Here is a 108,274-nt window from a genome sequence, read left to right on the forward strand (position 1 = left end):
ACATTTTGTATGTTTTCATAGACACTCAAGATAGATGTAATACCACGGAAGATGATGAAGGTGAAATTCTGTCTGAAGATGATGAGGTTCTCTCGATGGAAAACATGTCTCACCACTGCCTCCAGTTCACCCTGAATGGTTACAGATCCCTCCATCAGCTGGTGAAATTCTGATTCAAACTACTTCTCTCTGATGACCTCTATGATCTTATTGTTCATATTTTGGTGTGATTTATACACATGGGTTTATGCATTCTGACTTTTGGAGGCTTTATTACGTCAATTTTATGATGAAACATTAAAAGACTTTAAAGGTCATCTGTCTTGTTCTGATCATGTTAAATACACCACATTGCCAAAAGTTTTGGGACGTCTGCCTTGGATTCATGGACATGAATTTTAATGACATCCCATTCTTAATCCGTAGATTATAATATGGATTTGGCCATATTCCATGAATATGGAACCCTTTAATGCATCAGTTGCATTTCTGTGTTTAAAATGTGAGTAAAAGCAGGAAAATCACCAAACTGGATGCTGGCCTTTCAGGACTGGAGTTTGTACCTACGGATTAGTTCATAACCAGTGTCCATCTGCTGTGTGACAGACATACGAACATGTGTTTTAAATGTGGGGTTGGTTGTCTGTATTAAACCAGGGCAAGAAGACACCGAATAAGGAGTGAGAGTGTGAGAGAGAGTGTGTGCATGAGAGAGTGACGCAGAGAGCAGTATGTCATCCTTCGCTTATATCTGCATGTAGATATACAGAAGGGTCTGATTGGTCCTTTCCTTCCCTCCCCTCTGACAGCTGGGTTCAGCGTAGTTTTGAGTTGTTGAGTTGTTTTGAGTTGAGTAGTTTTGAGTTCAGCGTAGCTTTGAGTTGTTTCATTCTCTTCATTCGTAGTAAGTCATTTTGCATAAAAGCAACCAGCAAATCCACTAGTGAATGCTGCTAGAAAAATGACAGTGATCCGAAATACACCAGCAAGTCCAGCTCTGAATGGCTACAAAAAAAAAATAATGTTTTGAAGTTAGCTACCTAGTTAAAGTCCAGACTTAAATCTGATTGAGATTCTGTGGCATCACTTTAAGCAGACTGTTCATACTAGAAACCCTCCAATGTGGCTGAATTAAAACAATTTAAAACAATTCTGCAAAGAAGAGTGAAGCAAATTTCCTCCAGAGTGATGTGAAAGACTCATTGCCAGTTATTGCTTATGCTTGATTGCAGTTGTTCCTGCCGAAGGGGCCACAAACAGGTTATTAGGTTTTGGGGGCAATTACTTTTTCACATAGGGCCAGGCAGGTTTGGACAGTTTTTTACCCTTAATAACTGATTAAGTATTTTGTATTTACTCGCATAATTATCTTGGTATAATAAAACTGATGATCTGAATCATTTATATATATATATATATATGTATATACACACACACATATATATATATATATATATATATATATATATATATATATATACATACAGTGCTGTGAAAAAGTATTTGCGGATTTTATATAGAATAATATTGAATAAGAAATAAAGCTCAGATATTCAGAGATAGACGGCCATGTTTTTTTTAGAGTGAGGGGAATCACTGCGCATGCGCACTGCGCAGTGACGCAGAACCCTTGACGTAATGTTTATGTTTAAACTGAGTTTCTAAGGTGTCGTGGTTGTGAAGATCGCAAGACTTGGATTATCCTTTGCTTTGTGATTTTTCTACACGCCTGTTTGGGATTTCTTCTTACTCCGCTACTGGACCTGACTTCTACACCGACTCTACAGCAGTGATGATGAACTTCAGAGGAGGAACCGCGCTTCAGCAGCACCAGGATGTGGAGCCCGAGCCCGGATGGAGCGGACTGGACGACCCCTGGAACGGTCAGTTACTGACTTTTCTCTTTTTCTCTTAAGTAGAAAAGCTTTTAAACACCGAGGTATTACAAAAAAAAAACGCAATCGGGAATATCGTTTTATTTGGTTAGATGATTTGGAGAAAATCTGTTCGGCTAATCGATATTTGGCTAATCGCTTTACGGACACGATCATTAAGCTAGCGGACAAAGCGGCAGACTCCGGTGAAACGAGCAGGGAGGAAATAAACAGTGTTAATGTTTTCAGATATGTTAAAATCAGCTTTTTATAAAAGTCGGAATATTTATTTAACGCTTATTAAAGTTTACTAAGACAAGCCGAAGAGTATTAGCAAAGATTAGCTAGACGGCTAGTTAGCATGTAGCTAAGTAATTGTTTTTCAGTGTTCATAGGTTTTTTTAAAGAGTGAATAAAACAAGTTAAAATGTTTACAATAACATGATCTATTTTATTATTTGAACGATTTTTCATTGTCCGTGTTTGTCGAGTTGTTAAAGCGGAGAGAGGAAGGGGCTGTGAGGAAAGGCAGCTAGCTGAACAAAACCAATCGCTAGAAATAAATGGAGCTAATGTAGAGTGCAGCTTAGGCAAAAATATCAAGCTGTTTGTTTCACTTCTGTTCAGCAAGGATTTGTTTATAGCTGTAATGAATAAAATATTTAGGATTAATGTCATTTATGATAAAGGGCGAATTTTTGAGAGGAGACACAAATGGACTCAAAGGGGATGTGAAGCGTTGGAGTAAGGAACTGATAAAGAAACACTGTAATAGAAATGTAGTTTAATCTGCATTGTTTTGGGGAAGATACTTTTGAGCATTGAGATAAGTGACCAGTGTGAGTAACAGTGAAGCCGTGATAGCGTAAGTAACTCCTATAAATGCAGAATATAAATACTGAGTTTTTCTGCACTGTTATAGGAAGATTACAGTAATATAGCTTGTGTAAATATGTCTTGTTTAGATAGGGAGGTTTTCCTGCTTTACAAAACATACACAGTGCTATTAAAAAAGGGTTTCTGCTTCTTTTTATGAGATGTTTTTAAATGTGCCGCATTGTCTGTTCATCTTGTTTGACACAGGGACACAGAGGGAGACGTTTGTGTTTCCGGAGGATGAGGACGATGACAACTGGCCTATGAGAAGCCACTCTCCTGTATGGATCCCACCACCTGTGGGGAGCCCAGCCCCACCTATGAGAGGTCCCTTTTCTGTATGGACCCCACCACCTGTGAGGAGCCCATCCCCACCTATGAGAGGCCTCTCTCCTGTGTGGACCCCACCACCTGTGAGGAGCCCATCCCCACCTATGAGAGGGCTCTCTCCTGTATGGACCCCACCACCTGTGAGGATCCCATCCCCACCTATGAGAGGCCTCTCTCCTGTGTGGACCCCACCACCTGTGAGGATCCCATCCCCACCTATGAGAGGGCTCTCTCCTGTATGGACCCCACCACCTGTGAGGATCCCATCCCCACCTATGAGAGGCCTCTCTCCTGTATGGACCCCACCACCTGTGAGGATCCCATCCCCACCTATGAGAGGCCTCTCTCCTGTATGGACCCCACCACCTGTGAGGATCCCATCCCCACCTATGAGAGGCCTCTCTCCTGTATGGATCCCACCACCTGTGAGGGGCCCATCCCCACCTATGAGAGGCCTCTCTCCTGCATGGATCCCACCACCTGTGGGGAGCCTCTCTCCTCTATGGATCCCACCACCTGTATGGATCCCACCACCTGTGAGGGGCCCATCCCCACCTATGAGAGGCCTCTCTCCTCTATGGAACCCACCACCTGTATGGATCCCACCACCTGTGAGGGGCCCATCCCCACCTATGAGAGGCCTCTCTCCTCTATGGAACCCACCACCTGTATGGATCCCACCACCTATGAGGGGCCCATCCCCACCTATGAGAGGCCTCTCTCCTGTATGGAGGAGACCATCCCCTTGCAGAAACCTCTCCTCTGTGATGAGTCTATCCCCAGTAATGCAACCATCCCCATTGAGGAGGCCATCACCTTCAGGGAATCCACAGAGTTTCACAGTTCCTCTGCCCCAGCCTCATGTCCAGATTAACCCTCACCACATTGTGGCTAGTCAGCTGTATGTTCCTGACCCACGCCAGGGCATAAGGAGGAGGAGGGACGAAGAGGATGATCAAGAAGCCCCTCCGAGTAGACGGCAGCATGTGGATCAGGATGGGTAGCTGGGTTTCATCAGGAGGATCGTCCGATTCCCCGTTCCCTGGGTTTCTATTTACATGGGAGAGCTGTATGTTCAGAAGCTCAGTCATCACCTCATCTTCATCACCTCATATCCATGATGTGTGGTAAGTATCTGTGGTAAGTATGTGTGGTAAGTATCTGTGGTAAGTATTTCACCTCTAGATTTCAGCATTAGTCTTTTTTTTTCAGAGAGAGATTTCAGCCTTTTAAACATGTGGGGTGGTGAGAATCTGTTGTTTCTTTTGTATTTTGCATTTGCGTTTAGTTTGTGTTAAATGTATAGGATTTTTATAATATTAATGTTGTTTATTTATATATTTATATATAATATATTATATATATTAATAAATAAATAGAAATTGTATTGTTGTAGAATCATGCATTGTTGTAAATATGTAAATATGTAAATATTACATTTTTAAGATTTAGATTTTAATATTAAGTTATACAAATGTAGTGTTGCGTTATAAAATATTAAAATAGTGTATAAAATATTAATATCTGTAATAGGTCCGTGTACTTTATGGTATTTGAAGTTTCTTTTTATGAAACAGAAACAAAAAAACGAAAATGAAATTGTTTTTTAATTATGTGATGAAAACGTCAGACACCTTTTTAAAATTAGACTTGATTTTCTTTCCTCATTTATACTTTAAATATAGAAAGTTTTATATCATAGAAACGGACAAACAGCTGCATTTTCTTTGTCTAAAACCGGCCGTATCTCTTCTTCTGTCATTTGTGGCAGCGTGCAGTGTTCTACCTCGGTGAAGTTAGTTATACAGACACTCAGAAGCGGTATTTTAGGGACCGCGGTAAAACACTGTACACTGCCACAAATGACAGAAGAAGAGATACGGCCGGTTTTAGACAAAGAAAATGCAGCTGTTCTTCCGTTTCTATGATATAGAACTTTCTTTATTTAAAGTATAAATGAGGAAAGAAAATCAAGTCTAATTTTAAAAAGGTGTCTGATGTTTTCATCACATAATTAAAAAACAATTTCATTTTCGTGTTTTTTGTTTCTGTTTATAAAAACAAACTTCAAATGCCAAAAAGTACACGGACCATAATAAGTGTACAGTTTGTCGTTGCTTGTAAATAGTTAATAAATTATTTTTTGGTTCAATTCACACGTGTCTCAAGTGTCTTTTTTTATAACATCATAAACATTTCTCATTTGTTTCTCATATAATTACACAGTAAAAAGAGTAGAGTATTGCTGTATTACATATCAGTATTTTTCTAAAACAACAGCCATGTTACAGTGTGAAATGCTGTCAGAGAGAGAGAGAGAGAGAGAGTGTGTGTGTGTGTGTGTGTGTGTATGTGTGTGTATGTGTGTGTATGTGTGTGTATGTGTGTGTATGTGTGTGTATGTGTGTGTGTGTGTGTGTGTGTATGTGTGTGTGTGTGTGTGTGTGTGTGTGAGAGTGTAGAACAGTTCAGTCCCGGGTGTTGAGGAGCCTGATGGCTTGAGGAAAGAAACTGTTACACAGTCTGGTTGTGAGGGCCCGAATGCTCCGGTACCTCTTTCCAGATGGCAGGAGGGTGAAGAGTGTGTGTGAGGGGTGTGTGGGGTCAGCCACAATGCTTTAGAGCAATTTAGAGTTACCAGCCTCAGAAATCACCAATTAACAGCACCTCAGATTAGAGCCGTTATGAAGGCTTTACAGAGCATCAGTAGCAGACATATCTCAATATCAACTGTTCAAAGGACATTATTGTGTATTTCGGCCGCCTTCAGCATTGTTTTACAATGTAGAAAGAAATAAACATCAGGAAAGACCATGGAATTAGATGTGTCCAAACTTTTGACTGGTAGAGTATTTATATATATATATATATATATATATATATATATATATATATATATATATATATATATATATATATATATATATACAGTATCTCACAAAAGTGAGATAACGTTGTGTTTTCTGACATTTTTATTGCTGTCCTGCTGAAAGGTATTTTAGTCACGTGGTGTGAAAGCGGCGCTGCGCAGACCGATAAGTGTATGACATTAAAGTATCGCGAGAGCTGTTCTAGCGCATATTCCAGCGCACACTCTCGCGGTATTTTGGCGCGAGCGTGTGTGTGTGTGTGTGTGTGCGCGCGCGTGCGGAGAGAGATGTCAGTCAAATTCGTGTACAGTAAACGGCCACAGTGCTCTAATAAAACAGTCAACATTTACTTAATTCCTCTACACTCCGGTGGCAAAATTCGGGAGAAAACACTCGGGGCTAGATTAAAAGGCTATGTCCATATGTAACTGGGTATTTTTAAAAACAGAGATTTTTCTTCTTTTTTTTTTAAATTCTGTCCACACGACCTACGTGTTAAAAATATCTTTGTCCACATGAAAATGCAAAACGCCCTGTTAAGTGTTGTCACATGCCTAGCCAATCAGAAGCCTGGACAAAACTTTATTACCGGTTCCGGTAGTTTAACAACAAAGGAACGTCACGGGAAAGCGATGCCCTTGACATGTGAAAATTTTATTATAAAATGTAGAAGTCCAACCGGGTCTCATCCAAAACCGCCATCGCTGTGTGCGTTCCCAGATAGCAAATTGGATCTGGGCCGAGTCTGGCTGAGTTTCGGCTTTAAGTTTGGCCCAGATACCACATGGAATTATGGCCCAAAGCTGGCCCAAATGCGGTTTGCCAAAAGTCAACCAGACCAATACCAGAAACAGACCAAAACTCAGCCACAACTCCACAATGTCACCAGAAATCAGCCATAACTGACCCACAACAGTGCCAGAATCCACACGTGTCAGCCAGACAAGAGCAAAAATGCCACCACCTTTACCCCAGAACTCAGCCGCAAATTATCCAGAAGGTCCACAAAACAGCCAGAACTGAACCAATATTATGGCAGAATCCTCAAAACTGAACCAGAAATTGTAAATTGTAATTGTATAATAAAAGAATGAAACTACACAAATTCAAAGCAGAATGTTTTATTGATGTAGAAAGGGGAAACAAATCTCAACAAGAAATATAAACAGTTTACAGGTCCTATCCTCTCAAGGACTGTGTATGGGCTCTGTCACTTAGCCAGGAATTTCCAAGCCGTGTTGGTGACTAGGAGCATCACTTGGTCCCCAGGCTGTAACTCCTGAGGCTGAGCGGAGCGAATATACAACCGTTGTTGTTCACGCTAGGCTGCCTCCAGGTGTTCCTTGACAATAGGCCCCACTCAGTCGATTTGGGCCTGCATAGTCTGGATGTAATGCAGAGTGGAAGGAAGAGTGCTGCCCTTCTCAAACTTTACTGGCCACATCCAGCAGTCCTCAAGGTTGCTGTCCAATGAGGGGCTCACAGACTCCTTCTCAGGCAGCCTGTCGAGATACAGATGATGAGCGGGTTAGTAGGCATCAGAGCCATCAGTCCTGTCACCTGTACACACACACACACATACACATACACACATACACACAGAGACTAGCTCATGAAAAATAATTTATGTCATTTATCCGTAATAAAAATGCTAGAATATACAAGTACATGTGAAAATGCAAAAACATGTAAAATTGTATTTTTGGTATTCTTGGTGAGTTTAAATGACAATAATGAAAGATCTGTTTTCCTAAATATAAATCTTTTGTGATCAGTGCAGATAAAGTTTCAGTAGTTCAGTAGGAAGTGAGACCTGATCTGTTTCGTTAGGATTGGCTCCACTCTCTCGATGCAGATGTTCTCATACTCTCTGGCATCCTTGAAGGTGAGCAGTAAAGCCGGCTTCCCCGCCTTGGACACCTTGTTGACGTCTGCCTTGCTGTTGAGCGCCATCTGCAGGCGGCGTGTGAACCTCTGCGGCCCACGGGCTGGTCTTTTCTCCATGATGTCAGCAGGAAAGGTGGAGATGGGCAGAGGAACCATAAACTTCACTTTTTTCCTACTCCCTTTCCTGCTCATTCCACCTTTCCCACCTATCTTCTTCTTCTTCCACTTGATCCCATAGGACGGCAACACAAACTCTTCATCAAGATACTCCTGTCCTGTGAAGAAGGGATGTTTATCATGCCATCATGCTTCTTGTTGTGGTCCACAATGATCTTCTGCAGATGTTCCTGGTCCACAGGAGCATGATGTTCCTGCAGGACATATGCAAACTTTTCCATTGAGACTTTCTCCACAGGAGTGTCGCTCTCCTCGGCGAGCTGGAAGGCCTGACTGCCCAGAGCTGGTTGGGATTAATCACGCCGGGTTTGGAGAACTGTGTAAACGCTTGCTCTGCCTTCTGCAACTCCAACATCGCCACCTTGTAGTGGTGTATTTTGGGAACCAAACCACCCTTGTTTATCAGCTTCGGGCTGCATCCTGGAGGTGAAGAAAATGATCTTATTAATCACAGGAAAGAAAGAAAGAGACAGAGAGAAAGAAGATCTGATGCTCTCTAACACACCTCTCTGTGCCAGAAACTGGCAGCACTCAGTGTGACCTCCAGCTGCAGACGCGTGCAGAGCCGATTTTCTCTTAAGATTCACCAAACTCCAATCTGCCTGGTACGCCGACAACACCCACAACACCTGAACATCACATACAGGGGGAAGTGCTAAGTCAGTGGGTAAGACAAGAACAAATCAGGTGTCTATACAGAGAGATATGAACGCGAATCCCAGCACAGAGTTTTATAACTGTACAGTAGAGATGATTATAGATTATAGATTACCTGCAAGAATCCTCCAGCTGTCCGTCCTCTCACCTGTACACACACACACCGAGACTAGCTCATAACAAATAATTAATTTCATTTATCCTTAATAAAAATGCTAGAATATAATGACTTCTGTTTGGACTCCAGCTAAGATGGCAGCTTAATCCTGATCCTGCCAAACCACTTTCTTTCTTTTTGTTTGAAAGCTCAACCAACTGGGATTTTTTTTTACAATTATATTTATCCACATTAGTAATGGAGTCGACAGAGAAGAGAACAGCGGATGTTATGTCTCCTTCTACTCCATCTCCACATTCCAAACTTGCAAAGAAGAAAGTCAAGAAACAGCTATTTGACGAACCGACTCTGCTAACTCCTGTGACAGATGCTAGCGAACCACTTGCGGAAAGTTTGGACTTAGCAGCGCTAATATATGACATGAGGGGAACACTATGTGAACTTTCTGTGGATGTAAAGGCAATACGGGAAGATATGGACTCTTTTCAATAGAAACTTAGTAACCTTGAGGTGGAAGTTTCTATGGTGAGCAATTCCCTTACTTTATTGCACAAGCACACCGATATTATCCAAACCGCTGAATGCGAGGACAGGCTACAGATTAGAGAAACTACCTCACTGACCTCTAAATTACAAACCCGCGTTTCTGAGCTAGAAGACCGGTCTCTGAACAATCTTCGCATTGCTAATCTTCCAGAAAACGCAGAAGGGGGTGATGCCACTGATTTTCTCCCGATCTGGTTTCCATCTTTGGCTGAATGAGGAGTTATTGATATAGAAAAGGCTCGTCGTGTTTCCAACAGTCAAGAGGTTTCCTCAAACAAGCCCAGGATCCTTATCTTTAATCTTCTGAAGTACAACGATTGCCAGGCCAATATGAAGGCATACAGGCAGCCAGTTACCAAGATACAACATGGCCAGTCTCACCTTCTTTTCTTTGCCGATTATTCTAACACTACTGCCCAGCGGCGCAAAGCGTTCTCATCTTGCATTGCTTCTCTAAGGCAGAAAGGGATTCAGCATTTTCTCCTCTATCCTGCTAACCTGAAGGTAACATTTAACTCTGAAACCCGCATCTTCTCTTCTCCCGAAGAGGCTCAGCGTTTCAGTGATGACATTTTACAGGACAGTTGCAACGTTCATAATATGTAATAACTCCTGATATATTATAACCTATGTGTTGGTTAATGTGGATTAATCTCTTAGAATAACTTCCAACTTTTTTCACTTTTGTTTGGGATTTTTTTTTTACTGATATTGATCTTTGTGGTTTATTATAACCTTCACCCCCCCCCCCCCATTTGTAGGGGGAGGATTCCATATTGGTTATCATTCGTCAAGGTTGGTTCATCATTTGACAATTCAGGTATGATTGTGGTTTTGTAGGTCCGTCGTGGTTTGACTCCCAGGAATGCGACAGTCTTTCTTTTTTGACTAGTCCATGCAGGTTAGTTAGTTTTAGGGCTACACGATAACAGCATAAATGATAATCACGATTATTTTGCTCAAAATTTTAATCATGATTAATAATCACGATTATTCTTTTAGTTAAGAACTTTTATTCACTTCAGTATTTTTATTGCACTTTACAGCCACACTGTATATAAAAAATACAACCAGAAGATGAATACTAAAAGTTACTGTATTGAGGCTTCTGACAATGTTTTTTTTTAACTCTGGTAAAAATAAAATTGTGCCTCTTTTACATGTCAAATGGCGATAAAATTAAATTAGAATAAAACTGGAATAAAAATAAAACATTTTTAGAATAAAACCGTTTTTGCTGGCCTATGATATGCCTTTATACTTACAACCACCAAGAACATCCTAACAACTGTACTTAAACTTTATAGTTTCATGTATTTGCTTAGCCAGGCACTATCCACCTTTTTCAATGTAGTTAAGTACATTCAACAGCTAATAAAACCCCAGCTGTAACCTTGTGTATACTGAGGCTTCTGACAATGTAAATTAAAACTAATAAAAAATAAAACTGTGCCTCTCTTATGTGTCAAATGGTAATAACAAAATCAAATATGAAATATGCCTACAACAAGTACGTATTTATGCATACATGTTAGAGATTTTGGGCTAAAAACACAAGCCTGTCAATTTGATCTGGCTTTAGGGAAGACTACAAGCATGTAACTACATTTCCGCCTGTACTAAAAGCCCTCTCTGAAGGAGAGCTTGTGGCTGGTATGCACAAGTATTTCTTTGCCACTTTTGAAAGCCTTGGGTAGACCTTTTCATGTTTTTTCCACCATTTTAGTGGGTCCCCCGCACTGTCCAGGTTGCATGACTGTAAGTAAGACTACAGCTCACAGGCTACACTGGGTTTGTGGTTGCTAGATGGCAAGTCTTGTTCAGTAGTTTTAAAGTAGCTTCCTCAAGTCATCTTTTTCTTTGGAGCGCATCCAGCTTCAGCATTCTCCTCAGTGTTTTCTTGTGGTGGTGCTGGGAGTGTCACCTAAACACATAAAAAGACAATTACAACTAATTTTAAGCAGCATTAAATTACTAGATAAATCTCAGTGCATCTCTTTTTTTTATTACCATCATTGCCACAGTCTGCATCTCAGCTTTCAGTCTGGCTTGTATTGATGCTTTGTTGTCTTCAGCGGTGTAGCTGAATCTTATCGCTCATCTTAAAACGTGGATCCACAGTAGATGCCATGTCCAACAGAGCCTGGATATGTGGGTCGCTGTATTTTTCATTTAGCTACTCCAGGATTTTAGACTTTATTGCTCTTGACAGGTCAGTATCATCATCCGTAACTTTCAAGATTGACGAGTTGAAAAGATGAAGAGCTGGCTTTACAAACGACACGCTGACGTACGTCTCGCCAGACAGTGCATCTGTAAACTTAACTAGAGGTTGCAGGGATTTGTTGATTGCCTCTAGCACATCCGTGTCCTGCCATGTTGGGATGAGATGCCGAGACTTCTTGTCAGAAGACAGGACATGTGCAATGGCCTTTTGCTGCTCGATGACTCTCTCTATCATGGCTTGACGTGATCCCCACCTCGTTGGACACTCTGTTTTCAGTGAGTGTTCTGGGAGCTTCAGCTCCTTTTGTGCTGCAATAAACTCCCTCTTACGCTGCCAGCTGTAGGAGAAGGTGCTCACCAACTTTTTGCAGACGCCCACAGCCCGGTCAATTCTTGGATCCTTCATGGCATTCTCTAGAGAAAAAACAAAAACACATCAGAAAAACATTATCAAGTCACAGCATAAGAAGACTTTGTTTATTGTGAAACTTTTAATCAGAAATAAATCTTTGGATTTTTGATAATTATGTACAGCTACATTAGACTAATATCAACTATTAATTATTACTATTAGTAAAACTATTAGTAAACACTGACTTATTCTAAATTCCACTGGGTGCACATACATTCAGATGTAATAGCATTTGACCAGTCAAATCCTACGTGTTATTTTTGGCTTTTAAATATCTGTAATTTGATGATGGTTGTATGACTCCAGTTGTCACTGTAATATCAGAAAAATACTAAAGGCATTTAAAAAAATACAAAAATACAACTGTTCATGGTTAGTTCATGTTGGCTCAGCTCTATCAAATAAAATTTACTAATCTAATACATTATTAAAATAGAAAATAGTATTTGTTGATGTTGAAATTAATGGTAACTAAGATAAATAATAATAAATGCTTTAGAAGTACTTTTCATTGTTAACTAATGTAGTTAACTAATGTTAACAAATAAAACCTTATTGTAAAGTCTTACCAGTTTCACATTATAAGGAAAAAAACGTTAACACACCTTACCGATGGCTAAATGCAGTCTATGACCAAAGCAGTGTAGCCTCGTCCAGTTATTCATAGATGCTGCCCTAATCATATTAGCTGCTGTCAGGAACAGCTGGACAGTTCCCTGCCAGGCCCAGAGAGGGCGCTGACAGGTGAACCTTGGAAGCCTGCTTCTTTGTGTGTCTTTTGTTACGCCCTTCCTATTGTTCCTATCCTGATTGTGTCACCTGTATCCCATTAGCCCTAATGTCTACCCCTATAAATAGGGATCCTTGTGTTTGTGTCCTTGTCTATGATTGTTATCTTTACCGTGGTTTCTGTTGGGGTTTTGTTTGCTAGGTTCCATGTCCAAGCTAAGGTCTAGGTCTAGGTCTTGGTTTGGTTTGGTTTGGTTAGTTTAGTTTAGTTTAGTTAACCATGCCATGTCTAGTGTTATGTTTGTTTCCCTATGGTGCGTCTTAAATGTAATAAAAGCAGTGCTTCGCTGAATCCTGCGCATGGGTCTCATTACACCGTGTGCTGGCGTGCGCACACACACCACGGGCGTCTGGGGTCGAGCCCCGCATAGGGCAGGGGTCCCAGACGAGTCTTTCCTCCAGCAAACCCCATGCAGAGATCGCTTCTTTTAGGCCCGCTGCAATAGACTCCACTGTATGGTCTTGTGGGAAAACGAAGTTTGCAAAAGCTTGCTTTTCATCTCAGACTCGCTGTCAATGAAATGACCAGTCAAGCTCAAATACAGTTCTGTACTTCTACTTGACCATAAGTCGGTTGTTGCAGCAAAATATTCAATGCTGCGAATTTCTCTTTCTATTTCCAGTCTGCATTTCGCATACAGCGAGGGCAGCGCAACTTTAGAAAAATAGTTGCGTGAGGGAATGTTGTATCTTTTGTCAAGTGTGGCAATCATTTTTTTTAAACCCCTCGCTGCTCACTGTGCTTATTGGACACATATGTTTATAAAGTATTTATTTAACTTATTCTAGCTCTTTTCTAAAATTGTGTACATTTGTACAGACATCACATACCTGTGTACATGTTTGCACCTGACACCAAGACAAATTCCTAGTACTGTAAAGTGCTCTTTGCTGATGCTTTGCTGTACCTGGCAATAAAACTTTTTCTGATTCTGATGAAATAATAGGTGCATGTAGGATATAGATTATTGTAAAATAATAGTAATAATAAAGGATCTCCACGGCACAGCTACACACACAAGCTGTAAAAGAGATAATATTGCATGGCACACCTGTGTGAGAGAGAAAAGGTAATGAAATTAATGAAACCCTTTTTAGTAGCAAGACTCTGAAATGATGGGAGGAGTCAGAAAAATGATTGAATGAAATTTTCTAAAGTTGCATACTGTTTGTGTTCATTTGTGTTTATTATTAAACAATATTACATAAAATGCTTTTACAAAACGTGTTATTCTTGCTTACCCCCTCTCCCTAAGTAGCCCCTGATGTTTCAGGCTCAACCCCTGATGTATTCAAATCCTAGATACGCCCCTGGTCACTATCCAGCATCATTTGAAGGTGGGACTTCCTTTTCTGCCACATGGTCGCAGGAGCACATGGTGTGAGATGAAGGTAAGATTATTTACTTTGGTAATCTAATTTAAAATGACATTAACTGTAAATTAAAAATATATGTGCATGCATGAAGGCATAAAGAAGATTTTCATCATGGTTTAATGTTTTTTTTGGTACTTTGCATGTTTAGAAAATAAGTTTTTCTTTTTGTTGCCTCAAGGCAACATTGTGTGATAAGGGGTAATGTTTAAGGAAGTTTTTGCTGTTTTGATGTCATCACAAGTATTTATGCAGAATTAAAAATATTTATTTTCTTTTTTGGATTTAATTTTTTCTTCTTTTAAGACATTGTGCCAGAAAAATGGACATCAGGTTGTTTGATGGAAAGCAAGAGCAGAATTGGAATGTTAGGCAAATCATATCTGACAGTAAGGACAGTGATGAGGAGTGGAATGGAGAAAAAAGGTTTATGCAGAAGAGGAAAAATAATTTTCATTTAGGGTTTGGATTGTTGAGCTCATTTGTACACAACCAAGTCTAATGAGTCGATTTATTTCCTGTAGTAGAATGGTTGTGATAGGTTTATGCAGCAGACAGCATAAAAAATAGTAGTCAAATGTCACACTGTTTTATTCTTGCTGTGCTTTCATTGGAAACTAACATTTTGTATATTTTTATAGATAGTCAAGATAGATGGAGGATGATGAAGGTGAAATTCTGTCTGAAGATGATGTTCTCTCAATGGAAAACATGTCTCACCACTGCCTCCAGTTCACCCTGAATGGTTACAGATCCCTCCATCAGCTGGTGAAATTCTGTTTCAAACTACTTCTCTGTGATGACCTCTATGATCTTATTGTTCATATTTTGGTGTGATTTATACACATGGGTTTATGCATTCTGACTTTTGGAGGCTTTATTACGTCAATTTTATGATGAAAAATTAAAAGACTTTAAAGGTCATCTGTCTTGTTCTGATCATGTTAAATACACCACATTGCCAAAAGTTTTGGGACGTCTGCCTTTACATGGACATGAATTTTAATGACATCCCATTCTTAATCCGTAGATTATAATATGGATTTGGCCATATTCCATGAATATGGAACCCTTTAATGCATCAGTTGCATTTCTGTGTTTAAAATGTGAGTGAAAGCAGGAAAATCACCAAACTGGATGCTGGCCTTTCAGGACTGGAGTTTGTACCTACGGATTAGTTCATAACCAGTGTCCATCTGCTGTGTGACAGACATACGAACATGTGTTGTAAATGTGGGGTTGGTTGTCTGTATTGAACCAGGGCAAGAAGACACCGAATAAGGAGTGAGAGTGTGAGAGAGAGTGTGTGCATGAGAGAGTGACGCAGAGAGCAGTATGTCATCCTTTGCTTATATCTGCATGTAGACATACAGAAGGGTCTGATTGGTCCTTTCCTTCCCTCCCCTCTGACAGCTGGGTCTGAGTTCAGCGTAGCTTTGAGTTGTTTCATTCTCTTCATTCGTAGTAAGTCATTTTGCATAAAAGCAACCAGCAAATCCACTAGTGAATGCTGCTAGAAAACTGACAGTGATCCGAAACACACCAGCAAGTCCAGCTCTGAATGGCTAAAAAAAAAAATTAATGTTTTGAAGTTAGCTACCTAGTTAAAGTCCAGACTTAAATCTGATTGAGATTCTGTGGCATCACTTTAAACAGACTGTTCATACTAGAAACCCTCCAATGTGGCTGAATTAAAACAATTTAAAACAATTCTGCAAAGAAGAGTGAAGCAAATTTCCTCCAGAGTGATGTGAAAGACTCATTGCCAGTTATTGCTTATGCTTGATTGCAGTTGTTCCTGCCGAAGGGGCCACAAACAGGTTATTAGGTTTTGGGGGCAATTACTTTTTCACATAGGGCCAGGCAGGTTTGGACAGTTTTTTACCCTTAATAAATGATTAAGTATTTTGTATTTACTCGCATAATTATCTTGGTATAATAAAACTGATGATCTGAATCATATATAATATATATATATCTGAATATATATATATATATATATATATATATACACACACACACACATATATATATATATATATATATATATATATATATATATATATATATACACACACACAGTGCTGTGAAAAAGTATTTGCGGATTTTATATAGAATAATATTGAATAAGAAATAAAGCTCAGATATTCAGAGATAGACGGCCATGTTTTTTTTAGAGTGAGGGGAATCACTGCGCATGCGCACGGCGCAGTGACGCAGAACCCTTGACGTAATGTTTATGTTTAAACTGAGTTTCTAAGGTGTCGTGGTTGTGAAGATCGCAAGACTTGGATTATCCTTTGCTTTGTGATTTTTCTACACGCCAGTTTGGGATTTCTTCTTACTCCGCTACTGGACCTGACTTCTACACCGACTCTACAGCAGTGATGATGAACTTCAGAGGAGGAACCGCGCTTCAGCAGCACCAGGATGTGGAGCCCGAGCCCGGATGGAGCGGACTGGACGACCCCTGGAACGGTCAGTTACTGACTTTTCTCTTTTTCTCTTTTTCTCTTAAGTAGAAAGTCCTTTAAACACCGCGGTATTACAAAAAAAACGCAATCGGGAATATCGTTTTATTTGGTTAGATGATTTGGAGAAAATCTATTCGGCTAATCGATATTTGGCTAATCGCTTTACGGACACGATCATTAAGCTAGCGGACAAAGCGGCAGACTCCGGTGAAACGAGCAGGGAGGAAATAAACAGTGTTAATGTTTTCAGATATGTTAAAATCAGCTTTTTATAAAAGTCGGAATATTTATTTAACGCTTATTAAAGTTTACTAAGACAAGCCGAAGAGTATTAGCCAAGATTAGCTAGACGGCTAGTTAGCATGTAGCTAAGTAATTGTTTTTCAGTGTTCATAGGTTTTTTTTAAAGAGTGAATAAAACAAGTTAAAATGTTTACAATAACATGATCTATTTTATTATTTGAACGATTTTTCATTGTCCGTGTTTGTCGAGTTGTTAAAGCGGAGAGAGGAAGGGGCTGTGAGGAAAGGCAGCTAGCTGAACAAAACCAATCGCTAGAAATAAATGGAGCTAATGTAGAGTGCAGCTTAGGCAAAAATATCAAGCTGTTTGTTTCACTTCTGTTCAGCAAGGATTTGTTTATAGCTGTAATGAATAAAATATTTAGGAGTAGTGTCATTTATGATAAAGGGCGAATTTTTGAGAGGAGACACAAATGGACTCAAAGGGGATGTGAAGCGTTGGAGTAAGGAACTGATAAAGAAACACTGTAATAGAAATGTAGTTTAATCTGCATTGTTTTGGGGAAGATACTTTTGAGCATTGAGATAAGTGACCAGTGTGAGTAACAGTGAAGCCGTGATAGCGTAAGTAACTCCTATAAATGCAGAATATAAATACTGAGTTTTTTCTGCACTGTTATAGGAAGATTACAGTAATATAGCTTGTGTAAATATGTCTTGTTTAGATAGGGAGGTTTTCCTGCTTTACAAAACATACACAGTGCTATTAAAAAAGGGTTTCTGCTTCTTTTTATGAGATGTTTTTAAATGTGCCGCATTGTCTGTTCATCTTGTTTGACACAGGGACACAGAGGGAGACGTTTGTGTTTCCTGAGGATGAGGACGATGACAACTGGCCTATGAGAAGCCACTCTCCTGTATGGATCCCACCACCTGTGGGGAGCCCAGCCCCACCTATGAGAGGTCCCTTTTCTGTATGGACCCCACCACCTGTGAGGAGCCCATCCCCACCTATGAGAGGCCTCTCTCCTGTATGGACCCCACCACCTGTGAGGAGCCCATCCCCACCTATGAGAGGCCTCTCTCCTGTGTGGACCCCACCACCTGTGAGGAGCCCATCCCCACCTATGAGAGGGCTCTCTCCTGTATGGACACCACCACCTGTGAGGATCCCATCCCCACCTATGAGAGGGCTCTCTCCTGTATGGACACCACCACCTGTGAGGATCCCATCCCCACCTATGAGAGGGCTCTCTCCTGTATGGACCCCACCACCTGTGAGGATCCCATCCCCACCTATGAGAGGCCTCTCTCCTGTATGGACCCCACCACCTGTGAGGATCCCATCCCCACCTATGAGAGGCCTCTCTCCTGTATGGATCCCACCACCTGTGAGGGGCCCATCCCCACCTATGAGAGGCCTCTCTCCTGCATGGATCCCACCACCTGTGGGGAGCCTCTCTCCTCTATGGATCCCACCACCTGTGAGGGGCCCATCCCCACCTATGAGAGGCCTCTCTCCTCTATGGAACCCACCACCTGTATGGATCCCACCACCTGTGAGGTGCCCATCCCCACCTATGAGAGGCCTCTCTCCTCTATGGAACCCACCACCTGTATGGATCCCACCACCTGTGAGGGGCCCATCCCCACCTATGAGAGGCCTCTCTCCTGTATGGATCCCACCACCTGTGGGGAGCCCATCTCCACCTATGAGAGGCCTCTCTCCTGTATGGAGGAGACCATCCCCTTGCAGAAACCTCTCCTCTGTGATGAGTCTATCCCCAGTAATGCAACCATCCCCATTGAGGAGGCCATCACCTTCAGGGAATCCACAGAGTTTCACAGTTCCTCTGCCCCAGCCTCATGTCCAGATTAACCCTCACCACATTGTGGCTGGTCAGCTGTATGTTCCTGACCCACGCCAGGGCATAAGGAGGAGGAGGGACGAAGAGGATGATCAAGAAGCCCCTCCGAGTAGACGGCAGCATGTGGATCAGGATGGGTAGCTGGGTTTCATCAGGAGGATCGTCCGATTCCCCGTTCCCTGGGTTTCTATTTACATGGGAGAGCTGTATGTTCAGAAGCTCAGTCATCACCTCATCTTCATCACCTCATATCCATGATGTGTGGTAAGTATCTGTGGTAAGTATCTGTGGTAAGTATGTGTGGTAAGTATGTGTGGTAAGTATTTCACCTCTAGATTTCAGCATTAGTCTTTTTTTTTTTCAGAGAGAGATTTCAGCCTTTTAAACATGTGGGGTGGTGAGAATCTGTTGTTTCTTTTGTATTTTGCATTTGCGTTTAGTTTGTGTTAAATGTATAGGATTTTTATAATATTAATGTTGTTTATTTATATATTTATATATAATATATTATATATATTAATAAATAAATAGAAATTGTATTGTTGTAGAATCATGCATTGTTGTAAATATGTAAATATGTAAATATTACATTTTTAAGATTTAGATTTTAATATTAAGTTATACAAATGTAGTGTTGCGTTATAAAATATTAAAATAGTGTATAAAATATTAATATCTGTAATAGGTCCGTGTACTTTATGGTATTTGAAGTTTCTTTTTATGAAACAGAAACAAAAAAAACGAAAATGAAATTGTTTTTTAATTATGTGATGAAAACGTCAGACACCTTTTTAAAATTAGACTTGATTTTCTTTCCTCATTTATACTTTAAATAAAGAAAGTTTTATATCATAGAAACGGAAAAACAGCTGCATTTTCTTTGTCTAAAACCGGCCGTATCTCTTCTTCTGTCATTTGTGGCAGCGTGCAGTGTTCTACCTCGGTGAAGTTAGTTATACAGACACTCAGAAGCGGTATTTTAGGGACCGCGGTAAAACACTGCACGCTGCCACAAATGACAGAAGAAGAGATACGGCCGGTTTTAGACTAAGAAAATGCAGCTGTTCTTCCGTTTCTATGATATAGAACTTTCTTTATTTAAAGTATAAATGAGGAAAGAAAATCAAGTCTAATTTTAAAAAGGTGTCTGATGTTTTCATCACATAATTAAAAAACAATTTCATTTTCGTGTTTTTTGTTTCTGTTTATAAAAACAAACTTCAAATGCCAAAAAGTACACGGACCATAATAAGTGTACAGTTTGTCGTTGCTTGTAAATAGTTAATAAATTATTTTTTGGTTCAATTCACACGTGTCTCAAGTGTCTTTTTTTTATAACATCATAAACATTTCTCATTTGTTTCTCATATAATTACACAGTAAAAAGAGTAGAGTATTGTTGTATTACATATCAGTATTTTTCTAAAACAACAGCCATGTTACAGTGTGAAATGCTGTCAGAGAGAGAGAGAGAGAGAGAGAGAGAGAGTGTGTGTATGTATGTGTGTGTATGTGTGTGTATGTGTGTGTATGTGTGTGTATGTGTGTGTATGTGTGTGTATGTGTGTGTATGTGTGTGTGTGTGTGTGTGTGTGTGTGTGTGTGTGTGTGTGTAGAACAGTTCAGTCCCGGGTGTTGAGGAGCCTGATGGCTTGAGGAAAGAAACTGTTACACAGTCTGGTTGTGAGGGCCCGAATGCTCCGGTACCTCTTTCCAGATGGCAGGAGGGTGAAGAGTGTGTGTGAGGGGTGTCTGGGGTCAGCCACAATGCTTTAGAGCAATTTAGAGTTACCAGCCTCAGAAATCACCAATTAACAGCACCTCAGATTAGAGCCGTTATGAAGGCTTTACAGAGCATCAGTAGCAGACATATCTCAATATCAACTGTTCAAAGGACATTATTGTGTATTTCGGCCGCCTTCAGCATTGTTTTACAATGTAGAAAGAAATAAACATCAGGAAAGACCATGGAATTAGAAGACGTGTCCAAACTTTTGACTGGTAGAGTATTTATATATATATATATATATATATATATATATATATATATATATATATATATATATATATATATATATACAGTATCTCACAAAAGTGAGATAACATTGTTGTGTTTTCTGACATTTTTATTGCTGTCCTGCTCAAAGGCTGAAAGGTATTTTAGTCACGTGGTGTGAAAGCGGCGCTGCGCAGACCGATAAGTGTATGACATTAAAGTATCGCGAGAGCTGTTCTAGCGCATATTCCAGCGCACACTCTCGCGGTATTTTGGCGCGAGCGTGTGTGTGTGTGTGTGTGTGTGTGTGTGTGTGTGTGTGTGTGTGTGTGCGCGCGTGGAGAGAGATGTCAAATTCGTGTACAGTAAACGGCCACAGTGCTCTAATAAAACAGTCAACATTTACTTAATTCCTCTACACTCCGGTGGCAAAATTCGGGATAAAACATTCGGGGCTAGATTAAAAGGCTATGTCCATATGTAACTGGGTATTTTTAAAAACAGAGATTTTTCTTCTTTTTTAAAAAAATTCTGTCCACACGACCTACGTGTTAAAAATATCTTTGTCCACATGAAAATGCAAAACGCCCTGTTAAGTGTTGTCACATGCCTAGCCAATCAGAAGCCTGGACAAAACTTTATTACCGGTTCCGGTAGTTTAACAACAAAGGAACGTCACGGGAAAGCGATGCCCTTGACATGTGAACATTTTATTATAAAATGTAGAAGTCCAACCGGGTCTCATCCAAAACCGCCATCGCTGTGTGCGTTCCCAGATAGCAAATTGGATCTGGGCCGAGTCTGGCTGAGTTTCGGCTTTAAGTTTGGCCCAGATACCACATGGAATTATGGCCCAAAGCTGGCCCAAATGCGGTTTGCCAAAAGTCAACCAGACCAATACCAGAAACAGACCAAAACTCAGCCACAACTCCACAATGTCACCAGAAATCAGCCATAACTGACCCACAACAGTGCCAGAATCCACACGTGTCAGCCAGACAAGAGCAAAAATGCCACCACCTTTACCCCAGAACTCAGCCGCAAATTATCCAGAAGGTCCACAAAACAGCCAGAACTGAACCAATATTATGGCAGAATCCTCAAAACTGAACCAGAAATTGTAAATTGTAATTGTATAATAAAAGAATGAAACTACACAAATTCAAAGCAGAATGTTTTATTGATGTAGAAAGGGGAAACAAATCTCAACAAGAAATATAAACAGTTTACAGGTCCTATCCTCTCAAGGACTGTGTATGGGCTCTGTCACTTAGCCAGGAATTTCCAAGCCGTGTTGGTGACTAGGAGCATCACTTGGTCCCCAGGCTGTAACTCCTGAGGCTGAGCGGAGCGAATATACAACCGTTGTTGTTCACGCTAGGCTGCCTCCAGGTGTTCCTTGACAATAGGCCCCACTCAGTCGATTTGGGCCTGCATAGTCTGGATGTAATGCAGAGTGGAAGGAAGAGTGCTGCCCTTCTCAAACTTTACTGGCCACATCCAGCAGTCCTCAAGGTTGCTGTCCAATGAGGGGCTCACAGACTCCTTCTCAGGCAGCCTGTCGAGATACAGGTGATGAGCGGGTTAGTAGGCATCAGAGCCATCAGTCCTGTCACCTGTACACAAACACACACACACACACACAGAGACTAGCTCATGAAAAATAATTTATGTCATTTATCCGTAATAAAAATGCTAGAATATACAAGTACATGTGAAAATGCAAAAACATGTATTTTTGGTATTCTTGGTGAGTTTAAATGACAATAATGAAAGATCTGTTTTCCTAAATATAAATCTTTTGTGATCAGTGCAGATAAAGTAGTTCAGTAGGAAGTGAGACCTGATCTGTTTCGTTAGGATTGGCTCCACTCTCTCGATGCAGATGTTCTCATACTCTCTGGCATCCTTGAAGGTGAGCAGTAAAGCCGGCTTCCCCGCCTTGGACACCTTGTTGACCTCTGCCTTGCTGTTGAGCGCCATCTGCAGGCGGCGTGTGAGCCTCTGCGGCCCACGGGCTGGTCTTTTCTCCATGATGTCAGCAGGAAAGGTGGAGATGGGCAGAGGAACCATAAACTTCACTTTTTTCCTACTCCCTTTCCTGCTCATTCCACCTTTCCCACCTATCTTCTTCTTCTTCCACTTGATCCCATAGGACGGCAACACAAACTCTTCATCAAGATACTCCTGTCCTGTGAAGAAGGGATGTTTATCATGCCATCATGCTTCTTGTTGTGGTCCACAATGATCTTCTGCAGATGTTCCTGGTCCACAGGAGCATGATGTTCCTGCAGGACATACGCAAACTTTTCCATTGAGACTTTCTCCACAGGAGTGTCGCTCTCCTCGGCGAGCTGGAAGGCCTGACTGCCCAGAGCTGGTTGGGATTAATCACGCCGGGTTTGGAGAACTGTGTAAACGCTTGCTCTGCCTTCTGCAACTCCAACATCGCCACCTTGTAGTGGTGTATTTTGGGAACCAAACCACCCTTGTTTATCAGCTTCGGGCTGCATCCTGGAGGTGAAGAAAATGATCTTATTAATCACAGGAAAGAAAGAAAGAGACAGAGAGAAAGAAGATCTGATGCTCTCTAACACACCTCTCTGTGCCAGAAACTAGCAGCACTCAGTGTGACCTCCAGCTGCAGACGTGTGCAGAGCCGATTTTCTCTTAAGATTCACCAAACTCCAATCTGCCTGGTACGCCGACAACACCCACAGCACCTGAACATCACATACAGGGGGAAGTGCTAAGTCAGTGGGTAAGACAAGAACAAATCAGGTGTCTATACAGAGAGATATGAATATCCCAGCACAGAGTTTTATAACTGTACAGTAGAGATGATTATAGATTAGAGATGATTATAGATTATAGATTACCTGCAAGAATCCTCCAGCTGTCCGTCCTCTCACATGTACACACACACACACACACACACACCGAGACTAGCTCATAACAAATAATTAATTTCATTTATCCTTAATAAAAATGCTAGAATATAATGACTTCTGTTTGGACTCCAGCTAAGATGGCAGCTTAATCCTGATCCTGCCAAACCACTTTCTTTCTTTTTGTTTGAAAGCTCAACCAACTGGGATTTTTTTTTACAATTATATTAATCCACATTAGTAATGGAGTCGACAGAGAAGAGAACAGCGGATGTTATGTCTCCTTCTACTCCATCTCCACATTCCAAACTTGCAAAGAAGAAAGTCAAGAAACAGCTATTTGACGGACCGACTCTGCTAACTCCTGTGACAGATGCTAGCGAACCACTTGCGGAAAGTTTGGACTTAGCAGCGCTAATATATGACATGAGGGGAACACTATGTGAACTTTCTGTGGATGTAAAGGCAATACGGGAAGATGTGGACTCTTTTCAATAGAAACTTAGTAACCTTGAGGTGGAAGTTTCTATGGTGAGCAATTCCCTTACTTTATTGCACAAGCACACCGATATTATCCAAACCGCTGAATGCGAGGACAGGCTACAGATTAGAGAAACTACCTCACTGACCTCTAAATTACAAACCCGCGTTTCTGAGCTAGAAGACCGGTCTCTGAACAATCTTCGCATTGCTAATCTTCCAGAAAACGCAGAAGGGGGTGATGCCACTGATTTTCTCCCGATCTGGTTTCCATCTTTGGCTGAATGAGGAGTTATTGATATAGAAAAGGCTCGTCGTGTTTTCAACAGTCAAGAGGTTTCCTCAAACAAGCCCAGGATCCTTATCTTTAAACTTCTGAAGTACAACGATTGCCAGGCCAATATGAAGGCATACAGGCAGCCAGTTACCAAGATACAACATGGCCAGTCTCACCTTCTTTTCTTTGCCGATTATTCTAACACTACTGCCCAGCGGCGCAAAGTGTTCTCATCTTGCATTGCTTCTCTAAGGCAGAAAGGGATTCAGCATTTTCTCCTCTATCCTGCTAACCTGAAGGTAACATTTAACTCTGAAACCCGCATCTTCTCTTCTCCCGAAGAGGCTCAGCGTTTCATTGATGACATTTTACAGGACGGTTGCAACGTTCATAACATGTAATAACTCCTGATATATTATAACCTATGTGTTGGTTAATGTGGATTAATCTCTTAGAATAACTTCCAACTTTTTTCACTTTTGTTTGGGATTTTTTTTTTTACTGATATTGGTCTTTGTGGTTTATTATAACCTTCACCCCCCCCCCCCCATTTGTAGGGGGAGGATTCCATATTGGTTATCATTCGTCAAGGTTGGTTCATCATTTGACAATTCAGGTATGATTGTGGTTTTGTAGGTCCGTCATGGTTTGACTCCCAGGAATGCGACAGTCTTTCTTTTTTGACTAGTCCATGCAGGTTAGTTAGTTTTAGGGCTACACGATAACAGGATAAATGATAATCATGATTATTTTGCTCAAAATTTTAATCATGATTAATAATCACGATTATTCTTTTAGTTAAGAACTTTTATTCACTTCAGTATTTTTATTGCACTTTACAGCCACACTGTATATAAAAAATACAACCAGAAGATGAATACTAAAAGTTACTGTATTGAGGCTTCTGACAATGTTTTTTTTTAACTCTGGTAAAAATAAAATTGTGCCTCTTTTACATGTCAAATGGCGATAAAATTAAATTAGAATAAAACTGGAATAAAAATAAAACATTTTTAGAATAAAACCGTTTTTGCTGGCCTATGATATGCCTTTATACTTACAACCACCAAGAACATCCTAACAACTGTACTTAAACTTTATAGTTTCATGTATTTGCTTAGCCAGGCACTATCCACCTTTTTCAATGTAGTTAAGTACATTCAACAGCTAATAAAACCCCAGCTGTAACCTTGTGTATACTGAGGCTTCTGACAATGTAAATTAAAACTAATAAAAAATAAAACTGTGCCTCTCTTATGTGTCAAATGGTAATAACAAAATCAAATATGAAATATGCCTACAACAAGTACGTATTTATGCATACATGTTAGAGATTTTGGGCTAAAAACACAAGCCTGTCAATTTGATCTGGCTTTAGGGAAGACTACAAGCATGTAACTACATTTCCGCCTGTACTAAAAGCCCTCTCTGAAGGAGAGCTTGTGGCTGGTATGCACAAGTATTTCTTTGCCACTTTTGAAAGCCTTGGGTAGACCTTTTCATGTTTTTTCCACCATTTTAGTGGGTCCCCCGCACTGTCCAGGTTGCATGACTGTAAGTAAGACTACAGCTCACAGGCTACACTGGGTTTGTGGTTGCTAGATGGCAAGTCTTGTTCAGTAGTTTTAAAGTAGCTTCCTCAAGTCATCTTTTTCTTTGGAGCGCATCCAGCTTCAGCATTCTCCTCAGTGTTTTCTTGTGGTGGTGCTGGGAGTGTCACCTAAACACACAAAAAGACAATTACAACTAATTTTAAGCAGCATTAAATTACTAGATAAATCTCAGTGCATCTCTTTTTTTTATTACCATCATTGCCACAGTCTGCATCTCAGCTTTCAGTCTGGCTTGTATTGATGCTTTGTTGTCTTCAGCGGTGTAGCTGAATCTTATCGCTCATCTTAAAACGTGGATCCACAGTAGATGCCATGTCCAACAGAGCCTGGATATGTGGGTCGCTGTATTTTTCATTTAGCTACTCCAGGATTTTAGACTTTATTGCTCTTGACAGGTCAGTATCATCATCCGTAACTTTCAAGATTGACGAGTTGAAAAGATGAAGAGCTGGCTTTACAAACGACACGCTGACGTACGTCTCGCCAGACAGTGCATCTGTAAACTTAACTAGAGGTTGCAGGGATTTGTTGATTGCCTCTAGCACATCCGTGTCCTGCCATGTTGGGATGAGATGCCGAGACTTCTTGTCAGAAGACAGGACATGTGCAATGGCCTTTTGCTGCTCGATGACTCTCTCTATCATGGCTTGACGTGATCCCCACCTCGTTGGACACTCTGTTTTCAGTGAGTGTTCTGGGAGCTTCAGCTCCTTTTGTGCTGCAATAAACTCCCTCTTACGCTGCCAGCTGTAGGAGAAGGTGCTCACCAACTTTTTGCAGACGCCCACAGCCCGGTCAATTCTTGGATCCTTCATGGCATTCTCTAGAGAAAAAACAAAAACACATCAGAAAAACATTATCAAGTCACAGCATAAGAAGACTTTGTTTATTGTGAAACTTTTAATCAGAAATAAATCTTTGGATTTTTGATAATTATGTACAGCTACATTAGACTAATATCAACTATTAATTATTACTATTAGTAAAACTATTAGTAAACACTGACTTATTCTAAATTCCACTGGGTGCACATACATTCAGATGTAATAGCATTTGACCAGTCAAATCCTACGTGTTATTTTTGGCTTTTAAATATCTGTAATTTGATGATGGTTGTATGACTCCAGTTGTCACTGTAATATCAGAAAAATACTAAAGGCATTTAAAAAAATACAAAAATACAACTGTTCATGGTTAGTTCATGTTGGCTCAGCTCTATCAAATAAAATTTACTAATCTAATACATTATTAAAATAGAAAATAGTATTTGTTGATGTTGAAATTAATGGTAACTAAGATAAATAATAATAAATGCTTTAGAAGTACTTTTCATTGTTAACTAATGTTAACAAATAAAACCATATTGTAAAGTGTTACCAGTTTCACATTATAAGGAAAAAAACGTTAACACAACTTACCGATGGCTAAATGCAGTCTATGACCAAAGCAGTGTAGCCTCGTCCAGTTATTCATAGACGCTGCCCTAATCATATTAGCTGCGTCGTCAGCTGTAATGCAGACGAGTCTTTCCTCCAGCAAACCCCATGCAGAGATCGCTTCTTTTAGGCCCGCTGCAATAGACTCCGCTGTATGGTCTTGTGGGAAAATGAAGTTTGCAAAAGCTTGCTTTTCATCTCAAACTTACTGTCAATGAAATGACCAGTCAAGCTCAAATACGGTTCTGTACTTCTACTTGACCATAAGTCGGTTGTTGCAGCAAAATATTCAATGCTGCGAATTTCTCTTTCTATTTCCAGTCTGCATTTCGCATACAGCGAGGGCAGCGCAACTTTGGAAAAATGGTTGCATGAGGGAATGTTGTATCTTTTGTCAAGTGTGGCAATCATTTTTTTAAACCCCTCGCTGCTCACTGTGCTTATTGGACACATATCTTTGGCTACATGATACGCGATCGCCTCCATTATTTCCTTGTGCCTTTGCGAGCAATGTGAATATTGTATTGCGTTTAACAACGTCCCCGGTATTGTTCTCTGTGTCGTGGATGGTCGGGGATTTTATGTGGTTGCTGCTTGTGTCTTCAGATTTTGAAATTCTTGATATTGCACTTTATGGTGGCTTTTAAGGTGGTTAATGAGGTTTGTTGTGTTACCTTGGGATGTTTGGACGGAGCAGGAGTTATTAAATGTGTTCATGCTATGCTTCAGCGAGTCATTAATCCCCCCTTTTGTTGAACATTTAAGTATGTATTATCACATGGCTATTTTGTTTCTCTCACAATTGTTATGTTGTTATGTTATTTTCACTTGGTTTAAATTGAATGAACAGATATAGATATACCTAATACAGGTGCCATGTACAGATTTTGTCTTTTGATATCGAAAATTAATTGTACAGCTCTTTTCTCTGGATTTAGTGCTTCTTTGCTTCTTTACTAATACATTGTGAGAAGCCATGTACATCTTATTGTTACCTTGATTCATTTGATTTGTCCAAACACACCACAATGACATCTACAGCAATCATTGGAGGTGGGGTAGGAGATGCGGTAAGGTGGGGCAGCTTTAACGCGAATCCAGACACGTTAGCAGCAATTTCCTGTGGAGCACCGGTTTCCAGAGATTTTCAGTGCACGCACTCATGCAGAAAGAAAAGGTAACGTCATGCCCTGGCTTAAAATGTTATGAGAAATACACTGATCAGCCATAACATTATGACCACCTGCCAAATATTGTGTTGGACCCCCTTTTGCTGCCAAAACAGCCATGACCCCTTGAGGCATGGACTCTTCAGATCCCTGAAGGTGTGTGTGGTATCTGGCACCAAGATTTTAGCAGCAGATCCCTTAAGTCCTTAAATCCCTTAAGTTGCGAGTTGGGGCCTCCATGGATCTGACTTGTTTGTCCAGCACATCCTACAGATGCTCAACTGGACTGAGATCTGGGGGATTTGGAGGCCAAGTCAACACCTCATTATAGTGCTCATCAAACTATTCTTGAGCCATTTTTACTTTGTGGCATGGTGCATTATCCTTCTGAAAGAGGCCACAGCCATCAGGGAATACAGTTTCCATGAAAGGATGTACATGGTCTACAACAATGCGTAGGAAGGAGGTACATGTCAAAGTAACATCCACATGGATGGCAGGACCCAAGGATTCATAGCAGAACATTACGCAAAGCATGACGCTGTCTCCGCTGGCTTGCCTTATAATAATGCATACTGGTGCCATGTGTTCCCCTGGTAAGTGACGCACATGCACCCAGCCATCCATGTGATACAAATGAAAACATGATTCATCAGACCAGGCTACCTTCTTCCATTGCTCCGTGGTCCAGATCTAATGCTCATGTTCCCATTGTTGGCACTTTCGGCGGTGCACAGGGGTCAGCATGGGCACCCTGACTGGTCTGCCACCAGGGGCGTCACTAGGGCTATTCATTCGGGGATCGAGCCCAGGATGATTTTAATCTAGCCCCGAATGTTTTATCCTGAATTTTGCCACCGGAGTGCAGAGGAATTAATGAAATGTTGATGTTTACTGTACACGATTTTGACTGACATCTCTCTCTGCACGCGTGCACACACACACACACACACACCAAAATACCGCGAGAGTGTGCGCTGGAATATGTGCTAGAATAGCTCTCGCGATACTTTAATGTCGTACACTTATCGGTCTGCGCAGCGCCGCTTTCCCACCACGTGACTAAAATACCTTTCAGCCTTTGAGCAGGACAGCAATAAAAATGTCAGAAAACACAACAATCTTATTATTCAGATAAAAGTCTAACTTCTAATATTTAATGTTAACACAGTTGATAAAAGCAGGCTAACAAATGTATGTTGTGTCAAAAAGGAGGCCCACTGTCTCTGATTCTGAAAACCCCTGACATATAGGACCCGTTTGATTATTATTCCATACCCAAGACGTAAAAAAGCCTTAAATTAAATAAGCCCAAGATAGATCTAAATAAAATATAAACTGTTAAAGCGCTAAGATATTACATTCTGAACATCATGACTTTCTATTATTCAACTAATGCAGTATTTAAGTTAAAATACAGACATGGTTTAGGTGAACAATGGGCCAGAACAGACTCCATCATTCGGCTGTTCTGTCAGTAGAAAAGGAATTCTCAGCACTATAAATACTAGTATGGTGATTGACTCAAGTCTCGGAGATACTCTCTGATGATTCCACCCTCAAAGAAATAGTATAGAAAAGTCACCAAGAGCATGAAGTAGACAAGATATAAGCAGCAAGACAGATGAGAGATGAGAGAACAATAAGAGAAGAGAAGCTGTAAAAAAAAAACCAATGAATAATTCATACAGTAGTGGCAGCATAAATCAGGAATCTTCTCCCTGAGAAGATGCTGGTGAACTTCTACACTGCCATCATCGAATCTATCCTCACATCCTCCATCACAGTCTGGTTTGCTGCAGCTACAGCCAGGGACAAGGCCAAGCTTCAGCGTGTCATCCACTCTGCTGAGAAGGTGATCGGCTGCAGTCTCCCATCTCTCCAGGAGCTGTACCTCTCCAGGACTTGGAGACGCGCAGCCAAATTCGCAGCCGACCCCTCTCATCCCAGAAATGAACTTTTTCAGTCCCTCCCCTCTGGCAAGAGGCTCCGGTCCATCAGGACCAGGACCTCACGCCACAAACATTTTCTTCCCCACTGCAGTCAGCTTGCTGAACAGTGCCTCACTTACCCCCAGATGATCCCCCCAACCCTGACACTCACTTCCACATTGTAAATTGCACTACTGTTCATTCAAACTCACACTTTTGTACACCATATTTATCTCATTCTAGACTGTGTACATACCTCACATCTGTATATAGGTTTGGACAGTCACTTTCACTTTTTACTTTCTATTGCACTACTTCTCATGCAAGTCACTTTATAAAGTATTTATTTAACTTATTCTAGCTCTTTTCTAAAATTGTGTACATTTGTACAGACATCACATACCTGTGTACATGTTTGCACCTGACACCAAGACAAATTCCTAGTACTGTAAAGTGCTCTTTGCTGACGCTTTGCTGTACCTGGCAATAAAACTTTTTCTGATTCTGATGAAATAATAGGTGCACGTATAATATAGATTATTGTAAAATAATAGTAATAATAAAGGATCTCCACGGCACAGCTACACACACAAGCTGTAAAAGAGATAATATTGCATGGCACACCTGTGTGAGAGAGAAAAGGTAATGAAATTAATGAAACCCTTTTTTAGTAGCAAGACTCTGAAATGATGGGAGGAGTCAGAAAAATGATTGAATGAAATTTTCTAAAGTTGGTACTTTGTACTTTGGTAATCTAATTTAAAATGAAATTAACTGTAAATTAAAAATATATGTGCATGCATGAAGGCATTGTCATCATGGTTTAATGTTTTTTTGGTACTTTGCATGTTGAGAAAATAAGTTTTTCTTTTTGTTGCCTCAAGGCAATGTTGTGTGATAAGGGCTAGTTTTTAAGGAAGTTTTTGCTGACAATGTGTTTTGATGTCATCACAAGTATTTATGCATAATATAAAAATATTTCTTTTCTTTTTTTTTAATTTAATTTTACTTCTTATAACACATTGTGCCAGAAAAATGGACATCAAGTTGTTTGATGGAAAGCAAGAGAAGAATTGGAATGTTAGGCAAATCATATCTGACAGTGAGGACAGTGATGAGGAGTGGAATGGAGAAAAAAGGTTTATGCAGAAGAGGAAAAATAATTTTCATTTAGGGTTTGGATTGTTGAGCTCATTTGTACACAACCAAGTCTAATGAGTTGATTTATTTCCTGTAGTAGAATGGTTATGATAGGTTTATGCAGCATAGAAAAATAGTCAAATGTCACACTGTTTTATTTTTGCTGTGTTTTCATTGGCACTGGAAACTTACATTTTCTATGTTTTCATAGATAGTCAAGATAGATGTAATAACACGGAAGATGATGAAGGTGAAATTCTGTCTGAAGATGATGAGGTTCTCTCGATGGAAAACATGTCTCACCACTGCCTCCAGTTCACCCTGAATGGTTACAGATCCCTCCATCAGCTGGTGAAATTCTGTTTCAAACTACTTCTCTCTGATGACCTCTATGATCTTATTGTTCATATTTTGGTGTGATTTATACACATGGGTTTATGCATTATGACTTTTGGAGGCTTTATTACGTCAATTTTATGATGAAACATTAAAAGACTTTAAAGGTCATCTGTCTTGTTCTGATCATGTTAAATACACCACATTGCCAAAAGTTTTGGGACGTCTGCCTTTACATGGACATGAATTTTAATGACATCCCATTCTTAATCCGTAGATTATAATATGGATTTGGCCTATGTTCCATGAATATGGAACCCTTTAATGCATCAGTTGCATTTCTGTGTTTAAAATGTGAGTGAAAGCAGGAAAATCACCAAACTGGATGCTGGCCTTTCAGGACTGGAGTTTGTACCTATGGATTAGTTCATAACCAGTGTCCATCTGCTGTGTGACAGACATACGAACATGTGTTTTAAATGTGGGGTTGGTTGTCTGTATTGAACCAGGGCAAGAAGACACCGAATAAGGAGTGAGAGTGTGAGAGAGTGTGTGTGCATGAGAGAGTGACGCAGAGAGCAGTATGTCATCCTTTGCTTATATCTGCATGTAGACATACAGAAGGGTCTGATTGGTCCTTTCCTTCCCTCCCCTCTGACAGCTGGGTCTGAGTTCAGCGTAGCTTTGAGTTGTTTCATTCTCTTCATTTGTAGTAAGTCATTTTGCATAAAAGCAACCAGCAAATCCACTAGTGAATGCTGCTAGAAAACTGACAGTGATCCGAAACACACCAGCAAGTCCAGCTCTGAATGGCTACAAAAAAAAAAAAAATGTTTTGAAGTTAGCTACCTAGTTAAAGTCCAGACTTAAATCTGATTGAGATTCTGTGGCGTCACTTTAAACAGACTGTTCATACTAGAAACCCTCCAATGTGGCTGAATTAAAACAATTTAAAACAATTCTGCAAAGAAGAGTGAAGCAAATTTCCTCCAGAGTGATGTGAAAGACTCATTGCCAGTTATTGCTTATGCTTGATTGCAGTTGTTCCTGCCGAAGGGGCCACAAACAGGTTATTAGGTTTTGGGGGCAATTACTTTTTCACACAGGGCCAGGCAGGTTTGGACAGTTTTTTACCCTTAATAAATGATTAAGTATTTTGTATTTACTCGCATAATTATCTTGGTATAATAAAACTGATGATCTGAATCATTTATATATATATATATGTATACACACACACGCATATATATATATATATATATATATATATATATATATATATATATATATATATATATACATACAGTGCTGTGAAAAATTATTTGCGGATTTTATATAGAATAATATTGAATAAGAAATAAAGCTCAGATATTCAGAGATAGACGGCCATGTTTTTTTTAGAGTGAGGGGAATCACTGCGCATGCGCACTGCGCAGTGACGCAGAACCCTTGACGTAATGTTTATGTTTAAACTGAGTTTCTAAAGTGTCGTGGTTGTGAAGATCGCAAGACTTGGATTATCCTTTGCTTTGTGATTTTTCTACACGCCTGTTTGGGATTTCTTCTTACTCCGCTACTGGACCTGACTTCTACACCGACTCTACAGCAGTGATGATGAACTTCAGAGGAGGAACCGCGCTTCAGCAGCACCAGGATGTGGAGCCCGAGCCCGGATGGAGCGGACTGGACGACCCCTGGAACGGTCAGTTACTGACTTTTCTCTTTTTCTCTTAAGTAGAAAGGCTTTTAAACACCGCGGTATTACAAAAAAAACGCAATCGGGAATATCGTTTTATTTGGTTAGATGATTTGGAGAAAATCTGTTCGGCTAATCGATATTTGGCTAATCGCTTTACGGACACGATCATTAAGCTAGCGGACAAAGCGGCAGACTCCGGTGAAACGAGCAGGGAGGAAATAAACAGTGTTAATGTTTTCAGATATGTTAAAATCAGCCTTTTATAAAAGTCGGAATATTTATTTAACGCTTATTAAAGTTTACTAAGACAAGCCGAAGAGTATTAGCAAAGATTAGCTAGACGGCTAGTTAGCATGTAGCTAAGTAATTGTTTTTCAGTGTTCATAGGTTTTTTTTAAAGAGTGAATAAAACAAGTTAAAATGTTTACAATAACATGATCTATTTTATTATTTGAACGATTTTTCATTGTCCGTGTTTGTCGAGTTGTTAAAGCGGAGAGAGGAAGGGGCTGTGAGGAAAGGCAGCTAGCTGAACAAAACCAATCGCTAGAAATAAATGGAGCTAATGTAGAGTGCAGCTTAGGCAAAAATATCAAGCTGTTTGTTTCACTTCTGTTCAGCAAGGATTTGTTTATAGCTGTAATGAATAAAATATTTAGGAGTAGTGTCATTTATGATAAAGGGCGAATTTTTGAGAGGAGACACAAATGGACTCAAAGGGGATGTGAAGCGTTGGAGTAAGGAACTGATAAAGAAACACTGTAATAGAAATGTAGTTTAATCTGCATTGTTTTGGGGAAGATACTTTTGAGCATTGAGATAAGTGACCAGTGTGAGTAACAGTGAAGCCGTGATAGCGTAAGTAACTCCTATAAATGCAGAATATAAATACTGAGTTTTTCTGCACTGTTATAGGAAGATTACAGTAATATAGCTTGTGTAAATATGTCTTGTTTAGATAGGGAGGTTTTCCTGCTTTACAAAACATACACAGTGCTATTAAAAAAAGGGTTTCTGCTTCTTTTTATGAGATGTTTTTAAATGTGCCGCATTGTCTGTTCATCTTGTTTGACACAGGGACACAGAGGGAGACGTTTGTGTTTCCGGAGGATGAGGACGATGACAACTGGCCTATGAGAAGCCACTCTCCTGTATGGATCCCACCACCTGTGGGGAGCCCAGCCCCACCTATGAGAGGTCCCTTTTCTGTATGGACCCCACCACCTGTGAGGAGCCCATCCCCACCTATGAGAGGCCTCTCTCCTGTATGGACCCCACCACCTGTGAGGAGCCCATCCCCACCTATGAGAGGCCTCTCTCCTGTGTGGACCCCACCACCTGTGAGGAGCCCATCCCCACCTATGAGAGGGCTCTCTCCTGTATGGACACCACCACCTGTGAGGATCCCATCCCCACCTATGAGAGGGCTCTCTCCTGTATGGACCCCACCACCTGTGAGGATCCCATCCCCACCTATGAGAGGCCTCTCTCCTGTATGGACCCCACCACCTGTGAGGATCCCATCCCCACCTATGAGAGGCCTCTCTCCTGTATGGACACCACCACCTGTGAGGATCCCATCCCCACCTATGAGAGGCCTCTCTCCTGTATGGACCCCACCACCTGTGAGGATCCCATCCCCACCTATGAGAGGCCTCTCTCCTGCATGGATCCCACCACCTGTGGGGAGCCTCTCTCCTCTATGGATCCCACCACCTGTATGGATCCCACCACCTGTGAGGGGCCCATCCCCACCTATGAGAGGCCTCTCTCCTCTATGGAACCCACCACCTGTATGGATCCCACCACCTGTGAGGGGCCCATCCCCACCTATGAGAGGCCTCTCTCCTCTATGGAACCCACCACCTGTATGGATCCCACCACCTGTGAGGGGCCCATCCCCACCTATGAGAGGCCTCTCTCCTGTATGGATCCCACCACCTGTGGGGAGCCCATCTCCACCTATGAGAGGCCTCTCTCCTGTATGGAGGAGACCATCCCCTTGCAGAAACCTCTCCTCTGTGATGAGTCTATCCCCAGTAATGCAACCATCCCCATTGAGGAGGCCATCACCTTCAGGGAATCCACAGAGTTTCACAGTTCCTCTGCCCCAGCCTCATGTCCAGATTAACCCTCACCACATTGTGGCTGGTCAGCTGTATGTTCCTGACCCACGCCAGGGCATAAGGAGGAGGAGGGACGAAGAGGATGATCAAGAAGCCCCTCCGAGTAGACGGCAGCATGTGGATCAGGATGGGTAGCTGGGTTTCATCAGGAGGATCGTCCGATTCCCCGTTCCCTGGGTTTCTATTTACATGGGAGAGCTGTATGTTCAGAAGCTCAGTCATCACCTCATCTTCATCACCTCATATCCATGATGTGTGGTAAGTATCTGTGGTAAGTATGTGTGGTAAGTATCTGTGGTAAGTATCTGTGGTAAGTATTTCACCTCTAGATTTCAGCATTAGTCTTTTTTTTTTTCAGAGAGAGATTTCAGCCTTTTAAACATGTGGGGTGGTGAGAATCTGTTGTTTCTTTTGTATTTTGCATTTGCGTTTAGTTTGTGTTAAATGTATAGGATTTTTATAATATTAATGTTGTTTATTTATATATTTATATATAATATATTATATATATTAATAAATAAATAGAAATTGTATTGTTGTAGAATCATGCATTGTTGTAAATATGTAAATATGTAAATATTACATTTTTAAGATTTAGATTTTAATATTAAGTTATACAAATGTAGTGTTGCGTTATAAAATATTAAAATAGTGTATAAAATATTAATATCTGTAATAGGTCCGTGTACTTTATGGTATTTGAAGTTTCTTTTTATGAAACAGAAACAAAAAAACGAAAATGAAATTGTTTTTTAATTATGTGATGAAAACGTCAGACACCTTTTTAAAATTAGACTTGATTTTCTTTCCTCATTTATACTTTAAATAAAGAAAGTTTTATATCATAGAAACGGACAAACAGCTGCATTTTCTTTGTCTAAAACCGGCCGTATCTCTTCTTCTGTCATTTGTGGCAGCGTGCAGTGTTCTACCTCGGTGAAGTTAGTTATACAGACACTCAGAAGCGGTATTTTAGGGACCGCGGTAAAACACTGCACGCTGCCACAAATGACAGAAGAAGAGATACGGCCGGTTTTAGACAAAGAAAATGCAGCTGTTCTTCCGTTTCTATGATATAGAACTTTCTTTATTTAAAGTATAAATGAGGAAAGAAAATCAAGTCTAATTTTAAAAAGGTGTCTGATGTTTTCATCACATAATTAAAAAACAATTTCATTTTCGTGTTTTTTGTTTCTGTTTATAAAAACAAACTTCAAATGCCAAAAAGTACACGGACCATAATAAGTGTATAGTTTGTCGTTGCTTGTAAATAGTTAATAAATTATTTTTTGGTTCAATTCACACGTGTCTCAAGTGTCTTTTTTTATAACATCATAAACATTTCTCATTTGTTTCTCATATAATTACACAGTAAAAAGAGTAGAGTATTGTTGTATTACATATCAGTATTTTTCTAAAACAACAGCCATGTTACAGTGTGAAATGCTGTCAGAGAGAGAGAGAGAGAGAGAGTGTGTGTGTGTATGTGTGTATGTGTGTGTGTGTGTGTGTGTGTGTGTGTATGTGTGTGTATGTGTGTATGTGTGTGTATGTGTGTGTGTGTGTGTGTGTGTGTATGTGTGTGTGTGTGTATGTGTATGTGTATGTGTATGTGTGTGTGTGTGTGTGTGTGTGTATGTGTGTGTGTGTGTGTATGTGTATGTGTATGTGTATGTGTATGTGTATGTGTATGTGTATGTGTGTGTGTGTGTGTGTGTGTGTGTACTGAGATGAAATCACTGAAAGCTAAATAAAATCAGAAGGTTGTGAGTTCCAATCCCAGATCCACCACTAGGCCCTCAACCCTCAATTACTCAGTTGTATAAAATAAGATAAAATGTAAGTCTCTCTGGATAAGGGCATCTGCTAAATGCCAGAAACGTGAATGTAAATGTCTGATATCTGCCTCTTGTCTCCTCAGTTCTGGTTAAACCTATGAGAGTGTCACACTTATTCAAAACACATGTCACTAAGACCTGTTACAAACATATTCTGTCTAATTTAACTCTGAATGAAATAAAACTTCATAAACCTCCTGATATTAATTATACTATTTTCCTTCCACCCTCATCGTCCTGACTCCTGACCCTGAGGCTGACCAGTGTGCCTGTACACCAGGGGATAGTGGATAGTAAAACTGCTTTATCTTCTTCATATCTGTCTGTTGGATTTTGTAATAAATTTTGGACTTGTTTAATTTTGGACTGCAGTTGTTGTGTCTGTTATCCAGTGTGACAGTGCTGTTAAAGATTTAATATAATTTGGTACAACTTACAAATCAACTTAAAACAGCTTTTACTTGTACTAAAGATTTTAGGAGTACTTCTACTTTTACCCTACTCAGAAAATTATTGGAAAGTAACAGTTCTTTTATATATATATATATATAATTTCTTTTTTTTTAAGGGAAAAAAGCTAATATCAGGTTCATTGTGAGAGAAGTTCACACTCTGTAGCCACTGAAGAATTTTGTTCCTGTATTTATGTCTGGTGTAAATGGAGTACACAGATATATATTTTTCACAGACCAGTAGTGTCTCAGGTGTCTGATGCGACTGATTTATAATTCAGTGATTCAGAATCAGAAACTTGTTGCCAAATCATTTCACTGTCAGTCCACTTTGTGTTTGGAAGTCAGGGAATTCAAGCGGACTTTCCTTTTCTTTTGGGCTCAAGACACTTCAATACATTTTTTAAGAAACTCTGAGTTTTAGCTGTGTCAGTGTGCCCAAGAAACTCTGATAAAAAAACTTTCACAGCTTCACACTCCTCTCCAGATGTGTAGGAATATACCCCCCCACCCCACCCACACACTCAAACACACTTTACTATCCTTTTGAGGACCTTTTAATAGGAATAACCCTGAGCTCATATGTTTTTTGGTTAGTTTTAAATAAAATCTGTGTAAGAGGCAGAACAAAAGTCCATAGAAAAAAGGTAGCACACTGTATGTTCCTGTAGCTGTAGTGTATAGTTTTAATGCAGTTTACCTCTAAAGCTTAACTGTAAAAATGAAAATGCTGCTCCTTAAGGTTCACTTTGTGCTTTAAAAGATTTCCTACACTCTTCATGTTACTAGGTGAAAGATACATAATGAAAGCAATCATTTTAAAAAGGTACTTTTTCTGAATGTAGGTTTTTTCAGTTCCTTTAGTTCAGGCTAGAGGTGAATAATAAAGTGTAAATAGTGTTACCAAATTACTAAATATAAACAAACACACTGAAATAACACACATGGACTTAAGTACTCCATATGTAATGACAACAAAAAACAGTCAGTTGTTGTTTTAAGACATGAAGGTCAGGTGTTCTGGAATAGTTCTTGCAAGAACAGTATTGTCAAGTGCATTTGCAAAACCCATCAAGCACTATGATGAAACTGGCTCACATGAAGACCATCCCAGTAAAGCAAGACCAAAATTTACCTCTGTTGCAGAGGAGAAGTTCATTTAAGATTCAAGATTCAAGAAGCTTTATTGTCATTTCAACCACATATAGCTGGCGCAGTACATAGTGAAATGAAACGTTTCTCCAGGACCTGGTGCTACATAAACATACAACAACAAGTTCAACACAAAACAACAAACAACACCACAGAGCTAGGACAGAAGTTTGTCTTAGCCACGTAAAGTGCACAGTGTGCAGCTAGATGCAAACAGAGCATAGACAAGACAGTGCAAAAAGACAATAAATACAATAAAGACAACACAAAAGAACACAGGACACTTAGCGCCGAAAAGAAATAAAAGAACGTGTACTGGAATGTAAGTGAAATAAAATAGATAAAGTGAAATGATGTAAAAAATAAAAAAAAGTATTGTGCAAAAATACACAGCAGCGGTTGAGGTAGTGCAAATAGAATAAACATAAATATAACTATAGCAGCGGATGACAGGTAGAGGTAGTTCAGTAAGTAATGAACAGTATAAATTATGTGTGTATGCGTCCACACAGTCAAGAGAGAGTGTGTGTATCTGTGTGTGAGAGACAGAGAGTTAATATACAGTTCAGTCCTGAGTGAGAGTGTGTGTGTGTGTGTGTTTGAGAGAGTGTAGAACAGTTCAGTCCTGAGTGAGAGTGTGTGTGTGTGTGTGTGTGTGTGTGTGAGTGTAGAACAGTTCAGTCCTGAGTGAGAGTGTGTGTGTGTGTGTGTGTGTGAGAGAGAGTGTAGAACAGTTCAGTCCTGAGTGAGAGTGTGTGTGTGTGTGTGTGTGAGTGTAGAACAGTTCAGTCCTGAGTGAGAGTGTGTGTGTGTGTGTGTGTTTGAGAGAGTGTAGAACAGTTCAGTCCCGGGTGTTGAGGAGCCTGATGGCTTGAGGAAAGAAACTGTTACACAGTCTGGTTGTGAGGGCCCGAATGCTCCGGTACCTCTTTCCAGATGGCAGGAGGGTGAAGAGTGTGTGTGAGGGGTGTGTGGGGTCAGCCACAATGCTTTAGAGCAATTTAGAGTTACCAGCCTCAGAAATCACCAATTAACAGCACCTCAGATTAGAGCCGTTATGAAGGCTTTACAGAGCATCAGTAGCAGACATATCTCAATATCAACTGTTCAAAGGACATTATTGTGTATTTCGGCCGTCTTCAGCATTGTTTTACAATGTAGAAAGAAATAAACATCAGGAAAGACCATGGAATTAGAAGACGTGTCCAAACTTTTGACTGGTAGAGTATTTATATATATATATATATATACAGTATCTCACAAAAGTGAGATAACGTTGTGTTTTCTGACATTTTTATTGCTGTCCTGCTCAAAGGCTGAAAGGTATTTTAGTCACGTGGTGTGAAAGCGGCGCTGCGCAGACCGATAAGTGTATGACATTAAAGTATCGCGAGAGCTGTTCTAGCGCATATTCCAGCGCACACTCTCGCGGTATTTTGGCGCGAGCGTGTGTGTGTGTGTGTGTGTGTGTGTGTGTGTGTGTGCGCGCGCGTGCGAAGAGAGATGTCAGTCAAATTCGTGTACAGTAAACGGCCTCAGTGCTCTAATAAAACAGTCAACATTTACTTAATTCCTCTACACTCCGGTGGCAAAATTCGGGATAAAACATTCGGGGCTAGATTAAAAGGCTATGTCCATATGTAACTGGGTATTTTTAAAAACAGAGATTTTTCTTCTTTTTTTTTTTAAATTCTGTCCACACGACCTACGTGTTAAAAATATCTTTGTCCACATGAAAATGCAAAACGCCCTGTTAAGTGTTGTCACATGCCTAGCCAATCAGAAGCCTGGACAAAACTTTATTACCGGTTCCGGTAGTTTAACAACAAAGGAACGTCACGGGAAAGCGATGCCCTTGACATGTGAAAATTTTATTATAAAATGTAGAAGTCCAACCGGGTCTCATCCAAAACCGCCATCGCTGTGTGCGTTCCCAGATAGCAAATTGGATCTGGGCCGAGTCTGGCTGAGTTTCGGCTTTAAGTTTGGCCCAGATACCACATGGAATTATGGCCCAAAGCTGGCCCAAATGCGGTTTGCCAAAAGTCAACCAGACCAATACCAGAAACAGACCAAAACTCAGCCACAACTCCACAGTCACCAGAAATCAGCCATAACTGACCCACAACAGTGCCAGAATCCACACGTGTCAGCCAGACAAGAGCAAAAATGCCACCACCTTTACCCCAGAACTCGGCCGCAAATTATCCAGAAGGTCCACAAAACAGCCAGAACTGAACCAATATTATGGCAGAATCCTCAAAACTGAACCAGAAATTGTAAATTGTAATTGTATAATAAAAGAATGAAACTACACAAATTCAAAGCAGAATGTTTTATTGATGTAGAAAGGGGAAGCAAATCTCAACAAGAAATATAAACAGTTTACAGGTCCTATCGTCTCAAGGACTGTGTATGGGCTCTGTCACTTAGCCAGGAATTTCCAAGTCGTGTTGGTGACTAGGAGCATCACTTGGTCCCCAGGCTGTAACTCCTGAGGCTGAGCGGAGCGAATATACACCCGTTGTTGTTCACGCTAGGCTGCCTCCAGGTGTTCCTTGACAATAGGCCCCACTCAGTCGATTTGGGCCTGCATAGTCTGGATGTAATGCAGAGTGGAAGGAAGAGTGCTGCCCTTCTCAAACTTTACTGGCCACATCCAGCAGTCCTCAAGGTTGCTGTCCAATGAGGGGCTCACAGACTCCTTCTCAGGCAGCCTGTCGAGATACAGGTGATGAGCGGGTTAGTAGACATCAGAGCCATCAGTCCTGTCACCTGTACACAAACACACACACACACACACACACATACACATACACACATACACACAGAGACTAGCTCATGAAAAATAATTTATGTCATTTATCCGTAATAAAAATGCCAGAATATACAAGTACATGTGAAAATGCAAAAACATGTAAAATTGTATTTTTGGTATTCTTGGTGAGTTTAAATGACAATAATGAAAGATCTGTTTTCCTAAATATAAATCTTTTGTGATCAGTGCAGATAAAGTTTCAGTAGTTCAGTAGGAAGTGAGACCTGATCTGTTTCGTTAGGATTGGCTCCACTCTCTCGATGCAGATGTTCTCATACTCTCTGGCATCCTTGAAGGTGAGCAGTAAAGCCGGCTTCCCCGCCTTGGACACCTTGTTGACGTCTGCCTTGCTGTTGAGCGCCATCTGCAGGCGGCGTGTGAGCCTCTGCGGCCCACGGGCTGGTCTTTTCTCCATGATGTCAGCAGGAAAGGTGGAGATGGGCAGAGGAACCATAAACTTCACTTTTTTCCTACTCCCTTTCCTGCTCATTCCACCTTTCCCACCTATCTTCTTCTTCTTCCACTTGATCCCATAGGACGACAACACAAACTCTTCATCAAGATACTCCTGTCCTGTGAAGAAGGGATGTTTATCATGCCATCATGCTTCTTGTTGTGGTCCACAATGATCTTCTGCAGATGTTCCTGGTCCACAGGAGCATGATGTTCCTGCAGGACATATGCAAACTTTTCCATTGAGACTTTCTCCACAGGAGTGTCGCTCTCCTCGGCGAGCTGGAAGGCCTGACTGCCCAGAGCTGGTTGGGATTAATCACGCCGGGTTTGGAGAACTGTGTAAACGCTTGCTCTGCCTTCTGCAACTCCAACATCGCCACCTTGTAGTGGTGTATTTTGGGAACCAAACCACCCTTGTTTATCAGCTTCGGGCTGCATCCTGGAGGTGAAGAAAATGATCTTTTTAATCATAGGAAAGAAAGAAAGAGACAGAGAGAAAGAGGATCTGATGCTCTCTAACACACCTCTCTGTGCCAGAAACTGGCAGCACTCAGTGTGACCTCCAGCTGCAGACGCGTGCAGAGCCGATTTTCTCTTAAGATTCACCAAACTCCAATCTGCCTGGTACGCCGACAACACCCACAACACCTGAACATCACATACAGGGGGAAGTGCTAACTCAGTGGGTAAGACAAGAACAAATCAGGTGTCTATACAGAGAGATATGAACGCGAATCCCAGCACAGAGTTTTATAACTGTACAGTAGAGATGATTATAGATTAGAGATGATTATAGATTATAGATTACCTGCAAGAATCCTCCAGCTGTCCGTCCTCTCACATGTACACACACACACACACACACACCGAGACTAGCTCATAAAAAATAATTCATTTCATTTATCCTTAATAAAAATGCGAGAATATAATGACTTCTGTTTGGACTCCAGCTAAGATGGCAGCTTAATCCTGATCCTGCCAAACCACTTTCTTTCTTTTTGTTTGAAAGCTCAACCAACTGGGATTTTTTTTTACAATTATATTTATCCACATTAGTAATGGAGTCGACAGAGAAGAGAACAGCGGATGTTATGTCTCCTTCTACTCCATCTCCACATTCCAAACTTGCAAAGAAGAAAGTCAAGAAACAGCTATTTGACGAACCGACTCTGCTAACTCCTGTGACAGATGCTAGCGAACCACTTGCGGAAAGTTTGGACTTAGCAGCGCTAATATATGACATGAGGGGAACACTATGTGAACTTTCTGTGGATGTAAAGGCAATACGGGAAGATATGGACTCTTTTCAATAGAAACTTAGTAACCTTGAGGTGGAAGTTTCTATGGTGAGCAATTCCCTTACTTTATTGCACAAGCGCACCGATATTATCCAAACCGCTGAATGCGAGGACAGGCTACAGATTAGAGAAACTACCTCACTGACCTCTAAATTACAAACCCGCGTTTCTGAGCTAGAAGACCGGTCTCTGAACAATCTTCGCATTGCTAATCTTCCAGAAAACGCAGAAGGGGGTGATGCCACTGATTTTCTCCCGATCTGGTTTCCATCTTTGGCTGAATGAGGAGTTATTGATATAGAAAAGGCTCGTCGTGTTTTCAACAGTCAAGAGGTTTCCTCAAACAAGCCCAGGATCCTTATCTTTAAACTTCTGAAGTACAACGATTGCCAGGCCAATATGAAGGCATACAGGCAGCCAGTTACCAAGATACAACATGGCCAGTCTCACCTTCTTTTCTTTGCCGATTATTCTAACACTACTGCCCAGCGGCGCAAAGTGTTCTCATCTTGCATTGCTTCTCTAAGGCAGAAAGGGATTCAGCATTTTCTCCTCTATCCTGCTAACCTGAAGGTAACATTTAACTCTGAAACCCGCATCTTCTCTTCTCCCGAAGAGGCTCAGCGTTTCATTGATGACATTTTACAGGACAGTTGCAACGTTCATAATATGTAATAACTCCTGATATATTATAACCTATGTGTTGGTTAATGTGGATTAATCTCTTAGAATAACTTCCAACTTTTTTCACTTTTGTTTGGGATTTTTTTTTTACTGATATTGATCTTTGTGGTTTATTATAACCTTCACCCCCCCCCCCCCATTTGTAGGGGGAGGATTCCATATTGGTTATCATTCGTCAAGGTTGGTTCATCATTTGACAATTCAGGTATGATTGTGGTTTTGTAGGTCCGTCGTGGTTTGACTCCCAGGAATCCGACAGTCTTTCTTTTTTGACTAGTCCATGCAGGTTAGTTAGTTTTAGGGCTACACGATAACAGGATAAATGATAATCATGATTATTTTGCTCAAAATTTTAATCATGATTAATAATCACGATTATTCTTTTAGTTAAGAACTTTTATTCACTTCAGTATTTTTATTGCACTTTACAGCCACACTGTATATAAAAAATACAACCAGAAGATGAATACTAAAAGTTACTGTATTGAGGCTTCTGACAATGTTTTTTTTTAACTCTGGTAAAAATAAAATTGTGCCTCTTTTACATGTCAAATGGCGATAAAATTAAATTAGAATAAAACTGGAATAAAAATAAAACATTTTTAGAATAAAACCGTTTTTGCTGGCCTATGATATGCCTTTATACTTACAACCACCAAGAACATCCTAACAACTGTACTTAAACTTTATAGTTTCATGTATTTGCTTAGCCAGGCACTATCCACCTTTTTCAATGTAGTTAAGTACATTCAACAGCTAATAAAACCCCAGCTGTAACCTTGTGTATACTGAGGCTTCTGACAATGTAAATTAAAACTAATAAAAAATAAAACTGTGCCTCTCTTATGTGTCAAATGGTAATAACAAAATCAAATATGAAATATGCCTACAACAAGTACGTATTTATGCATACATGTTAGAGATTTTGGGCTAAAAACACAAGCCTGTCAATTTGATCTGGCTTTAGGGAAGACTACAAGCATGTAACTACATTTCCGCCTGTACTAAAAGCCCTCTCTGAAGGAGAGCTTGTGGCTGGTATGCACAAGTATTTCTTTGCCACTTTTGAAAGCCTTGGGTAGACCTTTTCATGTTTTTTCCACCATTTTAGTGGGTCCCCCGCACTGTCCAGGTTGCATGACTGTAAGTAAGACTACAGCTCACAGGCTACACTGGGTTTGTGGTTGCTAGATGGCAAGTCTTGTTCAGTAGTTTTAAAGTAGCTTCCTCAAGTCATCTTTTTCTTTGGAGCGCATCCAGCTTCAGCATTCTCCTCAGTGTTTTCTTGTGGTGGTGCTGGGAGTGTCACCTAAACACACAAAAAGACAATTACAACTAATTTTAAGCAGCATTAAATTACTAGATAAATCTCAGTGCATCTCTTTTTTTTATTACCATCATTGCCACAGTCTGCATCTCAGCTTTCAGTCTGGCTTGTATTGATGCTTTGTTGTCTTCAGCGGTGTAGCTGAATCTTATCGCTCATCTTAAAACGTGGATCCACAGTAGATGCCATGTCCAACAGAGCCTGGATATGTGGGTCGCTGTATTTTTCATTTAGCTACTCCAGGATTTTAGACTTTATTGCTCTTGACAGGTCAGTATCATCATCCGTAACTTTCAAGATTGACGAGTTGAAAAGATGAAGAGCTGGCTTTACAAACGACACGCTGACGTACGTCTCGCCAGACAGTGCATCTGTAAACTTAACTAGAGGTTGCAGGGATTTGTTGATTGCCTCTAGCACATCCGTGTCCTGCCATGTTGGGATGAGATGCCGAGACTTCTTGTCAGAAGACAGGACATGTGCAATGGCCTTTTGCTGCTCGATGACTCTCTCTATCATGGCTTGACGTGATCCCCACCTCGTTGGACACTCTGTTTTCAGTGAGTGTTCTGGGAGCTTCAGCTCCTTTTGTGCTGCAATAAACTCCCTCTTACGCTGCCAGCTGTAGGAGAAGGTGCTCACCAACTTTTTGCAGACGCCCACAGCCCGGTCAATTCTTGGATCCTTCATGGCATTCTCTAGAGAAAAAACAAAAACACATCAGAAAAACATTATCAAGTCACAGCATAAGAAGACTTTGTTTATTGTGAAACTTTTAATCAGAAATAAATCTTTGGATTTTTGATAATTATGTACAGCTACATTAGACTAATATCAACTATTAATTATTACTATTAGTAAAACTATTAGTAAACACTGACTTATTCTAAATTCCACTGGGTGCACATACATTCAGATGTAATAGCATTTGACCAGTCAAATCCTACGTGTTATTTTTGGCTTTTAAATATCTGTAATTTGATGATGGTTGTATGACTCCAGTTGTCACTGTAATATCAGAAAAATACTAAAGGCATTTAAAAAAATACAAAAATACAACTGTTCATGGTTAGTTCATGTTGGCTCAGCTCTATCAAATAAAATTTACTAATCTAATACATTATTAAAATAGAAAATAGTATTTGTTGATGTTGAAATTAATGGTAACTAAGATAAATAATAATAAATGCTTTAGAAGTACTTTTCATTGTTAACTAATGTTAACAAATAAAACCATATTGTAAAGTGTTACCAGTTTCACATTATAAGGAAAAAAACGTTAACACAACTTACCGATGGCTAAATGCAGTCTATGACCAAAGCAGTGTAGCCTCGTCCAGTTATTCATAGACGCTGCCCTAATCATATTAGCTGCGTCGTCAGCTGTAATGCAGACGAGTCTTTCCTCCAGCAAACCCCATGCAGAGATCGCTTCTTTTAGGCCCGCTGCAATAGACTCCGCTGTATGGTCTTGTGGGAAAATGAAGTTTGCAAAAGCTTGCTTTTCATCTCAAACTTACTGTCAATGAAATGACCAGTCAAGCTCAAATACGGTTCTGTACTTCTACTTGACCATAAGTCGGTTGTTGCAGCAAAATATTCAATGCTGCGAATTTCTCTTTCTATTTCCAGTCTGCATTTCGCATACAGCGAGGGCAGCGCAACTTTGGAAAAATGGTTGCATGAGGGAATGTTGTATCTTTTGTCAAGTGTGGCAATCATTTTTTTAAACCCCTCGCTGCTCACTGTGCTTATTGGACACATATCTTTGGCTACATGATACGCGATCGCCTCCGTTATTTCCTTGTGCCTTTGCGAGCAATGTGAATATTGTATTGCGGTTAACAACGTCCCCGGTATTGTTCTCTGTGTCGTGGATGGTCGGGGATTTTATGTGGTTGCTGCTTGTGTCTTCAGATTTTGAAATTCTTGATATTGCACTTTATGGTGGCTTTTAAGGTGGTTAATGAGGTTTGTTGTGTTACCTTGGGATGTTTGGACGGAGCAGGAGTTATTAAATGTGTTCATGCTATGCTTCAGCGAGTCATTAATCCCCCCCTTTTGTTGAACATTTAAGTATGTATTATCACATGGCTATTTTGTTTCTCTCACAATTGTTATGTTGTTATGTTATTTTCACTTGGTTTAAATTGAATGAACAGATACAGATATACCTAATACAGGTGCCATGTACAGATTTTGTCTTTTGATATCGAAAATTAATTGTACAGCTCTTTTCTCTGGATTTAGTGCTTCTTTGCTTCTTTACTAATACATTGTGAGAAGCCATGTACATCTTATTGTTACCTTGATTCATTTGATTTGTCCAAACACACCACAATGACATCTACAGCAATCATTGGAGGTGGGGTAGGAGATGCGGTAAGGTGGGGCAGCTTTAACGCGAATCCAGACACGTTAGCAGCAATTTCCTGTGGAGCACCGGTTTCCAGAGATTTTCAGTGCACGCACTCATGCAGAAAGAAAAGGTAACGTCATGCCCTGGCTTAAAATGTTATGAGAAATACACTGATCAGCCATAACATTATGACCACCTGCCAAATATTGTGTTGGACCCCCTTTTGCTGCCAAAACAGCCATGACCCCTTGAGGCATGGACTCTTCAGATCCCTGAAGGTGTGTGTGGTATCTGGCACCAAGATTTTAGCAGCAGATCCCTTAAGTCCTTAAATCCCTTAAGTTGCGAGTTGGGGCCTCCATGGATCTGACTTGTTTGTCCAGCACATCCTACAGATGCTCAACTGGACTGAGATCTGGGGGATTTGGAGGCCAAGTCAACACCTCATTATAGTGCTCATCAAACTATTCTTGAGCCATTTTTACTTTGTGGCATGGTGCATTATCCTTCTGAAAGAGGCCACAGCCATCAGGGAATACAGTTTCCATGAAAGGGTGTACATGGTCTACAACAATGCGTAGGAAGGAGGTACATGTCAAAGTAACATCCACATGGATGGCAGGACCCAAGGATTCATAGCAGAACATTACGCAAAGCATGACGCTGTCTCCGCTGGCTTGCCTTATAATAATGCATACTGGTGCCATGTGTTCCCCTGGTAAGTGACGCACATGCACCCAGCCATCCATGTGATACAAATGAAAACATGATTCATCAGACCAGGCTACCTTCTTCCATTGCTCCGTGGTCCAGATCTAATGCTCATGTTCCCATTGTTGGCACTTTCGGCGGTGCACAGGGGTCAGCATGGGCACCCTGACTGGTCTGCCACCAGGGGCGTCACTAGGGCTATTCATTCGGGGATCGAGCCCAGGATGATTTTAATCTAGCCCCGAATGTTTTATCCTGAATTTTGCCACCGGAGTGCAGAGGAATTAATGAAATGTTGATGTTTACTGTACACGATTTTGACTGACATCTCTCTCTGCACGCGTGCACACACACACACACACCAAAATACCGCGAGAGTGTGCGCTGGAATATGTGCTAGAATAGCTCTCGCGATACTTTAATGTCGTACACTTATCGGTCTGCGCAGCGCCGCTTTCCCACCACGTGACTAAAATACCTTTCAGCCTTTGAGCAGGACAGCAATAAAAATGTCAGAAAACACAACAATCTTATTATTCAGATAAAAGTCTAACTTCTAATATTTAATGTTAACACAGTTGATAAAAGCAGGCTAACAAATGTATGTTGTGTCAAAAAGGAGGCCCACTGTCTCTGATTCTGAAAACCCCTGACATATAGGACCCGTTTGATTATTATTCCATACCCAAGACGTACAAAAGCCTTAAATTAAATAAGCCCAAGATAGATCTAAATAAAATATAAACTGTTAAAGTGCTAAGATATTACATTCTGAACATCATGACTTTCTATTATTCAACTAATGCAGTATTTAAGTTAAAATACAGACATGGTTTAGGTGAACAATGGGCCAGAACAGACTCCATCATTCGGCTGTTCTGTCAGTAGAAAAGGAATTCTCAGCACTATAAATACTAGTATGGTGATTGACTCAAGTCTCGGAGATACTCTCTGATGATTCCACCCTCAAAGAAATAGTATAGAAAAGTCACCAAGAGCATGAAGTAGACAAGATATAAGCAGCAAGACAGATGAGAGATGAGAGAACAATAAGAGAAGAGAAGCTGTAAAAAATAAACAAAGAATAATTCATACAGTAGTGGCAGCATAAATCAGGAATCTTCTCCCGGAGAAGATGCTGGTGAACTTCTACACTGCCATCATCGAATCTATCCTCACATCCTCCATCACAGTCTGGTTTGCTGCAGCTACAACCAGGGACAAGGCCAAGCTTCAGCGTGTCATCCACTCTGCTGAGAAGGTGATCGGCTGCAGTCTCCCATCTCTCCAGGAGCTGTACCTCTCCAGGACTTGGAGACGCGCAGCCAAATTCGCAGCCGACCCCTCTCATCCCAGAAATGAACTTTTTCAGTCCCTCCCCTCTGGCAAGAGGCTCCGGTCCATCAGGACCAGGACCTCACGCCACAAACATTTTCTTCCCCACTGCAGTCAGCTTGCTGAACAGTGCCTCACTTACCCCCAGATGATCCCCCCAACCCTGACACTCACTTCCACATTGTAAATTGCACTACTGTTCATTCAAACTCACACTTTTGTACACCATATTTATCTCATTCTAGACTGTGTACATACCTCACATCTGTATATAGGTTTGGACAGTCACTTTCACTTTTTACATTCTATTGCACTACTTCTCATGCAAGTCACTTTATAAAGTATTTATTTAACTTATTCTAGCTCTTTTCTAAAATTGTGTACATTTGTACAGACATCACATACCTGTGTACATGTTTGCACCTGACACCAAGACAAATTCCTAGTACTGTAAAGTGCTCTTTGCTGACGCTTTGCTGTACCTGGCAATAAAACTTTTTCTGATTCTGATGAAATAATAGGTGCACGTATAATATAGATTATTGTAAAATAATAGTAATAATAAAGGATCTCCACGGCACAGCTACACACACAAGCTGTAAAAGAGATAATATTGCATGGCACACCTGTGTGAGAGAGAAAAGGTAATGAAATTAATGAAACCCTTTTTTAGTAGCAAGACTCTGAAATGATGGGAGGAGTCAGAAAAATGATTGAATGAAATTTTCTAAAGTTGGTACTTTGTACTTTGGTAATCTAATTTAAAATGAAATTAACTGTAAATTAAAAATATATGTGCATGCATGAAGGCATTGTCATCATGGTTTAATGTTTTTTTGGTACTTTGCATGTTGAGAAAATAAGTTTTTCTTTTTGTTGCCTCAAGGCAATGTTGTGTGATAAGGGCTAGTTTTTAAGGAAGTTTTTGCTGACAATGTGTTTTGATGTCATCACAAGTATTTATGCATAATTTAAAAATATTTCTTTTCTTTTTTTTTAATTTAATTTTACTTCTTATAACACATTGTGCCAGAAAAATGGACATCAAGTTGTTTGATGGAAAGCAAGAGAAGAATTGGAATGTTAGGCAAATCATATCTGACAGTGAGGACAGTGATGAGGAGTGGAATGGAGAAAAAAGGTTTATGCAGAAGAGGAAAAATAATTTTCATTTAGGGTTTGGATTGTTGAGCTCATTTGTACACAACCAAGTCTAATGAGTTGATTTATTTCCTGTAGTAGAATGGTTATGATAGGTTTATGCAGCATAGAAAAATAGTCAAATGTCACACTGTTTTATTTTTGCTGTGTTTTCATTGGCACTGGAAACTTACATTTTCTATGTTTTCATAGATAGTCAAGATAGATGTAATAACACGGAAGATGATGAAGGTGAAATTCTGTCTGAAGATGATGAGGTTCTCTCGATGGAAAACATGTCTCACCACTGCCTCCAGTTCACCCTGAATGGTTACAGATCCCTCCATCAGCTGGTGAAATTCTGTTTCAAACTACTTCTCTCTGATGACCTCTATGATCTTATTGTTCATATTTTGGTGTGATTTATACACATGGGTTTATGCATTATGACTTTTGGAGGCTTTATTACGTCAATTTTATGATGAAACATTAAAAGACTTTAAAGGTCATCTGTCTTGTTCTGATCATGTTAAATACACCACATTGCCAAAAGTTTTGGGACGTCTGCCTTTACATGGACATGAATTTTAATGACATCCCATTCTTAATCCGTAGATTATAATATGGATTTGGCCTATGTTCCATGAATATGGAACCCTTTAATGCATCAGTTGCATTTCTGTGTTTAAAATGTGAGTGAAAGCAGGAAAATCACCAAACTGGATGCTGGCCTTTCAGGACTGGAGTTTGTACCTATGGATTAGTTCATAACCAGTGTCCATCTGCTGTGTGACAGACATACGAACATGTGTTTTAAATGTGGGGTTGGTTGTCTGTATTGAACCAGGGCAAGAAGACACCGAATAAGGAGTGAGAGTGTGAGAGAGTGTGTGTGCATGAGAGAGTGACGCAGAGAGCAGTATGTCATCCTTTGCTTATATCTGCATGTAGACATACAGAAGGGTCTGATTGGTCCTTTCCTTCCCTCCCCTCTGACAGCTGGGTCTGAGTTCAGCGTAGCTTTGAGTTGTTTCATTCTCTTCATTTGTAGTAAGTCATTTTGCATAAAAGCAACCAGCAAATCCACTAGTGAATGCTGCTAGAAAACTGACAGTGATCCGAAACACACCAGCAAGTCCAGCTCTGAATGGCTACAAAAAAAAAGATAATGTTTTGAAGTTAGCTACCTAGTTAAAGTCCAGACTTAAATCTGATTGAGATTCTGTGGCGTCACTTTAAACAGACTGTTCATACTAGAAACCCTCCAATGTGGCTGAATTAAAACAATTTAAAACAATTCTGCAAAGAAGAGTGAAGCAAATTTCCTCCAGAGTGATGTGAAAGACTCATTGCCAGTTATTGCTTATGCTTGATTGCAGTTGTTCCTGCCGAAGGGGCCACAAACAGGTTATTAGGTTTTGGGGGCAATTACTTTTTCACATAGGGCCAGGCAGGTTTGGACAGTTTTTTACCCTTAATAAATGATTAAGTATTTTGTATTTACTCGCATAATTATCTTGGTATAATAAAACTGATGATCTGAATCATTTATATATATATATATATGTATACACACACACGCATATATATATATATATATATATATATATATACATACAGTGCTGTGAAAAATTATTTGCGGATTTTATATAGAATAATATTGAATAAGAAATAAAGCTCAGATATTCAGAGATAGACGGCCATGTTTTTTTTAGAGTGAGGGGAATCACTGCGCATGCGCACTGCGCAGTGACGCAGAACCCTTGACGTAATGTTTATGTTTAAACTGAGTTTCTAAAGTGTCGTGGTTGTGAAGATCGCAAGACTTGGATTATCCTTTGCTTTGTGATTTTTCTACACGCCTGTTTGGGATTTCTTCTTACTCCGCTACTGGACCTGACTTCTACACCGACTCTACAGCAGTGATGATGAACTTCAGAGGAGGAACCGCGCTTCAGCAGCACCAGGATGTGGAGCCCGAGCCCGGATGGAGCGGACTGGACGACCCCTGGAACGGTCAGTTACTGACTTTTCTCTTTTTCTCTTAAGTAGAAAGTCCTTTAAACACCGCGGTATTACAAAAAAAACGCAATCGGGAATATCGTTTTATTTGGTTAGATGATTTGGAGAAAATCTGTTCGGCTAATCGATATTTGGCTAATCGCTTTACGGACACGATCATTAAGCTAGCGGACAAAGCGGCAGACTCCGGTGAAACGAGCAGGGAGGAAATAAACAGTGTTAATGTTTTCAGATATGTTAAAATCAGCCTTTTATAAAAGTCGGAATATTTATTTAACGCTTATTAAAGTTTACTAAGACAAGCCGAAGAGTATTAGCAAAGATTAGCTAGACGGCTAGTTAGCATGTAGCTAAGTAATTGTTTTTCAGTGTTCATAGGTTTTTTTTAAAGAGTGAATAAAACAAGTTAAAATGTTTACAATAACATGATCTATTTTATTATTTGAACGATTTTTCATTGTCCGTGTTTGTCGAGTTGTTAAAGCGGAGAGAGGAAGGGGCTGTGAGGAAAGGCAGCTAGCTGAACAAAACCAATCGCTAGAAATAAATGGAGCTAATGTAGAGTGCAGCTTAGGCAAAAATATCAAGCTGTTTGTTTCACTTCTGTTCAGCAAGGATTTGTTTATAGCTGTAATGAATAAAATATTTAGGAGTAGTGTCATTTATGATAAAGGGCGAATTTTTGAGAGGAGACACAAATGGACTCAAGGGGATGTGAAGCGTTGGAGTAAGGAACTGATAAAGAAACACTGTAATAGAAATGTAGTTTAATCTGCATTGTTTTGGGGAAGATACTTTTGAGCATTGAGATAAGTGACCAGTGTGAGTAACAGTGAAGCCGTGATAGCGTAAGTAACTCCTATAAATGCAGAATATAAATACTGAGTTTTTCTGCACTGTTATAGGAAGATTACAGTAATATAGCTTGTGTAAATATGTCTTGTTTAGATAGGGAGGTTTTCCTGCTTTACAAAACATACACAGTGCTATTAAAAAAGGGTTTCTGCTTCTTTTTATGAGATGTTTTTAAATGTGCCGCATTGTCTGTTCATCTTGTTTGACACAGGGACACAGAGGGAGACGTTTGTGTTTCCGGAGGATGAGGACGATGACAACTGGCCTATGAGAAGCCACTCTCCTGTATGGATCCCACCACCTGTGGGGAGCCCAGCCCCACCTATGAGAGGTCCCTTTTCTGTATGGACCCCACCACCTGTGAGGAGCCCATCCCCACCTATGAGAGGCCTCTCTCCTGTGTGGACCCCACCACCTGTGAGGAGCCCATCCCCACCTATGAGAGGCCTCTCTCCTGTGTGGACCCCACCACTTGTGAGGAGCCCATCCCCACCTATGAGAGGGCTCTCTCCTGTATGGACACCACCACCTGTGAGGATCCCATCCCCACCTATGAGAGGGCTCTCTCCTGTATGGACCCCACCACCTGTGAGGATCCCATCCCCACCTATGAGAGGCCTCTCTGCTGTGTGGACCCCACCACCTGTGAGGATCCCATCCCCACCTATGAGAGGCCTCTCTCCTGTATGGACCCCACCACCTGTGAGGATCCCATCCCCACCTATGAGAGGCCTCTCTCCTGTATGGACACCACCACCTGTGAGGATCCCATCCCCACCTATGAGAGGCCTCTCTCCTGTATGGACACCACCACCTGTGAGGATCCCATCCCCACCTATGAGAGGCCTCTCTCCTGTATGGACCCCACCACCTGTGAGGATCCCATCCCCACCTATGAGAGGCCTCTCTCCTGCATGGATCCCACCACCTGTGGGGAGCCTCTCTCCTCTATGGATCCCACCACCTGTATGGATCCCACCACCTGTGAGGGGCCCATCCCCACCTATGAGAGGCCTCTCTCCTCTATGGAACCCACCACCTGTATGGATCCCACCACCTGTGAGGGGCCCATCCCCACCTATGAGAGGCCTCTCTCCTCTATGGAACCCACCACCTGTATGGATCCCACCACCTGTGAGGGGCCCATCCCCACCTATGAGAGGCCTCTCTCCTGTATGGATCCCACCACCTGTGGGGAGCCCATCTCCACCTATGAGAGGCCTCTCTCCTGTATGGAGGAGACCATCCCCTTGCAGAAACCTCTCCTCTGTGATGAGTCTATCCCCAGTAATGCAACCATCCCCATTGAGGAGGCCATCACCTTCAGGGAATCCACAGAGTTTCACAGTTCCTCTGCCCCAGCCTCATGTCCAGATTAACCCTCACCACATTGTGGCTGGTCAGCTGTATGTTCCTGACCCACGCCAGGGCATAAGGAGGAGGAGGGACGAAGAGGATGATCAAGAAGCCCCTCCGAGTAGACGGCAGCATGTGGATCAGGATGGGTAGCTGGGTTTCATCAGGAGGATCGTCCGATTCCCCGTTCCCTGGGTTTCTATTTACATGGGAGAGCTGTATGTTCAGAAGCTCAGTCATCACCTCATCTTCATCACCTCATATCCATGATGTGTGGTAAGTATGTGTGGTAAGTATGTGTGGTAAGTATCTGTGGTAAGTATTTCACCTCTAGATTTCAGCATTAGTCTTTTTTTTTTTCAGAGAGAGATTTCAGCCTTTTAAACATGTGGGGTGGTGAGAATCTGTTGTTTCTTTTGTATTTTGCATTTGCGTTTAGTTTGTGTTAAATGTATAGGATTTTTATAATATTAATGTTGTTTATTTATATATTTATATATAATATAATATATTATATATATTAATAAATAAATAGAAATTGTATTGTTGTAGAATCATGCATTGTTGTAAATATGTAAATATGTAAATATTACATTTTTAAGATTTAGATTTTAATATTAAGTTATACAAATGTAGTGTTGCGTTATAAAATATTAAAATAGTGTATAAAATATTAATATCTGTAATAGGTCCGTGTACTTTATGGTATTTGAAGTTTCTTTTTATGAAACAGAAACAAAAAAACGAAAATGAAATTGTCTTTTAATTATGTGATGAAAACGTCAGACACCTTTTTAAAATTAGACTTGATTTTCTTTCCTCATTTATACTTTAAATAAAGAAAGTTTTATATCATAGAAACGGACAAACAGCTGCATTTTCTTTGTCTAAAACCGGCCGTATCTCTTCTTCTGTCATTTGTGGCAGCGTGCAGTGTTCTACCTCGGTGAAGTTAGTTATACAGACACTCAGAAGCGGTATTTTAGGGACCGCGGTAAAACACTGCACGCTGCCACAAATGACAGAAGAAGAGATACGGCCGGTTTTAGACAAAGAAAATGCAGCTGTTCTTCCGTTTCTATGATATAGAACTTTCTTTATTTAAAGTATAAATGAGGAAAGAAAATCAATTTTAAAAAGGTGTCTGATGTTTTCATCACATAATTAAAAAACAATTTCATTTTCGTGTTTTTTGTTTCTGTTTATAAAAACAAACTTCAAATGCCAAAAAGTACACGGACCATAATAAGTGTACAGTTTGTCGTTGCTTGTAAATAGTTAATAAATTATTTTTTGGTTCAATTCACACGTGTCTCAAGTGTCTTTTTTTATAACATCATAAACATTTCTCATTTGTTTCTCATATAATTACACAGTAAAAAGAGTAGAGTATTGTTGTATTACATATCAGTATTTTTCTAAATCAACAGCCATGTTACAGTGTGAAATGCTGTCAGAGAGAGAGAGAGAGAGAGAGTGTGTGTGTGTGTGTGTGTGTGTGTGAGAGTGTAGAACAGTTCAGTCCCGGGTGTTGAGGAGCCTGATGGCTTGAGGAAAGAAACTGTTACACAGTCTGGTTGTGAGGGCCCGAATGCTCCGGTACCTCTTTCCAGATGGCAGGAGGGTGAAGAGTGTGTGTGAGGGGTGTGTGGGGTCAGCCACAATGCTTTAGAGCAATTTAGAGTTACCAGCCTCAGAAATCACCAATTAACAGCACCTCAGATTAGAGCCGTTATGAAGGCTTTACAGAGCATCAGTAGCAGACATATCTCAATATCAACTGTTCAAAGGACATTATTGTGTATTTCGGCCACCTTCAGCATTGTTTTACAATGTAGAAAGAAATAAACATCAGGAAAGACCATGGAATTAGAAGACGTGTCCAAACTTTTGACTGGTAGAGTATTTATATATATATATATATATATATATATATATATATATATATATATATATATATATATATATATATATATTATACAGTATCTCACAAAAGTGAGATAACATTGTTGTGTTTTCTGACATTTTTATTGCTGTCCTGCTCAAAGGCTGAAAGGTATTTTAGTCACGTGGTGTGAAAGCGGCGCTGCGCAGACCGATAAGTGTATGACATTAAAGTATCGCGAGAGCTGTTCTAGCGCATATTCCAGCGCACACTCTCGCGGTATTTTGGCGCGAGCGTGTGTGTGTGTGTGTGTGCGCGCGCGCGTGCGGAGAGAGATGTCAGTCAAATTCGTGTACAGTAAACGGCCACAGTGCTCTAATAAAACAGTCAACATTTACTTAATTCCTCTACACTCCGGTGGCAAAATTCGGGATAAAACATTCGGGGCTAGATTAAAAGGCTATGTCCATATGTAACTGGGTATTTTTAAAAACAGAGATTTTTCTTCTTTTTTTTTTAAATTCTGTCCACACGACCTACGTGTTAAAAATATCTTTGTCCACATGAAAATGCAAAACGCCCTGTTAAGTGTTGTCACATGCCTAGCCAATCAGAAGCCTGGACAAAACTTTATTACCGGTTCCGGTAGTTTAACAACAAAGGAACGTCACGGGAAAGCGATGCCCTTGACATGTGAAAATTTTATTATAAAATGTAGAAGTCCAACCGGGTCTCATCCAAAACCGCCATCGCTGTGTGCGTTCCCAGATAGCAAATTGGATCTGGGCCGAGTCTGGCTGAGTTTCGGCTTTAAGTTTGGCCCAGATACCACATGGAATTATGGCCCAAAGCTGGCCCAAATGCGGTTTGCCAAAAGTCAACCAGACCAATACCAGAAACAGACCAAAACTCAGCCACAACTCCACAATGTCACCAGAAATCAGCCATAACTGACCCACAACAGTGCCAGAATCCACACGTGTCAGCCAGACAAGAGCAAAAATGCCACCACCTTTACCCCAGAACTCAGCTGCAAATTATCCAGAAGGTCCACAAAACAGCCAGAACTGAACCAATATTATGGCAGAATCCTCTAAACTGAACCAGAAATTGTAAATTGTAATTGTATAATAAAAGAATGAAACTACACAAATTCAAAGCAGAATGTTTTATTGATGTAGAAAGGGGAAACAAATCTCAACAAGAAATATAAACAGTTTACAGGTCCTATCGTCTCAAGGACTGTGTATGGGCTCTGTCACTTAGCCAGGAATTTCCAAGTCGTGTTGGTGACTAGGAGCATCACTTGGTCCCCAGGCTGTAACTCCTGAGGCTGAGCGGAGCGAATATACACCCGTTGTTGTTCACGCTAGGCTGCCTCCAGGTGTTCCTTGACAATAGGCCCCACTCAGTCGATTTGGGCCTGCATAGTCTGGATGTAATGCAGAGTGGAAGGAAGAGTGCTGCCCTTCTCAAACTTTACTGGCCACATCCAGCAGTCCTCAAGGTTGCTGTCCAATGAGGGGTTCACAGACTCCTTCTCAGGCAGCCTGTCGAGATACAGGTGATGAGCGGGTTAGTAGGCTTTCAGAGCCATCAGTCCTGTCACCTGTACACACACACACACATACACATACACACAGAGACTAGCTCATGAAAAATAATTTGTCATTTATCCGTAATAAAAATGCTAGAATATACAAGTACATGTGAAAATGCAAAAACATGTATTTTTGGTATTCTTGGTGAGTTTAAATGACAATAATGAAAGATCTGTTTTCCTAAATATAAATCTTTTGTGATCAGTGCAGATAAAGTTTCAGTAGTTCAGTAGGAAGTGAGACCTGATCTGTTTCGTTAGGATTGGCTCCACTCTCTCGATGCAGATGTTCTCATACTCTCTGGCATCCTTGAAGGTGAGCAGTAAAGCCGGCTTCCCCGCCTTGGACACCTTGTTGACCTCTGCCTTGCTGTTGAGCGCCATCTGCAGGCGGCGTGTGAGCCTCTGCGGCCCACGGGCTGGTCTTTTCTCCATGATGTCAGCAGGAAAGGTGGAGATGGGCAGAGGAACCATAAACTTCACTTTTTTCCTACTCCCTTTCCTGCTCATTCCACCTTTCCCACCTATCTTCTTCTTCTTCCACTTGATCCCATAGGACGGCAACACAAACTCTTCATCAAGATACTCCTGTCCTGTGAAGAAGGGATGTTTATCATGCCATCATGCTTCTTGTTGTGGTCCACAATGATCTTCTGCAGATGTTCCTGGTCCACAGGAGCATGATGTTCCTGCAGGACATACGCAAACTTTTCCATTGAGACTTTCTCCACAGGAGTGTCGCTCTCCTCGGCGAGCTGGAAGGCCTGACTGCCCAGAGCTGGTTGGGATTAATCACGCCGGGTTTGGAGAACTGTGTAAACGCTTGCTCTGCCTTCTGCAACTCCGACATCGCCACCTTGTAGTGGTGTATTTTGGGAACCAAACCACCCTTGTTTATCAGCTTCGGGCTGCATCCTGGAGGTGAAGAAAATGATCTTATTAATCACAGGAAAGAAAGAAAGAGACAGAGAGAAAGAAGATCTGATGCTCTCTAACACACCTCTCTGTGCCAGAAACTAGCAGCACTCAGTGTGACCTCCAGCTGCAGACGTGTGCAGAGCCGATTTTCTCTTAAGATTCACCAAACTCCAATCTGCCTGGTACGCCGACAACACCCACAGCACCTGAACATCACATACAGGGGGAAGTGCTAAGTCAGTGGGTAAGACAAGAACAAATCAGGTGTCTATACAGAGAGATATGAACGCGAATCCCAGCACAGAGTTTTATAACTGTACAGTAGAGATGATTATAGATTAGAGATGATTATAGATTATAGATTACCTGCAAGAATCCTCCAGCTGTCCGTCCTCTCACATGTACACACACACACACACACACACACCGAGACTAGCTCATAACAAATAATTAATTTCATTTATCCTTAATAAAAATGCTAGAATATAATGACTTCTGTTTGGACTCCAGCTAAGATGGCAGCTTAATCCTGATCCTGCCAAACCACTTTCTTTCTTTTTGTTTGAAAGCTCAACCAACTGGGATTTTTTTTTACAATTATATTTATCCACATTAGTAATGGAGTCGACAGAGAAGAGAACAGCGGATGTTATGTCTCCTTCTACTCCATCTCCACATTCCAAACTTGCAAAGAAGAAAGTCAAGAAACAGCTATTTGACGAACCGACTCTGCTAACTCCTGTGACAGATGCTAGCGAACCACTTGCGGAAAGTTTGGACTTAGCAGCGCTAATATATGACATGAGGGGAACACTATGTGAACTTTCTGTGGATGTAAAGGCAATACGGGAAGATGTGGACTCTTTTCAATAGAAACTTAGTAACCTTGAGGTGGAAGTTTCTATGGTGAGCAATTCCTTACTTTATTGCACAAGCACACCGATATTATCCAAACCGCTGAATGCGAGGACAGGCTACAGATTAGAGAAACTACCTCACTGACCTCTAAATTACAAACCCGCGTTTCTGAGCTAGAAGACCGGTCTCTGAACAATCTTCGCATTGCTAATCTTCCAGAAAACGCAGAAGGGGGTGATGCCACTGATTTTCTCCCGATCTGGTTTCCATCTTTGGCTGAATGAGGAGTTATTGATATAGAAAAGGCTCGTCGTGTTTTCAACAGTCAAGAGGTTTCCTCAAACAAGCCCAGGATCCTTATCTTTAAACTTCTGAAGTACAACGATTGCCAGGCCAATATGAAGGCATACAGGCAGCCAGTTACCAAGATACAACATGGCCAGTCTCACCTTCTTTTCTTTGCCGATTATTCTAACACTACTGCCCAGCGGCGCAAAGCGTTCTCATCTTGCATTGCTTCTCTAAGGCAGAAAGGGATTCAGCATTTTCTCCTCTATCCTGCTAACCTGAAGGTAACATTTAACTCTGAAACCCGCATCTTCTCTTCTCCCGAAGAGGCTCAGCGTTTCATTGATGACATTTTACAGGACAGTTGCAACGTTCATAATATGTAATAACTCCTGATATATTATAACCTATGTGTTGGTTAATGTGGATTAATCTCTTAGAATAACTTTTTTCACTTTTGTTTGGGATTTTTTTTTACTGATATTGATCTTTGGGGTTTATTATAACCTTCACCCCCCCTTAATGATCCTGTCAGGAGGGTCAAGTGCCTTGATTTTTTACATAGAGAGAAGATACATTTTGCATTTATTCAAGAAACCCATTTAAAGCAACAAGATATACAAAGATTTCAAAATAAGTATTAAAAAATACTTGCTTATTCTTGTGCCCTAAATAAAACAAAGGCTGTACTACTGCTAGGTGAAAGGAAGTTAAATCTGCAGGTTGATGGATGGGAAAGTGATTCTGATGGCCTTTTCTGCTATGCTGTGATCACCTTAAATACACTTTAGTACTGTCTTGTATCCGTCTATGCTCCTAACACATTTGATCCCTCCTTCCTTGAAGATGTTAAAAGCTTTGGGTAATATTCCAATAATTTTGGATGCAGACCTTGAATTAACAGTTGATTCGTCTGACAGATCCAGTGCTTCTCCACCTACTTCTAATGAACTTATGGCTTCTAATTATTCAAGTCCTTCATGAAGGATTTGAATATTGTGGAGAGTTGATGCGTTAAGAATCCAAATGTCGGGGACTACACTTTTTCTTCTTCTTCGCATATTGATCTCTGCTGCTTTTTTGAAATCTGCTTTGATTACTGCTATTCTGCCTATGCTTGTATCTGATCACTGTCCAGTTAAAATCACTACATCTACATCTCATTCATCAACTCGTTTTAAAGGGTGACACTTCAATGTTTTCCTCCTTCAAGAGGCACAAGTTTTAAAACATATCAGGAATGATCTCACCGACTTTATTTTGTTAAATATGTCATCAGATGTAAATCCTCACGCTCTGTGGGATGCAGCAAAATGCATAATTTGAGGTAGTTGTATCTCATATTCTTCTAAATTACCAGTCGTTCTATGGAATAAAATCACTGTCAAAAATAATCGTTTGTAATTCAGAACATTTTGTGTGTGATTATAATTTACTCGTGCGTAATTTACAACTATTGTATGTATGTTTTGTCCGAGTTGGATTCCAACATCTACGGCCACAACAGTTTACAGATACAAGATTTTGTGTGTTTGTTAGAGTCCAACTCCAAAATGTACGACTATGACAGTTTACAGACACAACGCTAGTTTTCATAACAGCTCTGTTACATGCATGACATGATAAATTACGCCCACGAATGTGGTGTGTGAATCCACTGTCAAAAATACTTTTTTTCTATTTTGTTTTGAAATGGAGCTTCAGTAGCAGCCTTATTTTCAACAGCAGATTGCTGGGCCTTCAACTTGGATTTCAGCACTGAAAAAAAGGAATTTTGCTGGCTGTTCCATTTACTTAAGTGCAACGTATGTTTTGTACTATATAATTTAATGTTTACAAAATTAACATGAAAAAATCACGTAAGATTTGCTTGAAATTCAACTGCTTAGCTTTCACTTGATTCGATTTTGTCAAAATAACAAGAAACAATCAAGTACCCACGCGCTTCCTGGAAAATTATTAACTTTATAGCGATAACACGTCCCGAGATGAGGATTTGAAATGACGTAAAGAAGACACCTGAGGGAAGCCGTTGATGTAGGTCTGGATTGTGCTAGGGATGAAATGATTTATTCAGTATGTGCAGTCATTTTGGCGCAAATTAACATCATTGCTAAATGAGATGCACGCTTGTTTTCTGTTTTCTGTAATTAACATTTGCAACATCTGCCGATGTGTGTGTGATATGCTAGTTAACTAACATGTAGCTGATGCTAACAATTAGCTAGCTAGCAAGTTTAGACTTAGGTTAACAAACAGGCTGCTAATGTTAAGGGTGCTTAAATATACTCGCAGCCTAAGCAGAGCAGCCGTCAGTCGGCCTCCTTAATGTGTAAGTACATGGGAAACTGACCGTCCTCCCTGTTGGAGTGCGGATATGCAGCTAGATTCAAGCTGATGCTTATGGTTGTGTGAACAGACTCTGAAGCATGAGTTTGAGTGAAGCTGACTAGACTTCAGCGTGCCATTGAGGTTGATGATGGCCACAGTGCAGAATGTACTTCAATGTCTGTTGCATCTTTGTTGTTATATTTGCGAGTGGTCTTCAGTTTATTGAGGTAAATCACTGAGCTCACCTCACTGATAACATTTTTTCTTTCACAGGTCCATCTTGCTATTTGCACAGTAAACACATTCAAAGGCATAGTGGTAAGTACTGTTGCATTTCTTATGCATCTGCACTTTGTGACTTTTGGACATTTAAATACTTGAGCTTGAGTTGTGTATATGGAAATATCCACATAATTGACCTTGCTTTGCAAAATGTTTTAACTGCATGAGTAACAGTTGCACACACATTTTGTTTTATTGCTATTCCTTGTATTTATGGACACCATCATTAACAAAAATCATTTGGAAGTGATGATGGGTTTCCATCAAATGTTTTGATAGTGTAATAGACCATTTTACTTAGATTTAGATTGCAGACTGTAGTTTTATTTACGTGACTAATGAACTTTATGTATGTTACATACTTTATGTATGTTTTATACCTTGCAAAATCAGTATTGTTTATTGGTTGCCATGTATGATATAAAATTTCACAATAGGTCACTTTGATTTGGTGCTGCTTAATCTGAGACAGGTTTTTGGACTCCATTGAGTTTTACATGAAATCTTGTCTGTTTTGTACAGGGCATGGATGAAGATGCCATCAAGGAGGCCATTGAAGACACCACTGTTGGAATTTATGTTCTCAAAGAATATGCTTCAAATGATGAACCAAATGACATTGGAATTGTACTTGTAGCTGTGGCTATTCTGTTCAGACTGATGTATGCTCTAAATCTCAGCTACCCTGCCAAACTTCGCTACACCTTTGAGGTTGTCCAAAAGATTTTTATGGAACTGGATGGAGGTAAACTTTCTAACAAAGCACAAACTCTGAAAAACAGACTAGTTCAATAAAAGAGTTACAGAGTCTGAACTATAACACAACTTGATGGAGGTAAACATTTCATAAACCCTTAAACTGTTCTTAAAGGCATTGCTATATGATTTGCACTTTTTTGTGAATTCCCTGTCAGTTTACAATGTTTTCTTTTTTGAAGTCATTGAGTTCTAATGTAACCTTTATAACAGTGCCCCTTTTTTGCCATATTCACTTGTGATGCCATGGTTGGTTTATTTCAGTGAAATAATTTTTCTTCAGAATTCACTTTGTAACACTTCACACTTGCATTTGGCTGTGACAGTACGTTATACTTGGCCTGACGGAAATGTATGATTTGCAAAGTTAATGCTCAATATAGCTTGTTTGTATAAAGCCCTGGTTCCGCCTTTTTTGTCAGCGCTCCTTAGTATTTTCCATTGATTGTTTTCTATTTGCACACACTAAAACCTGAAACCTATACATTGTTTACTATGTGTCAGAGACATAATGAAATTACTGTTAATTTACATTATACATTTGAATAATGTTGCCACTAAGAAATTATGTTAGACTTGTCAGTGATAATTAGAGTATCATGGACATGATTAAAATACATTAAAATTACACAATTAATTGCTATTACAGTAAATTATAAAAATTATCTTAAGTCAACATGATTCTTTTACACTAGTCTAACATGAATTAAATATTTTGGTTTAACAAGCAAAAATTGTGTAATTTAGCCACATTTTGATAATGTGGGACCGATGTACACATTAAAATCAAGTAAATTCAAAGGATTATTTTTTTCAGTGAGCTTGTCAAATTTCTTAGCAGGGATTGTGCTTTTTGCTGAGTAGTTGTCTTTAAATTTCAGGTGTTTGGTGTTGTGGTGCCACTCCAGATTTACTCTTTTACATAGTGCTTGTTTTTTTTTGTGGCAGAACATTCATACACAATTATCTTTTACCAAGATAAAACTAAATCCCTTTTCCTATTCTGGATATGTTTTCGCCTTCTGTCGTGGAGCCGCTAAACTGTTACTTCACTGGCTATCATGGTGACATGTTCAATACTTATCTTACCTGCTGTACATATTCATTGTCTTTTATTTTGTCATATTTCATTGAGGATTTTTATTTTGGTATTGTTTCCTCATGAAGGGAATATTGTGTCTTGTAGAAGACAGAAGAAGATTGTGGGGTTGGAGTGAAGTTGCTTCTCTCCCAGTTTTTCAATCTGAGCCTAATAAAAATGTTACTTTTCATCGCTGACCTCGGTGACCAGAACCACATGCCATTTTATTTCAGGAAAGAAAAATTGAATGAACAGATATAGATATACCTAATACAGGTGCCATGTACAGATTTTGTCTTTAAATATGGAAAATTAATTGTACAGCTCTCTTCTCTGGATTTAGCGCTTCTTTGCTTCTTTACTAATACATTGTGAGAAGCCATGTACATCTTATTGTTTCCTTGATTCATTTGATTTGTCCATGGATCTGACTTGTTTGTCCAGCACATCCTACAGATGCTCAACTGGACTGAGATCTGGGGGATTTGGAGGCCAAGTCAACACCTCATTATAGTGCTCATCAAACTATTCTTGAGCCATTTTTACTTTGTGGCATGGTGCATTATCCTTCTGAAAGAGGCCACAGCCATCAGGGAATACAGTTTCCATGAAAGGGTGTACATGGTCTACAACAATGCGTAGGAAGGAGGTACATGTCAAAGTAACATCCACATGGATGGCAGGACCCAAGGATTCATAGCAGAACATTACCCAAAGCATGACGCTGTCTCCGCTGGCTTGCCTTATAATAATGCATACTGGTGCCACGTGTTCCCCTGGTAAGTGACGCACATGCACCCAGCCATCCATGTGATACAAATGAAAACATGATTCATCAGACCAGGCTACCTTCTTCCATTGCTCCGTGGTCCAGAACTAATGCTCATGTTCCCATTGTTGGCACTTTCGGCGGTGCACAGGGGTCAGCATGGGCACCCTGACTGGTCTGCCACCAGGGGCGTTACTAGGGCTATTCATTCGGGGCTCGAGCCGTACAAAAGCCTTAAATTAAATAATCCTAAGATAGATCTAAATAAAATATAAACTGTTAAAGCACTAAGATATTACAGTCTGAACATCATGACTTTCTATTATTCAACTAATGCAGTATTTAAGTTAAAATACAGACATGGTTTAGGTGAACAATGGGCCAGAACAGACTCCATCATTCGGCTGTTCTGTCAATAGAAAAGGAATTCTCAGCACTATAAATACTAGTATGGTGATTGACTCAAGTCTCTGATGATTCCACCCTCAAAGAAATAGTATAGAAAAGTCACCAAGAGCATGAAGTAGACAAGCAGCAATACAGATGAGAGATGAGAGAACAATAAGAGAAGAGGAGCTGTAAAAAATAAACAAAGAATAATTCATACAGTAGTGGCAGCATAAATCAGGAATCTTCTCCTGGAGAAGATGCTGGTGAACGTCTACACTGCCATCATCGAATCTATCCTCACATCCTCCATCACAGTCTGGTTTGCTGCAGCTACAGCCAGGGACAAGACCAAGCTTCAGCGTGTCATCCACTCTGCTGAGAAGGTGATCGGCTGCAGTCTCCCATCTCTCCAGGAGCTGTACCTCTCCAGGACCCGGAGACGCGCAGCCAAGATCGCAGCCGACCCCTCTCACGGCATTAACAGTTTCTTCCCTGCCAATAAAACTTTTTCTGATTCTGATTCTGATGAAATAATAGGTGCACGTAGGATATAGATTATTGTAAAATAATAGTAATAATAAAGGATCTCCACGGCACAGCTACACACACAAGCTGTAAAAGAGATAATATTGCATGGCACACCTGTGTGAGAGAGAAAAGGTAATGAAATTAATGAACTCCTTTTTTAGTAGCAAGACTCTGAAATGATGGGAGGAGTCAGAAAAATGATTGAATGAAATTTTCTAAAGTTGCATACTGTTTGTGTTCATTTGTGTTCATTATTAAACAATATTACATAAAAATGCTTTTACAAAACGTGTTATTCTTGCTTACCCCCTCTCCCTAAGTAGCCCCTGATGTTTCAGGCTCAGCCCCTGATGTATTCAAATCCTAGATACGCCCCTGGTCACTATCCAGCATCATTTGAAGGTGGGACTTCCTTTTCTGCCACATGGTCACAGAAGCACATGGTGTGAGATGAAGGGAAGATTATTTACTTTGGTAATCTAATTTGAAATGAAATTAACGGTAAATTAAAAATATATGTGCATGCATGAAGGCATTGTCGTCATGGTTTAATGTTTTGTTGGTACTTTGCATGTTGAGAAAATAAGTTTTTCTTTTTGTTGCCTCAAGGCAATGTTGTATGATAAGGGCTAGTTTTTAAGGAAGTTTTTGCTGACAATGTGTTTTGATGTCATCACAAGTATTTATGCATAATATAAAAATATTTCTTTTCTTTTTTTTTTTTATTTAATTTTACTTCTTATAACACATTGTGCCAGAAAAATGGACATCAAGTTGTTTGATGGAAAGCAAGAGAAGAATTGGAATGTTAGGCAAATCATATCTGACAGTGAGGACAGTGAGGAGGAGTGGAATGGAGAAAAAAGGTTTATGCAGAAGAGGAAAAATAATTTTCATTGAGGGTTTGGATTGTTGAGCTCATTTGTACACAACCAAGTCTAATGAGTTGATTTATTTCCTGTAGTAGAATGGTTATGATAGGTTTATGCAGCATAAAAAAATAGTAGTCAAATGTCACACTGTTTTATTTTTGCTGTGTTTTCATTGGCACTGGAAACTTACATTTTGTATGTTTTCATAGACAGTCAAGATGTAATACCACGGAAGATGATGAAGGTGAAATTCTGTCTGAAGATGATGAGGTTCTCTCGATGGAAAACATGTCTCACCACTGCCTCCAGTTCACCCTGAATGGTTACAGATCCCTCCATCAGCTGGTGAAATTCTGTTTCAAACTACTTCTCTCTGATGACCTCTATGATCTTATTGTTCATATTTTGGTGTGATTTATACACATGGGTTTATGCATTCTGACTTTTGGAGGCTTTATTACGTCAATTTTATGATGAAACATTAAAAGACTTTAAAGGTCATCTGTCTTGTTCTGATCATGTTAAATACACCACATTGCCAAAAGTTTTGGGACGTCTGCCTTTACATGGACATGAATTTTAATGACATCCCATTCTTAATCCGTAGATTATAATATGGATTTGGCCATATTCCATGAATATGGAACCCTTTAATGCATCAGTTGCATTTCTGTGTTTAAAATGTGAGTGAAAGCAGGAAAATCACCAAACTGGATGCTGGCCTTTCAGGACTGGAGTTTGTACCTATGGATTAGTTCATAACCAGTGTCCATCTGCTGTGTGACAGACATACGAACATGTGTTTTAAATGTGGGGTTGGTTGTCTGTATTGAACCAGGGCAAGAAGACACCGAATAAGGAGTGAGAGTGTGAGAGAGAGTGTGTGCATGAGAGAGTGACGCAGAGAGCAGTATGTCATCCTTTGCTTATATCTGCATGTAGACATACAGAAGGGTCTGATTGGTCCTTTCCTTCCCTCCCCTCTGACAGCTGGGTCTGAGTTCAGCGTAGCTTTGAGTTGTTTCATTCTCTTCATTCGTAGTAAGTCATTTTGCATAAAAGCAACCAGCAAATCCACTAGTGAATGCTGCTAGAAAAATGACAGTGATCCGAAACACACCAGCAAGTCCAGCTCTGAATGGCTACAAAAAAAAAATTAATGTTTTGAAGTTAGCTACCTAGTTAAAGTCCAGACTTAAATCTGATTGAGATTCTGTGGCATCACTTTAAACAGACTGTTCATACTAGAAACCCTCCAATGTGGCTGAATTAAAACAATTTAAAACAATTCTGCAAAGAAGAGTGAAGCAAATTTCCTCCAGAGTGATGTGAAAGACTCATTGCCAGTTATTGCTTATGCTTGATTGCAGTTGTTCCTGCCGAAGGGGCCACAAACAGGTAATTAGGTTTTGGGGGCAATTACTTTTTCACATAGGGCCAGGCAGGTTTGGACAGATTTTTACCCTTAATAAATGATTAAGTATTTTGTATTTACTCGCATAATTATCTTGGTATAATAAAACTGATGATCTGAATCATTTATATATATATATATATGTATACACACACACACACATATATATATATATATATATATATATATATATATATATATATATATATATATATATATATATATATATATACATACAGTGCTGTGAAAAAGTATTTGCGGATTTTATATAGAATAATATTGAATAAGAAATAAAGCTCAGATATTCAGAGATAGACGGCCATGTTTTTTTTAGAGTGAGGGGAATCACTGCGCATGCGCACTGCGCAGTGACGCAGAACCCTTGACGTAATGTTTATGTTTAAACTGAGTTTCTAAGGTGTCGTGGTTGTGAAGATCGCAAGACTTGGATTATCCTTTGCTTTGTGATTTTTCTACACGCCTGTTTGGGATTTCTTCTTACTCCGCTACTGGACCTGACTTCTACACCGACTCTACAGCAGTGATGATGAACTTCAGAGGAGGAACCGCGCTTCAGCAGCACCAGGATGTGGAGCCCGAGCCCGGATGGAGCGGACTGGACGACCCCTGGAACGGTCAGTTACTGACTTTTCTCTTTTTCTCTTTTTCTCTTAAGTAGAAAGGCTTTTAAACACCGAGGTATTACAAAAAAAAAACGCAATCGGGAATATCGTTTTATTTGGTTAGATGATTTGGAGAAAATCTATTCGGCTAATCGATATTTGGCTAATCGCTTTACGGACACGATCATTAAGCTAGCGGACAAAGCGGCAGACTCCGGTGAAACGAGCAGGGAGGAAATAAACAGTGTTAATGTTTTCAGATATGTTAAAATCAGCTTTTTATAAAAGTCGGAATATTTATTTAACGCTTATTAAAGTTTACTAAGACAAGCCGAAGAGTATTAGCAAAGATTAGCTAGACGGCTAGTTAGCATGTAGCTAAGTAATTGTTTTTCAGTGTTCATAGGTTTTTTTTAAAGAGTGAATAAAACAAGTTAAAATGTTTACAATAACATGATCTATTTTATTATTTGAACGATTTTTCATTGTCCGTGTTTGTCGAGTTGTTAAAGCGGAGAGAGGAAGGGGCTGTGAGGAAAGGCAGCTAGCTGAACAAAACCAATCGCTAGAAATAAATGGAGCTAATGTAGAGTGCAGCTTAGGCAAAAATATCAAGCTGTTTGTTTCACTTCTGTTCAGCAAGGATTTGTTTATAGCTGTAATGAATAAAATATTTAGGAGTAGTGTCATTTATGATAAAGGGCGAATTTTTGAGAGGAGACACAAATGGACTCAAAGGGGATGTGAAGCGTTGGAGTAAGGAACTGATAAAGAAACACTGTAATAGAAATGTAGTTTAATCTGCATTGTTTTGGGGAAGATACTTTTGAGCATTGAGATAAGTGACCAGTGTGAGTAACAGTGAAGCCGTGATAGCGTAAGTAACTCCTATAAATGCAGAATATAAATACTGAGTTTTTCTGCACTGTTATAGGAAGATTACAGTAATATAGCTTGTGTAAATATGTCTTGTTTAGATAGGGAGGTTTTCCTGCTTTACAAAACATACACAGTGCTATTAAAAAAGGGTTTCTGCTTCTTTTTATGAGATGTTTTTAAATGTGCCGCATTGTCTGTTCATCTTGTTTGACACAGGGACACAGAGGGAGACGTTTGTGTTTCCGGAGGATGAGGACGATGACAACTGGCCTATGAGAAGCCACTCTCCTGTATGGATCCCACCACCTGTGGGGAGCCCAGCCCCACCTATGAGAGGTCCCTTTTCTGTATGGACCCCACCACCTGTGAGGAGCCCATCCCCACCTATGAGAGGCCTCTCTCCTGTGTGGACCCCACCACCTGTGAGGAGCCCATCCCCACCTATGAGAGGGCTCTCTCCTGTATGGACCCCACCACCTGTGAGGATCCCATCCCCACCTATGAGAGGCCTCTCTCCTGTGTGGACCCCACCACCTGTGAGGATCCCATCCCCACCTATGAGAGGCCTCTCTCCTGTATGGACACCACCACCTGTGAGGATCCCATCCCCACCTATGAGAGGCCTCTCTTCTGTATGGACCCCACCACCTGTGAGGATCCCATCCCCACCTATGAGAGGCCTCTCTCCTGTATGGATCCCACCACCTGTGAGGGGCCCATCCCCACCTATGAGAGGCCTCTCTCCTGCATGGATCCCACCACCTGTGGGGAGCCTCTCTCCTCTATGGATCCCACCACCTGTATGGATCCCACCACCTGTGAGGGGCCCATCCCCACCTATGAGAGGCCTCTCTCCTCTATGGAACCCACCACCTGTATGGATCCCACCACCTGTGAGGTGCCCATCCCCACCTATGAGAGGCCTCTCTCCTCTATGGAACCCACCACCTGTATGGATCCCACCACCTGTGAGGGGCCCATCCCCACCTATGAGAGGCCTCTCTCCTGTATGGATCCCACCACCTGTGGGGAGCCCATCTCCACCTATGAGAGGCCTCTCTCCTGTATGGAGGAGACCATCCCCTTGCAGAAACCTCTCCTCTGTGATGAGTCTATCCCCAGTAATGCAACCATCCCCATTGAGGAGGCCATCACCTTCAGGGAATCCACAGAGTTTCACAGTTCCTCTGCCCCAGCCTCATGTCCAGATTAACCCTCACCACATTGTGGCTGGTCAGCTGTATGTTCCTGACCCACGCCAGGGCATAAGGAGGAGGAGGGACGAAGAGGATGATCAAGAAGCCCCTCCGAGTAGACGGCAGCATGTGGATCAGGATGGGTAGCTTGGTTTCATCAGGAGGATCGTCCGATCAAGAGGATGATCAAGAAGCCCCTCCGAGTAGACGGCAGCATGTGGATCAGGATGGGTAGCTGGGTTTCATCAGTAGGATCATCAGAGCCCATCAGGAGTGGGGTTTCTATTTACATGGGAGAGCTGTATGTTCAGAAGCTCAGTCATCACCTCATCTTCATCACCTCATATCCATGATGTATGGTAAGTATCTGTGGTAAGTATCTGTGGTAAGTATCTGTGGTAAGTATCTGTGGTAAGTATTTCACCTCTAGATTTCAGCATTAGTCTTTTTTTTTTTTCAGAGAGAGATTTTAGCCTTTTAAACATGTGGGGTGGTGAGAATCTGTTGTTTCTTTTGTATTTTGCATTTGCGTTTAGTTTGTGTTAAATGTATAGGATTTTTATAATATTAATGTTGTTTATTTATATATTTATATATATTAATAAATAAATAGAAATTGTATTGTAGAATCATGCATTGTTGTAAATATGTAAATATTACATTTTTAAGATTTATTTTTTAATATTAAGTTATACAAATGTAGTGTTGCCTTATAAAATAGTGTATAAAATATTAATATCTGTAATAGGTCCGTGTACTTTATGGTATTTGAAGTTTCTTTTTATGAAACAGAAACAAAAAAACGAAAATGAAATTGTTTTTTAATTATGTGATGAAAACGTCAGACACCTTTTTAAAATTAGACTTGATTTTCTTTCCTCATTTATACTTTAAATATAGAAAGTTTTATATCATAGAAACGGACAAACAGCTGCATTTTCTTTGTCTAAAACCGGCCGTATCTCTTCTTCTGTCATTTGTGGCAGCGTGCAGTGTTCTACCTCGGTGAAGTTAGTTATACAGACACTCAGAAGCGGTATTTTAGGGACCGCGGTAAAACACTTCACAATTTCATTTTCGTGTTTTTTGTTTCTGTTTATAAAAACAAACTTCAAATACCAAAAAGTACACGGACCATAATAAGTGTACAGTTTGTCGTTGCTTGTAAATAGTTAATAAATTATTTTTTGGTTCAATTCACACGTGTCTCAAGTGTCTTTTTTTATAACATCATAAACATTTCTCATTTGTTTCTCATATAATTACACAGTAAAAAGAGTAGAGTATTGCTGTATTACATATCAGTATTTTTCTAAAACAACAGCCATGTTACAGTGTGAAATGCTGTCAGAGAGAGAGAGAGAGAGAGAGTGTATGTGTGTGTGTGTGTGTGTATGTGTGTGTGTGTATGTGTATGTGTATGTGTATGTGTGTGTATGTGTGTGTGTGTGTGTGTGTGTACTGAGATGAAATCACTGAAAGCTAAATAAAATCAGAAGGTTGTGAGTTCCAATCCCAGATCCACCACTAGGCCCTCAACCCTCAATTACTCAGTTATATAAAATAAGATAAAATGTAAGTCTCTCTGGATAAGGGCATCTGCTAAATGCCAGAAACGTGAATGTAAATGTCTGATATCTGCCTCTTGTCTCCTCAGTTCTGGTTAAACCTATGAGAGTGTCACACTTATTCAAAACACACGTCACTAAGACCTGTTACAAACATATTCTGTCTAATTTAACTCTGAATGAAATAAAACTTCATAAACCTCCTGATATTAATTATACTATTTTCCTTCCACCCTCATCGTCCTGACTCCTGACCCTGAGGCTGACCAGTGTGCCTGTACACCAGGGGATAGTGGATAGTAAAACTGCTTTATCTTCTTCATATCTGTCTGTTGGATTTTGTACTTGTTTATTTTGGACTGCAGTTGTTGTGTCTGTTATCCAGTGTGACAGTGCTGTTAAAGATTTAATATAATTTGGTACAACTTACAAATCAACTTAAAACAGCTTTTACTTGTACTAAAGATTTTAGGAGTACTTCTACTTTTACCCTACTCAGAAAATTATTGGAAAGTAACAGTTCTTTTATATTTATATATATATATATATATATAATTTCTTTTTTTTTAAGGGAAAAAAGCTAATATCAGGTTCATTGTGAGAGAAGTTCACACTCTGTAGCCACTGAAGAATTTTGTTCCTGTATTTATGTCTGGTGTAAATGGAGTACACAGATATATATTTTTCACAGACCAGTAGTGTCTCAGGTGTCTGATGCGACTGATTTATAATTCAGTGATTCAGAATCAGAAACTTGTTGCCAAATCATTTCACTGTCAGTCCACTTTGTGTTTGGAAGTCAGGGAATTCAAGCGGACTTTCCTTTTCTTTAAATAAAATCTGTGTAAGAGGCAGAACAAAAGTCCATAGAAAAAAGGTAGCACACTGTATGTTCCTGTAGCTGTAGTGTATAGTTTTAATGCAGTTTACCTCTAAAGCTTAACTGTAAAAATGAAAATGCTGCTCCTTAAGGTTCACTTTGTGCTTTATTTTTTTATAATGAAAGCAATCATTTTAAAAAGGTACTTTTTCTGAATGTAGGTTTTTTCAGTTCCTTTAGTTCAGGCTAGAGGTGAATAATAAAGTGTAAAGAGTGTTACACACACTCTAGTAAATACACACACACACATACACACACACACAATATGTGTTAGAGATAAAACATCAGTTTCTGTCTCTTAACTTGTGGACTTCAAAAACGCAAAATATTTTTTTCTCAATTTTCTTCACTTAAATCTGTTTATTAACCTCAGTCCTGATCAAAACTACTAAATATATATATATATATTTTAGGAATCCAGGATTTAAACTCTTTTCATTACTCCCTAAGTAATGTCACTGATTTGGGGTTAAAAAATGAACACCACACAAAATGAGATATTTTCAATATAAAATGTCATTGTGGACTGGATATTTTTTTTTTTTTTACCTTTTATCACAGTCTTGGATATGTATAAATGTGTGTATATATATATATATATATATATATATATATATATATATATATATGGGGCTGGGCAGGTTAATGTGTTAACTCATTAATTAATTAATGTCAACAATAATTTTATCGCGCATTAACACAGTTTTTATTATTTTGTAAATTATTTTAAAAGTCTGTTGCTCACTGGCTCTGAATACACATACAGACAAACTGTGGGTGACGGGGGGGGGGGCATCTTGATCCGTATTGTCTTGGGATGAACGTCATCACGTGTCTCAACCAATGAGAGTATTTGGGATGACCGTAAGACTGCTGCGGCGCTCACAGGAACCGGAGATAGCTAGCTACCCCTCTCCCAAATTAGCCCCTGATGTTTTCAAATCCTAGACATGCCCCTGTCTGCCACTATGCACCCCCCATACACAATAAACTGTGATGCACTGTGTATTCTGACACTCTTCTATCAGAACCAGCATTAACGTTTGTAGCAATTTGAACAACAGTAGGTTGTCTGTTGGATCGGACCACACGTGCTAGCCCTCACTCCTGACATAAATCAATAAGCCTTGGCTGCCCATGACCCTGTCACTGGTTCACCACTGTTCTTTCCTTGAACCACTTTTGATAGATACTGACCACTGCGGCCTAGGAACACCCCACAAGAGCTGCAGTTTTGGAGATGCTCTGATCCAGTCGTCTAGCCATCACAATTTGGCCCTTGGTCAAACTCCTTTCACTTGCCCATTTTTCCTGCTTCTAACACATCAACTTTGAGGACAAAATGTTCACTTGCTGCCTAATATATACCACCCACTAACAGGTGCCATGATGAGGAGATCATCGGTGTTATTCACTTCACGGTCATAATGCTATGACTGATTGGTGTATATTAAATATGTACATTAGTTCTTAATGTATGAATATTATGTATAGTTTTTATTTTAGGTGCCAATTAAATGTAACAAAGCATTAAACAGCCAATCAACCAAACAACCCAAACAAACTGTAATCCCAGTAGTCACAATTGTGAGCATGATACAATAAAGTCCAACAATGTACAGATAACCGTATACCGAGTGCCTACTCCATGGACCATAGACGTCTTTTATTAAAAAAAAACGTGAGGTGTGAGGGAGAGAAGCAGGGCTCATTTTAATTAATTTTCCATGCTCTTTCAAAAATTGTTTTAAACTGGTGTTTATTGGTAATTTATTGTTAAAGTCTTTCATAAAAATCATCATATGAAAAAATATGCAGAAATTATTGTGTATATTGTGTAAACTGTTTTACATATTCTAGCAGTTATTTCACTTTTACATTACGAGCAGGGCCAGCAAGGACATTTTAAGTGAACTAGGCAGAGGTCTGGGGGGGGGGGAAATTCCCATGGCTTGTGAAACATGGTGTTGGACATTAAGACAGTGTGTCTTTAAATGGATCACCATCACTCATATGGCGTCAATTTCACATCATAATTATTGTGGTCGTAAAAAAACGTAATATGTGCAAATCAAATTGACGGCATAATTTAAAAACTAAACAAAACAAAAACAAATAAAAGAACAAAATACTAGGAATTACTTTACTAGGAGGCGTGTTCTTTCTAATATTTTTTACTCATAATTTAATTTTCTCTTTTTTTGTGCTTCAGTTTTCTTCGCTTTTCTTTCCAAGTTGCTCGTTTGCGATTCCAAAAATCACTAGAAGAGTTTCATGCAGATTAGGGGCAAAATTTGGCCATTGGTCCACTGCTTCTCAGAAGATGAACAATTACACACAGCTACATGTAATCGATATCAATTTAAACGTTAGCTAGATGCCTTGATTGTGCAAGGAGTGGTTCTTAAATGTTCCAGGTGTTTTGTGCAAGCAGGAGCTTCACAGTGAGGATGAAGTTAATGGCACTGCTTGTCTCCCAGAGGAGCAGAGTGCTGGGTTGTGCTCAATCGAAACAAAGTGTTACCACTTTGCAATGGAATATTTTGTGTAAATTCCTCCAGATGTTTCGATGATCAGTACTAACTTATTCCATGCTAAGTAAAACAGTGCAATTGTTAATTCGTAATTAATTGCAGTTATGCAACCAACTCTGAGCATGAGAATAAGCTATGGACACAAGCTACCACTGAAGACCATTTCTGACCCAGGAAAAATTCTTTACTATATTAAACTCTTGTTTGGTTACAACTGTGACAGGTGGGCTTAAATGGGTTGAGATGAACAGCTTTAATTCTCTCTGATTTTTTTGTTTATGGTTCTTTTAAATGCTTTTTTTAAATCATGTAGCAGTCAAACACGGCAAGTATATCAAGAAGAAAAAGACATACCAGTCCTTTTCAGGATGCTAGGCATTACATTACATCTAAAATTGAAAAGCCTAGGCTGCAACAGCAACATATTAATGATTATAAGGGCAAGATATTTTAATATATTAAATATAATTTGTGTATGTTAATTTAAATTGTATTAAAGTGATTATTAAACTAATGTAAGTGAATTATAATTAACTGTTATAAATTTATTTATGGAATAGGATGCATAGATTGTTCTCTTATCTGACAGATATCACTGCCCTGAGATTCCACAGCTGCCTGTGTGACATCCCTAAGCTTTTCTAGATCTCCCTCATTCTTTGTTTTCAACTGTCTCCAGGCTTTTGATTACTTTTACATTAGAACCTGTTCATTTTTGTTTATATTTTCAGGCTGAAAAATGCCATTCACTTTAATTCATATTATTGCTGCAACGTAATTGTGTAAGACTAATGGAAACTTTTAAGGTATAACAAAATTGCATTTTTACTTTCTAAAATTAAAATGTGTGGGTTATTTTTATTATTATTATTTAAATCTTTATAGCGTGGGTTTTCCACCACTGAAATGTTTTACAGTGGAGATTTTGTTCTGGAATATAAGTTCTGAGGGTCTTGAGCGAAATAAACACTACAGTGATGCTGAACACACATTCTTATTTGATTTTCAGTGGCATGGCAAATACTGGTGGTGAGTACTGAACAGTTGGCTTGATTTATTATAGACTACAAGCACAACCTGAAAAAAGAATCATTTAATAGAGCTACTTTCACACATAAGTATTTTCTTTAAAGCCATCAGCTGATTAGACAGCAAGGTCGCTCCCTTGAGATATTAAATGAGGTATTGGAAAGATGTTTATGACATACCAAACCTTTCAATTTTATTATATTGGCTGGTGTCTTTTTATGATGTTAGTAAAGATGTTTAAAATGGCATTTAGTAATACAAACATAAAAATGGCTTTATTCATCTTTAAGCTACTTTTTAAATATGCAGGTAAAGGTAGTTCTGTTGGAATACACTACTATAGATGTCTTGCATACATAAAAATACCACTTTGGCATAAGTGGTACAAGATTGTTTTCTTCAGAGTTTGTTTAAAACTTGAAAATCTCAACATAGTTTTCATGTCTGAAATGAATGTAAAGAGATGCAAGAGATGCTTTTATCTGCTTAAGTTTATCTGGTAAAGTTTATCTTTTTTACAGTTTATCATTGTGTGTGGGTTTTTTTTTTTTTTTTTTTTTAACATTTGTGGTACACACTGTGAACCTTTATGATAGGAATTTCTCAATCAGCAGGATCCAAAATGCATTTTTGCAAAATGCACAATGAGTCCCAAAAGTGCAGTTAGCTGGAGTGCATGTTACACTCCAAAAGGGCTGTTTAAGAGGAACAGAGGCTAGCAAAACATTGTTCCTCTGCCATGTTTCTTTTTTAATAAGGAGGATTTGAAACCATTGCAAAACAGTTATTAATTGTTTACTGCTACCCTATTTATCACGCACAGGTGGAAGCAAGTGCAGTTCAGGGCTTAAATAACAATAGCCAACAAATCCAAATCACCTGGCTAAAGTATAGTGAAAAACAAGGCAAAGTCAAGCAAACAGTAATCTGGAGAGTAACATGTGATCAAAACCAGTCAGCAACAGAGTACTGATATGATAGTAAATAAGGCTTGGTAAAGTCAGGGCAACAGCTTGACCATGAACTTACCTGCAGTGTTTTTTGCTCTTTAAATACTGTGTGTGTGTGCGCTTGTGTGAGCGAGAGATAGAGATTGGGCACACTTGTGCTTAATCAGTAGCAAGGCAAGTTAGTGTGTGTGTTCTGGGAGTTTGAGTTTGTCAGCCATATTTGTAGGCTGCAGTGATTACTCGGAGCTAGAGTTCTCAGCCCACTGAGTTCTGTCACCATTCACTTTTCCCATGTGTAGTTAGTGCTATGAATGATTAACTGAAAAAACTTAAACATGAATGTTGCAGTAGCTGCAAGTTTGTCATGTTTAATGTTTTTAAATCTTCTGATCTTTCATAGTCAGCTGCATTCCAAAGCCTGTAGTACACTGTAATGGGATCTAGGGTTAGGGTTAGGTTTCTCGTTTCTCCTCAATCACATTACTGATACAATGTTTTGAAAATCACAGCCTTGCCGACTGTGCTCATTAGTTTTGTGATGAGAGACACCCCAAGTAGTCTGTAACCGAAAAATTGGTGCTAAAATCATGTTGTGTTTGCTAGTCTTAATTCGTCCGTCTTTCTGTCTTCTGCATTTCTCTCATGCCACTGTTTATTTGCACTTGTTTATCTCTCTTCTTTCTGCATCTGTTTTATTTATGGTTATTGCTATCTTCCTGCCTCTCATCCCTCCTCCCTGTTGTGACTGATGTGGTTATTGTGTTTGATAAATAATGCATTTATTCTGCATTTCCATTTAACACATGCAGGAACCGAAAGGTCACTACAGAGTTTAATACATGTGACAGTAAACAGCCAGGGACTACAGAATGAATGCAGCCTGAGCTGAGAGAAATAACAGTGTAAGCAAAAGAAGGATAGATAAAATTAAAGAGAACAAATGATTACAAGTAAAAAGGAGAATAAACATTTAAATCATTGTATTATTCGGATTAAACAGGAATATTCAAGGTGATTACAGTGAAATAAATGAATATCACAGAAATAATCAAACCATCTCCATTCAGATCTGTTCTCTGTGTTGATGCCGCTGCGCTTGAGCACACAGTTTCCTGGAACCCATTTTCACTGCTGTGTTAAAAATCATTTTAGTAAATTATTTTAGTGACAAACACCATAACGTAAATAATAAATACAAAAACAAACACAATAAACATAAATGCAATAGACATAAACACAAGCAAAACAATGCATATAAACACAAAGCCCTTTAATAAATACAATGAACTATAATCATTACTCACACATGTATTCATTAAACCATTGTTCAGATAGGTCCACCAAACAGGAAGTCCACTCGCTCACAGTCACTTTATTATTCCTGTTCCTGTCACATGACCTGTGCACGCACACACACACACACACACACATACAGCCTTAAACCCTTTATACATCAAGTTAAATACAGTAAACACATTACTATAATGACAAACATTAGTAGTCTTTAGTACTTTAAAAGTACTTCTTCTACTCCTTCTTAGCCCAGCATCACCAGCTCCCCCATTTTTCCTTTATCCACTAATTGCCAACCTTTAACATTGCACACATTTTCCATTCAAGTGCTATATAAATAAATTGGAATTAAATAAGCAAGAATCAACCAAATAAATAATATAATAAATATTATTTAAATCATAATTGTACATTCAAAAAACAATAATGAATAAAACAACAGTGCTGATGAAGCCAATAGATCAGAGGACACTGCACTGATCTAGTTTAACCACAGCATACAGAGGAGGAAATAGAGTGAGTTACAGAGAGCTAAAATGACTTGAAAGTTAAATAAAGCACACACAATTATATCACACAGGAGATATAAGAAGTCAGCTGGTGAAACTGTGTGTGTGTGTGTGTGTCCCACCTGAAGAATGCTTTAGCACAATGTTCTAGGGGCATCTTCTTATAGTGAAGCTTCTTTAGGTCCTTCATACTCAACTTCCCATCTTGATTGCGATCCAACATAGAAAACCAGCTCTGACAGAGAGACAGACAGACAGTGAGACAAACAAGACAGACAGTCTGCTACTTTACTCTTGCTGCAACATGATTGCAACTCTTATTCCATTCTGTTAAATGCAAGAAATCTATCTACATTGGTATGGCCTGAAATGAGAAATGTAGTCAAATAGTCAAATTCTTGATCCCATTGTCTTTCCTTTTTATGAGCAGCCCATAATTCTCCATACTTTTGATAGATTCTTTCCCATATATCATATATATTTCCTTACATCACCAAAGTCTCAGAGGGTATAACTGCGCTGTGAGTTGCAGGAATATGCAGTCTATCATAAAAAGTGTTATAATTTTAGTGACTGAATTCCATTCTATGTTTCTTGAAGATTATAATTATTTTTATGTTCTGTGTTCTTGGTTTTTCATGTTGGTTGGTTAGTTTTCTTTCTTGTAGGTACTGCATTTTCATCATTTTTAGCAGTATTTCTTGCGTGTTTGGGACATGAATTTTGCATTTTTACAGCAATGATGTAGTCCAAATAGTACTTCAAATAGGTCTCTTTTGAAAGCTTTTAAAGCTAAAGTATTTCCTCCAGAATAGTTTTCATTTACAAAATCATTCATTATTTTGTGAAGGTTTAGCTGGTTGTTGTCATCTTGTTTGTGGGTTAGCGTGCTCTCTCCTCCTTCTCTGATTCATGGTCATGCTCTTTTTTTTTTTTTTACTTTTTGTTATTTTATTTTATGTTTAGTCAATGTCAAGTATTAAAATAGTGAACTGTATATGTTACCTGTGCAAGCTGTACTCTCTCTCTGTGTGTGATGCAGTTTGGTGTGTGTGCAGCAGTGTATTGTTTTCCCATTCTGCTGATTAACAAAAACCAGTCAAGCAGCCTGTAAGGGAACTGACGGAGCTCCTTCTCTGAACACACTCCAACCTCTACACACACACACACACACACACACACTTATTCATCCTGGATGAAGCGATCAACAGACAAAATTTCAACACTCCCCTCCCCCTTCAAAAAAACAAAACAAAAACAAAGTGCAGTAAATTAACTAATACACTAAATATGGGTGTTTTTGACAGTTTTAATTTACTGTCATTGTACTATTGAGATCAGTGTGTGTGTGTGTGTGTGTGTGTGTGTGTGTGGTACCCAAACATGGTCCATTGTGTGCCTTTCCAATGCGACGTTTTTTCCGACACGACTCTTTGTGCAGGAGACACTCACTGATGTAGGTTTTACCTACAACACTGCACACTGGTGCCACCTGCCTGTACACACACACACACACACACACCACAAAATTAGTTAATTGCTATTATGCATAAATATTTTGCATTTTTCATTTAACAATATCCTGACTATTTGAAGTATTTGGAATGGGTGTCGGTGGGTTTTTATGTGTGTGTGTGTGTGTGTGTCTGTATGTGTGTATACTAACGAAGGGCAGGTAGTTGGACAAACACACTTGGGGATGGGAATGTGTCCATTCTTCACCACCTGACACTGTGATCCAGCGGGACTGTAACACTTCATTAACTTACACAGGGATGCTGCAGAAACAAAATTGTTTAATTCATAGATTTATTCAATTCTCTTTGGTAAGTGTGTAATCCTGCTGCAGGTGGTGATGGATGAGGAAGGCTCAGGGTGGGAACATGCTGTAAGAGATGCTGGTCAGTGATGTGTGTAGAGATAGTTCGTCAACATAGTGTACTAATGATAAACACTCATCTGAAACACACAATAACATCAATTTTTGATTAGCTGTGTTGACTGTAAATCTACTGGATTGAAATCCAGAAATCTGATGTAAAGTAAATACCTGATGCTGTGAAATTCATGTGCGAGTTTTCCAGACTCATCTCCTCACATGCAAAAATTGTGAATTTTATGTTGTACAGAAAATGATTGCACAACGATCTTAAGTCTGTAACTTTAACTAACCACATGTTCCAGGAGGAATCCGGTTGTGTTCCTGTTTATATTTACTTGTAAGTAGTAACAATTAAATGGATGAAGTAGCAGAAAAAAAAGCTGACAAACACTTAATAGCTTAAAAAGCACATAGTTCTTAACCTGCACAAACTTGGTTACTGTCTGTTTGGTGTTTCAGTGCTAGTATCAGGATTCGACAGCACCAAGTATTCCTGGTACAGACTCCAGATCCGCTGTCAGTCTGACCAGGTAAAGCACTGTCTGAAAGTGAGTTAGTGACCCGTGCTGGGTTTAGTTTGATTTTACCTGCATCCACTCGACCCACATACGGCTTCAACTCACTGTCCATCTGCTTCTGTTTGCATTCAGCTCTCCCTCCCTACGAACACACACACACAGAGCTAACTGCACACTTACTACATTCCTCTGCACATATGGACTGCAGCTTCTGATTTACCTGGTGATCCTGTATGATCTGAATGTATGTGTGAGACAGAACCAGCAAAAGGAGAACATGTTGCTACACAGTAAAACTAATATTAACACACATTTAAATAAATACATACTCTGTCTGAAATAATATCTCATAAATATTTTTTGTTGCCATACTCACCAAAGTGATGCTGATGTTGAAGGTCAACAGGAAGGTAAGCAGAAGGAGTCGTGCACATCTGAGCATCTGTATTATTATTATTATTATTATTATTATTATTATTATTATTATTATTATTATTATTATGAACACAGTATTAATTAGTACTGTTTGTATATTCATTTGTAATTACTTTACATCATTACAATAATGATTGTTTTATTGAATCACTCTACTTTCTCTTTCATTAATTAATACTAAAACTCTTACCTTACTAACGTTGTCTGTATTTATCTTTCTTTATTCCTCTTCGCTGCTTCTTGTTTTTGTTCCCTTCTTCTTTGTGCTTCTTTGTGCTCTGCTCTCCCTCTTTTTATGGTTTTTCCTTCTTCCTTTTTTTCCTCCATCTGTATCTGTGGCAGTAAATCTCTAAAGTCATGCCATCCTCAATCAACACAACAATTCTGCTCATTCCTCTATTTTCATCCATTTTTGTTCATCTCAAACAGACCATTTGGAAACTTTGACCTAGACACAATTCAATATTGGGGCGATGCCTTACCGATTGGTTAGCTTTTAAATAACTTTAATTATGCTGCTGTGTGTCATTTAATTTAATTATGATCCTGAGAAATAGGATTTTGAGAATTTTGAATATATTGTGCCATACTGCAAGTTTTGTGACCACAATCAGACAAGATAACAACCATGTCTTTGGATCTTCATGAATTTTAGGCAAGAGATAAAAACATCACAATCAAGGTGATGATGAATGAAAAAAACAACACTTTTTAAGGGCTTTTCACACTGAGCTTGATCCTGAATTATTGTTCTAAACCTCGCTTTTAACTTTGGGTAGAGGTACATGTCACACCTGTAATTTATCATCAAGGTTAGCTCCTAATTTTACTTTTATTATGAAACACTACTATGAAGCAGGATTAGCACTTTACAGTGTTAAGCCCATATTGTTGTACCTTGTTAAACAATGTGGTATTAGAATGTTATGGCTAGATGCTTACAGTCACTTTCTGTATCCAGTCATGGTTGATGACACTACCAATATGGAATAAGAATGTTAAGATAGGATTTATGAATGTACAGTGTGAAACATCAAATTAAGAATAGCCAGGATTTATTGTAAACCCCAAGTAAAGTATGAGCTGTGTGTAATGTAAAACAGCACAACCCAGGATATCATTTGCCCAGGGTTCACACTGACCCAGGGGGAACTATTTGAATTATGAAAAGCCATTTTGAGTGATATAGCCAAATGCAATATTTCTAGACACCTGGCCCGCATTCCTAACTGCAAAATATGTGAAAGTAACCTATTGTGTCTTTTGGCTTCCAATATGTTTGTTTTTTCACAATTTCATTGTTGGAAACCTTCTCTTCTGGTTTGATAACAATATCTTTTCTGACAAAATTAAATAATCTGCTGTGCTTTTCCTAAATGTTTTGCAATCTAAAGCATTCAATAGCACTAGTGGAGTGGAAAGTCAGTGCTGATTTAGATTGATCTAAAAGAGAACAACTTATGTTTATATATGCAGTGTTGTGCAAAAGTTTAAGGCAGGTGTAAAAAAAAATGCCCTAAAGTAAGAATGCTTTCAAAAATAGAACGGGAATGAACAGAAGAGAGATCCAAATCAAATCATTATTTGGTGTTAGCAGCCTTTGCCTGAAAAACACTATTAAATCTTCTAGGTAGACAGTTTTTGAAGGAACTCAGCAGGTATGTTGTTCCAAACATCTTGAAGAACTAAGCACAGATCTTCTGTGGATGTAGGTTGCCTCAAATCCTTCTGTCACTTCATGTAATCTCAGACAGACTCAGTAATGTTGAGATCAGGTCTCTGTGAGGGCCAAACAATCACTTTCAGGACTCCTTGTTCTTCTCTATGGTGAAGATTCGTTCTTAATGGCATTGGCTGTACAGTATTTTTGGGTTTGTTGTCCTGCTAAAGAATAAATTTGGGCCCAATCATTTCAATTCAGATGCAGTGGCGGGCTGTGCATTTCACACCTAGGACTTCACTGGTGTGATGTACTGGTGTGATATACATGTACCATCATTATGATGCCACGGCAATAGATACTAATCAACCGTTAAATAGCAAAGTAAAAAAGAAATTAGGCTACAGTATTTTACACCTCACAAGGAATAGTCAATTTTATTACAGTCCACCTTGAAAATGCATTTGTATGGATGTCTGCGACCAAATTGATTTCTTCTCCTCTCTCAGCCATTGTGAGATAAAATATATATATATTATTTAATTTGTGCTGTTCACTGCCTCTGACTACTCCAATTATCCAATCAAAGGACGGGAAATTGCTGATGTAATCGTATGCCTGCTTGATGGCCCCAGTGACACCAACTCGAAATCTGATTGGTTAATGTAACAATTTCATTGCCACTTATTTTAAGTTATGGGCGTCTGCACTATTGATTCTGAAGGCCTTAAGGCAGATTTCTTTCACTCTGGCGACACATGATGTCAGCCACTGGCTGAAACATGATTGGATAAATACTCTTATCATAAATATACACTACTGGAAGCAGCGCAACCAAGAGAAAAGCTATGAAATGTAGAGAATAGACTATTAAGAATAATTTAATACACATTCATGGAAAAATATATCAAATATATTAAAATGCAAGTAAGTGATTCAGATCACTGCTGTTTAGGCCAGCAGAGAAGGCCTTGCTGGCCCTGGCTTGATGTGTAGTTTGGCAGAGACAGAGAGTGTGTACGCACGTGAGAGAGAGAAATATTAGGTTTGCTGGTCATTATGTAATGGTTAAAAACAATGTACATTGTGTGCGAAGTGCAGGGAGGGACTCCTGCTAGACTAGCTATGACAGCATAATTTAAAGGTAATGCCAGAAGGTGACAGACATGAGGGCTTCCGGGGACATAAAGTGTCCGACCACTTCACAGTCTGAAAACTTGAGTGAACATGCGAGTGGTAGGCGACAGTTCCCAAACATCCCAGTTCACGAAACATTCTATGCTCATGCACCATCCAAATAGGCTCCTTTACCTAAAAAAATATTCATAAAAAGCTTGACTAAGCAAATGTGTTTTTAGCCTGGAATTAAATACTGAGACAACATTATATGAAGGCATTATGTGAAGGCTGTTGGGCTTTGTAAGGTGCCAGGAGACGGCTGTTCCCTTAACTTGAACATTTTTCTAGCCTATCAAGTAGTATAGCAGGGTCAGTGGTGTTAAAGCAGCACTAAGATCAAGCAACACCAGCAGGGATACACAACCCTTATCAGAGGCCAGTTACAGGTAATTTACCACTTTAACCAGTGCTGGTCATTTAAAACAGTATATAGAGCTTTCTTCTTTTCTGTGTGCATTTTTAACGAAATTTGTAGGATAAGGTATGTCATATTGCATTCACTTTAACTTACCTGAAATGCAAATTAGTAAATTGGGCTCTGTAATTAATCCCACTTTGGGACAGATCCCTCACTTGTGGAGGGTAATCTTCATCATCCTCTTCATCAGCCTGAATGTCTGCAGGAAGATCTGCAATTCGTTTGACTTTACAGATGTTATGAAGCTTATCCCTTTGCAGACCTTTTTTTTTTTTTTTAGAATCGGTTGCACCTCTCCATACAAAATGTGAAAGCGCCTCTTTAGTTGACCAAAACCTCACTCATCTATGGCCCAGGTTTTCTTGTGAGCTCTATTAGTCAATGAAAGTGAACAGAATTCTGTTGATATATTCTACATATAATGGGCCATTTACTGGAAATAGGGTAGCCTAGGGCTGTATATATTATGATACTGCAACACATTTGTAGTTCTCTGAATTTTTAAGTCCACAGACATTAATTCTATGTTGTCACTGTCACCTGTTGTAATGTAGCTGTGGACCCTGGTCAGGATGGAGGTAAGGTGAGAGAAGCCATGGTTTACAGGGATAACAACTGTTCCCTACTACTATGCTGTCGAGTCATCACCCATTTGCACCACAGTCTGAAAATTGCATGGTTGTATAGGTAGACAAGGAAATGGCATGGGCTGCCGGATATTAAGCACTGCTATGGCTCTGGCAGAACTGTGCTTTGTTTGGGTGCCACTATTGGGTTTCATATTAAGTTAATTCAAATTTAGTGTTAATTTTTTTTATGATTTAGTTTGAAGATGTGGACTAATTCAATGTGTTAAAAATATTAAATGGTGTTTTATGAATTTCAGGATAAATCATCAGTAGCATACGTCAGATTCATCGGATGTTTCAGACTTTGAACATTATAACTCCTCTGAGGGTGTACTGTATGTTGTAGTGTAGTCTATGTTGTACTGTGTTTTGTAAGATAGTGTATGTTGTAGTGTGTGTTGTATTGTAGTGTATGTTACACTGCAGTGTGTTGTAGTGTATGTTACAGTGCAGTGTGTGTTGTAGTGTGTACTGCAATGCAATGTGTGTTGTCCTCTATGTTATAGTGTGTGCTACAGTGCAGTGTGTGTTTTAGTGTGTGCTGTAGTGTCTTACATTGCACTGTGTTATAGTGTGTGTTACAGCGTAGTGTGTGTTACAGTACTGTGTGTTGTAGTGTCTGTTATAATGTGTGTTACAGTGCAGTGTGTGGTGTATCATGTTGTAGTGTGTGTTACAATGCAGTGTGAGTTGTACAATGTATGTGTGTGTTGTAATGTATGCTAGACTGTAGTGTGTTACAGAGTAGTTTGTGTTGTAGTTTATGCTGTAGTGTGTGTTATAGTAAAGTGTGTTTTGTTGTTGTGTGTTATTGTGTGTGTTACAGTGCAGTTTGTTTTGTAGTGTGTGTTATTGTATGTGTTACAGCGCAGTGTATGTTGTACTGTGTTTTACAATGCAGTGTGTGTTGTAGCCTGTTATAGTGTAGTATGTGTTGTAGTGTGTGTTACACTGGAGTGTCTGTTGTAATGTGTGTTAGAGTGCATTCTATGTTGCAGTGTGTTTTACAATGCAATGTGCATTGTTTTTTATCGCTTACATGGACTTTTGACCTGTTTATGTACAGACATTATGGCAGCGGACCATTATGTGCGGGACAAATGCTAAGGAAAAAAAAATGTAGACATTATGGGTGCACCTGGGATTACAAGGACAGGACCAGTGTCATCAATGTGTAATGTGTAATGCTTATCTCACTCTAAACCTTGAAATAACATGTAAACTGTATGAACCTGAGGCAATTTTTAAGTGATGAAATATGGAAAACAATATGAAAAGGATGTATGTATAGGCAGATATATTAATATGATAAAACACTTTCCATTCACTGAAATGCAGCCACAAACTTGCAAGGAACCTCCACCATGCTTCACTGTTGTCAGTAGATACTTTTCCTGCCCTTTGGCTAACGACCTGCCTCCTGCTATAGTCCAGAGACCTGCTGCCATTTTCCTGCACCCTAGCTCATATGTTTTCATGGTTGAGTCACTTAGCATTGTTTCCAAATTGAAGGTATGGCCTTTTGGCCACAAATACAACATACACTACATTACAACTCACACTACAACACATACTACATTGCAACACACACTACAACATACACTACACTTCAACAAAGTCCCCCAGTCTATTTTGGTGTTTTTTAATGTGTCCCTAGCTCTGATTTTTTAGTCCTTAAGTTTTTGTCACTTTAAAGTGTCCACAGGTCAGGGGATATTCATCTTCATGTTGATTTGGTAGTTGAGGTTCGGCTTAGGATAAGGTTAGGGGTTGGGATTAGGATGAGGTTAGGTGTTGGGATTAGGTTTGGAGGTTGGGAGTTTTGGATTGGGGTAGAAGGTTAGGGTTAAGATTAGGTTGGGGTTAAGAGGCAAGGTAGGTGAGGGGTTAGGATAGGGTAGAAGGGTTAAGGTTGGAAATATGGAGTTAAGTTTAGGTTAGGTTAGGTTTAGGTTAGGGATAAGGGTTGGGGGTTGGGACCATGCTTAAGGGCTGAGTCGGTTAAAAAATTAAAACCTCTTTTATACAGATTCTCCCACCAGCTCTTTACTACCATCACAGACAAAATAATTTATTTATTTAAAAAACTCACATCCTTCCAAGAAATCTAAAAGGATTGGAGGTAGATGAATCTTTAAATGAACAATAAAATAATGAAATAAATATAATAAATAATATATTAAACAATTAATATAAATAAATACATATATTAAAAACAAATCAAGGATCAAATGATAAAAATGGCAAAACACCATAGAATGACCTATTCTATAAGTCCTATTTTTGTTGTATTTAAGTGGTACCCATCACCATACCTTAAGTGCTAAAAATATGTCATACATAAAAAGTGAACAAAAAAATGCACAATTCACCCTATATTGCAAAATAAATTCCATGCGTATAAACCCATAAATAAATAAATATATAAATAAATAATTACAATAAATACAATGAATTCATAATGGGTCTTAGTTTATTTAAATTACATCTTTTCAACAGTGTCTAACCATTAATAATCATTATCACCATATGCTTCACCAGTAGGGAGCGAAGATTCACCGGACGGGGTCACTGCATGGCCAAGTCTAATTTCATGGGGGACTATCCGTTAATTTCTTAATTTTTTATTTTAGCCAAGAGGCTCCAGGTATTCAATAACCTAATCCACCTCCTTTCTGCTCTCCGCCTCTGTTGCGTTGTCCTGGATTTTGGCTGAGACATTGTTTGATTACTTTTAGGCCCATGTTAGTGTCAATATTTGTATACAGATCGTTAATGTTCATGGTAAAAAGGAGGCTGTGGGGTTGCAATGAGATTGCTTTGACCTTATTCATAAAGTCGTACATGCCCTGTATGTAGCTGCCATGTTTAGTGGATAAGGGATTTAAATAATAGTCTAGAAATTACATAGTCCATAACTTTCTGTAAGGAAGAGCCAGAGGCGGTTGGAGTAGAAGCCATAAGCGGTTTATTACAGGAAACACAAGGCAAATAACAAGGTCAAGAAGACAAATGCGGGTCAAAACCAGAAAAACACGCTAGTGAGGGTAGACAAATCCAGAGCGTAAAACAGAAGAGACTCAGTCAATAAAACAGGTGAGGTCATACACAAATAGTCCAAAAACACTAGGCAAAAGCAGAAAAAAAAGTCAGAAACAGGAGAGGGTCAAAGCACATGAATCATTAACTGATATATAATATGCTCGGTACATTTTGTCACATGGGGACTATACTTCGCGTTGAACCAAGTGTGTGAGTGGTTTAAATGTCCGTGTAAAACCGGACGTGGATCACATGGCTAATTAGAACTCAGGAGAAGGTCTTCCTCTGACATGTAAACTCCTTTTTGGACGTGACACTTTTGCTCCCACAATCTGAGACAATAGGGCAACCGGGCAGTGCTGAGGGTGTGGACCAGGTAGCTTGAGGTTTGTGGCTTTGTAGTAGGAGGTAGAACTGCCTCAGTCTAGAGGAAGGGTCCCCCGTTAGATATTTTGCCTGTTTTTGATTTATAAAACTGCCATTTAATAATGCCTTAGCTTTAGTTTGAATGACTGGCAATGATTCTAAGTAAATGGCCTGGTCCAATTTTTTGTAATATTGTGGGTTACCTAGCTGTCTCAGTACCTCCCGAACATATTTTGGTCCGTCCATTATCACTACCCCATTACCCTTATTAGCTGGTTTTAATACTATGCTTTGGTTGTTTCTTATGGATTAGGTAGCCAATTTTTCCTGGTAAGTTAAATTAGAATTCTTTGTGTTTTTTGTTATGGGGAGGTTTTTGATTGTGATTTTATCCAATTGAATAAGATCAGAGAGTTTTGGGGGGATCTTTTGGGGAGGGGGTTCCCAATTTCACTTAGTTGTGAATAGGGTCCTGACTGGATGTTCGTTGGTATCATGAGGTTCGAAGAAGGATGCTGTTTTTAATCTCCGGTGGTATTGCATGACATTGGCATCCATTTCGGGTCATTTGGGTAGCCCAGAGTCTTCGGTGGGGATTAAGGAAAGTCCTTTCTCCTGGATCCTTTCCTCTGCTGCTGATAGGTTGCTATTTTGAGATCCCTGTCTAGAGGTGTTTTTCCCTATTACTTTAAATGCCTGGACCAGTGATCCCATATTGTGATTGCCGTTTCCAGGGTCCAGTGAAATTTTCCACTTGGATGGATGGGTAGACTTTCCAGTGTGCTTTATTACTTGATTCCGCATTATGAGGTTGGCCCTGATGTCCTGTGCCACTCCAATTAGTCTGGATTGTTCGGTTGCCCATGGTTCTGTCATTTAAACAGAATGAGTGCACCACTATCTGGGTTTCCATTAAGGTTAGCATCTTATGTTTGATTAAGTAGTAGGTGTGGGACAACTGCTACCCTGGGTAGCGGTCTACTTGTATGGCTGAGTTGTTGATTTTTAGAATGTCTTGATAGGTTTGAGTCCCCTAGGATTAGGATCAATCTCTGGGGTCTCAGGCACCTGTTACAGTATTTGTCCCCCAGGTATGGGTGTCTTTCGAATTTGTTGGTTTCTGCCTTTTCTTTGGGGGTGGCCTTAGGTCTCTGACTAGAAGTGAGGTTCCTTGGGGTGACTGGTCACCTTCCTTGTGGGGCTGGGTTCGGGGTTTGTTCCCTTAGGGTGTGCCAGAATGGGGAAGGGAGGTGGGGTCCAGATAGATCAGAGTCCTGATCTTGGTTTAATTTTTCATCAATGATTTTTGGAGTTCTATTTGGGCTCCCTGGCTTGAGGCCTTTTGAATATCTTTGTGGCTTCTTCTTGCCCACCTCTGGGCTATTTCTCATGCCTTTTCCTTTGGGAGAGGGGTAGGGTTTTTATGTGTTATGTCATGGTCTGGATCATTGACCTGTAATGATCCTCCAGAATTTATAGGCTATCATGAAGCCTGGTCGAAGCATTGTACAACATTGACTTTATGGGGGTTGGGGTAAATTGTTTTTTACTAGGGATTCCAGCAACTTTGTCGCCTTGTGAAGAGTTAAGGGGCCTTCAATATCACCTTCACAAATTTTGACATTTTGTAGATGGTGGTAGACTTTGATGAGTTCGTGGAGGGCCCGGACCAATGCCCTAAAGCTGTCACTAGCCACTGCCACCAGTCTGTAGGAATATACAAGAAGATGAAGGTTCCGGTAAGTGTTATCCCACCCAACAATACTGACTGGTTTATTTGGTTTATTGGCTTGTCAACGGCACTGTTTTTTTTTATTTTTAGAATTACTTAGAAAAATTGTGGCACTGAGAAAATGTTTGTTCTCATTAATTTTAATCACAGTTGTTGGCTGGGCAAGGTCAGTTCTTTTTAATTAAGCTTTTTTGGATTTAGTTCCAGCCTATAAATAGCCAAATAGTAGTATTGGTAGCATAGGATTTACAGAAATAGGCTTTTAATTGCCAGAATAATTGCGGATGTCTACGTTTTTGTGGCTGTACATGCCTAACCAACGTTGTGGATTGTTCTTATTGGTTGTCTTTGCTATCCTGTTTTTTATTTATTTTTATTTTTTAAAATTTTACCCCTCATTGCAATTACTCCTTTGAGTTTGTAGGCATACTTTTTGAGTTGAGGTTTTTAATGTGGGTAATATTGTTGATGTGTGTGTGAATATGGAGGAAAACAGAGGGGGGTGAGCCACTGGGTTAAGCAGGTCAGCCCCCTATGCCTGTATGGTTATATTTCTGTTCACCTACACCTCCTATCGCTCATCATTAGATGAGACAGAGGAGGGGCAGGTGTGCAGAAGAATGAGCAAGGATAGGGTATACTGTTATTTAGAGTTCAATAGTGTGCTTGGTCCAAAAACTCTGGCTGGGTTTTTTCAAATGTACAATGACTCCCTCCATCACAGACCGAACCTACATGGTTGTATAAGGAGACCAGGAACAGGCCTCTGCCTGCTAAGCAATGCTAAAGCTGTTGTTTGCCACTATTGGGCTTTGTGTCCGGGATGTGATAAATTTTAAGTTATTTTATTTAATATTAATTAGTAACTAAATTTAGTAAGTAAGTAAGTTTTATTTATGATTTACTTTGAAGATGTGGAATAATTCAAAGTGCTAAGAATATTAAGTGGTGTTTTATGAATTTCAGAACACATACCTCAGATTCATCGGATGTTTCAGCCTTTAAACATTATTCAACACCCTCCTCTGAGGCTGCCGGCCACAGGTTGGTCACTTCTCTGCCTTCATGTCCAATCGGAAAGTGTTTTATTTTGTTTAATTAAATGTTTAATTAATTGAATAATTTAATTATTATTTATTTAGTCTGTGTTAATTATTAAACATCTAACATTGCCTATTATTGTTATAAATTAAAGTTTAGAGTGAATATTTAGTTATAGTTGTATAGTAATGAGTGTGAATGATGATGCTCACTTCTCTGCCAGTGATTCCTTGTGTTAACACCCCCACCCCCACCCCTGCTGACAAATATTGTGTATTGCTAGTTTCCCTCTACATCTCAGTTATCATCTACAAAATACAGAGTATTATATTTTTTAGTTTTTGTGTTATTAAGTAAAGATCCTAAAAAATCACCATTTCCATGATCCACTGGGATCTGCCTAATTTGAAAAATGCACAAACTGGTCCAATCATATTATAGGTGTTTAAATTTGTGCCTCAGACTGAGTTGAGGTCAAGATTATGAGTTGCTTTTAGTCTAGGATTAGGTTTATGATTGAGTAGAAGTTAGGGTTAGAGTTAGGTTTAAGGATTAGGTTTAGGTTTTAAGACTAAATTTAAGGATTAGGGTATAGCTTAAATTAAAATAGCTTAAATTTTGGTATCAGTAAGGTCACCCCAGGTCTATTCTAGTGTCCTTAATGTTTACCCAGGTCTGTTTTGGGTCATTAAGCTGTCCATAGATCTATTTTGGTGTCATTAAATTGTCCCCAGGTCTATTTTGGTGTCATTAAGGTGTCCTCAGGTCTATTTTGGTGTCCTAAATGTTTCACCTGGTCTGCTTCTGGCTGCTCAAGGTGTCCCTAGGTCTATTTTGGTGTCTTTAAGCTCTCCTCAGGTCTATTTTGGTGTATGTAAGGTGTCCCCAGGTATGTTTTGGTGTCCTTAAGGTGTCCCCAGGTTTGATTTTGGGTGTTCAAGTTGTCCCAAGGTCTATTTTGGTGTCCTTAATGTGTTTCTAGGTCTGTTTGGGGTGTTCAAGGAGTCTCTAGTTCTATTTTGGTGTCAAAGTGTTTCCAGGTCCATTTTGTTGTCCTTAAGGTGTTACCATATCTCTTTCTGAGTGCTCAAGATGTACCCAAGTCTATTTTGGTGTCCATAATGTGTCCCCAGGTTTGTTTTTGGGTGTTCATGGGGTCCCTAGGTCTATTTTGGTGTCATTCTGGTGTCCCCAGATCTATTTTGGTGTCCTTAATGTTTCCTCAAGTCTGTTTTGGGTGCTCAAGGTGTCCCTAGATCTATTTTGATGTCCTTAATATTTCCCCAGGTCTGTTTTGGGTGCTCAAGGTGTTCATAGATATATTTTGGTGTCATTAAATTGTCCCCAGGTCTATATTGGTGTCCTTAAGGTGCCCTCTAGGTCTGTTTTTCTTTCTGAGGTTTTTTTAATCCACAGTGTCAAAGAGACACAGTTTAATCACAGCACACCTAACCATGTGTCCCAGCCCCCAGTGAACTCTCGGGATTGACGTATAATATGACGATAGGACTAAAAATGGAAATAAATAATACTGATGATCTTATTTCGACTCAAGCTTTGTTCACTCCTGTAATTGGACATCAGATCATTTTTCGGTTCATACAGCACATTAGCACATTTCACATATTCAACAGACATTCTAGAGGAAAATAAATAGTTGTAACATGAGTTTGGGGGTGGGTGGGTGCTCTGTGCCCCAGTAGAGCTTTATGTCCAGCAACACCCCAGGTTTAGAATGTAATGTCGTGTATGTATAAGTTCTCATAAGATGATATTATTTATTCATTTTACCAACTAATGTTACCTCTGCACAATATTGTTATGTCAGACTTTTAGGTGAGTAAAATGACTCAATGTTTTTTTCTTTCTTAACCAGATTTCAGCTCATACTTTGTACCTCACTGATGATTCAAATGCGGCCCTGTTCCCAGGAGGAGTCTCTGGTGTTTTCAGCACGTTAGACCTTACACCTAGTTGTCACTATGAGGTCCATGGCGAAGACATGGATTCAACCCCAGCAGCAGGCTGGACCAGCCAGCAATTTGCATTCATATGTACACCGGCAGTGGCTTCTGCAGGTTCACCTTCACAGCTGGCTACTCCAAGTCCCTCCACGGCCACCAAAACATTTCAGAGGTAGTGGTATTGTTCTTTTCAATGTTTCTGTAGTTTAGATAATAGAGAAAGCAAAAAAAGGGTCATCAGTAATCTCTAGGACAATGCATGGATAACTAATGTGAATAGTTAGAAAGAATAACAAAACTACTTTTGCAATAATTGTGAAATCATGTTTTGTCTTTCAGATCAGTTTACCTTGCTGAGGTGGTTGGTGGGAGGTTGATTCCCAATAGAATGGTGGTGTTATGCTTTCTGGAAGCTGGAAGCTTCCCTTCATGGGATAGTAGGAAATGTGCAAGATGCCACTGGCAATTACAACCCTATAATTTTGACAGATGCACAGGGCAATGCCATTCTTGAGTCAGAAGGTACAACAGGTGAGTCACAGAAACCTTTATTTAAATCAATCAATCAATCAATCAATAAATAAATATTACATAGGTTGTTACAAAAGGATGGTGTAACACCTGTCATATAAAATGATTTGTAAAATTTAGTCTTGTTTAGGCATTTGCTTGTGAACAGTTCACCTTTTTTAAATGTCAGTACATACATTTTTCATCCTTAGGGTCACAGTACTGGAAACAAAATGCTAGAAAAGTTCTTGCTGTACCAGAACAAGATTTTAATAGCCTCCAGAGAGCAAAGAGGAAGAGATTGAGGTATGCATTCAAATTATCACTTTGCAGTGCAACAAACTGCAAAAATGTACATGCTACAAGATTACAGTCTCAAGAAGAACTGTTATGTAGGATTTGTCTTAAAATAGTAATATACAGTAATTTATGTGTCAGTCACTACCCATAAACAGTTGATTTTTACCTTATTGCTCATGTTTTGTGCTTGTAGCAGCCATAAAGATGATGATACGGCTGGTTTGGAAGAAGTCAGTGACAAAATAGAAGAGTTGGTGATGGCATCTCAAAATCTGCCAGCTGTTACAGCAGCAATCAAAGAGCTCACTGATCTTGCTCATTGCCCCCAAGTTACAGACCATCAGGGAAGGATTTAGCTGTGTGGTTTGTAGAAGTGTGTACAAAAATGGGATACTATAGCCCTCTTTCCACCAAATAGTACCAGCTCAACTCAACTCTTCTCTAAGTGCTACTCTTTCTGCTGAGATACTCTATGCTATCCACTTATTGTACTGGTAGTCATAGTGATGCTGCATGTGATGGAGGGATTCCAGTTTTATTATGATGTGAATGTTTATGCGATGTGAATTTTAACATGAGTAGTTGATACAAGGTACTATTCACAAGTTTTGCTATATGGAAAACCATAATTGTGAGTAGAGTTGAGCCAGTAATGTGCAGTGGAAAAGGGGCTTAATTTTTCTTTACTACTATACAGTGATTAGCAAGCCTAGTCCTGGAGAACCCCCTGTTCAGTAATTTGAGTGTTTTTCCTTGCTCTACCACCCCCACTTCTGCTCAGAGAAGGCAGTTAATTACCTGATCAGTTAAACCAGGTGTGCTGGGAGCAGGGATAACACTAAAATTGTGCAGGGCAGGGGATCCTCAAGGACCACAGTTGGGAACTACTGCTTTCCTCAAATATGTGGAATAACTGCATGACCAAACATGTATCAGCATATAAGTAAACTTGGAGAAAAGAAAACATATCCTCTGAACAAAACAGTCTTCTGTCACATTACTTTTGCAGATGTCATTGAAGAGCCAATGCTGTCGCTGTGCTGCAGAACCATTATTGGCTGCAAGACATGTGGGGAGCAGTGGAAGGAGGCTTCTCCACACTGTGCAAAATGTAGAGACGTCAACAGTGCAACAGAAGTTGCAGGTCTAACTGCTGCTTTTTCAGTTTTGAAATCCTTTTTTATGGCAGAGTAATGTTTTGATTACTCAGTTGTTTTTATCAGATAAAGCAAGGTTTCTTTGTATGGAGCAAAGTCGTTGTTTACTGCTCTATAAAACAAATGTGAAATGTCAGGATATTTCTCTGAAAAATGATTCTCCGTTCTTAGCTTGTCCTGTTCTGTTGTAAAGGGATCAACTCCATACGTGGAGTATGTTGTCAGTGCAGATCCTACATGCTGTCTGTAAAGGTCTACAGCTCCAAGTGAATGTGGCAAGAGTTCTGATGTAATTCTTCGTTTACACCCAGATTCTGCAAAGTGATTTGGTATGCCTTTTCCTGTTAACATAAGAACAAGTGTGTGTATCAAAAATTTTACGTGATAATTATCAGTGTGCTCAAGTTATACTGCCTACTACATATTTTACCTGGAATCCAATGAGCATCCCATGATTCTGCCACGCTTGTAAGACCAATGCGGCACAGCCTACAAGTTAGGTTGGACACACAGTATCTTACAAGGTTGTCCTCCATATCGATCTCGTCTTGGTCCATCAGCTGGAGAAGGGCTGTTTTCAAGGGATAGTTGACACGGTTTTTGATCTCAGGCCAAAGTCGTTCAACTGTGTGGTTCTGATTTAACAAAACACTGCTTGAATTTGAACTAGTTTACTTTGTTGATAGTGCAGAAATATTACTCTTGTAGATGAAGTCTGTAGATAAGGCAGTCTCTCCTGATTGAAGTGGTGGTGTGACAGCGTCTCCTGCATGAACAGTGTCAAGTAAAACTCCTTTTCATGGTCTACTTGCACTTGGTCCCACATACCCTAGGTGATCACTCCAGGCCTAGAGGAGGAAAATTAGTTGAAGTTGTGCAAAATGTCATTTTCATTTCTGTCCAACAATGGTGCACTTTTTATGTTAACTGTTTGCTATACTTTTGAATGTACATGTTCATACACTGATCAACCATAGCATTAAAATCCATCAGGTGGTTTTAATGTGGCTCTGACTGGTGTGAGGGTACACAGTCCCATATGCAGCAAGAAACAATGCACTGTAGGTTCTAAAGCCTTTCGATCATAGCCACAGTGCTTGGCTGTTTGCTGTGTATGGGGTGGTGTAACCACAGACTCCCAACATTATACCCACCTGGTGGTTTTAATGTTGTGGTGTAGTTGAAGAACAAACATTACTGCTAAGAATGTATAAAATGAGATGCAGTGTCACTTTCCACAGCAGGCACTTTAGGAGGATATGTTTAAAATACAAGAGTTGTGCAATACTTTTTTTTTTTTTTACTGTTTACTGTGCAATAAATGTTTTTGTTATATTTTTCCCTCTACATTTTATTAAATACACAAAGGTATAGAGTATATTGAATTGAAATAGCAAAATATTAACAAAATATTGTTCATTAATTTGCGTATGTTATTTCCAGGAACAGACAAGAACAACTTGTTGATTTTCTCTGTTTTACATCCATGTACATTTCAAGTGACCGGGTTTGATAGTGTTGATTTGTCTGTTTAAATTGTAATTTTACATTGTTTCAGATAAAATAGGTTATACAAATTCATCTAAAAACTGATATCAAATCAAAATTACAAAATCAACAGTGATACTGTTCTGTGATACTGTTAGCATTACCTGAAAATGTTTTCATAGATCAACAGTTTTTGATCGGCATTGTGGAATGACTCACAATCTTTCTGCTGAATCCATCGATGGCTAAAACATGAGTCACTCCAAACATTACAATTTTTCATTCAGGTCAAGGTGAAGCTTATGGCCCATATATTCAGCATGGTATGGTATGGTATGGCATTAAGGTTCCGAGCTCCCGTAAAAATAACGAGATTCATTTAAAAAAATCACTGTAGAATACAATAAAGTCAGCTTTTAACTCAAGCAATGTGAGTTAACTGAAACTTGGGATTTTTTTTTCTATTACCAGTTGTAGAAAGCAAACTGCAAATTGCCATCTTGGTCTATGTAAATAATATCTGACTTTTATGAATGAAAGTTGGATTTTACATTTAAAATTTTAATACAAACCCCTTGTTTCTGGTATCAGGTTTTTCACCAAAGTGTAGTTAACAGTCTAAACATCTCACATAATTTGGACTTTTAGATTTCTCTTTATTTTATGTATTAGGAATGTCTGGTTTATAGTGCTTAAAACAAGCTGCACTTTCATTCAAATACTACTGATAATCTCTAGCAAACAGGGTAGTGGACCAGGGCCTTACAGTGGTTCTGCATCACAGAAATTTATAGCAACAGATATACACTACCGCTCAAAAGTTTTGGATCACTTGCATATTTCAGCTTGATTTCAGCTACGGAGGAAGACTCCATCAGCCAATCCATCTTGTAGGAGATGCTCCAGGAAGCAGCTACAATGCCCAGGCTATAATTGCTGCAAAAGATTTTTTTTTTTTTTGATGAAGGCAAAGTTTGAAGAAAACATTCAACATTTCCATCAAAATCATTATTTCTAACTCTGACATGTCAGCATGCCTGTTCTTTTACTATATTTTCTATTCAGACTAATTTTGTGTCTGTTAACATTTTTGAGTGATCCCAAACTTTTGAGCAGTAGTGTAGGTCTGCAACCAGGTAGTGAGAACTAACACAGTATTTTCACATTTAAAAGGCCAATTCTATTTATTGTAGATCAAGGGCGAATGTTAGCTCATAGAGTTAGTTTCTTAAAGGGAGGGGGAAACATGTTTCAGTGGCAGAAGTCACTGAATTACTGAAGGCACGGAAGGCATTTATTGAAATTAGTTGTGCGTTTCATTGTGCGTGCCCACTGTTTAATTTGACTGGAAGAACCGGTAAGCAGTAGTAATGTTTGTTACTTGATTTATATGCACACACAACACACAAGCCACATTTCCTCAACCCAGGCCCCACAACAAAAAGAATGCCCCTGGACTCGAACATCACTTGAGAGGCACTGCCTTTCATTGCAGCAGGGCAAGGGAAATCCCTGGGTGTTGCATAAAGTTTATCCATAAATCCTGGATGAAATGACATTCAGACACACTTTTGTTCTGGGTATTTCAGTTGAAGAAAAGAACATGCAACATTCTGTGGGTCTGGAGCCACTAATCCTGGCTGTACCTCCATCTGTTCAACTACAGTAGCTGCTATCCTTCTTCACACTTCATGATTTCACTGTTGCTCTGCCAACAGTGGAATGGACAACACAGGCCATGAGGGGGCAGCTGTCCTCTTTTTTTTTTACAGCCATGGATTCCTGGCACTCTTCCTCATGCTGGAGGAGGAGAAGAGTGGAATTTCCCAGCAGGGCATGGCAGGGCAGATGGACGCTGAGCTTGTGCTTGATCAGAGCAGCTGAGAGTCTGAACTTCCAAGTACACCAATACTCATGAAAATATTAATGGCCCACATCGTGATCATCAACAAAATGCAAGCAAATTTATTAATCATCCATGATATTTTGCTTATTATTAATGGAAGAATTCATTCACACCTATAAGGGTCAGGTTACGTTAATTAACCTTAGCATTGATGGTGATTGTGTCAAGACAAGAAGTTTTTATTGCCATCATAGTCATATACAGCTGGTACAGTAACAGTAAAATAAAAGCATCATTCATCCAGGACCATGGCGCTACATAAAACACAAAAAAAACGACATCGAATTAAATACATTATACAGCTCTACATAAAGTGCATGTGTGCAAATAGTTTAAGAAGGAGTAGTAAAATAAATGACAAAAGGCAGTGCCGCACCAACCAGTATACAGGTTTGTAATGAATAAAGTGCAGTTAAATACTGTAAAAGGGTTAGGTGAAAAATCACTTTTTTCACTGACAGAATCTTTTTGCTAACATTAGCTAGCTGTATTTGTAGTTAACTGAGAATTGAGTTCATGCTCATAATAAGACCATTGAGTGTCAAATGAAAGGCACACATGTACGTCCTCTGTGTGCTTCAATTCATCAATTTGTCTCTCTTGATTTCTCTAAGCCATGATTTTCTCTGGACTTCATTCAAGCTATGACACAAAAGGACACAGTAAAAGCTTTTACTCTTAAACTCAGCCATGCTTCTTGTTGTAGCGGAAGTAATGCTACCCTTCAAAGACAACTCCTGGCAGCAAAAACACAGAAGTGTGAAAAGGAATGCATTATGTGCTGTCTCCATGCCAAAAAAAAAACAAAAAACTCAGACCTTCATCTTAGAACAGAGCACACGTTCTGTATGTAATGAGTCCAGGTTATGTGTATTCCTTAAACATGAATTGAAATATTTTCCATCAGCACAAAGACAAGCAGACTCACACACTTACACACAGGCATCCAGGCATTGTGGCCCCTTTGTAATGGAATTAATAATGGGTGCAAAACCGGAAAAGGGAAGTAATAGTGGTGAGGAAAATAATATCAGTGTCTACGTCATGGCTAAATCTTTGTCCCAAATCTAATTTCTTGAAGTACATGATGAAAGAAGCACAATGACTGAACAATTTTCTCATTGCTGTTTTCTCCTGTCAAAATGCAGAACAGTGCAGATTTGTGTTGGCGGTGCAAGCGGTGTTGTATAGATATATTTGGAGGTTTTACTATTATTCTCTGATTGGTTGACATCTTATCTGTGTTTCGTTAATGCTTAGCACTCAAAGTAGTAGACTGGTTTCCAGTATCTCTGTTGAGGTGAAGAAACATCCTGGGTACTCACTTCCTGGTCCAGTCTGAAGTTCTCCTTTCACTCATTTATACATAAGCCACCATCATGAAGGGCTTATAAATGAGCTCATCAGTTGGACCTGGTGTATCAGTCGTAGGAAATACTCTGAACTATGCAGAGCAGAGAGTCCCTGGGGTTAGATCCAAGAAACCATACAATAAAGAGCGCATTAGAACAAAGGCCAGGGCAGAGACTATAAATGATTTGATAGGGCCATCTGCTGGTGATTGATATACATTGCATCTAAAAGTGCAATACATCGCTCTGACTAATAACTAGCGCTTAAATCAATAAACAGATTTAACATATATGCTGGTTGACTGTATAGCTTTACCTGAGGTTATTAGACTGTTTTCACAAACATGCGCTTTGTTTAATTGCGTTTTGGGTCAATGCTGCCATCTAGTGACATGTAAAAACACCCTAGCCCAGGGGTCTCCAGCACGAGTTGCACGCGACGCACTTCTGAGCAGCTCGCTTAAAGCTTCATAGAACATGTACAAAAATGATTTTTTAAAAATCAAATTAACATCCCAATCAAGACCATTGTACACTGATCATATTAATATCGAATTAAAAAAGAAATACAAAAATTGAATCCCAATCAAACTCTCGAAAAGTCCCGCCCCTTTCCGGTGTTGTACCGAAATCTGACTCCTCGGTCAAATCCTGCTCTTCCGCGCGTCCACGCAGTCTAATAAAGCCATTCATCAATCGGTTTCACACACAGACCGAACATGGAAGCGTTATATAAACTTAAACCTATAAGCACAACTTGAAGTAGTATGGATAAAGGATAAAGAAAACACATGGCAGATCCATTCAACAGCGTTAGGAATTAAGCTACGATGCTGCACGAGGATGCAGGACGAGACTGCTGTAAGCATTTCCTATTAGTGCAGCTAGTGTTCCAGAATAAAGTACACTTTAATAATCTCATTGCATTGATATAAATGCTATATAAATAAAGTCCAATACCAATTCAGGTCTCTGCTTTCATATTTCATGTTAACGTCCATATCAAAGCTGTTCCCTTTTTTTACGAATAGAGGCTTATTCAGGTCTTGCTGAGGTCATCAGGGTATGTGGCAGGAGACTTGTAAGTAACAGTTTGCTGATAAATAACAGAATCCATGTGAATGAAGGAAATCTGGCAATAATAACTGATAGGTCTAGTCAGCAAACCCAAAACTTTTGGCAATATAGTGTATTATTGTGATAAATAAGGTGGCTTTGTGGTTAATATGTCTGCCTGACATCTCAGGTGCTGGGGGTTCAAGTCCCACCTCTGCCCTCTGTGCTTCATTCTCATCATGTATGTTTTCCCTCTGCTCTGTGCTCCAGTACTCTAGCTGGTTGTGTGAATGTGTGACCCCTGCCTTCTGACCGAGTCTCCTGGAATGGGCTTCAGGCACCCTGTAACCTTGTGTAGGATAAGCAGTAAAGAAAATGTATGAATGGTTAAATAACATATGAAAATAAGTGTTCAATAAAAGCGTTTCATAATAAAGTGAAAGTAAGATTTTGGCTGTTGACACTCTGAACCTAAAAAGACAGGAGGCAGGCTGCTGCTGATCCTATTCATTGACAGCTGATCAAGACATTAAAAATCAGTAGCTTGGTGTTAGCATTATGAAGTCACCACTGATGAGCCTCATAGCTTGGGGTTTCATTGTAGGTACAAAACTATCATGCATACACAAGGAAAACACTCCATGAATGACAAACTGGCAAACATTATTGAGCTAATTGTTTGGTGAGGGTATCTTCTGAATATGAAGCACGCTAAGCAGAGAAATAACACTTGCCATTAAACAGCACTTATGTTCAAATCGCATTAAAACTCTTACAGTTCCCTTAAGTTGACTTACATATATATTTACCCTAATGTAATCTGTACTTGATCAGAGCAGCTACTTGGGTGCAATGTTTACATAATCTATTAACTTCTGCTTTCTTTCTATCTATTACACCATATTAGAAATCTAGAAACTTGGACTTGGGTGAGTGTGACAAATTGTAATCACTTTTGACATGATTGTCTACAATATGCTGTATGAATATATAGTCTGGGCTAGAAAGCCCCAGTCTCTACTTCATACTATTTTGTTTATTTTTACATGACCATTGGTATTGCTATTGTCCCCACATAAGTACTGGTCCCAGAAAAGTAAAATAAATAAAAAGAAAATAAATAAAGCACATTTATTTTAGCTAGCCCTGATTTTTTATAATGTGAGGAATTTCTAGAAATAAATTTTAAAAATAAATACATTAATGTACTTGTACATTTCTATTTAAGAGATTTTTAAGTATATAATTTTATATTTTAGGCATCTCTCTTTTAAAATTCATAATCATTAATCACAGATGCTAGTGTTTGATCATAAAGTTCATTGGTCAGATCAGTCCAGGTGAACAGATTTTATAATTAGGACATTCATCTTTCACAAGGATGGTTTAAAGAAAATCAATGATACTATAATTTGCTATAGCCCAAAGATAAACTCTCTCTCTCTTGTGTTTGTAATCTTACCTCTACACATCCATGCAAACATCTCTCATATCTCAAAACTGGAAAAGAACATGGAAAATGAGCTGCGTCATATCCGACACACTTCCATAAGACACATTAGGCAGGATATAGATGTGTGTAACTACACCTGCTTACAATATTTTTTTAAAGCAGAACTGAATGGAGTGTTTGGTTTTGCTATTTACTGCCTGTAAATGAAAAGATTCTTAAGAACAAGATGGTGTAATCTAAAGGCTAGACTATAGACTATGTTCTCCTAATTGACTGAATGTACCAGGCAGATTTTGAGAGCAAGCTCAGGTTTGGATATATTAACAACAGCACACAAAGATCAGCAGTATGAAACTTGTAGGTTGGTAGGTCAGAGTCTCTCATTGGTTGAGGCCTGTCACATGACTGCAGATTACAGCTGGAGGCAGAGCTTCATTTGTTGGGGTTTCATATGGTGTAGATCAGACAAGCACACCACAGCATTCCTCTCAGTCTATGCTAACGATAACCACCCAACAAGCTCTTCTGTTCCAAAACCAGCACCCTCAAGGACCTGCCTCACTCAATCACATTCCCACTACCTTAAAGGAAAGATCCACCTTAAAATACACTGCACTTATACTGAATTATTATCTTAAAATTGAAAGAGCAAAACCTACTTCTTAGTTATTATATCCCAACAATTTTTAATGTTATACTAATTAGAAATCGAGAAATAGAAGAATAAAATGCGCAGAGCAATAACACTGACCTAAAGAGGGACAATCATGGTGGTATACAGATGAGGAGGTGAGAGAGCTGGACAGACTAAAGGTTAAAGGGCTGCTGCATGGCTCTCTTTAGTATGAAATGAACATGCAATGAAATAAGTTTAAACTAAAAAAGACAACTTTAAACAAATTTCATTACAAAATACAACACAAATATTCGAAGCCACTGAAGTTCCTGTGTTGTTTGCAGAGCTGCCTATATTAAGCTCATATAATTTATGATTAAACAAATTTGAAAGTATGTATGAATGTATCTATTTTTCTTCTGTTTAACGTCAGTGTAAATGTACTGTGGAGTGCCTTGTTGGTGTTCCCTGAACTGGTAAAAAAGAAGTAACAGCAATCACTACACTGATCAGCCATAACATTATGAGCAGTGAGAGGTGAGGTGAATAACACTGGTTATCTCCTCATCATGGCACCTGTTAGTGGGTGGGATATATTAGGCAGCAAGTGAACATTTTGTCCTCAAGTTGATGTGTTAGAAGCAGGAAAATAGGCAAGCGTAAGGATTTGAGGGAGTTTGAGGGCAAATTGTGATGGCTAGACGACTGGATCAGAGCATCTCCAAAACTGCAGCTCTTGTGGGGTGTTCCCGGTCTGCAGTGGTCAGTATCTATCAAAAGTGGTTCAAGGAAGAAACAGTGGTGAACCGGCGACAGGGTCATGGGCGGCCAAGGCTTATTGATGCACATGAGGAGCGAAGGCTGGCCCGTGTGATCCGATCCAACATACGACCCACTGTTGCTCAAATTGCTGAAGAAGTTAATGCTGGTTCTGATAGAAAGATGTCAGAATACACAGTGCATCCCGTTTGTTGTGTTTTGGCAGCAAATGGGGACCAATATAATATTAGGCAGGTGGTCATAATGTTATGCCTGAATGATGTAACTTTGACCCAAAACGTCTAATAAACACAGTGTTCCCGGCTGCATTAATGATGTATACTAAAATTCAAGTCAATTCAAGTCAAGTCAAGAAGATTTATTGTCATTTCAACCACATATAGCTGACGCAGTACATCATGAAATGAAACAACATTTCTCCAGGACCCTGGTGCTACATAAACAACATGCAACATATAGTTACAGAACAGAAACAACAACACAAGGCTAGGGAGAAAAAGTTCAATGAACTCCCCAGAACTCACTAATTACGATCAGCCATCTTACACTGAATCCAGACCCGGTGTGCTAAGGCCTAAATTCAGCACTTATGTTTTTTTGCCAGTTGTACTGTGAGCTGTTGGCCTTGTGGTAATACACAGCTAAGTGTTTCCTGCTGTCACCCCAATCTTCATTCGGCTCTGCTTATTTACATGCTGACTCACTCTTCAGAAAAGCTCTGGAACTTATGCCACCCACAACGGCAATTTTTGAAATGCAGTGATTCAAGTTTTCCTTCCATCAAAGGAAGGCGAGGTTTGCTGCTAATGTTGGGGAAGCAGGGGCGTTCCACAAATTTCTGGGTCTTGTACAAATACAAACTTTGCGGTGCCTCTAAAATTTTGTGAAAACAATTAAAAGCAACCTTACACTATTTCACTATAGTGTGATTCTGTGGTACAGCTTGCGTATTTGGAAATTAGTGAAATTGATAGTGGAGATAAATATAAGAGATGTGGGCAATAGAAACTTTCAGTCTTCTCAGAAATGTCTTGTAGTGGTGTTATGATGTGGCTGAAATGCTACAGCATGAGTTCACAACCTTTAAAAAAAAAAAACCACAAACTGGAGCACAGTCTGCAATGTCTTTCATTTAACAGAACAATGGACAGAAAGAAACACTGCAATTACCAGTATTGATAATATGGTTGATGATGACTGGTTGGTTAGTCCATATGATCATGTGATGATGTGTTGTTGCTGACAAATATGCTGCCAAAGTGAGGTGTAGTATTTAAATGGGTGCATATTTGGACTGTCCCAAGAGCTAATTTCTCTACAGTTTTACATCAGGGATTCATCTGGAGGCCGCTGCAGTGCTCCAGGTCCCTGGTTTGATCCTGAGCTTAGTTTACTGTCTTTATACAGTTCCACATGTTCTCCCGGTACCTGCAAGGATTTCCTCTGGGTCTTCTAGTTTGCTCCCACCTTCCAAAAATAGTGGACTGATGACTATAGTGGACTTCATAGTGGACTGATGACTATAGTGTGCATGAATGTGTTTATGTGCATCAGTCTGACTGTACTTCCACCTCACATCCAGTGTTTAAGGTTTGGGATTCAGATCCACTGCAATTCTGACCAGGTCAATAAGGTGACTAAAGATGAATGAATGAATGAATGAATGAATGAATGAATTGGCTGTTAAAGACAATCTTTGCCCTAGATTGGAGGCCCCCTAATGGCTTGAGGGTAGCATTGAT

The 108,274-nt window shown here is 39.5% G+C and overlaps 6 protein-coding genes across 6 annotated transcripts; 4 read left to right on the forward strand and 2 right to left on the reverse strand.

Moving 5' to 3' along the window:
* The first annotated feature begins 14,034 nt into the window (after window positions 1-14,034).
* On the forward strand, window positions 14,035-19,187 carry LOC131359669 (cell surface glycoprotein 1-like). The gene is made up of 4 exons (XM_058399708.1): window positions 14,035-14,154; window positions 14,778-14,904; window positions 16,464-16,614; window positions 17,697-19,187. Exon 4 carries the CDS (start codon window positions 17,773-17,775, stop codon window positions 18,730-18,732), a length of 960 nt encoding a protein of 319 aa, XP_058255691.1. The 5' UTR covers window positions 14,035-14,154; window positions 14,778-14,904; window positions 16,464-16,614; window positions 17,697-17,772; the 3' UTR covers window positions 18,733-19,187.
* A 6,760-nt stretch (window positions 19,188-25,947) lies between these two features.
* LOC131359088 (E3 SUMO-protein ligase ZBED1-like) lies at window positions 25,948-27,475 on the reverse strand. Its single transcript, XM_058398650.1, has 3 exons — window positions 27,394-27,475; window positions 26,169-26,798; window positions 25,948-26,082 (listed from the first exon to the last, which is right to left on the reverse strand). The coding sequence occupies exons 1-2, from the start codon at window positions 27,464-27,466 to the stop codon at window positions 26,335-26,337; spliced, it is 537 nt and encodes a 178-aa protein (XP_058254633.1). The 5' UTR covers window positions 27,467-27,475; the 3' UTR covers window positions 25,948-26,082; window positions 26,169-26,334.
* A 6,019-nt stretch (window positions 27,476-33,494) lies between these two features.
* LOC131359776 (cell surface glycoprotein 1-like) lies at window positions 33,495-36,272 on the forward strand. The gene is made up of 2 exons (XM_058399875.1): window positions 33,495-33,689; window positions 34,764-36,272. The coding sequence occupies exon 2, from the start codon at window positions 34,840-34,842 to the stop codon at window positions 35,815-35,817; it is 978 nt and encodes a 325-aa protein (XP_058255858.1). The 5' UTR covers window positions 33,495-33,689; window positions 34,764-34,839; the 3' UTR covers window positions 35,818-36,272.
* Window positions 36,273-53,203: 16,931 nt separating this feature from the next.
* On the forward strand, window positions 53,204-56,068 carry LOC131359777 (cell surface glycoprotein 1-like). The gene is made up of 2 exons (XM_058399876.1): window positions 53,204-53,398; window positions 54,471-56,068. The coding sequence occupies exon 2, from the start codon at window positions 54,547-54,549 to the stop codon at window positions 55,636-55,638; it is 1,092 nt and encodes a 363-aa protein (XP_058255859.1). The 5' UTR covers window positions 53,204-53,398; window positions 54,471-54,546; the 3' UTR covers window positions 55,639-56,068.
* Window positions 56,069-69,985: 13,917 nt separating this feature from the next.
* On the forward strand, window positions 69,986-72,813 carry LOC131359764 (cell surface glycoprotein 1-like). The gene is made up of 2 exons (XM_058399848.1): window positions 69,986-70,222; window positions 71,306-72,813. Exon 2 carries the CDS (start codon window positions 71,382-71,384, stop codon window positions 72,300-72,302), a length of 921 nt encoding a protein of 306 aa, XP_058255831.1. The 5' UTR covers window positions 69,986-70,222; window positions 71,306-71,381; the 3' UTR covers window positions 72,303-72,813.
* Window positions 72,814-80,089: 7,276 nt separating this feature from the next.
* On the reverse strand, window positions 80,090-84,157 carry sparcl2 (SPARC-like 2). The gene is made up of 9 exons (XM_058399946.1): window positions 84,074-84,157; window positions 83,825-83,890; window positions 83,518-83,590; window positions 82,715-82,826; window positions 82,426-82,544; window positions 82,054-82,202; window positions 81,171-81,283; window positions 80,551-80,645; window positions 80,090-80,377 (listed from the first exon to the last, which is right to left on the reverse strand). The coding sequence occupies exons 2-9, from the start codon at window positions 83,888-83,890 to the stop codon at window positions 80,310-80,312; spliced, it is 795 nt and encodes a 264-aa protein (XP_058255929.1). The 5' UTR covers window positions 84,074-84,157; the 3' UTR covers window positions 80,090-80,309.
* Between the last annotated feature and the right edge of the window lie 24,117 nt (window positions 84,158-108,274).

The sequence above is a fragment of the Hemibagrus wyckioides genome, linkage group LG09 (assembly GCF_019097595.1).
Source record: "Hemibagrus wyckioides isolate EC202008001 linkage group LG09, SWU_Hwy_1.0, whole genome shotgun sequence".
NCBI lineage: Eukaryota > Metazoa > Chordata > Actinopteri > Siluriformes > Bagridae > Hemibagrus > Hemibagrus wyckioides.

Bases quoted from the DNA above. Each gene is read 5' to 3' on its own strand.
- LOC131359776 (XM_058399875.1), top strand. From the start codon at position 34,840: ATGGATCCCACCACCTGTGGGGAGCCCAGCCCCACCTATGAGAGGTCC.
- LOC131359764 (XM_058399848.1), top strand. From the start codon at position 71,382: ATGGATCCCACCACCTGTGGGGAGCCCAGCCCCACCTATGAGAGGTCC.
- LOC131359777 (XM_058399876.1), top strand. From the start codon at position 54,547: ATGGATCCCACCACCTGTGGGGAGCCCAGCCCCACCTATGAGAGGTCC.
- LOC131359669 (XM_058399708.1), top strand. From the start codon at position 17,773: ATGGATCCCACCACCTGTGGGGAGCCCAGCCCCACCTATGAGAGGTCC.
- LOC131359088 (XM_058398650.1), bottom strand. From the start codon at position 27,466: ATGATTAGGGCAGCGTCTATGAATAACTGGACGAGGCTACACTGCTTT. The intron at 26,799-27,393 runs GTAAGTTGTGTT...TTTTTTCTCTAG, and splicing joins TAGACTGCATTTAGCCATCG to AGAATGCCATGAAGGATCCA.
- sparcl2 (XM_058399946.1), bottom strand. From the start codon at position 83,890: ATGCTCAGATGTGCACGACTCCTTCTGCTTACCTTCCTGTTGACCTTC. The intron at 82,203-82,425 runs GTACCACACACA...GTGTGTGTGTAG, and splicing joins ACACAATGGACCATGTTTGG to AGGTTGGAGTGTGTTCAGAG. The intron at 80,378-80,550 runs GTGAGTAATGAT...TTTTTAACACAG, and splicing joins ATGGTTTAATGAATACATGT to CAGTGAAAATGGGTTCCAGG.